Below are 144,179 nucleotides of genomic sequence, written 5' to 3' on the forward strand. Positions count from 1 at the left end.
GGATCCTCGAGGGGGCATGGGAGTTCGCCCAACCAGTCCACATGTGTTTTGTGGACTTGGAGAGGGCGTTCGACCGTGTCCCTCGGGAAGTTCTGTAGAGGGTGCTTCGGGAGTACGGAGTGCTGAGCCAACTGATAAGGGCGGTTTGGTCCCTGTATCACCGATGCCAGAGTTTGGTCTGCATTTCCAGCAGTAAGTCGGATTTGTTCCCAGTGAGGGTTGGACTCCGCCAAGTCTGCCCTTTGTCACCGATTCTGTTCATAACTTTTATGGACAGAATTTCTAGACGCAGCCGAGGCGTTGAGCGTGTCCGGTTTGGGGACCTCCGTATTGTGTCTCTCCTTTTTGCAGACAACGTGGTTCTATTGGCTTCTTCAAGCCGTGATCTCCAGCTCTCACTGGGGCGGTTCGCAGCCGATTGTGAAGCGGTCGGGATGAGGGTCAGCACCTCCATATCCGAGGCCATGGTCCTTGGTCGGAAAAGCGTGGGATGCCCTCTTCGGATCGGGTATGAGATCCTGCCACAAGTGGAGGAGTTCAAGTATCTTGGGGTCTTGTTTCCGAGTGAGGGCAGGATGGAGCGTGAGATCGACAGGCGGATCGGTACAGCGTCTGCAGTAATGCGGACTCTGTACCGGTCCGTCGTGGTGAAAAGAGAGCTGAGCCAAAAGGCAGAATTTACCGGTCGATCTACGCTCCTACCCTCACCTATGGTCACGAGCTTTGGGTCGGATACAAGCGGCCGAAATGAGTTCCCTCCGCAGGGTGTCCGGGCTCTCCCTGAGAGATAAGGTGAGAAGCTCGGTCATCCGGGAGGGACTCGGAGTAGAGCCGCTGTTCCTCCACGTTGAGAGGAGCCAGATGAGGTGGCTCGGGCAGCTCACCAGGATGCCTCCTGGACGCCTCCCTGGGGAAGTGTTCCGGGCATATCCCACCAGTAGGAGACCTCGCGGCCGACCCAGGACGTGCTGGAGAGATTATGTCTCTCGGCTAGCCTGGGAACGTCTTGGGATCCCCCTGGTTGAGCTGGATGAAGTAGCTGGGGAGAGGGAAGTATGGGAGTCCCTCCTAAAGCTGCTGCCCCCACGACCCGACCCGGATAAGCCGAATAGAATGGATAAATGGATGGATGATAAACGAGGGATTGTCTGTCTGCACTTATTATATATGCACTTATTATGCACTTTATATTTATCTTATTTATCTTATCTTATTTCATATTTATATAGAAATGTCACTTTTTATCCAGCCGAAATGTCATTCCTTTGTTGAGAGCCGTATGCAATGTAATTTCGTTTTGTGTGCACTGAGTGTTTACAAAATGACAATAAAGTCTGTCTAAGTCTAAGTCTAATATAGATTGGTCATCAAGGACTTTGTCAGCTAGTGTGAGCTCAACCAGCTTCAGCTGAACACCAGCAAGACGAAGGAGTTGATTGTGAGCTTCGGGAGGACAGCACCCATCTTCACTCCGGTGAACATCCAGGGATCGGGCATTGAGGTAGTGGAGAAGTACAAATTCCTGGGTGTTCGCCTTAACAACAAACTGGACTGGACTGATCACACCCACGGCCTGTACAAAAAGGGCCAGAGTCTCCTCCACCTGTCAGACTTTACAACATGCATGCCACCTGATAAAATGAATGTGTTTCGTCTTTACTAGCAGCACTTGTGTTTATCCTTGTCTGTTATTTACCCTTTTTTTGTAATTCTGGCACTTGTTTTATTCTTGCACTCGTATTATTCTTGCACTCATGCGCTGCTGTGACAAGTGAATTTCCCTGCTGTGGGATGAATAAAGTTCAATCAAGAGTTGGTTCAGACTGAAGTAAAGTTTTGATTTCTAAAGCATGACATTAAATTGACTATGAATGGACTCGAACTCGCAATCATCTGATCCGAAGTCAGACGCCTTATCCATGAGGCCACATCGCCATGTGAAAGACTCAATTTTTTAAGTGAGGCCTTGATAAGACTAAGAATTGAACGGCTCCCAACAAGCAGGGACGCCCAACGTGGGGCTTCAACCCACGACCCTGAGTTTTGTCAGCAAAACAGGGTATGTAATGTCTGCTGTAGCCGCACAACCCCAGGAATGATAGCATCTCCTGGACGGTGGGAGGCCGTGGGATGGAGTTTCTATGTTCAGGCGACATGGCGAGGCCACTAGGGATCAGCACACGTTCCAGAAAAGTGACCTGTTGGCGACAGATTGCAGTTTCTTTCTTGACACCTTGAACCCTTTCTCCCCTAACCACAACAACACTTTCTTTGTTCCGTCTTTTGCTGCAATCAACAAATCATCGACATATTGCAACAACAATGTGCCATCCGGCATTTGGCATGGTTCGAGGAGTTCTTTGAGGACCTGATCGAACAATCCCGGCAAATTTTTGAATCCCTGCGGCATGCGAGTGTATTGTAATTTCATCCCTTTGTAAGTGAATGAAAACACGTGCCGCACTGACGGGGAAAGCGGGAGGCAGAAGAAGGCATTAGCCAAATCAATCACGGTGAAGCTGGGACGCCCAACGTGGGGCTTGAACCCACAACCCTGAGATTAAGAGTCTCATGCTCTACCAACTGAGCTAACCAGGCTTCTTCTATTGGGAATTGTTTCATTCTTTCACTTTTTTTTTAACAGGTTTGGTTCACGAAAACCAGCAGACACGTTTTAAATCTAGCCTCTGAAACACATTCGTTGATAAGACTAAACATTTAAAGGTTCCCAACAAGTGGCAGCTGTCCAATGTTGTCTCTAGTTGGAAACCCCAGCCCAAGTTGGAAACCCTAATTGGGAGCCCTTGCCCCAGTTGGAATTACTAGTTTGAAACCCTACCCGGAGTTGGAACCCTAGTTGGAAACCCTAGCCCTAGTTGGAAACGCTGGCCGTAGTGTATAACAGAGAAAGCATTTTTTCTTTTGGTTTTTGTCCCTTTGTTGCACTGAAAACGGATATTGGGGGGGAGTCAGCACAACTGTTGGGTTCACAACATTTTTCTGAAAAGAATCTCACAGAGGCAGGATATCTCCTTTTTGGCGAACGATCATCTTCAGATGGGCTCAATCCCAGACACAACGAGTGTGGTTGGGATCTGCGCCCTTCCTTCAGTTTGGTCGTGCCTTTTATTGAGGAACAAACAAAGGGGCAAGTGTACATGTACATGAATGCATAGCTTCTTTAGACGGGAAGGACATTCCACAATTACATCTCATGACCACCGCGCAACAGCGAGACTATTAGGACAGAAGCGGTATGGTCGTCCCATGACTTTAGCTAGACAAAAGACGTAGTCTTGGTGCTCATGGGATAGATACCTCTGTTGGAGTTCTCATGACTTCTACTTAAATAAGACGTTTGTCTGCTTCAGCCATCCCATGACAACCTCATGATATGTACATGGATAGCTAACTATGGGCCCATTGTATAGCGCGGCTCGTAACTCCACACATGAGCTCCTTAGCCAGCCATCTGCTCCCAAGACATTATCACGAGGCCAAACTATCACATGTTGCGGAGAATCTTGCACACATAAGTAGATACATAGAATCCAATGATAAAAAGTATATTTTTTCCAACAACAACAAAAAAAGAAATCAGAAACCAAAACCCTTTCTGACAGTATACAAGAGTTTGTTCAGACTCAAATAAAGTCATTAATTTCATATGAATTATATTAAATTGACCATGAAGGGACTTCAACCCTCAAGCTTCAGATCCAAACTCAGACGCCTTATCCATTAGGCCACATAGCCATATGAAAGACTGTACCAAGTGAAACATGGCAACGACTTCTGACGACTGGAGCCTGCCAAGTGAAGTTCACAATTGTTACTGACATAAATGGCCTGTAGATTATTCAATTTACCGTAAAAGAGAATTGTAATGCAATTGACATATTACCTTGTTAGTGCAAGTGGTCGTGCATCAGTCTTAAAATCTGAAGGTTGTGAGCTCGACCCTCACACGGGGCGCTGTTTTCTATAGTCCACAGTAAAATCATTGTCAATTTCAGAAGATACTAGGTTGCTCAGAATAGAATAAAGTTTTCTGTTTGTGAAGTTGAACGTAATTCTCATTATTGGAATAAATTACTCTTTTTGACCAGCAGGGGGGTTTGTGTGCACATGAAGCCTCGAGAAATGAACCTATTTGCAAACCGTTTGGTGGGAAAGCCTCAAATCCCAAGTGTGCCAGTTTCTTCACTAAAGAGATGAGAGTTCTTTGTTACAGATGTTTACTGTGATCTTAATTTGTTGACATGACAGCCACACCGTAGAACTGGTGACAACACAAAGATATACTTAGATTTCCAAAACATACACTTGAATTAAAAAAAGGAAAAGGAAAACATACACTTTGGCCTGCCAGTGAACAACTAGGTACTTTACTGTTTTAACTTAGAAGCTTCGTGATGACACATCCGAGGTCGGCCGTTTAGTATTGTGATGTTGCATCACGTCATCTTCCCGCTTCTTTCCCGGAAACAGGAAGTGCCCTCGAAGTCTAACTTACCCCCAGTGTCTATCACAATTTAATATCAACAAGACAGTGCTACAAACTATATACAAATAACAAGGAACAAAAATAAATTCACACAAAACTAGAAGCTTCGCCAGAGTCGCAACAGCTCCGCCCAGCGGCGAAAGACACAACTGCTTCGACTTCGGCAGTTACACCAACGAAGCCTCATGTGTCCATCACTACTCAAAAGCGTTCAGTGTGTCACAGCACTGTAGACCTAAACTCCGTGTGCGTACTACTGCGCAAAAGTTTTGTTTTAAACAGAAAGAACGCAATCCCCCACTAGCAGAAATTATGCCGTCGAGATTCCCACATTTGGGGAATTCACAGGGGTCAGTATGTGTCATTAGCATCAGTCGATATATGTAACCGTAACTTGAATTGGTCGTCTCTTTATTTAAGTCGTTGCCTCAGACTGATTTCTGGTTATCGCTTCTCGGCCTTTTGGCTAAGATCAAGTGTAGTATCTGTTCTTATCAGGTTAATTTCTAATACACACCCTATCTGGAGACCACATATTACATACAATTTTGGAATTGGGAGATAGAAAAGGGGCTTGCCCCGTCTACTCCACGCATCGACCTGATATTGCAGTACCTCCAGACACGGTGCACCCCCTCTCCTGGTCAAATCGATAGTTCAATATGAAAGAATACCATTTCAATCTGTTCGCTTCATTCTTACAGGGTTAGGCAGTCAATTATGACTTGATGGGGTCTGATCTAAATGTAAGACGTTTCGGCTTGAGAGGCAGCAAGAATTTAGATAACCGTTCTAAAATATAATTAAATGTGTTTCTTTGCTTGAGATTTTCCTATCATTGTTTCAAGAATTTTCATTACAATTCTTATTCTCAAAATTTCAAAGAAAATGTCATTTTCTAAACTTGTTCAGAATAAAAATATATTATTCAGTGGTAATGTCGGAGGTTTTCAATAAATACAAATTCGTAGTTCTAGGGTTCTCAGGTTAAAAGAGGCAATGCCTGATGGGCATGTTTTTGCAGATACTATGTTATTCTACACCATTCACTTTATTATTGTGTGAAGGCCCATTCGTGGTCTTCGCCTTCACACGCAATTTCTCCAGAAATTGCATTTTCTAGTTGTGTGAAGGCGATGGCCTTCACACATGTTATTCTACACCATTCTCTATTATTATTATTATTGTGTGAAGGCGATGGCCTTGTGTTATTCTACACCATTCACTTTATTATTATTGTGTGAAGGCGATGGCCTTCACACATGTTATTCTACACCATTCACTTTATTATTCAAAGTCAAAGTCAAAGTCTGCTTTATTGTCAATTACTTCACATGCCAAGACACACAAAGAAATCGAAATTATGTTCCCACTATCCCACGGTGACAAGACATAGTACACAATATACATACAAGTAAACAACACAAACAAATAAAAACAAGAATGCACAAACAGTGAATAAATAATTATACAATTATTAATTAATTATTAACAATAATTATAATAATAATAATTATTATTATTGTGTGAAGGCGATGGCTTTCACACAATAATAATACCGTTTTTTTCCGTGTATAGTGCGCCCCCATGTATAATACGCACCCTAACAATGGCATGCTGATGCTGGAAAAAAGCCTGTACCCATGTATAATACGCACCCAATTTTTATGATTTTTTTTTAAATTATTTTTCTTTTTTTTTTTTAAGTCCCAATGATCGTCACACACGCAGGGAGGCAATGGGTCCCATTTTTATAGTCTTTGGTATGGTCTTAACTAGGCTGGATGCAATTTTTTTTGTTGGCGTTGATTTCTCCGACTGCCCCTAAACGCACCACCGCGCTCCGTGCGCGCATGTGAAAAAGGCGTGCGGACGTGAAAAAGGCGGCTCTGTATGGGAGAGACGTTGAAGAGGAATAAAAACACCCTTGGAAACCAAAACTTGCCCCTCGTCGTGACTCGGAGCCGCAACAAATGTTTCGGATTTGTGTAGGGTACATTGTGACAGACAGCAAACGAGCAGGTGATCGAGCAAGCGTCTGATACGAGAGCATTGCGGTCGTATGGAGCGTGTTTGAAGTGAACAGCAGAGACGAAAGGAACAAGGCAAAGTGTTGTGAAATAAAATATTACCTGTAATACGCATTTAGTTATTTGCTGATTGAAACTGCTAATTAAACTGTGAATTGAAACTAATAGGTGGAGAACTGAACTCTCGCTCTTTATATAGCTGACGTGTCTTGCGCAACCGTTCTGCGCATCTGTAATGGCGGCCTCCGTATGACGTCCGGTCCGCGATGGAGATTAAAAAACAAACAATATTTGACAATAACACACCATCAAGGATTGCACCATGGCATCAAACGATGTGTCGTCAATTATGAATTTTACTAAGTGTGTTGGGCAGGATGGCTGAATGCGATGCGCGATTGACAACAAACAAGAAGAAAGGTGATTTCAAGTTTTATTTCGAGGGAGATTTGTCATGTCTCGTCCCCAGTTTTGCTATGTGTCTAGGTTGCCATAGTTTCTGTTCGCGTCGCCCCTCTCTTCCTGTGTCACCTCAATCGATGTAACGTGTTTTGTATTTAAGTCCTGTCTGCCCCTCGCTCACCGTCGGATCATTGCACGTGTTACTGTCATGATGTGGTGTCTGTTCCTGTCTTTGGTAATGTCACCCTGTCTTTTTGTTCCACGACTTTGTCGGTCAGTCCTGTTGTTGGTTTTGTTGTTTTGTTGTACCATGACTTTCTTAAAAAAAAAAAAAAAAAAAAAAAAATTTGAAAAAAATAAAAAAATAAAAAAATGTTGTACCCATGTATAATGCGCACCCCGGATTTTAGGACAATAAATTAGTTACATTTTGCGCACTATACACGGAAAAAAACGGTAATAAAGTAAATGGTGTAGAATAACATACAATAATAATAATCACAATAATAGAGAATGGTGTAGAATAACATATGTGTGATGGCCATCGCCTTCACACAATAAAGTGAATGGAGTAGAATAACATATGTGTGAAGGCCATCGCCTTCACACAATAAAGTGAATGGAGTAGAATAACATATGTGTGAAGGCCATCACCTTCACACAATAGTAATAATAAAGTGAATGGTGTAGAATAACATATGTGTGAAGGCCATCGCCTTCACACAACTACAATTTGCAATTCCTGAAGAAGTTGCGTGTGAAGGTGAAGAAGATGAATAAATACTTGGGAAATGCTGCAGAATGATGTTGAAACGAGTTGAATCGGTTGAAAATGTCGAAATTAGAAGTGAAAAACCGAATTTTGGAGAATTTGGTTGAACTTCAAATTTGAAATTTAATTGAATTTTTGGTATGTGGGAAGTTGTAGAATAGGTAGGCAAAAGATGAAGAGTTGAAAGTTGGAATGAGTTTAATTGGTAGAGAAATGTAGAAAAACGAAATTTTGGAGAATTTGGTTGAATTTCAAATTTGAAATTTTCGGTAAGTGGGAAGTTGTGGAATGGGTAGGCAAAAGATGAACAGCTGAAAGTTGTAATGGGTTGAAAAATGTAGAAATTAGAGTCGAAAAACAAAATTGTAGAGAATTTGGTTGAATTTCAAATTTAAAAATTTATATAGAGCAAATGTTAAATCTCCATAGAGAATGAATGGGAATTTTAAAAAAAAAGCAATTGCGCCAAAATATTTTGAAATTTGGAACAAAACGAAACGGCTTCAGGAGGTTCACTTTTAGGGTTAAAATGTTGAAACGGGTTTAATCGCAAAAGTTAGCGCAAATGTAGCTATTTAGGGCACTTCGTGTTGAAATAAGGTCACTTCCGGTTTGTTTTGGGTCACTTCCGGTTTAATATAGGGCACTTCCGGTTTAGCTGAGGTCTCTTCCGGTTAATTTTGGGTCACTTCTGGTGACTGGTGACTTCTGGCTATCGCCTTCACACAACAAATGGTGCTCCATTTGCAAGCTTTAAATGAGATATTGTAGATGTGTCGACGACTCGCGCAACACCATCCCGAGAATGTTTCTAATATTTTCGAGCTTATTATTACGTGGGGAAATAGTACAAAATGTTGGCATAATTCGGCAATTTGATGCACTTCAATTCATCGCCTCTGCAAAGCAATCTCACAATATGAAACAGGGTGAGGTTTTTTTGGGGGGGAGAAAAATCTTTTTCTTTTTTATATCACAACTCAATGTGGTGAGCAGATGTCCGCCATTTTTATTACAGTTTTTGTGCACACCTGTATTAAATTGCCTTTGTGACATTGAAAGTGTTTTTACGTCTGTCAACTGCAATCCAATGAAGTATTGGCAAACCGTTTGCTTCTGACAAATCCTCAAAATGTCATTTGAACGTCAAATTGGGGGGCCATTTGACTGCGTTTACCGTGCAGTGTGCTGGCCACTGTATTTGTCAAGATCTGTCACCATTTTTTTTCCTTGTTTTCAAGTCATCGTTTCGGTTTGTGTTTGTATGCTCGCCCCTCCCCTCTTGTCTCTGCTCACAATCTATGTAATCGCCGTCACCTGCCTCTCGTTACCTCTCATGTATTTAAGTCCCTCCTGTGTCACGTCTCGTCCACTATGTGTCTCTGTTGTCATGGTTTCTGTCTGTGTGCTCGCCCCTCCCTCCCCTCCCGTGTGCCCATGATTAGTTGGATTATCCTCACCTGCCTCTTGTTACCTGTCGCCTATATAAGTCCTGTCTGCCTCTCGTGCCCCTTCGCATCATTGTGTTGTTGTCTTGATGTCTTTTGGTTCCTGTTATCTTAATGTCTTCATGTCCTTTGTTTCGCGTCCCTGTCGATTAGTCCTTTTGTTATTTCATTCAGTCATGTCAGTTTGCCCAGTCTATTAGTTTTTTTTGCTGAATAAACCAAGCTGGTCCAAGCTGCATTTGGTCGCCCTGCTCCATCCGATCCTTGACAGTCTGCCTGCGTGTCACTCCCTGTTGGATTGTTCTCGTCTCTCGTCTTCTTGTTTCTAGTCTTGGTCTGGTCTGTTCTGGTCTTGTCCCTAGTCGAGCCTCTCGTCCAGGCGTGTCCAAACTTTTTGCAACGAGGGCCAGATTTAATAAAGTGAAGGGGCCCGGGGGCCAATAGTTTTTTCAGACATTTTTGAACTCATTTAATTTCATGCAAATACCCACTGTTGTTAAACAAATTTCATTGTCACAATTGTCTTTATTTTTCAAATGACAAAATAACCAAATATAAGCCATTCAGGCAGATGTGAACAACTCTAAAAACACAAATTCTGCCTTTCATTCATATCTGAAGAGTCAGATAACATTGAACAAACTGTTTAAAATTATTTTTGCCTCATGAACATTTTAAACAGGAGTTATAAGTAATGCAAATTTGTCTGTTATTATTAAAACTTAAAACAAGTGAGTTTTGCTCTTGTCATTTACTATATCTTTCAGAAAGTAATAGTTTGTGTCATGTCTACAGGTTTATAACATCAACAGTATTAACATGGCCACTTCGTAATATTTAATTTTTATTTAATTTTGACTCACAGCCCCGTGTGAAGAATTGCTGTGATGCCATTTCAGCTTGGAGCTGCTTCACTTTATCAGCGCGGTTACTCCCTGTTAGCTTGTCGTATGTGTCAGCATGTTTAGTCTATGAGTGTCTCTTTAGGTTGAAATCCTTAAACAAGGCAACCGTCTCTCCCACCCGAAATTAGACAAACACAATTGCCTTGATTTTCAGCGAAGAAGTATTGTATTTCCCATTTCTCTTGAACGCGACGTTCCTCAATGTCAACTGTCCTCGTTTTCTTTGCAGTCACCATGGCGGAAATGAGCGGTGAGGGGTGGCGCTGCCACCCTTTGGTAATAGGAGGAATTACAGGTTCAAGTTTCATTTTTTTATTTTTTTTTTAATTCAGTTTGACAGTGCAGGCGGTCCATAAATACATTATAAGACCGAAGCTGCGGGCCATATGAAATCTGATCGGGGGCCGGATTTGGCCCGCGGGCCGAACGCAGAAAGACTTGTGGTTATTGTAGTTCTTCTTTACTTTGTCTTCTTCTTCCAGTAGCTTGTTTATCAGTCAAGTTTATTTGTATAGTCATCCTATTGCGCTGCCATGTGGTTGCAGTGTGAATTGGATTGTCTTTTACTGACTCGTAACTACGACTACTACTACTAATAATAAAACTGTGAGAGACAAGAAATTAAATAAAGGAATATAAATGTATGAAATTGAGTCTAGACTTCCCTGCTGAAGCTGCTGCCACCGTTACCCAACCCAGAAGAAACAGTACAAAATAGATGGAGCCAAACACCGGTTGTTATTTGAACATTTTTTATTCTGCAAAAAAAAAAAAGAAGCAAGGAACGGACTTGCTCTTGGTGGGGGAACATCGAGACATGACATTCTGCAGCCACGTCATTCTACTACCAGCATTAATGCACACCACGATGTGCCAGAAACTGCACAAACATCTTTCAAGAGCCCTAACAAAATACAATCAAATATAACAAAAACCACAAACTATGTACAATAAAAAGCACCCATAGCGAGGTAGGCTTGTCCCTTTGATCTTCTTAGTTCACTTTGTGGAGCTTCTCCAGAATCCTCCAGAGGTCTTTCAGCATCACCCCGGTGCGGCCCTCAAAGTCATAATCCTGCAGGATGCGACTCCACTTGCCTTTGCCATGACGGCGGACGCCCTGCAACAGCCTAAGATCCAGCTCGTGCGTCCATTTCTACAATATAGAAATCAGTACGTTTGGAAAAAGACCACCACGTATCCTCCCTCCCTTGCTCGCTCCAACTAAACCGTTGAGTCCTGCGCCGAAGAATACAGCCAATAAACAGAATTAACTGCTGGAGAACAGTCTTCTGCCAGAGGCGGAGGTGCTTTTTGCCGAGCGAACCTTACGTTTCGGTCTTGGGGGCAAGTAGAAAAAAAACGTTGGAGGTGGTCCAAAATGCTTGACGGGCGAGACATTTAGCTTCCTCAATATTTGAGATGTAACAAAAGCTCTGCTCTGATTAGGATAGCTATTTGTATTCATGTGAATGCAATAAGAGCTTTGCTAGGCTGTCATGACAATTTGGTGCGTATTGAAAGCATTTGCAGTCCATACTCAACTTCAGCGAGAGTGGTGTCTTGTAAGGCCTCCACGTTTTGCTTATCCGCATCAGTCGACAAGTCAGTGGACAATAACTCTGTGGGTGACATTTGTGCTCATGGAAGAGAATTCCAAATAGCAATAAACAAAGGCTCAGTGACACAACTCACTGCCATTGGAGGGACACTCGCAGCTTCTTGCTAACTTGGAGATTTGCTTCTGTCCTACAAAAGTGTGAAAGGCAACATTTTACAAAGTGACGCGGCGTGTCAAGTAGAGTTCCAATTGAGCCTCTGAGAGCGATTCAAGTGGGATAACTTGGGGGGTTATTTTGCAAAAGAATGATTTAAGATTTATGACTGCAATCAAATGTAGCGGTTTTAGTATCTGGATGATTTATCTGGCAATGATGACTTATTCTGGATGACAGTTGGTTTTGTAGAAACTGTCAGTCGACACGAGCGGATCATTTCTTACTTTGTCTCGAGTCTCGCGTGGTCCACCTTCTCCAAGAGAGACTTGTCTTCAGTGGCCACGGCGTCTATGGCATCCGTACTGCGGGAACACTGGATCTTCTTGACGGCTTGCTGAGAGATAGACAATCAAAATCAGCTCTCCTCATATTACATACCTTTCCAAAGCATTACCCTCGTGAGAAAAAAGCCTGCGGTGGGCGTGCCAACATTGGCAAGGAACTCGGTCGGATTCTTGGCCAGGTAGGCGTCCAGGAAGGTCTGAACCACCTCCAGCAGTCAATCGAAACTGAACACGGTGAGGTAAGGGTGGTAGGTGTCCATCTGCGCCACAATGTTGGAGAGTTTGGCTGCCACTTTTGGCGGGTATTCGACGTGCTCGTCGAACCACCGGAGGGCACCGGACGCCTGCGTTCTTTGGCCTTTCTCCAAGCACAAGGCCACAGCCTGACAAAGACACCAAAATGTCACGTGAAATTGCATAATCCAAACTGTCTGGAGTCGTAATGGTGTGCCGCTAACTGATAAGACATCTTTAAATGCTTTGGTGACCTGCATACCTGTTTTAGCTTTCAAAACTTGTACATAGGCACATTTCGAGAAAATATCGATCATGGTCGGTAAATATTTACTGTAATTTTCGGAGTATAAATCGCCTTTTTTTTTTCATAGTTTGGGTGGGGGGGCGACTTATACTCAGGAGCGACTTATATATGTTTTTTTTTCCCCAAAAAAAAAAGTGAAACCGCGATAAACGAACCGCAATGTAGCAAGGGATTATTGTAATTTGAATTTCAAGTAACGATAGCAGCGCGACGTCGCGTCAGCAGCAGCTCGTCGAGTCAATCTTTGTCCTTTGTGTAAACAACCGTCACGCTGCTGACGCAGCGTCGCGCTGCCTCGTCGTTATTCCACAGATCTACTATATAACTATATTGTAGCGTTAACAAACGGCTCTTTATTTAACAAAACAAACTTACAGGCGTGTGGCGGCGTGGACCCATCCACCGTCCTCGGACAGTCACCCGGCTGAGCGCCGGCCCTCGACTTCCATCCACGGAGGTGAAGGAGAGCTCCGTCGAGTGACGCGCCGTTGTTCACATAAAGGACAAAGATCGACTCGTCCTGGGACGGTGGATGGGGGGGGGGAACAATGCTTTTACGCACGCCCGGTCCTACTCTACCGAGCTGTCTTTCACCTCCGTGGATGGAAGTCGAGGGCCGGCGCTCAGCCAGGTGGCTGTCCGAGGACGGTGGATGGGGGTCGGTCATGGCTTTTACGCACGCCCGGTCCTATTCTATGGAGCTCTCTTCCACTTCCGTGGCTTGAAGTCCACGCCGCAACACGCCTGTAAGTTTGTTTTGTTAAATAAAGAGCCCTTTACCAAACCCACGTCTTTCCTTGAACTTTGTTGATGCTACAATATAGTTATATAGTAGATCTGTGGAATAACTATGAGGCTGACGTCAGGGCGCACGGGCGGCGATGTTGACAAAGGACGAGGAATTTGATCGATGGATTTACCGTTTTTTTCCGTCTATAGTGCGCCCCCATGTATAGTACGCACCCTAAAAATGGCATGCTGATGCTGGAAAAAAAGCTTGTACCCACGTATAATACGCACCCAATTTTTATGAATTTTTTAAAAAAAAAAAATAATTTTTTTTTAAGTCCCAATGATCGTCACACACGCAGGGAGGCAATGGGTCCCATTTTTATATTCTTTGGTATTGTCTTAACTAGGCTGGATGTCATTTTTTTTGTTGGCGTTGATTTCTCCGACTGCCCCTAAACGCACCACCGCGCTCCGTGCGCGCACGGGAAAGAGGCGGCTCTGTATGGGAGAGACGTTGAAGAGGAATAAAAACACCCTTGGAAACCAAAACTTGCCCCTCGTCGTGACTCGGAGCCGCAACAAATGTTTCGGATTTGTGTAGGGTACATTGTGACAGACAGCAAACTAGCAGGTGATCGAGCGAGCGTCTGATAATAGAGCATTGCGGTCGTATGGAGCGTGTTTGAAGTGAACAGCAGAGACGAAAGGAACAAGGCAAAGTGTTGTGAAATAAAATATTACCTGTAATACGCATTTTGTTATTTGCTGATTGAAACTGCTAATTAAACTGTGAATTGAAACTAATAGGTGGAGAACTGAACTCTCGCTCTTTATATAGCTGACCTGTCTTGCGCAACCGTTCTGTGCATCTGTAATGGCGGCCTCCGTATGACGTCCGGTCCGCGATGGAGATTAAAAAACAAACAATATTTGACAATAACACACCATCAAGGATTGCACCATCGCATCAAACGATGTGTTGTCAATTATGAATTTTACTAAGTGTGTTGGGCAGGATGGCTGAATGCGATGCGCGATTGACAACAAACAAGAAGAAAGGTGAGTTTTATTTCGGGGGGAGATTTGTCATGTCTCGTCCCCAGTTTTGCTATGTGTCTAGGTTGCCATAGTTTCTGTTCGCGTCGCCCCTCTCTTCCTGTGTCACCTCAATCGATGTAACGTGTTTTGTATTTAAGTCCTGTCTGCCCCTCGCTCACCGTTGGATCATTGCATGTGTTACTGTCATTCTGTTCCTGTCTTTGGTAATGTCACCCTGTCTTTTTGTTCCACGACTTTGTCGGTCAGTCCTGTTGTTGGTTTTGTTGTACCATGACTTTCTTTAAAAAAAAAAAAAAAATTAAAAAAAAAAAAAACATTTAAAAAAAATAATAAACATTTTTTTTGTACCCATGTATAATACGCACCCCAGATTTTAGGACAATAAATTAGTTAAATTTTGCGCACTATACACGGAAAAAAACGGTAATGATTTAGAGTGCACAGATGGTTTGATAACATTATTGCTTATATAATAGTTATTTGATATATAATTTATATATCGTTATATGGGCCTGTGGAATATTTTGAAGTGCAAGAGCCGTCAGCCAATCATCCAACGTTCAGCCAATCAAGTTACGCTCCATTGGTCATGTGACGTCGAAACAGGAACGTCGTGAAGTTCAAAGGTAAGCTCCGGTCAGAGCTCAGGATGGCCCAAAACACAAATAATAACGCTTCGGTGAGTGTACTCTTTATTTACCTTTTGTGTTCGTAAAAGTCTATTTTATTTACCGGACACCTTAACAGAATTTGTTGAACAATGTCTACACAGGGAACTTTTAATGAAGTGGTGTTCCTTAAAAGTAAAGGGAAATGTACTTTCGGCAGTTTGCAAACACATTTGATTAAGGCTCCGTTAGACACATATAACCATATCAATATAATTTTTAGTAGTAGTGTGGTTGCTTAATAAGTGGAAAGGAATGTGCAGGCTACATGAATTTGTTTTCTTCAAAGTATTGTGGAACAGGAGGTCCAGAAAGGGAGCATATCTCAAGTCCGATGGGAACGCGAAAAACAACTCGTCTTTGTGGTCCAGACACCTGTGCTGAGCAGGGGAAAACCCAAACGAGGAGGAGATGACCACAGACCATCGACCAATCACCACACAATCTTTTGCATGTTTGAATATTCATATTGTGTTTCTTTAAAACTGAGCAACCCGGAAGAATGTGTCGTCTTTTCTGGTCACGAAGGCACACGAGTTTTTGTGTTAAGGACCCAAGACCCAGGCGCCTGTATTAGCTTGCTTTGTCAAGATTAAACAATTGGTAAATTCGGTCTGATTGATCTACTGGTCTTCTCTTTGACAGAACGAACTCGCAAAATTGTTAGGTGCGCCAGTGTGTGGATTAGAACATAGCAATTTTTGTGTTAAGTGTTGATCATAATTTGGAGTCAGATCAATAGCTAAAATCCGTATCCTAACAGTTTCTTGGTGACCCCGTACGTGATGTCAAGAGAAGGGTAATTGACAAACTCGTGGTCTGTGTCCAAGTCATCGGACAGTTAGTCTGGGACAGCTGTCTCCCGGTCGGCGTACCGTTTGGGAATAAGGAATAAGCGCACAACGTTGAGCTGGTACGACGTCTCCTAAACCCTGAGCTCATCAATGATAAGGTAAGCAGGATACCTGTTACTATATGTCGAAATTCTGCAAATTGAAAGAGGAAATTTAAGAGGAGACTGTCGTTCAGATCAAATAAGGTGTGCAAGAAGTTAAGTTACATATACGGTAAATAAGTTTGGAACTTACGTGTGTATTAAGTTACATATACGGTGAATAAGTTTGGAACTTACGTGTGTAACGTGTACGGTAAAGTCAGGGACTTGCGCGTACTAAGGATAGGTCAGGGACCTGGTGCTTCGTCGTGGCGGACAAGGGTGCGGTGACGACCGCATTCAAATAGCTGGGGTGCTTGTGAGATCCCCGAGGAGAAGTGAGGCCTCCTCAAAAAGTATCCGGTGGTAACAGTTCCTCCTGTGAGAGACCAGACCGCTAAAATATCCAAAATGTGCAACCAAATTGGGGGGAGTGTGTGATGAGAGGAATGAATGGAGTGAGATTGAGTGGAATGTATGCTGATGTGGAAGCGCAAATCGTGAGCTACATGAGAGATGGATTCGAATCCCTTTGTCTGTGTGTTCTGTGTATGTGCGTAATCTCTGTAAAAGTTTGTGTCAGTCTGTCGTCGTTCGTCTGAGCTCTGTGCGAGCACTTTGTGTATTGGCGTGCGTGCCGTGCGGATGCGTGTGTGTATGTGCGGTTGTGTGCGCGCTCGCAGTGTGTGCGTTTATGTGCACATGTGTGGTTGCGGGCGTGTGAGGAGGAAGATGGGATGGATCAGAGAATGTTCAAGAAAGGGGGCCCGTTCGGCTCATACCGGCAAGGGTGGGGGCCAGCGGGACGTGCGGGCCTGGCCAGATTGTGACGTCAACATTGATACAATGTTGAGGAGAAGTGAGAGAAGAGAGGGGGGCTAACTTGTAAATAGTGAGGAGATAATTGCTCAATTGATGGGGGTTAATAATTATCCAAATTTTAGTCACATGTTTTGAGGGACCACAGCAACAACATTGTACTTGCAGGCCATTAATTTAGTAGGTGATGACAGTGTTTAGCTAAGTAGACTGTTTTATTAAAAATGTGAGAGTGAAGGAGTATTTTTAGTCTGGCATTTGGGTGCCACTTTTAAGAGTCTGTGCAGGAACATAGATTGTTTTTGGTCGTCTTAAAGATATATTTAACAGTTTATTTTGGTGCAGTAAGGCAAAATTAAAAGCAAAATTACATTTTAATTCTGACATATGCCAGCTAATATGAGGATGGCAAATAAATAAATGAATAAATACTAGCTCAAATGTGGCATGTGTTTTAAATTGGGCGATAAGACATTCACTTTCGAGCACTATCATTTAGCGCTGCTGACAACAATAACTTATGAGATGGTAAATCAAGGAGGAGTGTCACAGGCGCTGTATGACCTATAGATTGAACAATAACATTCATCGCATATGTTGGTAGATTGTTAAATTATATTACAGTTTATTACAAAAGATTTCGGAACTTTATTTGATGATAAACACTGGAACGAGGATTTTAGCCGTGTTAATGGGTAGGGTGGATGGATTGCTCAGAAGAAAAAAAGCATTTGATAAGGGCGGCTTGATAGTAAGATGATGAGTGTGCGCAACTGATAGGATACAAAATGTTAATAGGAAGATTTGGGGTGTAAGGAACAAATACTACACAGGAAGACTGATAACACAAAGATAGTTTTGTTAAATTTGTGTCCCAGTGTGTTCTTCCCTAGCGCGTGGCACGATTCCTGAACTGAGTCCTCTTACTCCACTGGCTGTCTCAAAATCAACAGAGGACTGTCCCTGGTCATGAGACACCTTTGACCTTTGGGAGAACAACAGAAACTGCTATCATGCTTGAAGGGGGCAAGCACAGCTTTTCACAGGACAAGAACCATACAGTTGGTGGAATACACACAGTTGCAGATCAAAAAGAAAATGGACTGAAAGAACAAAGACAAGATGGACGCATTTGAGAGTGGCGGATGATCCAGCCCTGAATCATCATCATGAGAATCTAAGAGGAGAGGCTGCTAAAGACTTGCATGAGTCACATGAAGTCAAACTGGACACATTGCTAAAGACTGCTGAAGCATTACAAAGTTGGTGGAGTGTGGGACAAAAGGGATGGAAGTGTGTTTGGGTGCTGGGGCGGACATATCTGAGGAGTTTTGATAAAAGAGGGAATAATAAGGCTGCTTATTGACACTGAAACGGGGATAACAACAAAATACATAGATATGGACACGAAGATGCACGAATAATGATAAATCATACGACAGCAAAATAGTAATACAGGGCACTACTTTTAAAAAGGATACAGTAGGGCTTTAAATAACAAATACAGTGACATGACCCTTGCAACAATTGATTTAAATGACACTTCATGATAGGCATTTAGGGTTAGGATTAACCATCCATCCATTACTGGTGCGGCTTGTCCTTACGAGGGTCACGGAGGATTAACAATAATAATTAGAATTTGTAATTTTTGGAGAAATTGTGTGTGAAGGCGAAGAGGCTGGATACCTATTCGGGGAATGCTACAAGATTATGTTTACATTTAGAACGTGTTGAATTGGTCAGAAAATCGATGAAAATATCGAAAGAATTTTGTAAAATTGGGCGTGAATTTTAAAGTTGAAAATTTGAGATTTTTCACAAGTGGGAAGTTTTGGAATAGGTAGGCATAAGATGAATAGTTAAAAAAAAATTGAAAAGGGTTGAGTCAGTGAAAAAATAATTAGAAATTAGAAGGGAAAAAGGAAATTTTGCAAAATGTTACCGCAATGTTGAAAGTGAAAATGTGAAATTTTAAGCTAGAAAGTGAGAGAAGGTGAATTGGAAAGTGAAAGAAGTTTAGTTGGAGGAATTATGTGGAAGAAAATGAGAAATATTGAATGTGCCATGAAGAATGAATGGTGAAATTTTGGCTTAAAATTTGTAAATTTCTCGAAATTCGTAAATATTTAGAATATTTGGCATGAATATTTGGAATGTGTTAAAAGTGGAATGAAGTGAATCAGATCAATTCGTAGAAGTAGTTAGGTTAAGAAATGAATAAACAAAAAAGAGGCAGAAGAATGCAGAAGAAGTTGAATAATGATAAAGTCAAGGCAAGGCAAGTTTATTTATATAGCCCACAAGCAAGTCTCAAAGGGCTTCAAATGTACAAAAATTGACAATTTAAAGTACAGGAACAATAAATGTGAGGGGAACAATGATGATCATGACAGCAAAAATATTCCTAATTGGTTTTGATAGGTAGAAAGGGGGAGGGTGGAAGGTTTTCACACTTTGTGATATAGCGTGACTCCATTATCAAAAGTAAGCATTTAATTTTAAGAATTAGCATCAACAAAAATGAGAACGATAATCTTCAAGGTGATAGCGTAAGTGGCAGGAGGAAGCTGTGTATATTGTTTTTAAACATTATTTTTGGTATCATTATTTTTTAGGAGGGTCAGTTATGCTTGTGAGAAGATGACTGAGGGAACAAGGTAACCGTAAAAGGGAGTGCTCTATAAATTGTTGGTTCTTTGCCAGAGGTAGTTATTTGGAGGGATGAATTTAAACGGAAAGCAAAATGGAACTGTTTAGTGGAAGAAATATGGGAATGTGGAAATATTGAAGTTACAGCTCAACACAAAGTGTCAAATAGTCTAAGTGAGAGATGTGAGCAAACTAAATGGGGAGTTAAATCATGTTCCAGCATTATGCATATTGGCAAACGATGAGATGACAGGAGACCAGACAATTAGATATTAATTTTGGATTTAAAATTTTAAAAAAAGGGAAATTTTAATTGAGGAGCAAATTTTGCGTAGGGACGGTTCCTTTTTACAATTTAATATTGTATGTTTTATGTGTGTGTTGTGGGATGACAGTTTGTTTGTAATGGTGTATGAATGTCAAGTCTGTGCTTGTGGTGTGGTGTTTGTGTATTGTGAATGGTTGACATGATTCAAAGTTGGGGTGATGTGATCACAGCAGAGGATAACATTCCTCTCACCTGAAAAATATAAAGATACTACAGATTTGAAAAAGCACGATTGATCAGGACTAATTTTGGACTAAATATGGGTTTAGGATTACTCAGGGGCACCATCGACAACAAAACAGTGTGATGGAGAAGGCCCATTTCAGTAATATGGTTAGACAAGACAGAATTAGTATCGAACATTAAGACTTTGGACGATTTGACGTGTGACGACTTTGAGCTCACCCGACGGGGTGACGGACTAGGTGGACAGTGACCAAATGTTTGACGCTTGAGCTTGCTTGCGAAAAGTGCACGCTCTGCTTTGTTTTTCTGTGTGACTTAATTTGTTTTAAAGCAGCAACAGCCACCAGCCAAGGAGCGGATTGCGCGTTGCTTGCGTAACTTGTTTTCATTCTTGCAGGTTGTCAATTGCGTTCGTGGAAAATTTGTATTGAATTTACAAGAATATGTTAACCCTTGCCCTTTTGGTTTTTATGATGAACTTGTTGATGACATGGTTTTCAGGACATGATCCGCGGGCGCCAGGATTCATTTTATGACTGTTTTTATTCTGATACTTGATGTCTGTTTTTGTACAAATGTCCGCTGTCAGCAGGGCTATAAGCTCACTGACAGGAGTGCGATGATTTTTGTTTGTGTTGCCGAGCGTGTGGTGGACGAGCTAGAGGTTCCGCAGGCCTGGCTACAATGAGTGTGGTGATGAGAGGGGATGCTTAGCAGGTTCCTTTTGATACATAATGACACATTGGGTGAATGTGTCAAAAGGGGGAGTGGTAAAATAGAAATGGGTGAGTATGTGGTAAGATAGAATTGGGTGAGTAGGTTGTAAAATACAAATGGGTGAGTAGGTTTCAATTTGTAATTTTGATATCCAAAGTTTTTTTTTTTTCCAAATCCACTTGTTTTTAAGCTTTAACAGGACATGCCAGAATTCAACTAGCAGTGATGGAAGGAGCAGAGGAAGACCAGTGACAACTGGTTGTGGTGTGGTGACAACAAATTATAGCATCACTTGCCAAAGGATGCATAGGGTATCTGTGCCCTCGTGTCTTTGATAATGCCTGTAGTGGTTGTCCCCATTGAAACACAGAATCTCAATTGGAACATGGAGTCCCCACTGGCGGGGCTCCTGAAGTGAGCCAAAAGAGACGTTCTGCCCCCATGGTTGAGCGACAACGATCCAACATATATTGACGCCATAGGTGTGCCAGATAAGTATGAACTCGTTAATAAAGTGTCCTCGGGATTCAAAAGCATTTTCCTATGGATCACCCCCAATAAAAATGTATCATTTACAGCGGTCCATGAACAATTGGCATTGATGTCGTTCCAAAATAGAATTGCGTTGGACATGCTATTGGCTAAGGAACATGGTGTGTGTGCGGATTGTTTGGTGATGCATGTTGTACTTTCATCCCCAACAACACAGCGCCAGGGGGCCGACTGACCCAGGCGGGAAGAAAGGACCGACAGCATGCTGGTCGCTGCTTGCTAGAGTAACGGGTGATGACCTCATAAATGAGGTCACGAGAGGGAATAAAGGGAAATGTACTTTCGGCAGTTTGCAAACACATTTGATTAAGGCTCCGTTAGACACATATAACCATATCAATATAATTTTTAGTAGTAGTGTGGTTGCTTAATAAGTGGAAAGGAATGTGCAGGCTACATGAATTTGTTTTCTTCAAAGTATTGTGGAACAGGAGGTCCAGAAAGGGAGCATATCTCAAGGCCGATGGGAACGCGAAAAACAACTCGTCTTTGTGGTCCAGACACCTGTGCTGAGCAGGGGAAAACCCAAACGAGGAGGAGATGACCACAGACCATCGACCAATCACCACACAATCTTTTGCATGTTTGAATATTCATATTGTGTTTCTTTAAAACTGGGCAACCCGGAAGAATGTGTCGTCTTTTCTGGTCACGAAGGCACACGAGTTTTTGTGTTAAGGACCCAAGACCCAGGCGCCTGTATTAGCTTGCTTTGTCAGGATTAAACAATTGGTAAATTCGGTCTGATTGATCTACTGGTCTTCTCTTTGACAGAACGAACTCGCAAAATTGTTAGGTGCGCCAGTGTGTGGATTAGAACATAGCAATTCTTGTGTTAAGTGTTGATCACAATTTGGAGTCAGATCAATAGCTAAAATCCGTATCCTAACAAAAGTTTGCTAGCTATGAGCTAGCGTTATGTTAGCATGGTTACCATGAAATAATTTATATAAAACTATATTTACAGTATTAGAAAACTAAGTATTAAAAATCTTGTTCACTTCCTCTTGATTTGATAATCTTAAGTTATCCATATATTAATGTCACTCAATAGGGATAATGAATACACAATCAAAGGGTGCCCCATTGTAAATTAAATCTTAGTGAAAGAAAAAACATTTTTAAAATCAAACATACAAGTCCGATTGTTTCTCTGATATCCAGGTCTGGACAGTCCTCAAGTGTAACAGTTGCAGTTTCAGGACTTCCACCAAGTAGGACATGAATCACTGCAGGGCTGATTCCCAACAGGCATGGTCCGCCATGTAGAAAGGAGTGGCCTACCATTCTCCCCGCCAACATGAACATATCACTTTCAACAAGAAAGTGAGAGGCTGAGGGAGCCAAATGGCCAGTCTCTCCTTCAAAAAGCCGCGTAACATTTGAGTTTGCTGTTGAAGACATTAAAAAAAAAAAACACGAAATAAGTATTTCAATAAAAAGTAATAAGCTTCCGTCCACAATACAAAGACATGCAGGTTAATATAGCTCTCACAGTCCCTTAGTAGTCATGGACAGGAAATAGTAGTTGTCAATACAGGCATTACACATTTAATAGAATCCTCTGAACTTTCATGGTAAAGCAAACCAATACAAATACGATAAACTTCCTATAGAGACAATATGAAAAAAAAAACTTAAACAGCTTTAAATAAACATAGCATTTGGAAGGAAACCATACACATAACATACCAAAATTGATGGAAAACCCTGACTTCAATTTTTCCATGCATGTTGAGAAAAAGAAGCGAGTTACACCCTGTCCAATAGCAGTATCTCCTGTAACACATTAGGTTTGACAGAATAAAGACAGAGAAAATACTTAAATTTTTGGATCATTGTAACTTGTAATTGGAGCTACCTTCAAGTTTGCAATTCAGAGGCCGTCCCCATTCCACATGATTTCGCTTGTAGAAGGAGATTAGTGCCATGTCCTGTTAAGCAGGGCTTTTTCTGATGTCCATGCTGAGAAGTAAGGCGCTCTCAGTTTGATGAATACGCAGAAAACTGTCAGCACACTGAGATATGGCCTTGGTGGGGTCACTGATAGTTAACCAGTCTAATAAGAAAAAACGAACAAACGTGGTTTCATTATTCATGCTTGACTAAGCCATGTGTACATGAACTAAAGTTTAGTAATACTAAACCTCGGAACTTGATTTACTACTCCACCACTGGCTGCGCCCCGTTGTCTTTCAGGCGAACTGATTAAATCCAATAAGCGCCTGGCTGACAGCACAATCTCAGCCTGACTATCCTGTCAGAATCAGAATTCGATTTATTTGCCAAGTATATGATCACATACAGGGCGGCTCGGTGGCGCACTTGGGTAGCACGTCCGCCTCACAGTTAGGAGGGTGCGGGTTCGATTCCACCTCCGGCCCTCCCTGTGTGGAGTTTGCATGTTCTCCCCGGGCCCGCGTGGGTTTTCTCCGGGCACTCCGGTTTCCTCCCACATCCCAAAAACATGCTTGGTAGGCCGATTGAACACTCCAAATTGTCCCTAGGTGTGAGTGCGAGTGCAAATGGTTGTTTGTCTCTGTGTGCCCTGCGATTGGCTGGCAACCGGTTCAGGGTGTCCCCCGCCTACTGCCCGATGACGGCTGGGATAGGCTCCAGCACGCCCGCGACCCCAGTGGGGACTAAGCGGTACAGAAAATGGATGGATGGATGGATGGATGATCACATACAAGGAATTTTTCACCGGCAGATGTTGTTACTCTAGAAGTATTTGAAGTAATAGTAGTAATAATGAGAAATAAAACACATAAAAGGAGTGGAAAAGTAATGACTATTAACAAATAAATAAATAAATAAATAAATATATATATATATATATATATATATATATGTGTATATGTGTGTATATATATATATATATATATATATATATATATATGTGTATATGTATATATATATATATGTGTATATGTATATATGCATTTTTTTTTTTTTAAAGGAAAAAAAAAAGGGCGTGAACCAAGGCTTGTTGTTGCTGTAATCCAAAAATGACTTGGTTGGCACACTAATATCCTCACAGAAGCTGATGTATGATGTCACAGTGTCTTCAAGTTCATCAAAGCTGGTGGCTGCAGCTTCAAAAAAACTCCAATCAGTGGTGTCAAAACAGTTCTGAAGTTCCTGTTTGACATCGTCAGACCACTTCTTTACAGACCGAACTACAGGCTTAACAGATTTCAGTTTTTGCTTGTAAACTGGAATGAGATGAACAAGGCAGTGGTCTGTCTCAGAGCTGCACGGGGGACAGAGCGATAGGCATGCTTCAGAACGGTGTAACAGTGGTCAAATATACTGTTAGCTCTGGTAGGGCAACTCACATGTTGTTTGTAATTAGGCAGTTCATGGTTGAGTGCAGCTCTGTTAAAGTCGCCTAAAACAATAACCAGAGAGTCTGTGTGATCCCGTTCTAAACATGTGATCTGTGTAGCCAGCTGTTGGATAGCGTCGCTCACAGACGCCTGAGGTGGTATGTAGGCTCCGATGAAGATGAAGGAGGAAAACTCCCGCGGTGAATAAAAGGGTTTACAGTTTAGAACAAGGAACTCCAGGTTCGGGTAGCAATGTTTATGCAGTACTGTGACATCAGTACACCAACCAGTATGTATAGCATACTCCTGCTAAAGAGCGCAGTACCGTGGCCGCGGCGCCATCACCATGATAATGGTTACCATGGTGATGGCGCCGCGAAAGGCAACGGAGATAAGAACGGTGATAGCTAAATGTTACTAGACTTTAATAAGCATTAGAGTAGTTTGGTGACAGCCACATTATCGGATGTCCATTTGTCCTTTTTTTTCAACTGTTTTGAGTATAAATAAGCCATGCTAACATAACGCCAGCTATTAACAACATAACGCCAGCTATTAGCTAACATAACGCTAGGTCATAGCTAGCAAACTTTTAAGGAACGCCATATATTATAATTATGTATTAGATGAGGTTCTCAGAAACACTTTTTTTATAATAGCGATGAGGTGATGAATCTAACTGTGTCTAAACAATATCATTTAATGATGTTGAGAATAAACATTGAAAATAAATGTGTAACTTTGATTCCTGGTAACCTTTGGTGTAACGTTGGTTCTGCTTTCATGTATCAGACAAATCCCACAACCGGTCGACGTGAAACAAAATATTCTATATTATAAACAATCTGAAAGTATCTGAATGAAAGTGAAGGTACCTTGTTCTCCTGTGGAGTGAAGCAGACTGTGAAGCCCACTGACAATCCTGCTGCTACTTTAGTCTTAGCCTCCTTTGGGCCTTCAACTTGGAAATAAGCAGACTCCTGATGCTCCAGCTTGACATGCCGTGATATCTTGACAACAAACACAAATTGTCAAAAGCACCATAACAATCCTAAAATCAACAGAGCATCAAACACACAGTTGGAAACATTCAAGTATGTTTTAAACCTTATTTTTCATCCTATGTTTTACAGATAGAACCATTATATCTCTGACCATTTTGCACACTAAAATAAACCGAGAAAGACACTGGCATTAAGAAAATAATAATAATTCATTCATTTAGGAGTTGTGACACTTTGGTCCAGTTAAAGGTTAGAATATTGTATTAGTTCAATTATTTCGTTAAGTCCGCACCTTATCATTGTTGAACAGTTGCAGAGGTAACTTGTAAGATTGTGCAGGAGTGAAGTTCTGGAAAATTAACTCAGGTGGGTGGGGCTGGAAAAATGACTGACTGACTTCCACCGAGGGCATCTGCAAACACACAATAAAGTTTCACTGTGCTTTAATCTTTCTAAACTCATTACGCAAGACACTGGACAATACAAATAACAGACCCAATGTTGACAAGAGAGTGCCGTCAAGAAGAGTGACAAATAAAACTGGTTCATGAAGCAAATTTGATGCTTTGTTTTCCAATCCAGGTTTGATTCCACCACTGCCCCTCCCTTTGCAGCATTTGCATGTTCTTCCCGTGCCTGCGAGGGTTTTCTCTGGGCACTCCGGTTTCCTCGCACATCCCCAAAAAACAATTGCATGGTAGGCAGATTGAGCACTCCAAATTACCCATAGGTGTGAGTGCAACTAGCTGGCAACCGGTTCAGGGTGTCCCCCGCATCCTGCCCAATGATTGCTGGGAAAGGCTCCAGCATGCTTCAATCCCCGTTGGGACATTGGTGGCTCAAAAAGCAAGTGATGTGTGTTTAAGATATTAATTGATATTTGTAGAAAATTAAGAGCTTAATAGTTTTGTCCTCAGCAACCTTAAACCTCTTCAGATTTAAAAAGAATAAAAATAAACAGAGGTAAGAGTCGGGTTAGTAGCACTGCATTAAGTATATTTCTGTTGTCTTCTTCCTACTTGTATACGATAATGACACTATTGATTTGTATAACTTCAGACAGTGCCTACAAGGAAGACAAATTGCACATTGCTTTTCATCACGTTTGTTCACCAACAAGCCATAAAGGTCGGAATAGTTAATTATTACTTTTTGATGAGTTGTGCTCGGTTCAAGTAGTTGGAGGAATCGAGGAGGATGCATTTCATTGCCCTCTGTCAGGCGTGGTTTTCTTGACTGCAACATTGGTGTGCGTCCAAAAGATGTCACCTGCAATGGAAGCAAATCGAGTAATAACAGTAATACCGTGATTTTATTCTTTATTTAAACCTTTTAAATTACTCCGTTAAAAAATGGACCGATACATCTTGGTCAATTTCTGAAAACATTGGGTTATTTTGCAAAATAATAAAATAAAGCTGTTTTGTATAAAAATGGGTGCAGTGAATTTATTTTAAATTGTAAAGTATAAATATCACAATAAATACTAGAATTTTGCAATTTCAGGAGAAATTGCATGTGAAGGCGAAATGTATGAATAACTTCTTCGGGGAATGCTGCCGAACGATGTTGAAACGTGTTGAATTACTTGAGAAAATTTGGAGAGTTTGTGGTGAATTTCAAAATTGAAAGTTTGGAATATTTGGTAAGTGGGATGTTGTGGAATAGGTAGGCAAAAGATGAACAGTTGAAAGTTGGAATGGTTGAATCGGTTGAAAAATGTAGAAATTAGAGTAGAAAAACGGAATTTGAGAGATTTTTGGTTGAATTTCAAGTTTGGAATTTTTGGTAAGTGGGAAGTTGTGGAATAGGTAGGCAAAAGATGAACAGTTGAAAGTTGGAATGGGTTGAATCGGTTGAAAAATGTAGAAATTAGAGTGGAAAAACGGAATATTAGAGAATTTTGGTTGAATTTCAAATTTGAAAATTTGGAATTTTTGGTAAGTGGGAAGTTGTGGAATAGGTAGGCAAAAGATGAACAGTTGAAAGTTGGAATGGGTTGAATCGGTTGAAAAATGTAGAAATTAGAGGTGAAAAACGAAATTTTGTGAAATGTAGAATGTGCCATTAAGAATGGATGGGGAAAAATTTGTCGGAATTTTGGGAATTTTGCGGAATCGGAAAATTTTCGGAATGAGAAAAATACAAGCCACCCTTTCCTGAATATTTGGAATACGTGAAAATTGGAATGGAGTGAATCGGATGAATTTTGTGAAAGAAGAAGCTGGACAAAAAAGTGAGGAGAATAAAATAGAATAACTAGAATTTTGCAATTTCTGGAGAAATTGCGTGTGAAGGCGAAATGTATGAATAACTTTTTCGGGGAATGCTGCCGAACGATGTTGAAACGTGTTGAATTACTTGAGAAATGTAGAATATTTGGAGAATTTGTGGTGAATTTCAAAATTGAAAGTTTGGAATATTTGGTAAGTGGGAAGTTGTGGAATAGGTATGCAAAAGATGAACAGTTGAAAATTGGAATGGGTTGAATCGGTTGAAAAATGTAGAAATTAGAATAGAAAAATGAAATTTTGGAGAATTTGGTTGAATTTCAAATTTTGAATTTTGGTAAGTGGGAAGTTTTGGAATAGGTAGGCAAAAGATGAACAGTTGAAAGTTGGACTAGGTAGAATCGGTTGAAAATGGTAGAAATTAGAGTAGAAAAACCAAATTTTAGAGAATTTCGAATTATTGGTAAGTGAGAAGTTGTGGAATAGTTAGGCATAAAATGCATGAGCTAAATGTTGAAACGGGTTGAATTGGTGGCAAAATGAATAAGTTAGAAAGGAAAAACGCTGTTAAATGACACTGAATGATGTATACATGAAGTGGGATTTAGCTGAACCTGTTGATGTTGGGACAATACAAATAGGTTAAAAAAATTTGGAAACTGCAGGTGAATATGTACATTTTAGAAAAAGCAGTAAGCAAGAAAACCAATAAGCGAGTAAAAACAGTACATACGCAAGAAGTATTAGTCAACAAGAAACAGTCAGCAAGGTAACTACTAAGAATCAAATCTGAATCTGTTCTTATTAGGCATAACAACATCTGCATGACAACATAACGTCCACCAGGTGTCAGTGCTGAGCGACAGTTATTAAGCATGAGATGAACAGTTTAAAGTTGGAACATGTCGAAAAAGACATTCCTGTCCACAAATCCCATTGGAAAATAAGGATGCTGAGGCCAAAGATACTGCTGCTTTGACGTTGGGGATGTCTGGATAATCTGCAGTAAAATCAAAAACACCAAAAATAAATCCTCTGTCCACATTAAAAGTAAAATAACATAGTTTATTTAAAAGTTGACAGAATTACATTGCATGTCTAATGAAAAAATATGCACATCTCTTGAAACTTGTTACAAATGTAAGGCTGTGTGTGCAATTGTTACAGACAGAAATGATTAAGACAGCTCATCCGCTATGCAACATATTTAGTTTCAGCGTCCTCTACTGGCAAAAATACATATTGCACTTGGGCGCATGCGTTTCTTCCTCTAAATAGAAAACAAACCTTCCTATAAACCAAAAGTTCTGGGGAGGCAAGTGCCACATAATGTTGATCTTTTATTTATCAATGTATGCAAACGAATGGTTTTTATGTATTATCTATCCATTTACCTGGTCATTTATTACACCCAAAAGCAAATATAGCTTTTTCTATACGATAGACATCCATTGTACATTCTCATATTAACCTTGAGAGGGTTTAAAAAAATATTTACGTACCATCTTTGTCGTTGCCTGATGGATCTGTCCAGGTTCCCCCTTGCTTAGTTGTGCGTTTTTTCGTTCGTGTTCACCGTGTTGCTTAAGGTGAGTCAGTTCCACATGGACTATGGAAAATGTGAGTCGGCAGACAGTGCATATTTTCCTCACACTTTTTGACAAATCTATTTTCTGCTTCACTGTCCACTCGGCAAGTTTGAAACTTGTGTGCTTCTTTTTAGTAATACTTACCCCCTTGCGGTCGCAGTAACTGCCTGGAACGCGTCCATGCTGCTGAGTTAACTTCTGCAATCTACTTTGTGGTGCCACCGCACATGAGATGATCGTATTCCGTATTGTTTTCTATGTTCTTTGGACAGCGGGCCAAAGAACGCTACCGTAAATTCTATCTATCAATCTAGAATGGGAATACATGCGACATCTGAGCAACATTTTCAAAATAAACCATAGTATTCCAGAATACTAAAATAAAGACAGCAGAAGTTACAAATATCCCAAAATAAGACATGGGTAAAATACCATTACTATAGATTAAAATAAATTAAAATCATATACACATTAATACCATTAACTACACATTGAAACAATATATTTGCGACTGTATTTGCTATAAACAAAATAATAAACTGGGTCACCTGACGTTGCCTCTCTCTCTCTCACGTTCCAACTTGGTGTCGTGGAGCCACGCCAGCATCTCTGGTCGCAGGTCGAAGAGGCCGGCCTCTGAGGGTGGTCTCTATAGGGGGCAAATGTTGATGAAGTGGTGAAATATATTATCAAAATTTAATAAAAATGAATAAAATAAACAATGATTATTTTGTGCATTTAACTTTAAACTTTAATAGTAGAACATTTTAAACAGAACAAACAAGTAACACAAAATACAAACAACAGAACAAAAAAAAAATTACCACAAAAACCCCTCTAGGGGAAGATTAGGGCCATCGGGGAATTTTTGGTTCCACTCCTCTAATGGAACCATTCTGGTGGCATTGGTGGCGTCCACAAACTCCACCTGTTCACCTTTGATTTTAAAGGCCACAAAGCGAAAGGGCTCTTCTTCCAGTTCCTGCGCAAAGAAATTTCATGACAATTTATTATGTTTGAAACACCACGAGAAAACATGATGGATGGATGGATGGATGGATGGATGGATGGATGGATGGGGTTGGGTAGGTAGGTAGGTAAGTAGGTTGGTTAGATATAGATATATAAACAGACAGACAGACAGACAGACAGATTCAATTGAGAACACCTTTGTTTATACACATACAAAACTGCTTGCTTTAGGTACCTTTATGACAGTATTTTCTGTGGAGTGGAGCTCCACGCCACTAGAAGATGATGTTGTCGTGTGTCATGGACAGCCGCTGTCCAAGTTTGACATGGTAAAAGTTGGTTTCGCGCCATGAGAGGACCTTAATTTCTCTTTGATCCTGTAATGAAAATGTCAAATTAGTACTAGTTGTTGAAATGTAGATCTAGGCTTCAATTACTAAGGCAACATGATGCCCTAAGGGACCTTACTCAGGTGAAATGAGAGTGTGACAGATATCTTTACTGAGACACTCTCTCTCGCTCTCTCTCTCTCTCGCGACACAATCAACAGATTAGCATTAGCAATACGGTATCGCAATACAACAACAAAAATCTGCTATAAAACTGCTCCTCAACCAATTGTTTCTTTGCAATTGTATTTGCAATACCGTAATTATTCTAATTATCGCCCATATCCTACTAACCGCCCTGTGTGTGTTAGCGATGGCATAAATAAAACATTGATACCTCTAATTATCGCCCATGCTGCTAAGAAATTCCCCCCAAAACTTACGTTTTCCTCCGCGACCACATGCCGACGTCATTGCGCAAGTTTAAATATGACTGATTTGACAGCGCGTTGAATGTCCCTTTTAAATTGGTTTTCTCCATAAACTATGATACAATTACACTAGTCACTCCGCGACCATATCCTCACACAATTACGTTCTCGGGGCATGGGCTCGAACAAGACGATCGCGTTAATATGACGTGTACAACACGTGATGTGCGACGGTAGCGTGTCGCATCGATGGAGCGTCAATTGACGCACCCCGCTGTTAGAGGTAGCTCAAAACAGCCGCTGTCCTCGTGTTAAGAACACCAGTGAGATACTACATAAGGAAAATATACATATTATCGCCCTTTTCAGTGCCCCTTGGCAATCGGACAATAATGGGTGATAATTGGAATAAATACGGTAATTTAATAAAACGGGTGCCTTAAATCCACGGAAGACTTTGCTTGTAATGTTAAGTGTACTGCTGCTAACATAGGAGTTTCCCCATTGAGGGAATAATAAAGGATTATCTTATCTTATCTTATACAACTAATACATTTAATATAATGACGCAATACACAATTTATACACGGACAACAAAATATAACTAAGAGGTGAAATATATGATCATAATTTAGATTAAATTAATTCAATTTTATAAAAATAAATAAAATAAACAATGACGATTTTGTGCATTTAAATTCAAACTTTAATTATAGTACATATTAAACAGAACAACAAAGAAGTAACAAGAAACACAAACAATAGAACAAAATTTCAAACAAAATTACCACAAAAACCCCTCTGGGGGAAAATTAGGGCCCTCGGGGAATCTTTGGTTCCACTCATCCAAAGGAACCGTTTTGGTGGCATTGTTGAGGTTGACAAGCTCCACGTGTTTGCCTTTTATTTTAAAGGCCACAACATGAAACTTTTCTTCCAGTTCCTGCGCAAAGAAATGTTTTGACAATTTATTATGGGTTTAAAACACTACGAGAAAACATGATGCATGAAACATGATGGATGGATGGATGGATGGATGGATGGATGGATGGATGGATGGATGGATGAAGTTGGTTCGGTTGGGTAGGTAGGTAGGTAGGTAGGTTGGTTAGATAGATAGATAGATGGATAGATGGATAGATAGACAGGCAGACAGATAAAAAACGTAAAACCTAAAACAATTTGATTAATTTCATGAACATAATTACAACCACAATGATTTTATACAGTCAGGGAAGCAAGTGAAATTGTATGTCTTCCTGATAGAGCTGTATCTGAGACAAAATCTTACAAAATTGGTGATCCAGATTTAGAGAAAACTCTAAAGCATGATTCTGACTTCAGCCTTGATGATGATGAGCCACTGATAGCAGTTTATCTCAAGTAAATAACAGTATTGTTTAAATTTAAAATAACTTTGTTTATACACGGGAAAAAACTGCTTGCTTTAGGTACCTTTATCACAGTATTTTCTGTGGTGTGGAGCTCCACGCCATCAGAACACGATGTCGTCAAGTGCGTCATTGAAAGCCGCTGTCCAACAACTACTCGAAAAAAGTTGCTCTCCCGCCACCTGAGCACCTTTATTTCCGTTTGATCCTATAATGAAAATGTCAAATTAGTACTAGGTGTTGGAATGTAGATCTACGCTGCAATTACAAAGGCAACATGATGCCCGAAGGGACCTTACTCAGGTGAAATGAGAGGGTGATATATATCTATATTTAGACACACACATGCGCACGCACGCACACATAGTGTGAGAGAGAAAGAGAACAATCAGTTTACTTTTTTCAAATAAAAGATGCCCAATGGGACTGGGATCGCGCGTGTCAGCACCATCCTAATGGGGCGGATCTAAAAAATAAAGACAGATTAAACATCAATACTTCATGAAGGAGAGGGAGCAAAAAGAGAAAGCGTGATCTTACAGCAGAGACAATGCCGTCTGTCGTAAACAGGACACCCTCCTCATGGCTGATGTCCTTTAATTCCCTGGTAATACTTGAAGGGTACAGCAGAGCTGTCCCCTTTGCCTCCAAATCAGGCGTCACCTCCATCCCCCCAGCCACGTAAATGGTGGTGTTGTGCCGGGAGAGGAGGACCCCTTCTTCTCTTCCCCGGCCAAAATTAATAAATCGAAATGTACTTCCGACAGAGACGTCGGAGGCTAAATTTGCAAACAACACAATTTTGCAAACACGGTGGCCATCACAGAGGGCAGCCACTGTGTTAAAGTGGGAGGCCCCAGCCTGCACCGTGCCATCCTCTTTTAGGACCCATCGAGAATGTTTCTCATTTGTTTTTAAGGCCACCACTTTTGCCGTGAGAGCCGCTGGCAATTGTTGGAGGGTCCAAAGGTTTTCCATTCTGAAAAAAATAAATAAAAACAATAACTGATCGGCAGAGACATAATTACGACAGCACTTATATGTGGTTTAATTAGTCTACGTGATGACAGAAACTGATTTCATAAAAGAGCAGCCCTACCCCTTTGGAAGGATTATGGTAAGTGTGTATACCCTTCCCCAATATCTATTGTTGAATTGTTTTTGTTGTTTTTATCTATCTATCTATCTATCTATCTATCTATCTATCTATCTATCTATCTATCTATCTATCTATCTATCTATCTATCTATCTATCTATCTATCTATCTATCTATCTATCTATCTATCTATCTATCTGTTAACATTTCGTTTTTATTTATTAATTTATTAATTAATTAATTTATTTATTTATTTCCAATGGACTACTTCCAATATTGTGTATTTTGGAAGATGTTAAGAGTTGACTCCTTTGATCTACAATTTCATCCCCTACATAATTTTGGAAGCTCATACGTTGGCACCTGTGCATTTGTTCCCACGGTAAGCAAAGATTGATTTTCTATTTGTTATAGTGAAATAAACATCTGCATACTACTGCCAGAAACGGTGGTGAGAGTTGACTCTGATCTAGCCGCGCAACTCGCATGATTGACAGCGCCACGTTTGTTTTTTTCTGGCCGCGCACTAGTTCTCAGGCTTTTTTCCCACACGCGGTACAGATCAAAAGAGGTGTCCACGCAGCCTTGTTAAGGCGGCATCACAATGTTAGAACACGGATAGAACAATATTGCGCATTTTTTAATTGTACAATTAAGTTTATACAATATGACTCGGATTATTTGCTCATTTCGTTTTAGAGTCCGCACTACTGATTGATATTTATTCAAGACAAGATGTACATTCACTGTCTGTCTCACAAACTAAGCCATATGAAGAAATATATTGTTCGAGAGATGCTTACTAATGGATCCTTTTTTTTTGAGGACATAGGTATAATAGATATAACTAGAATTTTGCAATTTCTGGAGAAATTGCGTGTGAAGGCGAAATGTATGAATAACTTCTTCGGGGAATGCTGCCGAACGATGTTGAAACGTGTTGAATTACTTGAGAAATGTAGAAAATTTGGAGAATTTGTGGTGAATTTCAAAATAAAAGATGTGAAGTTTTTGGTAAGTTGTGGAATAGGTAGAAAAATGATGAACAGTTGAAAGTTGGAATGGGTTGAATCGGTTGAAAAATGTAGAAATGAGAAGGGAAAAGGGAATTGGGTGTGAATTTCAAAATAAAAGATGTGAAGTTTTTGGTAATTGGGAAGTTGTGGAATAGGTAGAAAAATGATGAACAGTTGAAAGTTGGAATGGGTTGAATCGGTTGAAAAATGTAGAAATGAGAAGGGAAAAGGAAATTGGGTGTGAATTTCAAAATAAAAGATGCGAAGTTTTTGGTAAGTGGGAAGTTGTGGAATAGGTAGAAAAATGATGAACAGTTGAAAGTTGGAATGGGTTGAATCGGTTGAAAAATGTAGAAATGAGAAGGGAAAAGGAATTGGGTGTGAATTTCAAAATAAAAGATGTGAAGCTTTTGGTAATTGGGAAGTTGTGGAATAGGTAGAAAAATGATGAACAGTTGAAAGTTGGAATGGGTTGAATCGGTTGAAAAATGTAGAAATGAGAAGGGAAAAGGGAATTGGGTGTGAATTTCAAATTAAAAGATTTGAAGATTTTGGTAAGTGGGAAGTTGTGGAATAGGTAGAAAAATGATGAACAGTTGAAAGTTGGAATGGGTTGAATCGGTTGAAAAATGTAGAAATGAGAAGGGAAAAGGAATTGGGTGTGAATTTCAAAATAAAAGATGTGAAGTATTTGGGAAGTTGTGGAATAGGTAGAAAAATGATGAACAGTTGAAAGTTGGAATGGTTGAATCGGTTGAAAAATGTAGAAATTAGAGTACAAAAACGGAATTTGAGAGAATTTTGGTTGAATTTCAAAATAAAAGATGTGAAGTTTTTGGTAAGTGGGAAGTTGTGGAATAGGTAGAAAAATGATGAACGGTTGAAAGTTGGAACGAGTTGAATCGGTGGAAAAATGTAGAAGTTAGAAGTGAAAAAGGAAATTTTATGAAATTTTGCAAAATTTTATGCAAATATTAAAAGTGAAAACGTGAAAATTTTGAATTTGGGAAGTTTGGGAATGTCCCCAATGTGATTTGAATGTGTTGAATGATGTGAATTTCAAACTGGAACAACGTAAATGTGAAATGTTGAATCTGCCATTAAGAATGAATGGGGCAAAAATCGCCATAAATTTATGAATTATGCGAAAACGGAAAATTTTTGGAACGAGAAAAATGTGAGCAGTCGTGCCATGAATATTTGGAATAAGTGAAAAGTGGAATGGAGTGAATAGGTTGAAGTATGTGGAAGTAGTTAAGCGTCAAAAAAGTGGGCAGAAGATGTTGAATAATAATAATAACTAGAATTTGCAATTCCTGAAGGAATTGCGTGTGAAGGTGAAGAAGTTGAATAAATATTTAAGGAATGTTGCAGAATGACGTTGAAACGAGTTGAATCGGTTGAAAAATGTGGAAATGAGAAAGGAAAAAGGAAATGGGTGTGAATTTCAAAATAAAAGATGTGAAGTTTTTGTTAAGTTGTGGAATAGGTAAAGAAATGATGAACAGTTGAAAGTTGGAATGGGTCGAATCGGTTGAAAAATGTAGAAATGAGAAGGGAAAAAGGAATTGGGCGTGAATTTCAAAATAAAAGATGTGAATTTTTTGGTAAGTGGGAAGTTGGGGAATAGGTAGAAAAATGATGAACAGTTGAAAGTTGGAATGGGTTGAATCGGTTGAAAAATGTAGAAATGAGAAGGGAAAAAGGAATTGTGCGTGAATTTCAAAATAAAAGATGTGAATTTTTTGGTAAGTGGGAAGTTGTGGAATAGGTAGAAATATGATGAACAGTTGAAAGTTGGAATGGGTTGAATCGGTTGAAAAATGTGGAAATTAGAGTAGAAAAACGAAATTTTAGAGAATTTTGGTTGAATTTCAAAATAAAAGATGTGAAGTTTTTGGTAAGTGGGAAGTTGTGGAATAGGTAGGCAAAAGATGAACAGTTGAAAGTTGGAATGGGTTGAATCGGTTGAAAAATGTAGAAATGAGAAGGGAAAAGGGAATTGTGTGAATTTCAAAATAAAAGAAGTGAAGTTTTTAATAAGTGGGAAGTTGTGGAATAGGTAGAAAAATGATGAACAGTTGAAAGTTGGAATGGGTTGAATCGGTTGAAAAATGTAGAAATGAGAAGGGAAAAGGGAATTGGGTGTGAATTTCAAAATAAAAGATGTGAAGTTTTTGGTAAGTGGGAAGTTGTGGAATAGGTAGGCAAAAGATAAACAGTTGAAAGTTGGAACGGGTTGAATCGGTTGAAAAATGTAGAAATGAGAACGGAAAAAGGAATTGGGTGTGAATTTCAAAATAAAAGATGTGAAATTTATGGGAAGTTGTGGAATAGGTAGAAAAATGATGAACAGTTGAAAGTTGGAATGGGTTGAATCGGTTGAAAAATGTGGAAATTAGAGTAGAAAAACGAAATTTTAGAGAATTTTAGTTGAATTTCAAAATAAAAGATCTGAAGTTTTTGGTAAGTGGGAAGTTGTGGAATAGGTAGGCAAAAGATGAATAGTTGAAAGTTGGAACGAGTTGAATCGGTGGAAAAATGTAGAAGTTAGAAGTGAAAAACGAAATTTTATGAAATTTTGCAAAATTCTATGCAAATTTTAAAAGTGAAAACGTGAAAATTTTGAATTTGGCAAGTTTGGGAATGTCCCCAATGTGATTTGAATGTGTTGAATTATGTGAATTTCAAACAGGAACAACGTAAATGTGAAATGTTGAATCTGCCATTAAGAATGAATGGGGCAAAAATCGCCATAAATTTGTGAATTATGCGAAAACGGAAAATTATTGGAATGAGAAAAATGTGAGCAGTGTTGCCATGAATTTTTGGAATAAGTGAAAAGTGGAATGGAGTGAATCGGTTGAAGTATGTGGAATTAGTTAAGCGCCGAAAAAGTGAGCGGAATAAGTAGAATAATAACTAGAATTTGCAATTCCTGAAGGAATTGCGTGTGAAGGTGAAGAAGTTGAATAAATATTTAAGGAATGCTGCAGAATGATGTTGAAACGAGTTGAATCGGTTGAAAAATGTAGAAATGAGAAGGGAAAAGGAACTGGGTGTGAATTTCAAAATAAAAGATGTGAAGTTTTTGGTAAGTTGTGGAATAGGAAAAAAAAAGATGAACAGTTGAAAGTTGGAATGGGTCGAATCGGTTGAAAAATGTAGAAATGAGAAGGGAAAAAGGAAATGGGTGTGAATTTCAAAATAAAAGACGCGAAGTTTTTGGTAAGTGGGAAGTTGTGGAATAGGTAGAAAAATGATGAACAGTTGAAAGTTGGAATGGGTTGAATCGGTTGAAAAATGTAGAAATGAGAAAGGAAAAGGGAATATTGTGAATTTCAAAATAAAAGATGTGAAGTTTTTGGGAAGTTGTGGAATAGGTAGAAAAATGATGAACAGTTGAAAGTTGGAATGGGTTGAATCGGTTGAAAAATGTGGAAATTAGAGTAGAAAAACGAAATTTTAGAGAATTTTGGTTGAATTTCAAAATAAAAGATGTGAAGTTTTTGGTAAGTGGGAAGTTGTGGAATAGGTAGGCAAAAGATGAACAGTTGAAAGTTGGAATGGGTTGAATCGGTTGAAAAATGTAGAAATGAGAAGGGAAAAGGGAAAAAGGAATTGGGTGTGAATTTCAAAATAAAAGATGAAAACATGAAAATGTTGAATTAGGCAAGTTTGGGAATGTCCCCAATGTGATTTGAATGTGTTGAATGATGTGAATTTCAAACTGGAACAACGTTAATGTGAAATGTTGAATCTGCCATTAAGAATGAATGGGGCGAAATTCGCCATAAATTTGTGAATTTTGCGAAAACGGAAAAAATTTGGAACGTGAAAAATGTGAGCAGACGTGTCATGAATATTTGGAATAAGTGAAAAGTGGAATGGAGTGAATCGGTTGAAGTATGTGGAAGTAGTTAAGCGTCAAAAAAGTGAGCGGAAGTTGAATAATAATAATAACTAGAATTTGCAATTCCTGAAGGAATTGCGTGTGAAGGTGAAGAAGTTGAATAAATATTTAAGGAATGTTGCAGAATGACGTTGAAACGAGTTGAATCGGTTGAAAAATGTAGAAATGAGAAGGGAAAAAGGAACTGGGTGTGAATTTCAAAATAAAAGATATGAAGTTTTTGTTAAGTTGTGGAATAGGTAAAGAAATGATGAACAGTTGAAAGTTGGAATGGGTTGAATGGGTTGAAAAATGTAGAAATGAGAAGGGAAAAAGGAATTGGGTATGAATTTCAAAATAAAAGACCTGAAGTTTTCGGTAAATTGGAAGTTGTGGAATAGGTAGAAAAATGATGAACAGTTGAAAGTTGGAATGGGTTGAATCGGTTGAAAAATGTAGAAATGAGAAGGGAAAAAGGAATTGGGTGGGAATTTCAAAATAAAAGATGTGAAATTTTTGGTAAGTGGGAAGTTGTGGAATAGGTAGAAAAATGATGAACAGTTGAAAGTTGGAATGGGTTGAATCGGTTGAAAAATGTAGAAATGAGAAGGGAAAAGGGAATTGGGCGTGAATTTCAAAATAAAAGATGTGAATTTTTTGGTAAGTGGGAAGTTGTGGAATAAGTAGAAAAATGATGAACAGTTGAAAGTTGGAACGGGTTGAATCGGTTGAAAAATGTAGAAATGAGAAGGGAAAAAGGAATGGGGTGTGAATTTCAAAATAAAAGATGTGAAGTTTTTGGTAAGTGGGAAGTTGTGGAATAGGTAGAAAAATGATGAACAGTTGAAAGTTGGAATGGGTTGAATCGGTTGAAAAATGTAGAAATGAGAAGGGAAAAGGAATTGGGTGTGAATTTCAAAATAAAAGATGTGAAGTTTTTGGTAAGTGGGAAGTTGTTGAATAGGTAGAGAAAAGATGAACAGTTGAAAGTTGGAATGGGTTGAATCGGTTGAAAAATGTAGAAATTAGAGTAGAAAAAGGAAATTTTAGGGAATTTTGGTTGAATTTCAAAATAAAAGATGTGAAGTTTTTGGTAAGTGGGAAGTTGTGGAATAGGTAGAGAAAAGATGAACAGTGGAAAGTTGGAATGGGTTGAATCGGTTGAAAAATGTAGAAATGAGAAAGGAAAAGGGAAAAAGGAATTGGGTGTGAATTTCAAAATAAAAGATGAAAACGTGAAAATGTTGAATTTGGCAAGTTTGGGAATGTCCCCAATGTGATTTGAATGTGTTGAATGAGGTGAATTTCAAACTGGAACAACGTAAATGTGAAATGTTGAATCTGCCATTAAGAATGAATGGGGCAAAAATCGCCATAAATTTATGAATTATGCGAAAACGGAAAATTTTTGGAATGAGAAAAATGTGAGCACACTTGCCATGAATATTTGGAATAAGTGAAAAGTGGAATGGAGTGAATCGGTTGAAGTATGTGGAAGTAGTTAAGCACCAAAAAAGTGGGCAGAATAAGTAGAATAATAATAAAGGACAGGAATAACAATAGTGTGAAGGTCTTCACCTTCACACTAATAATAAAGGACAGGAATAACAATAGTGTGAAGGTCTTCACCTTCACACTAATAATAACTAGAATTTGCAATTCCTGAAGGAATTGCGTGTGAAGGTGAAGAAGTTGAATAAATATTTAAGGAATGTTGCAGAATGATGTTGAAACGAGTTGAATCGGTTGAAAAATGTTGAAATGAGGAGGGAAAAAGGAATTGGGTGTGAATTTCAAAATAAAAGATGTGAAGTTTTTGGGAAGTTGTGGAATAGGTCGAAAAATGATGAACAGTTGAAAGTTGGAATGGGTTGAATCGGTTGAAAAATGTAGAAATGAGAAGGGAAAAGGAATTGGGTGTGAATTTCAAAATAAAAGATGTGAAGCTTTTGGTAAGTGGGAAGTTGTGGAATCAGTAGAAAAATAATGAACAGTTGAAAGTTGGAATGGGTTGAATCGGTTGAAAAATGTAGAAATTAGAGTAGAAAAACGAAATTTTACAGAATTTTGGTTGAATTTCAAAATAAAAGATGTGAAGTTTTTGGTAAGTGGGACGTTGTGGAATAGGTAGGCAAAAGATGAACAGTTGAAAGTTGGAACGAGTTGAATCGGTTGAAAAATGTAGAAGTTAGAGGTGAAAAACGAAATTTTGTGAAAATTTGTCGGAATTTTTAACGTGAAAACGTGAAATTTTCGAATTTGGGAATTTTGGGAATGTCGAGAATCCTTCCGAATGTGATTAGAATGTGCTGAATGATGTGAATTTCAAATTGGAACGACGTAAATGTGAAATGTCGAATGTGCCATTAAGAATGAATGGGGAAAAATTTGTCGGAATTTTGGGAATTTTGCGGAATCGGAAAATTTTCGGAACGAGAAAAATATAAGCGCTCGTCGCGTGAATATTTGGAATACGTGAAAAGTGGAATGGAGTGAATCGGATGAATTATGTGGAAGATGAAACGTGTCAAAAAAGTGTGGAGAATAAAAGAGAATAATAATAATAACTAGAATTTTGCAATTTCTGGAGAAATTGCGTGTGAAGGCGAAATGTATGAATAACTTCTTCGGGGAATGCTGCCGAACGATGTTGAAACGTGTTGAATTACTTGAGAAATGTAGAATATTTGGAGAATTTGTGGCGAATTTCAAAATAAAAGATGTGAAGTTTTTGGTAAGTGGGAAGTTGTGGAATAGGTAGAAAAATGATGAACAGTTGAAAGTTGAAATGGGTTGAATCGGTTGAAAAATGTAGAAATGAGAAGGGAAAAAGGAATTGGGTGTGAATTTCAAAATAAAAGATGTGAAGTATTTGGGAAGTTGTGGAATATGGTAGAAAAATGATGAACAGTTGAAAGTTGGAATGGGTTGAATCGGTTGAAAAATGTAGAAATTAGAGTACAAAAACGGAATTTGAGAGAATTTTGGTTGAATTTCAAAATAAAAGATGTGAAGTTTTTGGTAAGTGGGAAGTTGTGGAATAGGTAGAAAAATGATGAACAGTTGAAAGTTGGAATGGGTTGAATCGGTTGAAAAATGTAGAAATGAGAAGGGAAAAGGAAATTGGGTGTGAATTTCAAAATAAAAGACGTGAAGTTTTTGGTAAGTGGGAAGTTGTGGAATAGGTAGAAAAATGATGAACAGTTGAAAGGTGGAATGGGTTGAATCGGTTGAAAAATTTAGAAATGAGAAGGGAAAAGGAATTGGGTGTGAATTTCAAAATAAAAGATGTGAAGCTTTTGGTAAGTGGGAAGTTGTGGAATCGGTAGAAAAATAATGAACAGTTGAAAGTTGGAATGGGTTGAATCGGTTGAAAAATGTAGAAATTAGAGTAGAAAAACGAAATTTTAGAGAATTTTGGTTGAATTTCAAAATAAAAGATGTGAAGTTTTTGGTAAGTGGGACGTTGTGGAATAGGTAGGCAAAAGATGAACAGTTGAAAGTTGGAACGAGTTGAATCGGTTGAAAAATGTAGAAGTTAGAGCTGAAAAACAAAATTTTGTGAAAATTTGTCGGAATTTTTAACGTGAAAACGTGAAATTTTCGAATTTGGGAATTTTGGGAATGTCGAGAATCCTTCCGAATGTGATTAGAATGTGCTGAATGATGTGAATTTCAAATTGGAACGACGTAAATGTGAAATGTCGAATGTGCCATTAAGAATGAATGGGGAAAAATTTGTCGGAATTTTGGGAATTTTGCGGAATCGGTAAATTTTCGGAACGAGAAAAATACAAGCGCTCGTCGCGTGAATATTTGGAATACGTGAAAAGTGGAATGGAGTGAATCGGATGAATTATGTGGCAGATGAAACGTGTCAAAAAAGTGAGGAGAATAAAAGAGAATAATAATAATAGAGAATGGTGTAGAATAACATATGTGTGAAGGCCTTCGCCTTCACACAACTAGAATTTTGCAATTTCTGGAGAAATTGCGTGTGAAGGCGAAATGTATGAATAACTTTTTCGGGGAATGCTGCCGAACGATGTTGAAACGTGTTGAATTACTTGAGAAATGTAGAATATTTGGAGAATTTGTGGCGAATTTCAAAATAAAAGATGTGAAGTTTTTGGTAAGTGGGAAGTTGTGGAATAGGTCGAAAAATGATGAACAGTTGAAAGTTGGAATGGGTTGAATCGGTTGAAAAATGTAGAAATGAGAAGGGAAAAGGGAATTGGGTGTGAATTTCAAAATAAAAGATGTGAAGTTTTTGGTAAGTGGGAAGTTGTGGAATAGGTAGAAAAATGATGAACAGTTGAAAGTTGGAATGGGTTGAATCGGTTGAAAACTGTAGAAATGAGAAGGGAAAAGGGAATTGGGTGTGAATTTCAAAATAAAAGATGTGAAGTTTTTGGTAAGTGGGAAGTCGTGGAATAGGTAGAAAAATGATGAACAGTTGAAAGTTGGAATGGGTTGAATCGGTTGAAAAATGTAGAAATGAGAAGGGAAAAGGAAATTGGGTGTGAATTTCAAAATAAAAGATGTGAAGTTTTTGGTAAGTGGGAAGTTGTGGAATAGGTAGAAAAATGATGAACAGTTGAAAGTTGGAATGGGTTGAATCGGTTGAAAAATGTAGAAATGAGAAGGGAAAAGGAAATTGGGTGTGAATTTCAAAATAAAAGACGTGAAGTTTTTGGTAAGTGGGAAGTTGTGGAATAGGTAGAAAAATGATGAACAGTTGAAAGTTGGAATGGGTTGAATCGGTTGAAAAATGTAGAAATGAGAAGGGAAAAGGAATTGGGTGTGAATTTCAAAATAAAAGATGTGAAGCTTTTGGTAAGTGGGAAGTTGTGGAATCGGTAGAAAAATAATGAACAGTTGAAAGTTGGAATGGGTTGAATCGGTTGAAAAATGTAGAAATGAGAAGGGAAAAGGAAATTGGGTGTGAATTTCAAAATAAAAGATGTGAAGTTTTTGGTAAGTGGGAAGTTGTGGAATAGGTAGAAAAATGATGAACAGTTGAAAGTTGGAATGGGTTGAATCGGTTGAAAAATGTAGAAATGAGAAGGGAAAAGGAATTGGGTGTGAATTTCAAAATAAAAGATGTGAAGCTTTTGGTAAGTGGGAAGTTGTGGAATCAGTAGAAAAATAATGAACAGTTGAAAGTTGGAATGGGTTGAATCGGTTGAAAAATGTAGAAATTAGAGTAGAAAAACGAAATTTTAGAGAATTTTGGTTGAATTTCAAAATAAAAGATGTGAAGTTTTTGGTAAGTGGGACGTTGTGGAATAGGTAGGCAAAAGATGAACAGTTGAAAGTTGGAACGAGTTGAATCGGTTGAAAAATGTAGAAGTTAGAGGTGAAAAACGAAATTTTGTGAAAATTTGTCGGAATTTTTAACGTGAAAACGTGAAATTTTCGAATTTGGGAATTTTGGGAATGTCGAGAATCCTTCCGAATGTGATTAGAATGTGCTGAATGATGTGAATTTCAAATTGGAACGACGTAAATGTGAAATGTCGAATGTGCCATTAAGAATGAATGGGGAAAAATTTGTCGGAATTTTGGGAATTTTGCGGAATCGGAAAATTTTCGGAACGAGAAAAATACAAGCGCTCGTCGCGTGAATATTTGGAATACGTGAAAAGTGGAATGGAGTGAATCGGATGAATTATGTGGAAGATGAAACGTGTCAAAAAAGTGTGGAGAATAAAAGAGAATAATAACTAGAATTTTGCAATTTCTGGAGAAATTGCGTGTGAAGGCGAAATGTATGAATAACTTTTTCGGGGAATGCTGCCGAACGATGTTGAAACGTGTTGAATTACTTGAGAAATGTAGAATATTTGGAGAATTTGTGGTGAATTTCAAAATTGAAAGTTTGGAATATTTGGTAAGTGGGAAGTTGTGGAATAGGTAGGCAAAAGATGAACAGTTGAAAGTTGGAATGGGTTGAATCGGTAGAAAAATGTAGAAGTTAGAGTAGAAAAACGAAATTTTGGAGAATTTGGTTGAATTTTAAATTTGGAATTGTTGGTAAGTGGGAAGTTGTGGAATAGGTAGGCAAAAGATGAACAGTTTAAAGTTGGAACGGGTTGAATCAGTTAAAAAATGTAGAAGTTAGAGCAAATGTTGAATCCCCATAGAGAATGAATGGGAAAATAAAAAAAAGCAATTGCGCCAAAATCTTTCTAAATTTGGAACAAAACCAAAAAAAACGGCCTCAGGAGGTTCACTTTTGGGGTAAAAATGTTGAAACGGGTTAAATCGGACAAAAAACGAAGACGTTAGCGCAAATGTAGCCATTTGGGGCACTTAGTGTTGAAATAAGGTCACTTCCGGCTTGATTCGGGTCATTTCCGGTGTAATTTGGGTCACTTCCTGTTTATTTGGGTCACTTCCGGTTTAAAATAGGTCACTTCCGGTTTAGCTGAGGTCACTTCCGGTTTATTTGGGGTCATTTCCGGTCTAAAAAGGTCACTTCCGGTTCATTTTGGGTCACTTCCGGTTTGATTTGGGGTGACTTCCGGTTTACCAGAGGTCACTTCCGGTCTATTTGGGGTCACTTCCGGTCTATTTGGGGTCACTTCCGGTTTATTTGGGTCACTTCCGGTTTAAAACAGGTCACTTCCGGTCTAGCTGAGGTCACTTCCGGTTTATTTGGGGTCATTTCCGGTCTAAAAAGGTAACTTCCGGTTCATTTTGGGTCACTTCCGGTTTGATTTGGGGTCACTTCCGGTTTACCAGAGGTCACTTCCGGTCTATTTGGGGTCACTTCCGGTCTATTTGGGGTCACTTCCGGTTTATTTGGGTCACTTCCGGTTTAATTTGGGTCACTTCCGGTTCGTCTGAGGTCACTTCCGGTTTATTAGGGGTCATTTCCGGTCTAAAAAGGCCACTTCCGGTACATTTGGGGTCACTTCCGGTTTGATTTGGGGTCACTTCCGGTTTACCTGAGGTCACTTCCGGTCTATTTGGGGTCACTTTCGGTTTGATCTGGGGCACTTCCGGTTCATTTTGGGTTCATTGGGGGCACTTGAGGGTCAATCCAAGATGGCCGCCACACTGGAATTGGGGGTCAAGGGTTGAATGTGTAGGCGTAGTGGAAGTGGGGGTGAATGGGAGTGAATGTGGGAAGCATAAGGTGAATGCATTTGGAATGGGTTGAATCGGTTGAAAAATGTAGAAATTAGAGTGGAATAACGGAATTTGAGAGAATTTTGGTTGAATTTCAAATTTGAGAATTTGGAATTTTTGGTAAGTGGGAAGTTGTGGAATAGGTAGGCAAAAGATGAACAGTTGAAAGTTGGAATGGGTTGAATCGGTTGAAAAATGTAGAAGTTAGAGGTGAAACACGAAATTTTGTGAAATGTGGAATGTGCCATTAAGAATGGATGGGGAAAAATTTGTCGGAATTTTGGGAATCTTGCGGAATCGGAAAATTTTCGGAATGAGAAAAATACAAGCGCTCATGTCGTGAATATTTGGAATACGTGAAAAGTGGAATGGAGTGAATCGGATGAATTTTGTGGAAGAAGAAGCGGGACAAAAAAGTGGCGGGAATAAAATAGAATAATAATAATAATAATAATAATAAAGTAAATGGAGTAGAATAACATATGTGTGAAGGCCTTCGCCTTCACACAATAATAGAGAATGGTGTAGAATAACATATGTGTGAAGGCCTTCGCCTTCACACAACTAGAATTTTGCAATTTCTGGAGAAATTGCGTGTGAAGGCGAAATGTATGAATAACTTCTTCGGGGAATGCTGCCGAACGATGTTGAAACGTGTTGAATTACTTGAGAAATGTAGAATATTTGGAGAATTTGTGGCGAATTTCAAAATAAAAGATGTGAAGTTTTTGGTAAGTGGGAAGTTGTGGAATAGGTAGAAAAATGATGAACAGTTGAAAGTTGAAATGGGTTGAATCGGTTGAAAAATGTAGAAATGAGAAGGGAAAAAGGAATTGGGTGTGAATTTCAAAATAAAAGATGTGAAGTATTTGGGAAGTTGTGGAATATGGTAGAAAAATGATGAACAGTTGAAAGTTGGAATGGGTTGAATCGGTTGAAAAATGTAGAAATTAGAGTACAAAAACGGAATTTGAGAGAATTTTGGTTGAATTTCAAAATAAAAGATGTGAAGTTTTTGGTAAGTGGGAAGTTGTGGAATAGGTAGAAAAATGATGAACAGTTGAAAGTTGGAATGGGTTGAATCGGTTGAAAAATGTAGAAATGAGAAGGGAAAAGGAAATTGGGTGTGAATTTCAAAATAAAAGACGTGAAGTTTTTGGTAAGTGGGAAGTTGTGGAATAGGTAGAAAAATGATGAACAGTTGAAAGGTGGAATGGGTTGAATCGGTTGAAAAATTTAGAAATGAGAAGGGAAAAGGAATTGGGTGTGAATTTCAAAATAAAAGATGTGAAGCTTTTGGTAAGTGGGAAGTTGTGGAATCGGTAGAAAAATAATGAACAGTTGAAAGTTGGAATGGGTTGAATCGGTTGAAAAATGTAGAAATTAGAGTAGAAAAACGAAATTTTAGAGAATTTTGGTTGAATTTCAAAATAAAAGATGTGAAGTTTTTGGTAAGTGGGACGTTGTGGAATAGGTAGGCAAAAGATGAACAGTTGAAAGTTGGAACGAGTTGAATCGGTTGAAAAATGTAGAAGTTAGAGCTGAAAAACAAAATTTTGTGAAAATTTGTCGGAATTTTTGACGTGAAAACGTGAAATTTTCGAATTTGGGAATTTTGGGAATGTCGAGAATCCTTCCGAATGTGATTAGAATGTGCTGAATGATGTGAATTTCAAATTGGAACGACGTAAATGTGAAATGTCGAATGTGCCATTAAGAATGAATGGGGAAAAATTTGTCGGAATTTTGGGAATTTTGCGGAATCGGTAAATTTTCGGAACGAGAAAAATACAAGCGCTCGTCGCGTGAATATTTGGAATACGTGAAAAGTGGAATGGAGTGAATCGGATGAATTATGTGGCAGATGAAACGTGTCAAAAAAGTGAGGAGAATAAAAGAGAATAATAACTAGAATTTTGCAATTTCTGGAGAAATTGCGTGTGAAGGCGAAATGTATGAATAACTTCTTCGGGGAATGCTGCCGAATGATGTTGAAACGTGTTGAATTACTTGAGAAATGTAGAAAATTTGGAGAATTTGTGGTGAATTTCAAAATAAAAGATGTGAAGTTTTTGGTAAGTTGTAGAATAGGTAGAAAAATGATGAACAGTTGAAAGTTGGAATGGGTTGAATCGGTTGAAAAATGTAGAAATGAGAAGGGAAAAGGGAATTGAGTGTGAATTTCAAAATAAAAGATGTGAAGTTTTTGGTAAGTGGGAAGTTGTGGAATAGGTAGAAACATGATGAACAGTTGAAAGTTGGAATGGGTTGAATCGGTTGAAAAATGTAGAAATGAGTAGGGAAAAGGGGATTGGGTGTCAATTTCAAAATAAAAGATGTAAAGTTTTTGGTAAGTGGGAAGTTGTGGAATAGGTAGAAAAATGATGAACAGTTGAAAGTTGGAATGGGTTGAATCGGTTGAAAAATGTAGAAATGAGAAGGGAAAAGGGAATTGGGTGTGAATTTCAAAATAAAAGACGTGAAGTTTTTGGTAAGTGGGAAGTTGTGGAATAGGTAGAAAAATGATGAACAGTTGAAAGTTGGAATGCTTTGAATCGGTTGAAAAATGTAGAAATGAGAAGGGAAAAAGGAATTGGCAGTGAATTTCAAAATAAAAGATGTGAAGTTTTTGGTAAGTGGGAAGTTGTGGAATAGGTAGAAAAAGGATGAACAGTTGAAAGTTGGAATTGGTTGAATCGGTTGAAAAATGTAGAAATGAGAAGGGAAAAGGGAATTGGGTGTGAACTTCAAAATAAAAGATGTGAAGTTTTTGGTAAGTGGGAAGTTGTGGAATAGGTAGAAAAATGATGAACAGTTGAAAGTTGGAATGGGTTGAATCGGTTGAAAAATGTAGAAATGAGAAGGGAAAAAGGAATTGGGTGTGAATTTCAAAATAAAAGATGTGAAGTATTTGGGAAGTTGTGGAATAGGTAGAAAAATGATGAACAGTTGAAAGTTGGAATGGGTTGAATCGGTTGAAAAATGTAGAAATTAGAGTACAAAAACGGAATTTGAGAGAATTTTGGTTGAATTTCAAAATAAAAGATGTGAAGTTTTTGGTAAGTGGGAAGTTGTGGAATAGGTAGAAAAATGATGAACAGTTGAAAGTTGGAATGGGTTGAATCGGTTGAAAAATGTAGAAATGAGAAGGGAAAAGGAAATTGGGTGTGAATTTCAAAATAAAAGATGTGAAGTTTTTGGTAAGTGGGAAGTTGTGGAATAGGTAGAAAAATGATGAACAGTTGAAAGTTGGAATGGGTTGAATCGGTTGAAAAATGTAGAAATGAGAAGGGAAAAGGAATTGGGTGTGAATTTCAAAATAAAAGATGTGAAGCTTTTGGTAAGTGGGAAGTTGTGGAATCGGTAGAAAAATAATGAACAGTTTAAAGTTGGAATGGGTTGAATCGGTCGAAAAATGTAGAAATTAGAGTAGAAAAACGAAATTTTAGAGAATTTTGGTTGAATTTCAAAATAAAAGATGTGAAGTTTTTGGTAAGTGGGACGTTGTGGAATAGGTAGGCAAAAGATGAACAGTTGAAAGTTGGAACGAGTTGAATCGGTTGAAAAATGTAGAAGTTAGAGCTGAAAAACGAAATTTTGTGAAAATTTGTCGGAATTTTTAACGTGAAAACGTGAAATTTTTGAATTTGGGAATTTTGGGAATGTCGAGAATCCCTCCGAATGTGATTAGAATGTGCTGAATGATGTGAATTTCAAATTGGAACGACGTAAATGTGAAATGTCGAATGTGCCATTAAGAATGAATGGGGAAAAATTTGTCGGAATTTGGGGAATTTTGCGGAATCGGTAAATTTTCGGAACGAGAAAAATGGAAGCGCTCGTCGCGTGAATATTTGGAATACGTGAAAAGTGGAATGGAGTGAATCGGATGAATTATGTGGAAGATGAAACGTGTCAAAAAAGTGAGGAGAATAAAATATAATAATAATAATAAAGTGAAAAAAGTAGAATAACATATGTGTGAAGGCCTTCGCCTTCACACAATAATAGAGAATGGTGTAGAATAACATATGTGTGAAGGCCTTCGCCTTCACACAACTAGAATTTTGCAATTTCTGGAGAAATTGCGTGTGAAGGCGAAATGTATGAATAACTTTTTCGGGGAATGCTGCCGAACGATGTTGAAACGTGTTGAATGACTTGAGAAATGTAGAATATTTGGAGAATTTGTGGTGAATTTCAAAATCGAAAGTTTGGAATATTTGGTAAGTGGGAAGTTGTGGAATAGGTAGGCAAAAGATGAACAGTTGAAAGTTGGAATGGGTTGAATCGGTTGAAAAATGTAGAAATTAGAGTAGAAAAACGAAATTTTGGAGAATTTGGTTGAATTTCGAATTTGGAATTTTTGGTAAGTGGGAAGTTGTGGAATAGGTAGGCAAAAGATGTACAGTTGAAAGTTGGAACGGGTTGAATCAGTTAAAAAATGTAGAAGTTAGAGGAAATGTTGAATCCCCTTAGAGAATGAATGGGAAAAAAAAAAGCAATTGCGCCAAAATCTTTCTAAATTTGGAACAAAACAAAAAAAAACAGCCTCAGGAGGTTCACTTTTGGGGTAAAAATGTTGAAACGGGTTAAATCGGACAAAAAACGAAGACGTTAGCGCAAATGTAGCTATTTGGGGCACTTAGTGTTGAAATAAGGTCACTTCCGGCTTGATTCGGGTCATTTCCGGTCTAATTTGGGTCACTTCCGGTTTATTTGGGTCACTTCCGGTTTAAAACAGGTCACTTCCGGTTTAGCTGAGGTCACTTCCGGTTTATTTGGGGTCATTTCCGGTCTAAAAAGATCACTTCCGGTTCATTTGGGGTCACTTCCGGTTTGATTTGGGGTCACTTCCGGTTTACCAGAGGTCACTTCCGGTCTATTTGGGGTCACTTCCGGTTTATTTGGGTCACTTCCGGTTTAATTTGGGTCACTTCCGGTTCGTCTGAGGTCACTTCCGGTTTATTAGGGGTCATTTCCGGTCTAAAAAGGTCACTTCCGGTACATTTGGGGTCACTTCCGGTTTGATTTGGGGTCACTTCCGGTTTACCTGAGGTCACTTCCGGTCTATTTGGGGTCACTTTCGGTTTGATTTGGGCCACTTCCGGTTCATTCTGGGTTCATTGGTGGCACTTCAGGGTCATCCAAGATGGCCGCCACACTGGAATTGGGGGTCAAGGGTTGAATTGTGTGAGCATAGTGGAAGTGGGGGTGAATGGGAGTGAATGTGGTAAGCATAAGATGAGTAAAGGGAATAAATGTGGAATGGGTTGAATCGGTCGAAAAATGTAGAAATTAGAGTGGAAAAACGAAATTTTGGAGAATTTGGTTGAATTTCAAATGTGAAAGTTCGGAATTTTTGGTAAGTGGGAAGTTGTGGAATAGGTAGGCAAAAGATGAACAGTTGAAAGTTGGAATGGGTTGAATCGGTTGAAAAATGTAGAAATTAGAGTCGAAAAACGGAATTTTGGAGATTTTTGGTTGAATTTCAAATTTGAAAATTTGGAATTTTGGGTAAGTGGGAAGTTGTGGAATAGGTAGGCAAAAGATGAACAGTTGAAAGTTGGAACGGGTTGAATCGGTTGAAAAATGTAGAAATTAGAGTGGAATAACGGAATTTGAGAGAATTTTGGTTGAATTTCAAATTTTAAAATTTGGAATTTTTGGTAAGTGGGAAGTTGTGGAATAGGTAGGCAAAAGATGAACAGTTGAAAGTTGGAATGGGTTGAATCGGTTGAAAAATGTAGAAGTTAGAGGTGAAAAACGAAATTTTGTGAACTGTCGAATGTGCCATTAAGAATGGATGGGGAAAAATTTGTCGGAATTTTGGGAATTTTGCGGAATCGGAAAATTTTCGGAACGAGAAAAATGGAAGCGCTCATCGCGTGAATATTTGGAATACGTGGAAAGTGGAATGGAGTGAATCGGATGAATTATGTGGAAGATGAAAGTGGACAAAAAAGTGTGGAGAATAAAAGAGAATAATAATAATAACTAGAATTTTGCAATTTCTGGAGAAATTGCGTGTGAAGGCGAAATGTATGAATAACTTTTTCGGGGAATGCTGCCGAACGATGTTGAAACGTGTTGAATTACTTGAGAAATGTAGAATATTTGGAGAATTTGTGGTGAATTTCAAAATCGAAAGTTTGGAATATTTGGTAAGTGGGAAGTTGTGGAATAGGTAGGCAAAAGATGAACAGTTGAAAGTTGGAATGGGTTGAATCGGTTAAAAAATGTAGAAATTAGAGTATAAAAACGAAATTTTGGAGAATTTGGTTGAATTTCAAATTTGGAATTTTTGGTAAGTGGGAAGTTGTGGAATAGGTAGGCAAAAGATGTACAGTTGAAAGTTGGAACGGGTTGAATCAGTTAAAAAATGTAGAAGTTAGAGCAAATGTTGAATCCCCATAGAGAATGAATGGGAAAATAAAAAAAGCAATTGCGCCAAAATCTTTCTAAATTTGGAAAAAAAAACAAAAAACGGCCTCAAGAGGTTCACTTTTGGGGTAAAAATGTCGAAACGGGTTAAATCGGACAAAAAACGAAAAAGTTAGCGCAAATGTAGCTATTTGGGCCACTCAGTGTTGAAATAAGGTCACTTCCGGTTTGATTCGGGTCACTTCCGGTCTAGTTTGGGTCACTTCCGGTTTATTTGGGTCACTTCCGGTTTAAAACAGGTGACTTCCGGTTTAGCTGAGGTCACTTCCGGTTTATTTGGGGTCATTTCCGGTCTAAAAAGGTCACTTCCGGTTCATTCTGGGTCACTTCCGGTTTGATTTGGGGTCACTTCCGGTTTACCAGAGGTCACTTCCGGTCTATTTGGGGTCACTTCTGGTGTACTTGGGGTCACTTCCGGTTTATTTGGGTCACTTCCGGTTTAATTTGGGTCACTTCCGGTTCGTCTGAGGTCACTTCCGGTTTATTAGGGGTCATTTCCGGTCTAAAAAGGTCACTTCCGGTACATTTGGGGTCACTTCCGGTTTGATTTGGGGTCACTTCCGGTTTACCTGAGGTCACTTCCGGTCTATTTGGGGTCACTTTCGGTTTGATTTGGGCCACTTCCGGTTCGTCTGAGGTCACTTCCGGTTTATTAGGGGTCATTTCCGGTCTAAAAAGGTCACTTCCGGTACATTTGGGGTCACTTCCGGTTTGATTTGGGGTCACTTCCGGTTTACCTGAGGTCACTTCCGGTCTATTTGGGGTCACTTTCGGTTTGATTTGGGGCACTTCCGGTTCATTCTGGGTTCATTGGTGGCACTTCAGGGTCATCCAAGATGGCCGCCACACTGGAATTGGGGGTCAAGGGTTGAATTGTGTAAGCATAGTGGAAGTGGGGGTGAATGGGAGTGAATGTGGTAAGCATAAGATGAATAAAGGGAATAAATGTGGAATGGGTTGAATCGGTCGAAAAATGTAGAAATTAGAGTGGAAAAACGAAATTTTGGAGAATTTGGTTGAATTTCAAATGTGAAAGTTCGGAATTTTTGGTAAGTGGGAAGTTGTGGAATAGGTAGGCAAAAGATGAACAGTTGAAAGTTGGAATGGGTTGAATCGGTTGAAAAATGTAGAAATTAGAGTGGAAAAACTGAATTTTGGAGAATTTTGGTTGAATTTCAAATTTGAAAATTTGGAATTTTTGGTAAGTGGGAAGTTGTGGAATAGGTAGGCAAAAGATGAACAGTTGAAAGTTGGAATGGGTTGAATCGGTTGAAAAATGTAGAAATTAGAGTAGAAAAACAGAATTTGAGAGAATTTTGGTTGAATTTCAAATTTGAAAATTTGGAATTTTTGGTAAGTGGGAAGTTGTGGAATAGGTAGGCAAAAGATGAACAGTTGAAAGTTGGAATGGGTTGAATCGGTTGAAAAATGTAGAAGTTAGAGGTGAAAAACGAAATTTTGTGAAATGTGGAATGTGCCATTAAGAATGGATGGGGAAAAATTTGTCGGAATTTTGGGAATTTTGCGGAATCTGAAAATTTTCGGAATGAGAAAAATACAAGCGCTCATGTCGTGAATATTTGGAATACGTGAAAAGTGGAATGGAGTGAATCGGATGAATTTTGTGGAAGAAGAAGCGGGACAAAAAAGTGGCGGGAATAAAATAGAATAATAATAATAATAATAATAATAAAGTAAATGGAGTAGAATAACATATGTGTGAAGGCCTTCGCCTTCACACAACTAGAATTTTGCAATTTCTGGAGAAATTGCGTGTGAAGGCGAAATGTATGAATAACTTTTTCGGGGAATGCTGCCGAACGATGTTGAAACGTGTTGAATGACTTGAGAAATGTAGAATATTTGGAGAATTTGTGGTGAATTTCAAAATTGAAAGTTTGGAATATTTGGTAAGTGGGAAGTTGTGGAATAGGTAGGCAAAAGATGAACAGTTGAAAGTCGGAATGGGTTGAATCGGTTGAAAAATGTAGAAATTAGAGTAGAAAAACGAAATTTTGGAGAATTTGGTTGAATTTCGAATTTGGAATTTTTGGTAAGTGGGAAGTTGTGGAATAGGTAGGCAAAAGATGTACAGTTGAAAGTTGGAACAGGTTGAATCAGTTAAAAACTGTAGAAGTTAGAGCAAATGTTGAATCCCCATAGAGAATGAATGGGAAAATAAAAAAAAGCAAGTGCGCCAAAATCTTTCTAAATTTGGAACAAAACAAAAAAAACGGCCTCAGGAGATTCACTTTTGGGGTAAAAATGTTGAAACGGGTTAAATCAGACAAAAAACGAAAAAGTTAGCGCAAATGTAGCTATTTGGGCCACTCAGTGTTGAAATAAGGTCACTTCCGGTTTGATTCGGGTCACTTCCGGTCTAGTTTGGGTCACTTCCGGTTTATTTGGGTCACTTCCGGTTTAAAACAGGTCACTTCCGGTTTAGCTGAGGTCACTTCCGGTTTATTTGGGGTCACTTCCGGTCTAAAAAGGTCACTTCCGGTTCATTTGTGGTCACTTCCGGTTTGATTTGGGGTCACTTCCGGTTTACCAGAGGTCACTTCCGGTCTATTTGGGGTCACTTCCGGTCTATTTGGGGTCACTTCCGGTTTATTTGGGTCACTTCCGGTTTAATTTGGGTCACTTCCGGTTCGTCTGAGGTCACTTCCGGTTTATTAGGGGTCATTTCCGGTCTAAAAAGGTCACTTCCGGTACATTTGGGGTCACTTCCGGTTTGATTTGGGGTCACTTCCGGTTTACCTGAGGTCACTTCCGGTCTATTTGGGGTCACTTTCGGTTTGATTTGGGGCACTTCCGGTTCATTTTGGGTTCATTGGGGGCACTTGAGGGTCAATCCAAGATGGCCGCCACACTGGAATTGGGGGTCAAGGGTTGAATGTGTAAGCGTAGTGGAAGTGGGGGTGAATGGGAGTGAATGTGGGAAGCATAAGGTGAATGCATTTGGAATGGGTTGAATCGGTCGAAAAATGTAGAAATTAGAGTAGAAAAACGAAATTTTAGAGAATTTTGGTTGAATTTCAAATTTGAGAATTTGGAATTTTTGGTAAGTGGGAAGTTGTGGAATAGGTAGGCAAAAGATGAACAGTTGAAAGTTGGAATGGGTTGAATCGGTTGAAAAATGTAGAAATTAGAGTGGAATAACGGAATTAGAGAGAATTTTGGTTGAATTTCAAATTTGAAAATTTGGAATTTTTAGTAAATGGGAAGTTGTGGAATAGGTAGGCAAAAGATGAACAGTTGAAAGTTGGAATGGGTTGAATCGGTTGAAAAATGTAGAAGTTAGAGGTGAAAAATGAAATTTTGTGAAATGTCGAATGTGCCATTAAGAATGGATGGGGAAAAATTTGTCGGAATTTTGGGAATTTTGCGGAATCGGAAAATTTTCGGAATGAGAAAAATACAAGCGCTCATGTCGTGAATATTTGGAATACGTGAAAAGTGGAATGGAGTGAATCGGATGAATTATGTGAAAGATGAAACGGGACAAAAAAGTGGCGGGAATAAAATAGAATAATAATAATAACTAGAATTTTGCAATTTCTGGAGAAATTGCGTGTGAAGGCGAAATGTATGAATAACTTTTTCGGGGAATGCTGCCGAATGATGTTGAAACGTGTTGAATTACTTGAGAAATGTAGAATATTTGGAGAATTTGTGGTGAATTTCAAAATTGAAAGTTTGGAATATTTGGTAAGTGGGAAGTTGTGGAATAGGTAGGCAAAAGATGAACAGTTGAAAGTTGGAATGGGTTGAATCGGTTGAAAAATGTAGAAATTAGAGTAGAAAAACGAAATTTTGGAGAATTTGGTTGAATTTCGAATTTGGAATTTTTGGTAAGTGGGAAGTTGTGGAATAGGTAGGCAAAAGATGTACAGTTGAAAGTTGGAACGGGTTGAATCAGTTAAAAAATGTAGAAGTTAGAGCAAATGTTGAATCCCCATAGAGAATGAATGGGAAAATAAAAAAGGCAATTGCGCTAAATCTTTCTAAATTTGGAACAAAACAAAAAAAAATGGCCTCAGGAGGTTCACTTTTGGGGTAAAAATGTTGAAACGGGTTAAATCGGACAAAAAACGAAGACGTTAGCGCAAATGTAGCTATTTGGGGCACTTAGTGTTGAAATAAGGTCACTTCCGGCTTGATTCGGGTCATTTCCGGTCTAATTTGGGTCACTTCCGGTTTATTTGGGTCACTTCCGGTTTAAAACAGGTCACTTCCGGTTTAGCTGAGGTCACTTCCGGTTTATTTGGGGTCACTTCCGGTCCAAAAGGGTCACTTCCGGTTCATTTGGGGTCACTTCCGGTTTGATTTGGGGTCACTTCCGGTTTACCAGAGGTCACTTCCGGTCTATTTGGGGTCACTTCCGGTTTATTTGGGTCACTTCCGGTTTAATTTGGGTCACTTCCGGTTCGTCTGAGGTCACTTCCGGTTTATTAGGGGTCATTTCCGGTCTAAAAAGGTCACTTCCGGTACATTTGGGGTCACTTCCGGTTTGATTTGGGGTCACTTCCGGTTTACCTGAGGTCACTTCCGGTCTATTTGGGGTCACTTTCGGTTTGATTTGGGCCACTTCCGGTTCATTCTGGGTTCATTGGTGGCACTTCAGGGTCATCCAAGATGGCCGCCACACTGGAATTGGGGGTCAAGGGTTGAATTGTGTAAGCATAGTGGAAGTGGGGGTGAATGGGAGTGAATGTGGGAAGAATAAGGTGAATTAAGTGAATAAATTTGGAATGGGTTGAATCTGTTGAAAAATGTAGAAATGAGAAGGGAAAAAGGAATTGGGTGTGAATTTCAAAATAAAAGATGTGAAGTTTTTGGTAAGTGGGAAGTTGTGGAATAGGTAGAAAAATGATGAACAGTTGAAAGTTGGAATGGGTTGAATCGGTTGAAAAATGTAGAAATGAGAAGGAGAAACGGAAATATTGGAGAATTGGGTGTGAATTTCAAAATAAAAGATGTGAAGTTTTTGGTAAGTGGGAAGTTGTGGAATAGGTAGAAAAATGATGAACAGTTGAAAGTTGGAATGGGTTGAATCGGTTGAAAAATGTAGAAATGAGAAGGGAAAAGGAATTGGGTGTGAATTTCAAAATAAAAGATGTGAAGCTTTTGGTAAGTGGGAAGTTGTGGAATCAGTAGAAAAATAATGAACAGTTGAAAGTTGGAATGGGTTGAATCGGTTGAAAAATGTAGAAATTAGAGTAGAAAAACGAAATTTTAGAGAATTTTGGTTGAATTTCAAAATAAAAGATGTGAAGTTTTTGGTAAGTGGGACGTTGTGGAATAGGTAGGCAAAAGATGAACAGTTGAAAGTTGGAACGAGTTGAATCGGTTGAAAAATGTAGAAGTTAGAGGTGAAAAACGAAATTTTGTGAAAATTTGTCGGAATTTTTAACGTGAAAACGTGAAATTTTCGAATTTGGGAATTTTGGGAATGTCGAGAATCCTTCCGAATGTGATTAGAATGTGCTGAATGATGTGAATTTCAAATTGGAACGACGTAAATGTGAAATGTCGAATGTGCCATTAAGAATGAATGGGGAAAAATTTGTCGGAATTTTGGGAATTTTGCGGAATCGGAAAATTTTCGGAACGAGCAAAATACAAGCGCTCGTCGCGTGAATATTTGGAATACGTGAAAAGTGGAATGGAGTGAATCGGATGAATTATGTGGAAGATGAAACGTGTCAAAAAAGTGTGGAGAAACGTAGAGAATAATAATAACTAGAATTTTGCAATTTCTGGAGAAATTGCGTGTGAAGGCGAAATGTATGAATAACTTTTTCGGGGAATGCTGCCGAACGATGTTGAAACGTGTTGAATTACTTGAGAAATGTAGAATATTTGGAGAATTTGTGGTGAATTTCAAAATTGAAAGTTTGGAATATTTGGTAAGTGGGAAGTTGTGGAATAGGTAGGCAAAAGATGAACAGTTGAAAGTTGGAATGGGTTGAATCGGTAGAAAAATGTAGAAGTTAGAGTAGAAAAACGAAATTTTGGAGAATTTGGTTGAATTTTAAATTTGGAATTGTTGGTAAGTGGGAAGTTGTGGAAAAGGTAGGCAAAAGATGAACAGTTGAAAGTTGGAACGGGTTGAATCAGTTAAAAAATGTAGAAGTTAGAGCAAATGTTGAATCCCCATAGAGAATGAATGGGAAAATAAAAAAAAGCAATTGCGCCAAAATCTTTCTAAATTTGGAACAAAACCAAAAAAAACGGCCTCAGGAGGTTCACTTTTGGGGTAAAAATGTTGAAACGGGTTAAATCGGACAAAAAACGAAGACGTTAGCGCAAATGTAGCTATTTGGGGCACTTTGTGTTGAAATAAGGTCACTTCTGGCTTGATTCGGGTCATTTCCGGTCTAATTTGGGTCACTTCCGGTTTATTTGGGTCACTTCCGGTTTAAAACAGGTCACTTCCGGTTTAGCTGAGGTCACTTCCGGTTTATTTGGGGTCACTTCCGGTCTAAAAAGGTCACTTCCGGTTCATTTGGGGTCACTTCCGGTTTGATTTGGGGTCACTTCCGGTTTACCAGAGGTCACTTCCGGTCTATAAGGGGTCACTTCCGGTTTGATTTGGGTCACTTCCGGTTTATTTGGGTCACTTCCGGTTTAATTTGGGTCACTTCCGGTTCGTCTGAGGTCACTTCCGGTCTATTTGGGGTCATTTCCGGTCTAAAAGGGTCACTTCCGGTACATTTGGGGTCACTTCCGGTTTGATTTGGGGTCACTTCCGGTTTACCAGAGGTAACTTCCGGTCTATTTGGGGTCACTTTCGGTTTGATTTGGGGCACTTCCGGTTCATTTTGGGTTCATTGGGGGCACTTGAGGGTCAATCCAAGATGGCCGCCACACTGGAATTGGGGGTCAAGGGTTGAATGTGTAAGCGTAGTGGAAGTGGGGGTGAATGGGAGTGAATGTGGGAAGCATAAGGTCAATGCATTTGGAATGGGTTGAATCGGTCGAAAAATGTAGAAATTAGAGTAGAAAAACGAAATTTTAGAGAATTTTGGTTGAATTTCAAATTTGAGAATTTGGAATTTTTGGTAAGTGGGAAGTTGTGGAATAGGTAGGCAAAAGATGAACAGTTGAAAGTTGGAATGGGTTGAATCGGTTGAAAAATGTAGAAATTAGAGTGGAATAAAGGAATTTGAGAGAATTTTGGTTGAATTTCAAATTTGAAAATTTGGAATTTTTGGTAAGTGGGAAGTTGTGGAATAGGTAGGCAAAAGATGAACAGTTGAAAGTTGGAATGGGTTGAATCGGTTGAAAAATGTAGAAGTTAGAGGTGAAACACGAAATTTTGTGAAATGTCGAATGTGCCATTAAGAATGGATGGGGAAAAAATTGTCGGAATTTTGGGAATTTTGCGGAATCGGAAAATTTTCGGAATGAGAAAAATACAAGCGCTCATGTCGTGAATATTTGGAATACGTGAAAAGTGGAATGGAGTGAATCGGATGAATTTTGTGGAAGAAGAAGCGGGACAAAAAAGTGGCGGGAATAAAATAGAATAATAATAATAAAGTAAATGGAGTAGAATAACATATGTGTGAAGGCCTTCGCCTTCACACAATAATAATAATAATAATAAAGTAAATGGAGTAGAATAACATATGTGTGAAGGCCTTCGCCTTCACACAATAACTAGAATTTTGCAATTTCTGGAGAAATTGCGTGTGAAGGCGAAATGTATGAATAACTTTTTCGGGGAATGCTGCCGAACGATGTTGAAACGTGTTGAATTACTTGAGAAATGTAGAATATTTGGAGAATTTGTGGTGAATTTCAAAATTGAAAGTTTGGAATATTTGGTAAGTGGGAAGTTGTGGAATAGGTAGGCAAAAGATGAACAGTTGAAAGTTGGAATGGGTTGAATCGGTTGAAAAATGTAGAAATGAGAAGGGAAAAGGGAATTGGGTGTGAATTTCAAAATAAAAGATGTGAAGTTTTTGAGGAGTGGGAAGTTGTGGAATAGGTAGAAAAATGATGAACAGTTGGAATGGGTTGAATCGGTTGAAAAATGTAGAAATGAGAAGGGAAAAGGGAATTGGGTGTGAATTTCAAAATAAAAGATGTGAAGTTTTTGGTAAGTGGGAAGTTGTGGAATAGGTAGAAAAATGATGAACAGTTGAAAGTTGGAATGGGTTGAATCGGTTGAAAAATGTAGAAATGAGAAGGAGAAAAGGAAATATTGGAGAATTGGGTGTGAATTTCAAAATAAAAGATGTGAAGTTTTTGGTAAGTGGGAAGTTGTGGAATAGGTAGAAAAATGATGAACAGTTGAAAGTTGGAATGGGTTGAATCGGTTGAAAAATGTAGAAATGAGAAGGGAAAAAGGAATTGGGTGTGAATTTCAAAATAAAAGATGTGAAGTATTTGGGAAGTTGTGGAATAGGTAGAAAAATGATGAACAGTTGAAAGTTGGAATGGGTTGAATCGTTTGAAAAATGTAGAAATTAGAGTACAAAAACGGAATTTGAGAGAATTTTGTTTGAATTTCAAAATAAAAGATGTGAAGTTTTTGGTAAGTGGGAAGTTGTGGAATAGGTAGAAAAATGATGAACAGTTGAAAGTTGGAATGGGTTGAATCGGTTGAAAAATGTAGAAATGAGAAGGGAAAAGGAAATTGGGTGTGAATTTCAAAATAAAAGCTGTGAAGTTTTTGGTAAGTGGGAAGTTGTGGAATAGGTAGAAAAATGATGAACAGTTGAAAGTTGGAATGGGTTGAATCGGTTGAAAAATGTAGAAATGAGAAGGGAAAAAGGAATTGGGTGTGAATTTCAAAATAAAAGATGTGAAGTTTTTGGTAAGTGGGAAGTTGTGGAATAGGTAGAAAAATGATGAACAGTTGAAAGTTGGAATGGGTTGAATCGGTTGAAAAATGTAGAAATGAGAAGGGAAAAAGGAATTGGGTGTGAATTTCAAAATAAAAGATGTGAAGTTTTTGGTAAGTGGGAAGTTGTGGAATAGGTAGAAAAATGATGAACAGTTGAAAGTTGGAATGGGTTGAATCGGTTGAAAAATGTAGAAATGAGAAGGGAAAAGGGAAATGGGTGTGAATTTCAGAATAAAAGATGTGAAGTTTTTGTGACGTGGGAAGTTGTGGAATAGGTAGAAAAATGATGAACAGTTGAAAGTTGGAATGGGTTGAATCGGTTGAAAAATGTAGAAATGAGAAGGGAAAAAGAAAATATTGGAGAATACTGTGTGAATTTCAAAATAAAAGATGTGAAGTTTTTGGTAAGTGGGAAGTTGTGAAACAGGTAGAAAAATGATGAACAGTTGAAAGTTGGAATGGGTTGAATCGGTTGAAAAATGTAGAAATGAGAAGGGAAAAGGAATTGGGTGTGAATTTCAAAATAAAAGATGTGAAGCTTTTGGTAAGTGGGAAGTTGTGGAATCGGTAGAAAAATAATGAACAGTTGAAAGTTGGAATGGGTTGAATCGGTTGGAAAATGTAGAAATTAGAGTAGAAAACGAAATTTTAGAGAATTTTGGTTGAATTTCAAAATAAAAGATGTGAAGTTTTTGGTAAGTGGGACGTTGTGGAATAGGTAGGCAAAAGATGAACAGTTGAAAGTTGGAACGAGTTGAATCGGTTGAAAAATGTAGAAGTTAGAGGTGAAAAACGAAATTCTGTGAAAATTTGTCGGAATTTTTAACGTGAAAACGTGAAATTTTCGAATTTGGGAATTTTGGGAATGTCGAGAATCCTTCCGAGTGTGATTAGAATGTGCTGAATGATGTGAATTTCAAATTGGAACGACGTAAATGTGAAATGTCGAATGTGCCATTAAGAATGAATGGGGAAAAATTTGTCGGAATTTGGGGAATTTTGCGGAAACGGAAAATTTTCGGAACGAGAAAAATGGAAGCGCTCTTCGCGTGAATATTTGGAATACGTGAAAAGTGGAATGGAGTGAATCGGATGAATTATGTGGAAGATGAAACTGGACAAAAAAGTGAGGAGAATAAAAGAGAATAATAATAACTAGAATTTTGCAATTTCTGGAGAAATTGCGTGTGAAGGCGAAATGTATGAATAACTTTTTCGGGGAATGCTGCCGAACGATGTTGAAACGTGTTGAATTACTTGAGAAATGTAGAATATTTGGAGAATTTGTGGTGAATTTCAAAACTGAAAGTTGGGAATATTTGGTAAGTGGGAAGTTGTGGAATAGGTAGGCAAAAGATGAACAGCTGAAAGTTGGAATGGGTTGAATCGGTTGAAAAATGTAGAAATTAGAGTAGAAAAACGAAATTTTGGAGAATTCGGTTGAATTTCAAATTTGGAATTTTTGGTAAGTGGGAAGTTGTGGAATAGGTAGGCAAAAGATGTACAGTTGAAAGTTGGAACGGGTTGAATCAGTTAAAAAATGTAAAAGTTAGAGCAAATGTTGAATCCCCATAGAGAATGAATGGGAAAATAAAAAAAAGCAATTGCGCCAAATCTTTCTAAATTTGGAACAAAACAAAAAAAAACGGCCTCAGGAGGTTCACTTTTGGGGTAAAAATGTTGAAACGGGTTAAATCGGACAATAAACGAAGACGTTAGCGCAAATGTAGCTATTTGGGGCACTTAGTGTTGAAATAAGGTCACTTCCGGCTTGATTCGGGTCATTTCCGGTCTAATTTGGGTCACTTCCGGTTTATTTGGGTCACTTCCGGTTTAAAACAGGCCACTTCCGGTTTAGCTGAGGTCACTTCCGGTTTATTTGGGGTCATTTCCGGTCTAAAAAGGTCACTTCCGGTTCATTTTGGGTCACTTCCGGTTTGATTTGGGGTCACTTCCGGTTTACCAGAGGTCACTTCCGGTCTATTTGGGGTCACTTCCGGTCTATTTGGGGTCATTTCCGGTCTATTTGGGCCACTTCCGGTTTAATTTGGGTCACTTCCGGTTCGTCTGAGGTCACTTCCGGTTTATTAGGGGTCATTTCCGGTCTAAAAAGGTCACTTCCGGTACATTTGGGGTCACTTCCGGTTTGATTTGGGGTCACTTCCGGTTTACCTGAGGTCACTTCCGGTCTATTTGGGGTCACTTTCGGTTTGATTTGGGGCACTTCCGGTTCATTCTGGGTTCATTGGTGGCACTTCAGGGTCATCCAAGATGGCCGCCACACTGGAATTGGGGGTCAAGGGTTGAATTGTGTAAGCATAGTGGAAGTGGGGGTGAATGGGAGTGAATGTGGTAAGCATAAGATGAATAAAGGGAATAAATGTGGAATGGGTTGAATCGGTCGAAAAATGTAGAAATTAGAGTGGAAAAACGAAATTTTGGAGAATTTTGGTTGAATTTCAAAATAAAAGATGTGAAGTTTTGGGTAAGTGTGAAGTTGTGGAATAGGTAGAAAAATGATGAACAGTTGAAAGTTGGAATGGGTTGAATCGGTTGAAAAATGTAGAAATGAGAAGGGAAAAGGAAATTGGGTGTGAATTTCAAAATAAAAGATGTGAAGTTTTTGGTAAGTGGGAAGTTGTGGAATAGGTAGAAAAATGATGAACAGTTGAAAGTTGGAATGGGTTGAATCGGTTGGAAAATGTAGAAATGAGAAGGGAAAAGGAATTGGGTGTGAATTTCAAAATAAAAGATGTGAAGCTTTTGGTAAGTGGGAAGTTGTGGAATCGGTAGAAAAATAATGAACAGTTGAAAGTTGGAATGGGTTGAATCGGTTGAAAAATGTAGAAATTAGAGTAGAAAAACGAAATTTTAGAGAATTTTGGTTGAATTTCAAAATAAAAGATGTGAAGTTTTTGGTAAGTGGGACGTTGTGGAATAGGTAGGCAAAAGATGAACAGTTGAAAGTTGGAACGAGTTGAATCGGTTGAAAAATGTAGAAGTTAGAGGTGAAAAACGAAATTTTGTGAAAATTTGTCGGAATTTTTAACGTGAAAACGTGAAATTTTCGAATTTGGGAATTTTGGGAATGTCGAGAATCCTTCCGAATGTGATTAGAATGTGCTGAATGATGTGAATTTCAAATTGGAACGACGTAAATGTGAAATGTCGAATGTGCCATTAAGAATGAATGGGGAAAAATTTGTCGGAATTTTGGGAATTTTGCGGAATCGGTAAATTTTCGGAACGAGAAAAATGGAAGCGCTCGTCGCGTGAATATTTGGAATACGTGAAAAGTGGAATGGAGTGAATCGGATGAATTATGTGGAAGATGAAACGTGTCAAAAAAGTGAGGAGAATAAAATATAAAAATAATAATAACTAGAATTTGCAATTCCTGAAGGAATTGCGTGTGAAGGTGAAGAAGTTGAATAAATATTTAAGGAATGTTGCAGAATGATGTTGAAACGAGTTGAATCGGTTGAAAAATGTAGAAATGAGAAGGGAAAAAGGAACTGGGTGTGAATTTCAAAATAAAAGATGTGAAATTTTTGGTAAGTTGTGGAATAGGAAAAAAAATGAGGAACAGTTGAAAGTTGGAATGGGTTGAATCGGTTGAAAAATGTAGAAATGAGAAGGGAAAAAGGAAATGGGTGTGAATTTCAAAATAAAAGACGTGAAGTTTTTGGTAAGTGGGAAGTTGTGGAATAGGTAGAAAAATGATGAACAGTTGAAAGTTGGAATGGGTTGAATCGGTTGAAAAATGTAGAAATGAGAAGGGAAAAATGAAATATTGGCGAATTGGGTGTGGATTTCAAAATAAAAGATGTGAAGTTTTTGGTAAGTGGGAAGTTGTGGAATAGGTAGAAATATGATGAACAATTGTTGTTAGAAAAGTAAACATGTAACATTTATTCAATCACACATTCAATTAATTTCAACCATTCAATAAATTTCAACAATTCATTCAATTATGCATCATTCATTCATTCATTCATTCATTCATTCATTCATTCATTCATTCATTCATACATACATACATACATACATACATACATACATACATACATACATACATACATACATACATACATACATACATACATACATACATACATACATACATACATACATACATTCATACATTCATTCATGCATGCATTCATTCACACATTCGATCTTAGTCACGTCACCCTGCACACGAGTGACAATAATGGGCATCCCATCTTGTGGGATATGGGGGGGCTGGCTGAAAGTTTTTAGCCAGATATCCAGCTTGATGCTTGTGACTTCTCCCAAATCCGAGACAACCTCCACCACCTCTTCCCCATAGAGGATACCAACGACCGTGACGATGAGGCTGGAGTTGCAGGCCTGTTGAATAAAATAAAAAGCAAATTAGTTTTTATGAATGGAAAACAACGTTTACCAAAGGCTAATCATGCCTCCAAAAAAAGCAAGTGGGAGCAGTAAAGCCATCCTAAAACACAAAGACAATGCGACAGTGAGCGCCTGGCGCGCTGCGGGCGGTTGCGCGATCGGACCAAATTAAGCTCCCTGCGCACTGAGGTACACTTCAATTTTGGAAAGTACATCAGGACGTTACAAATCATTTCTAAATTTCAGCGACGACTCTGTCACAATAATGCAACCAGCGCGGAGCAGTTGCGCGGTCGGCAGCGGGCTACGGTTACGCGCTGGGCGGAAGGCTGCAATTGCAACTGCAAAAATGAGCAAAAAAAATAATAAGCAAGCACCTTTTCAATTCCACTGCTATGAAGCCATTTACTAACCGTTATATCTGTGTATATAGTGGAGTGGAGCATTACTCCAGAATCGGTCACCCGGGCACTCAGGTGGGTGAAGAGGAAGGAACCCCCTACTTTCAACTCCATGAGATTCGCCTCCCGCCAAAGGCCAATTTTGACAGTGGCATCATCCTGCGGTAGTTTAAAAAAAGTATGTGTGCAAAGTGCTACAACAGGGGAAGTACAAATGGCTACTTACCTTTTTAAGTGTCAAATGCCGAAAAGGCGCAAGGTGGTTCCCCCTTTGGCGCACCATGCGGATTGGACGCATCTAAAGTGAACCAAATTGATATCACAATTAGAATAATTATGTTTGACAATGAGCGTGTCATGTGTCAGTGTACACAACCTTAACGATGACAAAAAAAAAAAAAATTGGTACCTTAGTACTAAACAGAGGATTTCAATGATATTGTGTGTGTGTGCGTGCGTGTGGGTCGGTGGGTGGGTGGGTCGGTTGGTTGGCTTTGCATACGCATGCATGTACATTATTGCACATGCATCATGTCTTCACAGGTGTACACAAATACATGTGTGTATATGTGCATTTGTGGGTGCAGGTGACTTACATCTGTAATTATGCCATCCAGTGACACCATCTCTTCAGGTAGTTTTTTCACTACTTCTTGAGGAGATGATGCCACTGAGTTGGGGTAGACCAGGGCCCTGGCCTCTTCCTCCAACTGTGGGCTGGTCTGCACTTCCGCCCCGATGAAGATCTTGGAGCCGGGTTTAGTGAGGAGCAAAACGCCCCGTTCGTCAACACCAAAGTTTAAAAATATGTAACTGTTGCCCTCTGTGACAAGGGCTGCCAAGTGTTCAAACAGAACGACTTGATAGGCTTTCTTGCCGTCACAGAGGGCAACAGTTACATTATTATGCTGTCCTTGCATGGACAAGGTGCCATCCGCACCACAAATCCAGCTCCGCGCTCGAACAGCACTCCTTATGGCAACGGCTTTAGCAGCAATCATTTTTGTCGCCATTCTGAAAGAGAAAAAAAAGATATAAATTGACTTGTTTAGTTAGTAGATGGCAAATGGCAAATTATTCATTTAATAATAAATATTATAATACATCTGACTGACTTTGAGATTATTTTATTAGCGACACAAGATATCATTACCATATTCAAATTGGATAAAAATGAATGGATACCACGTATAATAAAAACAACAACAATTATTTAAATGTTATACTGAAAAAAGAAAGAGTTTGCCAGCAATGATTTTAACATCCACCAGATGTCACTGCAGAGTGCCAAAGTCAATAGTTCATTGGTGTGGAGCATATCAAGACTGCTACAAATTAACACTGGGCAATGAATACTACTGATCTTACTCGGTCAGTGCATATCAGTGGTTACAGTTACAATGTCATCTGCTATATAAATTTGGAAGCACATTTCATAATGGCGCCTGTGCGTTTTTTGGGGGGGCTAACCTAAAACAAAGATTTTAATAAAAGAACACCGTAAACCATTTTTATCCATTTGCGTGTGGCGACTACGAGGTGTCGTCTGAAATAAATGAATTACCCGTCGTGTATCTTTCCAGAAATGTCGTTACTCCGTAACGCAAAGTGCAAGCATCATGCGTCCATCTTGTTAGATGGCAAATGCACACGGCGGACGATAGTGTATAATACTTAAACGCAAGAGCAATAAAATGGGGAATCCTCCGTCATAAATAGGAACGCAAAACAAACATGTATTTTCGACTGACTAGTTAATTAATAATTACAAGTTCATTTGCTATATGCGCATTTCGTAATGGCGGCCTTTTTTTTTTTTTTTTTTTTTTTTTTTGCTCGACGCAAACCAAAGATGTGGTCACTGAAAATACAATACTTGTGCCGCGAATAATGTTCACGTTCATCAACCGATGGAATTAATCCATACTAAATTCACCGAGAAACAACTCCGCAAAAGTCCGTCGTGAGAACAGGAGACTATTTTTTTCTATATGTACAGTTAATGAGTAATAACATGTAATAGCACAGTAATAGAACTGTGACGATCGTAATTAGAAGTGGGGAAGTGCTACTTTCCCCACTAACGCAACAATCCTGGTTAAAATGTAAGTATATACTTAGGGTTTTTAATAACGTTGTGACAAAATCTCATGTTGCCACTTACCTATCTCGTCTTCAAGTGGATAATGAGACGGTGTAAAGTCATTATCCCTCCCCACTTTTCGTCGGCGCGAAAGGTCGGCGCGAAAGGTCTGAGCGAAGTCTGAAAAGAGAGGGTAACTTTTAGTCGTAGCGTCAAAACTTTAGTACATACAGAAAAAAAACACTGAGACCGGAACACATCGCTCTAAATTCGTGTGAAATATGATTACACAATTGAGTGAACATGTGCATGTTTATATTTACGTGAACTCAACGCTTTTCGAGCCCCCCCCTACCCCCCCTTAAAAGGTGAAAAATGGTAGTGTCCACTTTAAGTAAAGACAGAAAAAGTAAAATCACGCGATACGTGACGATACGATTGAGTGGCGATATTTCAGTATATTTAAAATATGATCATGATAGTAATAAAATAGCCTTACAGTAATGGTAATAACTATAATCGCCACGGTTTATGAGGTTTCCGATTTGTTTGCAAAGTATTTCAATGCAACGTGATCAGTACAATCGCGAAGATAAAATAATGGACACTATATCAACTTATAGAATGTACATACAAGACAACATACATACAAGACAACATAACAATAAACTATGATCACAAGACAATATATGAATAAACTTTCAATAATTGTCTCATTTCCCCAAAAACAACCCACTTCCCCCCTGATGCATGCATTGGCTGATGAATAATGATAACATGACATTAAAATATTTAGTGAGTAGTGTGAAAGTAATGAATGAACATGCAGAGTTAAAATAAAAAAGAAGTATTTAATTACAGTTTCATATCATCACAGAAAAGACCTATTTTCTATTAAAGAAAGAATTAAATAAATGTAAATTATGAATAATGTCATTCAAAACAGGTTATTTTATACGACAAATCACAACATAAGTTGTCAACATACACTTTTCACTTTTCCTTCTAAACAAGAAGGAAAAAAAACAGTTGCATGGTGCTTTTTGGAACCAAAATACAGCATGATATTAGTTGTTTTGGGCAGAATGGAATATATAATGCGTGAAATCTTATAAATAATAAAAAAAAGTGATAAAATGTTTAACTGACTCAATAAATACTGAACATACAAAATGACAAGCAAGAACGTATACATTGGACTGGACTTGTATGTGATGAAATGAACATGCACATATTGGAAACACAAAACGTAATAAACAAAATTGAAGGCAAAGAAATATAGAAAGGCCAATAAATCAATCAATCAATCAATCCATAAATAAATAAATAAATAAATAAATGAATGAATGAATGAATGAATGAATGAATGAGAACAGAAAACAGACTATACTATGAGGCCTCGCAGAGGGACAGCTTCCGACAGTTAAAGGCTAAAGTGTTCTCTGTCTGCATGACTGGATGCATGTAGAACCACAGGCAAGACCCAGGAACATACTAGAGGAACATGAAAGAGGTGTTGAGGAGAAGGGGTAAAATTAAAGAGTGCTTCCTGACAATTTTCCTTGTTGGCTACTCACAGATGAAGCAGGAGAAGTCATGTGTGTTTGGGAGTTTGTGTTCCATGATGCAGGCCTCCCTTGTACAAGTCTTCTTGAAATGCGTGGCTCTCGCTGTGCTACAACATAATATGTTAATCAATTCATGTTGAGGAGAAGCGGTAAAATTAAAAAGTGGTTCCTGACAAATTTCCTCTTTGCCTACTCACAGAAGAATCAGGAGAAGTCATGTGTGTTTGGGAGTTTGTGTTCCATGATGCAGGCCTCCCTTGTACAAGTCTTCTTGAAATGCGTGGCTCTCGCTGTGCTGCAACATAATATGTTAATCAATTCATGTTGAGGAGAAGCGGTAAAATTAAAGAGCGCTTCCTGACAAATTACCGTCTTGGCTACTCACAGAAGAAGCAGGAGAAGTCATGTGTGTTTGGGAGTTTGTGTTCCATGATGCAGGCCTCCCTTGTACAGGTGTTCTTGAAACTGTTGCCCTCTGTGACGACAAGAAAGCCTGTAAAGTAGTTCTGTTTGGTCTGTTAGGTGGGTTCTCATCAAAAAAACATTGAGTTTCTACACTTACATTACAATAAAGTAATATGTCATGGCTACCTCTGGCCTCGATTCTGGGATGAGCTTCTTCTTATGGTGGCTACAAGGCAGTTAGTTACAGGCTTGGCTAGATGTGGTTGAGCCACAGCTGAACACATTTCTGTCCCTTCTCGTTAAACTCTGCTAAATTCGATGCTGTGCAGGGATGTTCCAGCAGGGGCACATGAGGAGGTGTTGCATGGTCTGTGGTTCAGTGCCACAGTCACACTCGCTGTTCCGATCCTCCAGATGTCCCCATTTGGCGAGAGTGACTTTTGCACGTCCAACACCAGATCTTAGTCTATTTAGGCATTTCCACGTTGCATACATAGTTGGTGTCTGCTCCTGGGGTCATTGCCTCGCTTGCTTTAAGCTCCATTGTAGTTTCTGGTGGAAGATTGTCAAGTCTTTCTTCCCGCCGAGTGACTCTTTCACTGCCTGTGTTCGGCGTTCTGAGGGGTGGGACACTTTTCGGAAAACTTTTCCTGGACTTAAGGCGGCATTTGGCTGGTACATGGCCAAAGAGAGGATGTCTTTGGTCAGTGGACTGTGGATGAGCTGCTTTCGCCACATAAAATGAACTGTTAAAATACAGAAGAGTGAAATAGCAGCATTTAGTGTCTTTTGAAAGAAAGATAAAACATGTCTAATGATGAGAAACTTACCTCGTCTGTTTTCTGTTGTCGCCTCACGATTATGACGTAGAAAAAATATAATACATAAAAAAATGAAGTAATTAATGTGAAAAACAATTAAAAAAAAAAGTTTAAAAGGCCTTTCTATAACTAAAATCAGAAATAAAAACATGTAAAACGTTAAAAAGTCTCCCCTTAACTCGTCTAAGATAGTTAAAAAAATGTAAAAGTTTCAAAAGTTAAAAATTTGGAAAGTGAAACATTTTAAGTTAAAAGTTTAAAAAGTTAAAAATGTTACAAGAGTTAAAAATTTAGAAAGTGAGCATTTTAAGTTAAAAGTTTAAAAAGTTAAAAATGTTACAAGAGTTAAAAATTTAGAAAGTGAGCATTTTAAGTTAAAAGTTTAAAAAGTTAAAAATGTTACAAGTTAAAAAGTTAAATCAACTTGAGTTAAGGGAAGACTTTTTGAAAGCTAATTAAAAAGTCTAAAAAGTTTAAAATTTTAAAAAGTTACATCAAGTTAAGGGAAGGCTTGTAGAAAATTTCAAAAGCCTTGGCCTTCCCTTAACTGAACTTGAGTCCACAACAACCCCCATTCCATCTCAACATACAGGCCCATCCTCAACTTACCACCACAGACATGAGTTCAGCTACATCAACTGTCCTTGTCTTTACATGTATGACCACCTTTACTCATGATACTTTTTAATGACAGTTTCATGTAAGGCTTTACTCACGGTTTGTTTCCATTTATCACTCTTCTATGATTTGCCTGGGACCATTTAAAAATGATAAAAGTGAATCCAAGTTAAAAAGGCCACTCCTCTCCGTCTCCCCTTCACTCACTCGGAAGCATGTTTCTCGCGTCAAGCAAACCTTTGCCATCGATAAGTATTTTCCAATTCGATGTTTTCTCCATTTGTAATGCCAGCCAGGCAACAGGTTTATTGCTAGCATCATGCACAAACCTCAGTGTCCAAAATAGGGGTGGATTTCATTGCCACCAATTTATATTATCAGTATAAAGCTGCTTTTCCAGCTATCGCTATCCACATGGGTTGGTAGTTATTTTCTATGTGGAAATTGTGAGGCTAATGGCAACATTACGTTTACCATTCTGAGCCCCAGATCCCATTTCATCTCTAGTCAACAAATCACCCACCACATCCCACCACTAATATTATACACTTACGCCATTCGACGTCTGTCCTCGTTGTTTTTCCAACTACTGAAAAACATGATATAGATTTGACTTACCTTTCACTGGTCAAAACACAGAAAACAGGATTGTGATAGCTGTTGTATGTTCGCACGGAACCTGAATAAAGAGCACAGAGGTCGAGAGAAAGAAAAAGAGGTCAAGTAATGAGCACTTCCACTCTGGATCCCATCTCTCCTCAAGTCAACAAATCACCCACCGCATCCCACCACTATTATTATACACTTACGACACCGTTGACGTTTCGATTTCCATCCTTGTTGTTTTAGAAAATGCTGATTTAGCTGTGACTTACCTTTCACTGGTCAAAACACAGAAAACAGGATTGTGATAGCTGTAGTACGTTTGCAGGACACCTGAATGAAGGGCACACTGAGGTCGAGAGACAAAAATGAGGTCAAGCAATGTGTTTTTGTCAGTGGTAGCAGTGGCTATGAGTTGCGTGTAGCCTTTCGAGCGGAACAAATCAAGAATGGGCTTGAATGAGGCAGATAGCATATCTTCATTAAAATCTCCACATACCAAGATCTGATGATGCTCCATTACTTCAAGGTACCGCAAGAGATTTCCCAAGCTTGGCAGAAAAGTGCGCAGACTGTTGCCTGGAGGCCTGTAAACGGCAGCAATCAACACATTGAGGGGATCTTCAAGTTTCACCACAACAAATTCAATGTCGGTCACACCCTGAACATATTTCTTTTCCTGGGCCGCGATGTGACTTTTGACACAAATACCTACGCCGCCACCACGTTTTGTCGCCAAGTCAGGACAGTTTGTGTAAGAATCACTTCGGTTCCTGCAAAACATCGTGTAGCCTTCCAAGCAAGCACGTCCATCGGCCACTGATCCTTGGAGGTGTGTCTCTGTGAAGCACAAAACATCAGCGAAAAGCAGTTCGTGATGAGACACGATATCTTGCACGTGACAAGACAGCCCTTCGGTGTTATGATGGACGACAACCAGGTGATTTGCCCGATCTACCGACGGCATCACGTGAAGGAGGGGCATGACGCTCTCCAAAGAATCCTCTGCCATCTCAGCAAGAGCAGCAGTGATTTGTGGATTTGCATGAAGCCTTCTCTCATCCATATGCAGAATATGCAGACCACTGAGCGAAGTCACTCTACTCAGAGCTACGTACCCCATGCCGTGTTCGAAAACACCTTTCAGCGAAACTGCAGCCTGTGACGTTGTCATGCCTTGTACCTTGTGGATCGTGCAGGCAAAAGCAAGCTTGATGGGAAACTGTCGGCGCGTCACTCCAGCCTTGTTCAGCTTCTCCTCCAGTCTGTCAATGTACACGGGGTTAGCAGCACGCGCTGTGTTACTCACATGATCGAGTTCCAACCCAAGTTTCTGGACACGGGCTTCATTTGGATAGTTCACCAATTTGACAACTTTTGCAAACATCCCGTTGCACAGACCTGATTGAACATCAACGTTCCGTGTGATCATAACACGAGCACCCAGGGCAACTTTGATGGAGTCCGGGAGCTCATTCTTAGCGCCTTGCACAGGGGAAGCTTGCCTTGCCATTCTGCCAGTTCCTTTGTCTTTCTTGTAGTCATCCGCGTCAATCTGCACAATGTCCTTATGAAGCAGTTCCAGCATCGCAGAGTTATGGCCATCCACCTGTTTATTGGTGGCAAAAACATGCAGAATATGCTTTGGACACATTTCTGGGGAAGTGTACCTCGTGGCAAGGAGAGCTCTGTCCATTTCCGACAGTTCATCTGACTTTTCTTTGACGCGGAGTCGGTTCAGCAGTTCGGCAAAGGCGACATCGTCTTTCTGCCTCATGATGGCGGTGAGCGTGATCTTTTTGAAGTCGTCACGCCAGTGGTCCAGCCGCGTAGGATCGTACACGCACAGAGGTTTGGACTGTCTCACGGGAGGGAGCTGAAAGAAATCTCCAACAGCAAGAACAGACATGCCACCGAAAGGTAAATTAATTCCTTTGATTTGTTTCAACCTGGCATTCACGTAGGCGAAGAGGTCTTTCGACACCATGGAAATCTCATCGATGATGAGTATTTCGGCGATGGACAGCTCGGCTCGGACTTCGTCCAGTTTATTGCCCAGCCCGTGGTACGGGGGTTTGAGACTTCTCGGCAGTTTGAGTAGACAATGCAACGTTGCCCCGGAAATGTTGAACGCCGCCGTGCCAGTGAAAGCTGCGAGAACAACCGTTTGCTTGGAAATGTCGGCCTCCTCAGCCAGTCGTGGTAGTCTCTGCAGTATTTTGGTAGCGTCAGCGTGGATACACTTGATGAGATGAGATTTGCCGGTCCCGGCGCCACCGTTGATGTGGTAGAAGAACTGCTCAATGGGCTTTGAGCTACACACACGTTTTATGCACCAATCTCTGACCTTGTAGAAGACGGACGCTTGCTTTTGGTTCAGGTTACGGTACATGTCGCGTAACACCGCGGGATCGATGGCAGCAGGCTCTGTCACGATGGACATTTGCGTTGTTTTGGACCTGACGTTATAGTCCGGGACATTTTCCTCCACGTTGTCGTTCGGTTCATCTCTCGCGTTCATTTCCTCAACGCATTCGAGTCTTTGCAACTCACTCTCGGGAGCCAGGTGGCACCATTCGTTTATGACGAGCCCACTCTCCTCCACCTCTTGGATGGCGTTGTCAATGTCTCGACTGTATTTCTCATACCTTTCTCTGTTCCTTCTGACAATTTGGCACACGCGCTCCACAGAGTCGTTATACGGTAACTGCACACAGGCGTTATCATGAAACAACTGATAGGAAGGACAGCGTTCAGATTTTAATTGGCAATCAGCACGATGAGGCAGGTACAGCTTGAGCAAGCAGCAGTAATATTCCTCCGGATTCTTTTGTTCAGAGTATTTGCAGTATTTGATGACCGCATGTTTTTCTGTTCTTTTCTGGACAAAGCCCATGTCGTTCAGCAGAGGCAAAACATTCTTACCTTTGGCTTGTTTGCCATAAACAATTCTGCACATTGATGCAAAATCAGCCAAGCACATGACTTCGAATTCCTCTGTTTGAGGTCTGGATTTGTATTTTTCCGGCAGGCCAGTCATCCACACTTCATGAGATTCCTGCGTTTTGCCCTCAAGGAGCGAGAGAGGATAACTCATTTTCAGCGCATTGTCACTCGTTTGTACAAATACCACCATGCGGGAGGACTGTTTCATATGCAAGCCGCACGCACGTGCGACGCATTCCTGAGCACTCACTTCTCTTTTCTTGGAGTACGCTTGCATAATTTGCTTCATTTCATCGCTCTCGTTGACATTTGCGCAGCGGGAGTTTTCAATGACCGATTTCAGGTATTGGCTCAGACCGTGTTCAGCCTTGCTGATGTAGCTGCAGATGTATGCGATGCAAGAGTAGGCATTCAGGATGTATTGGATGTCCAGGTTTCCATCCCAGGCAAGAAGCAAATGGCGGTTGTAGTTGTTGACCCAGCAGTCTTTGGGTTCTCGCTTAAGCACGACAGAACTGGACGAGGCCGTCATGCGCAAACAGTTCATGTACTCATCACCGGTGAGCTTACATTTAGCCAGTAGCTGCGGCAAAGTCAGGGATGACGTTTCAGGCTCATTCAGCAGACTTAGCACGGGAACAAGCTTGGCATTTGACGCCAACCGATCGTCATTGCGTTGATCTCGATTGTCGTCGTCGACGGGCGCAGGTCTGACAATCATTGTTTCATGGCACGGTTGTTTGGGGAATCCAAAGCGGCAATTTGCACCTTGGTGTTTGACGCACGATTTGGAGTGACTTTTGCTGTGCATCTGAACCTCTGTGACCTTTTTGTATAATTCCGGTTCCTTCTGCGGGTCCGGCAGCTCAGCCGAGATGTAGCGAGACACAAAATGACAGATGGCTTCATCCGTGGCTTCCTCAAATACAGGGGCACCTCGAACCCAAATGAGGCAATGAATGTGAGGACTTCCTCTGTGTTGAAACTCCAGTCGGTAAAAGTAGTCGACGACCTCACCAATCGGTTGCGCCGGAGAGAGGATCAAATCTCTGAACAGAGCTTCCACACGCTTGTCAAACATGCGCATCGTCGTCACAGGATTGCTGCGTAGGATCTCACACTTGGTAGCCCAGTCAAGTTGGGCGAAATTCACTACTTCACCTTGTTGCGCTTTGATGGCGGTGATGACCTCTTCCCAACGCATTTCGGCAGCAGAAAATGTGCAAAAGAACGTGGGTGTGCCCAGTTGCCGGATCATAGCAAAAAGATCTTTGGTGGTTCTCTCCCAATAGGCCGGCGTACCTCTCAGCGGTGTCATGAATCGGACAGCATCTTTGCTGCGCACCAGTTTCTCAACTTCACGTTTGTCCTGAAGCATGGCATTGTTTATCCTTCGACCATCCCTGGTAAAAGGCTTACCTTTGCGCAGCTGTATTGTCATGCTCGACGTCGCCTGGTAAATTTCAGTCACAAACTGGGCAAAGAACAAGTAGTTGGTATCTCGAGCAAAGCGTTCATCCACACAACACAGACGCGTTTTGAAATATTTGCTTGGTGTGAGTTTAATTGCTCTCTCTTCATCGAGGGTGTTTTGACCAGTGGGAAACTGCACTGGAAAAGCCATGGCCTCAAGCTTGGGAGTCTTGAAAAAGCTTACTGGGTTGTTTCTTTCTGCAGGAGCAACACAATAAATGCCCTCTGTAAAACTCATAATTTCCTCCGACACATCATTGGGTTGGAGACATGATTCAAGTATCACTCCACCATTTGGTTGATCACCGTCTTCCGAATTTTCTTGTTGCTGTTTGTTACCGCTGTTGTCATGTTGTGAGTCACTGTTCATCCCACACAGAGCATCACTCTCAAATCGGTATATCTCCTCCAGAGCTTCCTCATTGTACTCACTGTCGCTCATTTGCGCTTCATCGGAGCTGCTCTCATCGTCAGTGAGGGTTGGGTCGCAAAGGTCCGCATCGTCGCGAATAGTTATGTCTCTGTACTGTGGATGGACTTGTTGCAGTTTCATCAGAGCGCTCATTAGCTTGGACCAAGTGACGGTTTGAAAAAACTGATGGCCTTTGTAGCAAAGCCGTCTCTTCAGTTTCACTCTCAACATCTGTGACTTACTTCTTAGTCTGGGCAAGACATTGACCGTCTCTTGTACTTCCGATGGCACGCACACCACATTTCCACGAATGGCTCGTTGTTGACCTTTGGGAAGAGGTACAATTTTGGCAAATGATATGCATTTGGAAATGAGGTGTCTCTCCAGTATGTTCAATCCACACAGTTCCTTTGGAATATCAGAGAGTGTGAGATTGTTCGCAACAGCAAGTGCAGGCATTTTACCATCTTTGAGGTGACTAAAGCAAGTGTGACATATCCACTCCAGTTTTCTTTCAGCTGGTACGCTGCACGAGGCCTGACATTCATCATCACAGATATGGACAAATTGTCCCGTGAGACAACTTGCAACAACATGTCTGTTTTTCTTATAAAATCTACGTTGACAAGCGCGTACTTGGTTCGGAAACAATGCTCTGTGGCAAACAGTGCAGACAAATGTGGGGCCATTCTTAATTTGGGCTTTGAATACATCAACAGCTTTCATAAGCACACAGTCATTTCGCTCCCTACACAGTCGGTTTATGACTTTGTATTTTTTCAAAAGCGTACTTACTCTGCGCATTGTTTTGGTCCTCAGTGAATCAGATTTTGTTTTCATTATGCGCCTCATGATTTCCTGATGTTTTAATCGGAATTCAGGGTTGTTTAAATAACGGCGTGTAATGTAATATCGCTGCCTGTTTCGAAACTCAACATCATCACGGTAACGTTCTGTGATGTAAGAACGCTGTCTGTTCTTAAACCCAACATCGTCACGGTAACGTTCTGTGATGTAAGAACGCTGTCGGTTCTTAAACCCAACATCGTCACGGTAACGTTCTGTGATGTAAGAACGCTGTCGGTTCTTAAACGCAACATCGTCACGGTAACGTTCATTGATGTAAGAACGCTGTCGGTTCTTAAACGCAACATCGTCACGATAACGTTGTGTAATGTAAGCGCGTCGTCTCATCGTAAAACACTCATCTGTCCTATAACGACGTGAGAAACGGGAACGGTTTTTCTTCTTAAACTCAGGATCTGTCTGACAACGTTGTGTAAAATAGGACTTTTGTTTGGCACAAAAACGCTTGTCCTGTTGATAACGGGTCCTAATATAACCCAATTTCCTTTGTCTTACCTCTGCATTTTGACTGTACTGTTCCTTCTGTTTAGAGTTTTTCATCATTCTCTTTAGTTCCTGTTTTTTACGTCTTACTTCAGATTTTTCTTTTGTTTCCTGTGCTTTTATTTGTCGTAGGAACTTTCTCCTACTAGATTTCGCAATTTTTGACACATTTGGCAGCTGTTTACCTGTTGTCAAAACCACTTCACTGTTATCGGGAAATTCTTGGTAGTGATGTTCACCTGCACACGGTGTAGTCTCGCTCGTCTCAACACGTGGGACAATTTCAGCAACAGGTCTGCTTGCGGCAGCGTCATCGATGCTCATCACGGGAGGAATCTGTGTACATGGCGCCATCTCATGGTTACTTACGGGAACTTCAACAGGTTCGAAGCAGATCGGTACAAGCTCATATGGCTCATCGCCAGAGCACCTCAAGCTTGTATAAACCTTCGTCAACTTATCGATCAGGTCGGACACACATGTGAAGACCATCATGATCGCTGTGCCGTTGTCATCATGGAGGCCGTCTCGTCCTCTAGAGTGGGGATCAAAAAAACCATACCTGCCTTGGTGGTCTCGGAAAACAGCAATGCACGTTAACCGCATAATCAGAAGCGCACAATTGACCCCTGAGGTCAAGCACCGGAGTCTGTCACGAAGGTTCAGGAACAGCTCATCTCCGTAGAAAGAGGTGAACAAACCACCCATTGACTGACTCTTTATTAAGACATGCTGCTTAGAAAAACCACGCACAACCCCTGGAAGTTCATCAGCCGTCAGAAATCTGTCCAAGAAGCATCCTTGGGCTTTCAGTGCAGCAACAGTACATGTATACAGTTCATTGCCAACATTAAGAACAGCATCAAGATCAGAGCTGGTCAGGTGATTTAACTCCTGCAAGAAAGCCAGAAATGTAACAGAGTTAGCCACACATTGACTGTTTCTGAATTCTCCATATCTGGGATGATTTTGGCTGTGAGATGCCAACACATACGTTACCAAATGAGGTTGCACAGAAGCCGTGGCTGCAGCGGGAATGTCAGGCCCAGTGTCACAGGAATCAGTCTCAAATTGTGCATCAAGGGCACGTGCAGGAGTTTGACAAAGTGGATCATGGCCACGTGCGTCAGTTTCAAAAGGCGGATCATGACCACGTGCGTAAGTTTGAGAGCGTGGAGCATGACCGCGTTCAGTTTCAAAGTGTGGCTCAAGGCCATGTTCAGGTTCAAAAAGTGCAGTAGGTTCAAAAAGTGCAGTATTGGCACATGTGTCAGGAGTTTCAAAACGTGCAGAATCTGCACTTGTGACGTCATTATGCCGGGTAGGTAAGGTTGGATCACTGCATGTAACTGGCGGCGGGGAGCATCGACGATTTAAACGTCGCTCCCAGCTCAACTTTACAGCCTGGGATCGCCTTCCTTTCCTCGGCATGGCAAGTTATGATGGATGTGAGATAGAAGGAAGACAGAAGACAAAAGATAGAGCAGCCACAAAGAGGGTATAGGGGGTCAGCCACAGGGTCCCTGGAGCGTCACAGAACTACAGGCCACGGAGCGTCTCAGAAATACAGGTCCACGGAGCGTGCCAGAACCGCAGGTCACAGAGCTCTGCAGGAAAAAAAACAACATATATCAATAAGGTACAATGTAATTAGTCATACTTTCGATTTACAACGAACTGAAAGCAAAATTACATTAGAATTGATGAAGTTATTTATTAAAATAAGACATTACATAACATTGGAAAAATCAGATGCAAAACTGTTTTAACTGTAGTTTTAACTTGTATACAAGAGGCTTAATAGTGAGAAGAATGTGGTACTAAAGAATTTGTGGGTGGTATATCACATCTTGAAAATATTATGGCACAATGTAATGATGTACAGTGACGGTGTCCTTCGCACAGGAGTTTATGAGATGGAGAAAATGAAACTTTGATTATGGCGGAAGCATGTCTAATGTACAGTATACAATGTTACCGCAATGTAAAAATGTAAATGGTACAGTGACCCCAATTATAACATAAAAGAATGCTAAACTAACAATTTGCTCCTGGATGATTCTTTTGTATCAGATCAGGTATAAGTAATTTTGTCATCCAGCATGGGAAAAGACACAGGTTTTGAACTTCAGTGCTCACTACTTAACCAAAAGCACAATAACAATACATAAGCATAGTAATCAAAATTAAACAAACCATTGACTAAAATACATAAACAGTAGCCAAATTTAATCACGATTTCAAAGCTATCATCACAGGAACTTGAAATACAATCACTTTATAATGATGATAACATAAAATTGACTGACTGAATCATGCCTCACCTTGGAAGTAGTTATGTACTGCAAGGAAAGAAATAACAGAAAGCAGGAAACAAATAATTAACTGACATTTCCACAATGCTTTGAATGTCTTTTATGATTACAAATAGTGAGAGAAATACGGTGGCGAGATTGAAAGTCAATATTTCCTAACTAGTCAAAAACAGCTTTTAATGATACAGTAGTCACAATGCACAACTGTAGTACTAATGATAATTCATCATCCTATTTTTTAATGAATGCTATTTGACTATATCCCAAACTTGAGACAATTGAGAAACTAATCATTTGCTCCTGGATGCTTCTTTTGTACGAGAGCAGGTATAAGTAATTTTGTCATCTGGCATGAGAAAAGAGACCTAGATTTACATGTGTACTTTATATGTAAATGTATACATGATTTTTAATCTCATGACAGCCTGAAATGTCACCACGATGCCATATGATTACTTTTAATCCCGTCATAATTTAAAACCATATATTTGTGGCATGTAAATAAACGCGAAGGAAAAAAACTACAATATGACGTCATTTTTGGTCGGCGATTTGTAGCATACAAGTAAACGCGAGGCGGGAAAACTACAATGTGACGTCATATCCGGTCGTCGTGCGCCACCGTAAACGCGCCGACGAAATAAAGACATTTATTGCGATTATATAATGTATCAAAGTTTGATATAGAAAATGTAATTCGACACAGCAACCGCCTCTTATGTTGAAGCTCTTTACAAGCTCTTTACGCCTATTGAACTCCGGAGCCGAGCTGCAACGAAGACGTTTCGCTAATGCTAGCTAGCTAGCTAGCGGCAATGCTTCACTGAGAAAAGAAACCAAATAAACGACTTATGTAAAGCATCGCCGAAGCTACCAACCCAACGGCGCATACACGAAACAATGTGGAATCAGACAAACAGCACAAAAGTAAACAGGAGTAACACTTAAATGTATAACTCACTTTTTGGCAAACAGCCACACGATCACAGCAACGGTCTCTCTCGATACGCGCCGTCTGTGACTGACCACTGCGCGCGGGCCGCAACAATCGCGATAAGCGGATATAACTCACGCGAGACTAGGCGTGGTGACGTCACTTTCCAAAGCAACAATTTAACGCCAAAATGTACATTGATTTTGCAACATAGGACACTGAAACAACAGGTTGTCAAGATGCTTTGTTTGTCTACTAAACATAAAAATTTATTTCTATTACAGTATGCCTAAGAATAGTGAAAACGCGACGGTCAAAACTACAATGTGACGTCATATTTAGTCGCCGATTTGTTGGCTACAAGTAAACGCGAGGGGGAAAAAACTACAATATGACGTCATATCGGGTCGCCGTGCGCCACCGCAAAAGTCCCGATGAAATAAAGACACTTGTATACATATTATTGCGATTATTTAAAGAATCAAAGTTTGACATAAAATATTTGATTCGACACAGCAACCGCCTCTTATGTTGAATCTCTTTACGCCTATTGAACTCCGGAGCCGAGCTACAAGGTAGTTGCTAGTGGACGTTTCGCTAATGCTAGCTAGCGGCGATGCTTCACTGAGATTATAAAGCAAATAAACGACTTCTTATGTGAAGCATTACCAACCAAACGGCGCACACACGAAACAGTCTGGGATCAGACATCAGCACAACAGTAAACAATGTAACACTTAAAAGTCTATACTTACTTTTTGGCAAACACGCACACAATCACAGCAACAATCTCTTTCGGTAACCGCCGTCTGTGACTGAGCACTGTGCGCGGCCTGCAACAATCGCGATAAGCGGATCTAACTCACGCGAGACGTCAAACGCAGCGTGTTCGCTTCTCTTCCGGGGGTGGGGGGGTGGTGGTGTAGGGGCAGCCATTTGTGGGGACTCGTGGTAAAAGATTTTCTTTGCTTGATTTCATTTGTGTGGCGGGCTCCATCTAGTGGTGAAACTGAGAAGTGCAACAGCGTTGAGCTCAAGCTTCTTGTGCGGGCCATATGCATGTTTTCAGAATTTGCTGCGGGCCAATAAAAACTGCACCACGGGACGCAGTTTGCCCGCAGGCACTTTCGGTTCATTCTGGGTTCATTAGGTCACTTCAGGGTCAATCCAAGATGGCCGCTACACTGGAAGTGGGGGTCAAGGGCTGAATTGCGAAAGCATAGTGGAAGTGGTGGTGAAGGGGGTGAATATGGTAAGCATAAGGTGAACAAAGTGAATAAAGTTTGAATGGGTTGATTCGGTTGAAAAATGTAGAAATGAGAAGGGAAAAAGGAAATATTGGAGAATTGGGTGTGAATTTCAAAATAAAAGATGTGAATTTTTTGGTAAGTTGTGGAATAGGTAGAAAAAGGATGAACAGTTGAAAGTTGGAATGGGTTGAATCGGTTGAAAAATGTAGAAATGAGAAGGGAAAAAGGAAATATTGGAGAATTGGGTGTGAATTTCAAAATAAAAAATGTGAAGTTTTTGGTAAGTTGTGGAATAGGTAGAAAAAGGATGAACAGTTGAAAGTTGGAATGGGTTGAATCGGTTGAAAAATGTAGAAATGAGAAGGGAAAAAGGAATTATTGGAGAATTGGGTGTGAATTTCAAAATAAAAGATGTGAAGTTTTTGGTAAGTTGTGGAATAGGTAGAAAAAGGATGAACAGTTGAAAGTTGGAATGGGTCGAATCGGTTGAAAAATGTAGAAATGAGAAGGGAAAAAGGAATTATTGGAGAATTGGGTGTGAATTTCAAAATAAAAGATGTGAAGTTTTTGGTAAGTTGTGGAATAGGTAGAAAAAGGATGAACAGTTGAAAGTTGGAATGGGTTGAATCGGTTGAAAAATGTAGAAATGAGAAGGGAAAAAGGAAGTAGGTGTGAATTTCAAAATAAAATATGTGAAGTTTTTGGTAAGTTGTGGAATAGGTAGAAAAATGATGAACAGTTGAAAGTTGGAATGGGTTGAATCGGTTGAAAAATGTAGAAATGAGAAGGGAAAAAGAAAATATTGGTGAATTGGGTGTGAATTTCAAAATAAAAGATGTGAAGTTTTTGGTAAGTTGTGGAATAGGAAAAAAATGATGAACAGTTGAAAGTTGGAATGGGTTGAATGGGTTGAAAAATGTAGAAATGAGAACGGAAAAAGGAAATGGGTGTGAATTTAGAAATAAAAGACGTGAAGTTTGTGGTAAGTGGGAAGTTGTGGAATAGGTAGAAAAAAGATGAACAGTTGAAAGTTGGAATGGGTTGAATCGGTTGAAAAATTTAGAAATGAGAAGGGAAAAAGGAATTGGGTGTGAATTTCAAAATAAAAGACGTGAAGTTTTTGGTAAGTGGGAAGTTGTGGAATAGGTAGAAAAATGATGAACAGTTGAAAGTTGGAATGGGTTGAATCGGTTGAAAAATGTAGAAATGAGAAGGGAAAAAGGAATTGGGTGTGAATTTCAAAATAAAAGATGTGAAGTTTTTGGGAAGTTGTGGAATAGGTAGAAAAAGGATGAACAGTTGAAAGTTGGAATGGGTTGAATCGGTTGAAAAATGTAGAAATTATAGTAGAAAAAGGAAATTTTAGAGAATTTTGGTTGAATTTCAAAATAAAAGAGGTGAAGTTTTTGGTAAGTAGGAAGTTGTGGAATAGGTAGGCAAAAGATGAATAGTTGAAAGTTGGAATGAGTTGAATCGGTGGAAAAATGTAGAAGTTAGAAGTGAAAAACGAAATTTTATGAAATTTTGCAAAATTTTATGCAAATTTTAAAAGTGAAAACGTGAAAATTTTGAATTTGGCAAGTTCGGGAATGTCCCCAATGTGATTTGAATGTGTTGAATGATGTGAATTTCAAACTGGAACAACGTAAATGTGAAATGTTGAATCTGCCATTAAGAATGAATGGGGCAAAAATCGCCATAAATTTGTGAATTTTGCGAAAACGGAAAATTTTTGGAAGGAAAAAAATCTAAGCAGTGTTGCCATGAATATTTGGAATAAGTGAAAAGTGGAATGGAGTGAATCGGTTGAAGAATGTGGAAGTAGTTAAGCGCCGAAAAAGTGGGCAGAATAAGTAGAATAATAATAATAACTAGAATTTGCAATTCCTGAAGGAATTGCGTGTGAAGGTGAAGAAGTTGAATAAATATTTAAGGAATGCTGCAGAATGATGTTGAAACGAGTTGAATCGGTTGAAAAATGTAGAAATGAGAAGGGAAAAGGAACTGGGTGTGAATTTCAAAATAAAAGATGTGAAGTTTTTGGTAAGTTGTGGAATAGGTAGAAAAATGATGAACAGTTGAAAGTTGGGATGGGTTGAATCGGTTGAAAAATGTAGAAATGAGAAGGGAAAAGGGAATTGGGTGTGAATTTCAAAATAAAAGATGTGAAGTTTTTGGGAAGTGGGAAGTTGTGGAATAGGTAGGCAAAAGATAAACAGTTGAAAGTTGGAATGGGTTGAATCGGTTGAAAAATGTAGAAATGAGAAGGGAAAAAGGAATTGGGTGTGAATTTCAAAATAAAAGATGTGAAGTTTTTGGGAAGTTGTGGAATAGGTAGAAAAATGATGAACAGTTGAAAGTTGGAATGGGTTGAATCGGTTGAAAAATGTGGAAATTAGAGTAGAAAAACGAAATTTTAGAGAATTTTGGTTGAATTTCAAAATAAAAGATGTGAAGTTTTTGGTAAGTGGGAAGTTGTGGAATAGGTAGGCAAAAGATGAACAGTTGAAAGTTGGAATGGGTTGAATCGGTTGAAAAATGTAGAAATGAGAAGGGAAAAGGGAAAAAGGAATTGGGTGTGAATTTCAAAATAAAAGATGAAAACGTGAAAATGTTGAATTAGGCAAGTTTGGGAATGTCCCCAATGTGATTTGAATGTGTTGAATGATGTGAATTTCAAACTGGAACAACGTTAATGTGAAATGTTGAATCTGCCATTAAGAATGAATGGGGCGAAATTCGCCATAAATTTGTGAATTTTGCGAAAACGGAAAAAATTTGGAACGTGAAAAATGTGAGCAGACGTGTCATGAATATTTGGAATAAGTGAAAAGTGGAATGGAGTGAATCGGTTGAAGTATGTGGAAGTAGTTAAGCGTCAAAAAAGTGAGCGGAAGTTGAATAATAATAATAACTAGAATTGCAATTTCGGAAGAAATTGCGTGTGAAGGCGAAGGCAGATGTTAAGTTACAAACGTTAAGCGTTAAAAATGATGAGCGGGAAGAATACAAAGGGAAAATAGATAATTGTGAAATAAATGGGAAAATGTTACAAATACATGTTACAAAAAGGTACAAATGATAAGCGTTAAAAATGAAACGTTACAAATGTTACAAAAAAGGTACAAATGATAAGGGGGAAGAATAAAGAGTAAAAAAATTTATGACGCCCAAAGTGGGAATCGAACCCACTACAGGAAACTGGCGCAGGTTGACATTGCCATTGTGTTTCCAACTGAGCTAATCAGGCTCCTTTCTCAGTAACTGTTGAATTTGGTTAATGTAATGAATGTGTTTGTTGAATGCGAATGCGTAATCAAAGTGGTGGAAATTGCTTAATGTAATGAATGTTGAATGCGAATGACAAAAGTTACAAATGATAACCGTTGAAAATGATAACCGGGAAGGATAAAGAGTAAAATAAATAATGACGCCCAATGTGGGAATCGAACTGACGCGGGTTTTGATACCACTCGGGAAAGATGCTCGTGTACTGGAATCACTTGTGTTTCCCACGAGCTAATTGAGTCCCTTTCTTTTAGTGGTTGAATTTGGTTAATGTGATGAATGTGTTTGTTGAATGCGAATACGTAATCAAAGTGGTGGAAATTGCTTAATGTAATGAATGTTGAATGCGAATGTTAGTTACAAATGATAAGCGTTGAAAATGATAAGCGGGAAGAATAAAGAGTAGAATAATTAATGACGCCCAATGTGGGAATCGAACCCACTACAGGAAACTGGCTCGGGTTGACATTGCCATTAAGAATGAATGGGGAAATAAAAGGCACAAATTTTCTAATTACTTAAAAACGGTAAATGTTATGAAGGGGAAAAAAGGTGGCAAGCTTGCCATGAATTTTTGGAACGTGTGAAAGTTTGAACGAGGTGAATCGGTTGAAGCATGTGGGAGTAGTTAGATGTCAAAAAAGTGGGAGGAATAAGTTGTTTAATAATAAGAATAAAAAAAATAATAATAATAAAGTAGAATAACAATGTGTGAAGGCCTTCGCCTTCACACAATAAAGGACAGGAATAACAATAGTGTGAAGGTCTTCACCTTCACACTAATAACTAGAATTTTGCAATTTCTGGAGAAATTGCGTGTGAAGGCGAAATGTATGAATAACTTCTTCGGGGAATGCTGCCGAACGATGTTGAAACGTGTTGAATTACTTGAGAAATGTAGAATATTTGGAGAATTTGTGGCGAATTTCAAAATAAAAGATGTGAAGTTTTTGGTAAGTGGGAAGTTGTGGAATAGGTAGAAAAATGATGAACAGTTAAAAGTTGGAATGGGTTGAATCGGTTGAAAAATGTAGAAATGAGAAGGGAAAAGTGAATTGGGTGTGAATTTCAAAATAAAAGATGTGAAGTTTTTGGTAAATGGGAAGTTGTGGAATAGGTAGAAAAATGATGAACAGTTGAAAGTTGGAATGGGTTGAATCGGTTGAAAAATGTAGAAATGAGAAGGGAAAAAGGAATTGGGTGTGAATTTCAAAATAAAAGATGTGAAGTATTTGGGAAGTTGTGGAATAGGTAGAAAAATGATGAACAGTTGAAAGTTGGAATGGGTTGAATCGGTTGAAAAATGTAGAAATTAGAGTACAAAAACGGAATTTGAGAGAATTTTGGTTGAATTTCAAAATAAAAGATGTGAAGTTTTTGGTAAGTGGGAAGTTGTGGAATAGGTAGAAAAATGATGAACAGTTGAAAGTTGGAATGGGTTGAATCGGTTGAAAAATGTAGAAATGAGAAGGGAAAAGGAAATTGGGTGTGAATTTCAAAATAAAAGATGTGAAGTTTTTGGTAAGTGGGAAGTTGTGGAATAGGTAGAAAAATGATGAACAGTTGAAAGTTGGAATGGGTTGAATCGGTTGAAAAATGTAGAAATGAGAAGGGAAAAGGAATTGGGTGTGAATTTCAAAATAAAAGATGTGAAGCTTTTGGTAAGTGGGAAGTTGTGGAATCGGTAGAAAAATAATGAACAGTTGAAAGTTGGAATGGGTTGAATCGGTTGAAAAATGTAGAAATTAGAGTAGAAAAACGAAATTTTAGAGAATTTTGGTTGAATTTCAAAATAAAAGATGTGAAGTTTTTGGTAAGTGGGACGTTGTGGAATAGGTAGGCAAAAGATGAACAGTTGAAAGTTGGAACGAGTTGAATCGGTTGAAAAATGTAGAAGTTAGAGATGAAAAACGAAATTTTGTGAAAATTTGTCGGAATTTTTAACGTGAAATTTTCGAATTTGGGAATTTTGGGAATGTCGAGAATCCTTCCGAATGTGATTAGAATGTGCTGAATGATGTGAATTTCAAATTGGAACGACGTAAATGTGAAATGTCGAATGTGCCATTAAGAATGAATGGGGAAAAATTTGTCGGAATTTGGGGAATTTTGCGGAATCGGAAAATTTTCGGAATGAGAAAAATACAAGCGCTCGTCGCGTGAATATTTGGAATACGTGAAAAGTGGAATGGAGTGAATCGGATGAATTATGTGGAAGATGAAACGTGTCAAAAAAGTGTGGAGAATAAAATAGAAGAATAATAATAACTAGAATTTTGCAATTTCTGGAGAAATTGCGTGTGAAGGCGAAATGTATGAATAACTTCTTCGGGGAATGCTGCCGAACGATGTTGAAACGTGTTGAATTACTTGAGAAATGTAGAATATTTGGAGAATTTGTGGCGAATTTCAAAATAAAAGATGTGAAGTTTTTGGTAAGTGGGAAGTTGTGGAATAGGTCGAAAAATGATGAACAGTTGAAAGTTGGAATGGGTTGAATCGGTTGAAAAATGTAGAAATGAGAAGGGAAAAAGGAATTGGGTGTGAATTTCAAAATAAAAGATGTGAAGGTTTTGGGAAGTTGTGGAATAGGTCGAAAAATGATGAACAGTTGAAAGTTGGAATGGGTTGAATCGGTTGAAAAATGTAGAAATGAGAAGGGAAAAGGGAATTGGGTGTGAATTTCAAAATAAAAGATGTGAAGTTTTTGAGGAGTGGGAAGTTGTGGAATAGGTAGAAAAATGATGAACAGTTGGAATGGGTTGAATCGGTTGAAAAATGTAGAAATGAGAAGGGAAAAGGGAATTGGGTGTGAATTTCAAAATAAAAGATGTGAAGTTTTTAGTAAGTGGGAAGTTGTGGAATAGGTAGAAAAATGATGAACAGTTGAAAGTTGGAATGGGTTGAATCGGTTGAAAAATGTAGAAATGAGAAGGGAAAAGGGAATTGAGTGTGAATTTCAAAATAAAAGATGTGAAGTTTTTGGTAAGTGGGAAGTTGTGGAATAGGTAGAAAAATGATGAACTGTTGAAAGTTGGAATGGGTTGAATCGGTTGAAAAATGTAGAAATGAGAAGGGAAAAGGGAATTGGGTGTGAATTTCAAAATAAAAGATGTGAAGTTTTTGGTAAGTGGGAAGTTGTGGAATAGGTAGAAAAATGATGAACAGTTGAAAGTTGGAATGGGTTGAATCGGTTGAAAAATGTAGAAATGAGAAGGGAAAAAGGAATTGGGTGTGAATTTCAAAATAAAAGATGTGAAGTATTTGGGAAGTTGTGGAATTGGTAGAAAAATGATGAACAGTTGAAAGTTGGAATGGGTTGAATCGGTTGAAAAATGTAGAAATTAGAGTACAAAAACGGAATTTGAGAGAATTTTGGTTGAATTTCAAAATAAAAGATGTGAAGTTTTTGGTAAGTGGGAAGTTGTGGAATAGGTAGAAAAATGATGAACAGTTGAAAGTTGGAATGGGTTGAATCGGTTGAAAAATGTAGAAATGAGAAGGGAAAAGGAAATTGGGTGTGAATTTCAAAATAAAAGATGTGAAGCTTTTGGTAAGTGGGAAGTTGTGGAATCGGTAGAAAAATAATGAACAGTTGAAAGTTGGAATGGGTTGAATCGGTTGAAAAATGTAGAAATTAGAGTAGAAAAACGAAATTTTAGAGAATTTTGGTTGAATTTCAAAATAAAAGATGTGAAGTTTTTGGTAAGTGGGACGTTGTGGAATAGGTAGGCAAAAGATGAACAGTTGAAAGTTGGAACGAGTTGAATCGGTTGAAAAATGTAGAAGTTAGAGGTGAAAAACGAAATTTTGCGAAAAATTGTCGGAATTTTTAACGTGAAAACGTGAAATTTTCGAATTTGGGAATTTTGGGAATGTCGAGAATCCTTCCGAATGCGATTAGAATGTGCTGAATGATGTGAATTTCAAATTGGAACGACGTAAATGTGAAATGTCGAATGTGCCATTAAGAATGAATGGGGAAAAATTTGTCGGAATTTGGGGAATTTTGCGGAATCGGAAAATTTTCGGAACGAGAAAAATGGAAGCGCTCGTCGCGTGAATATTTGGAATACGTGAAAAGTGGAATGGAGTGAATCGGATGAATTATGCGGAAGATGAAACGTGTCAAAAAAGTGAGGAGAATAAAATATAATAACTAGAATTTTGCAATTTCTGGAGAAATTGCGTGTGAAGGCGAAATGTATGAATAACTTTTTCGGGGAATGCTGCCGAACGATGTTGAAACGTGTTGAATTACTTGAGAAATGTAGAATATTTGGAGAATTTGTGGTGAATTTCAAAATTGAAAGTTTGGAATATTTGGTAAGTGGGAAGTTGTGGAACAGGTAGGCAAAAGATGAACAGTTGAAAGTTGGAATGGGTTGAGTCGGTAGAAAAATGTAGAAGTTAGAGTAGAAAAACGAAATTTTGGAGAATTTGGTTGTATTTTAAATTTGGAATTGTTGGTAAGTGGGAAGTTGTGGAATAGGTAGGCAAAAGATGAACAGTTGAAAGTTGGAACGGGTTGAATCAGTTAAAAAATGTAGAAGTTAGAGCAAATGTTGAATCCCCATAGAGAATGAATGGGAAAATAAAAAAAAGCAATTGCGCTAAAATCTTTCTAAATTTGGAACAAAACAAAAAAAAACGGCCTCAGGAGGTTCACTTTTGGGGTAAAAATGTTGAAACGGGTTGAATCGGACAAAAAACGAAGACGTTAGCGCAAATGTAGCTATTTGGGGCACTTAGTGTTGAAATAAGGTCACTTCCGGCTTGATTCGGGTCATTTCCGGTCTAATTTGGGTCACATCCGGTTTATTTGGGTCACTTCCGGTTTAAAACAGGTCACTTCCGGTTTAGCGGAGGTCACTTCCGGTTTATTTGGGGTCATTTCCGGTCTAAAAAGGTCACTTCCGGTTCATTTGGGGTCACTTCCGGTTTGATTTTGGGTCACTTCCGGTTTACCAGAGGTCACTTCCGGTCTATTTGGGGTCACTTCCGGTCTATTTGGGGTCACTTCCGGTTTATTTGGGTCACTTCCGGTTTAGCTGAGGTCACTTCCGGTTTATTTGGGGTCATTTCCGGTCTAAAAAGGTAACTTCCGGTTCATTTTGGGTCACTTCCGGTTTGATTTAGGGTCACTTCCGGTTTACCAGAGGTCACTTCCGGTCTATTTGGGGTCACTTCCGGTCTATTTGGGGTCACTTCTGGTTTATTTTGGTCACTTCCGGTTTATTTTTGGGTCACTTCTGGTTCGTCTGAGGTCACTTCCGGTTTATTAGGGGTCATTTCCGGTCTAAAAAGGTCACTTCCGGTACATTTGGGGTCACTTCCGGTTTGATTTGGGGTCACTTCCGGTTTACCTGAGGTCACTTCCGGTCTATTTGGGGTCACTTTCGGTTTGATTTGGGGCACTTCCGGTTCATTTTGGGTTCATTGGGGGCACTTGAGGGTCAATCCAAGATGGCCGCCACACTGGAATTGGGGGTCAAGGGTTGAATGTGTAAGCGTAGTGGAAGTGGGGGTGAATGGGAGTGAATGTGGGAAGCATAAGGTCAATGCATTTGGAATGGGTTGAATCGGTCGAAAAATGTAGAAATTAGAGTAGAAAAACGAAATTTTAGAGAATTTTGGTTGAATTTCAAAATAAAAGATGTGAAGTTTTTGGTAAGTGGGAAGTTGTGGAATAGGTAGAAAAATGATGAACGGTTGAAAGTTGGAATGGGTTGAATCGGTTGAAAAATGTAGAAATGAGAAGGGAAAAGGAAATTGGGTGTGTATTTCAAAATAAAAGATGTGAAGTTTTTGGTAAGTGGGAAGTTGTGGAATAGGTAGAAAAATGATGAACAGTTGAAAGTTGGAATGGGTTGAATCGGTTGAAAAATGTAGAAATGAGAAGGGAAAAGGAATTGGGTGTGAATTTCAAAATAAAAGATGTGAAGCTTTTGGTAAGTGGGAAGTTGTGGAATCGGTAGAAAAATAATGAACAGTTGAAAGTTGGAATGGGTTGAATCGGTTGAAAAATGTAGAAATTAGAGTAGAAAAACGAAATTTTAGAGAATTTTGGTTGAATTTCAAAATAAAAGATGTGAAGTTTTTGGTAAGTGGGAAGTTGTGGAATAGGTAGGCAAAAGATGAACAGTTGAAAGTTGGAATGGGTTGAATCGGTTGAAAAATGTAGAAGTTAGAGGTGAAAAACAAAATTTTGTGAAATGTCGAATGTGCCATGAAGAATGGATGGGGAAAAATTTGTCGGAATTTTGGGAATTTTGCGGAATCGGAAAATTTTCGGAACGAGAAAAATGGAAGCGCTCATCGCGTGAATATTTGGAATACGTGGAAAGTGGAATGGAGTGAATCGGATGAATTATGTGGAAGATGAAACTGGACAAAAAAGTGTGGAGAATAAAAGAGAATAATAATAATAATAATAATAGAGAATGGTGTAGAATAACATATGTGTGAAGGCCTTCGCCTTCACACAATAACTAGAATTTTGCAATTTCTGGAGAAATTGCGTGTGAAGGCGAAATGTATGAATAACTTTTTCGGGGAATGCTGCCGAACGATGTTGAAACGTGTTGAATTACTTGAGAAATGTAGAATATTTGGGGAATTTGTGGTGAATTTCAAAATTGAAAGTTTGGAATATTTTGTAAGTGGGAAGTTGTGGAATAGGTAGGCAAAAGATGAACAGTTGAAAGTTGGAATGGGTTGAATCGGTTGAAAAATGTAGAAATTAGAGTAGAAAAACGAAATTTTGGAGAATTTGGTTGAATTTCGAATTTGGAATTTTTGGTAAGTGGGAAGTTGTGGAATAGGTAGGCAAAAGATGTACAGTTGAAAGTTGAAACGGGTTAAATCAGACAAAAAACGAAAAAGTTAGCGCAAATGTAGCTATTTGGGCCACTCAGTGTTGAAATAAGGTCACTTCCGGTTTGATTCGGGTCACTTCCGGTCTAGTTTGGGTCACTTCCGGTTTATTTGGGTCACTTCCGGTTTAAAACAGGTCACTTCCGGTTTAGCTGAGGTCACTTCCGGTTTATTTGGGGTCATTTCCGGTCTAAATAGGTCACTTCCGGTTCATTTGGGGTCACTTCCGGTTTGATTTGGGGTCACTTCCGGTGTACCAGAGGTCACTTCCGGTCTATTTGGGGTCACTTCCGGTTTATTTGGGTCACTTCCGGTTTAATTTGGGTCACTTCCGGTTCGTCTGAGGTCACTTCCGGTTTATTAGGGGTCATTTCCGGTCTAAAAAGGTCACTTCCGGTACATTTGGGGTCACTTCCGGTTTGATTTGGGGTCACTTCCGGTTTACCTGAGGTCACTTCCGGTCTATTTGGGGTCACTTTCGGTTTGATTTGGGGCACTTCCGGTTCATTTTGGGTTCATTGGGGGCACTTGAGGGTCAATCCAAGATGGCCGCCACACTGGGATTGGGGGTCAAGGGTTGAATGTTTAAGCGTAGTGGAAGTGGGGGTGAATGGGAGTGAATGTGGGAAGCATAAGGTGAATGCATTTGGAATGGGTTGAATCGGTCGAAAAATGTAGAAATGAGAAGGGAAAAGGGAATTGAGTGTAAATTTCAAAATAAAAGATGTGAAGTTTTTGGTAAGTGGGAAGTTGTGGAATAGGTAGAAAAATGATGAACAGTTGAAAATTGGAATGGGTTGAATCGGTTGAAAAATGTAGAAATGAGAAGGGAAAAGGGAATTGGGTGTGAATTTCAAAATAAAAGATGTGAAGTTTTTGGTAAGTGGGAAGTTGTGGAATAGGTAGAAAAATGATGAACAGTTGAAAGTTGGAATGGGTTGAATCGGTTGAAAAATGTAGAAATGAGAAGGGAAAAAGGAATTGGGTGTGAATTTCAAAATAAAAGATGTGAAGTTTTTTGGGAAGTTGTGGAATAGGTAGAAAAATGATGAACAGTTGAAAGTTGGAATGGGTTGAATCGGTTGAAAAATGTAGAAATTAGAGTACAAAAACGGAATTTGAGAGAATTTTGGTTGAATTTCAAAATAAAAGATGAAGTTTTTGGTAAGTGGGAAGTTGTGGAATAGGTAGAAAAATGATGAACAGTTTAAAGTTGGAATGGGTTGAATCGGTTGAAAAATGTAGAAATGAGAAGGGAAAAGGAAATTGGGTGTGAATTTCAAAATAAAAGATGTGAAGTTTTTGGTAAGTGGGAAGTTGTGGAATAGGTAGAAAAATGATGAACAGTTGAAAGTTGGAATGGGTTGAATCGGTTGAAAAATGTAGAAATGAGAAGGGAAAAGGAATTGGGTGTGAATTTCAAAATAAAAGATGTGAAGCTTTTGGTAAGTGGGAAGTTGTGGAATCGGTAGAAAAATGATGAACAGTTGAAAGTTGGAATGGGTTGAATCGGTTGAAAAATGTAGAAATTAGAGTAGAAAAACGAAATTTTAGAGAATTTTGGTTGAATTTCAAAATAAAAGATGTGAAGTTTTTGGTAAGTGGGACGTTGTGGAATAGGTAGGCAAAAGATGAACAGTTGAAAGTTGGAACGAGTTGAATCGGTTGAAAAATGTAGAAGTTAGAGGTGAAAAACGAAATTTTGTGAAAATTTGTCGGAATTTTTAACGTGAAAACGAGAAATTTTCGAATTTGGGAATTTTGGGAATGTCGAGAATCCTTCCGAATGTGATTAGAATGTGCTGAATGATGTGAATTTCAAATTGGAACGACGTAAATGTGAAATGTCGAACGTGCCATTAAGAATGAATGGGGAAAAATTTGTCGGAATTTGGGGAATTTTGCGGAAACGGAAAATTTTCGGAACGAGAAAAATGGAAGCGCTCATCGCGTGAATATTTGGAATACGTGAAAAGTGGAATGGAGTGAATCGGATGAATTATGCGGAAGATGAAACTGGACAAAAAAGTGTGGAGAATAAAAGAGAATAATAATAATAACTAGAATTTTGCAATTTCTGGAGAAATTGCGTGTGAAGGCGAAATGTATGAATAACTTTTTCGGGGAATGCTGCCGAACGATGTTGAAACGTGTTGAATTACTTGAGAAATGTAGAATATTTGGAGAATTTGTGGTGAATTTCAAAATTGAAAGTTTGGAATATTTGGTAAGTGGGAAGTTGTGGAATAGGTAGGCAAAAGATGAACAGTTGAAAGTTGGAATGGGTTGAATCGGTAGAAAAATGTAGAAGTTAGAGTAGAAAAACGAAATTTTGGAGAATTTGGTTGAATTTTAAATTTGGAATTGTTGGTAAGTGGGAAGTTGTGGAATAGGTAGGCAAAAGATGAACAGTTGAAAGTTGGAACGGGTTGAATCAGTTAAAAAATGTAGAAGTTAGAGCAAATGTTGAATCCCCATAGAGAATGAATGGGAAAATAAAAAAAAGCAATTGCGCCAAAATCTTTCTAAATTTGGAACAAAACCAAAAAAAACGGCCTCAGGAGGTTCACTTTTGGGGTAAAAATGTTGAAACGGGTTAAATCGGACAAAAAACGAAGACGTTAGCGCAAATGTAGCTATTTGGGGCACTTAGTGTTGAAATAAGGTCACTTCCGGCTTGATTTGGGTCACTTCCGGTCTACTTGGGGTCACTTCCGGTTTATTTGGGTCACTTCCGGTTTAATTTGGGTCACTTCCGGTTCGTCTAAGGTCACTTCCGGTTTATTAGGGGTCATTTCCGGTCTAAAAAGGTCACTTCCGGTTCATTTTGGGTCACTTCCGGTTTGATTTGGGGTCACTTCCGGTTTACCAGAGGTCACTTCCGGTGTATTTGGGGTCACTTCCGGTCTATTTGGGGTCACTTCCGGTTTATTTGGGTCACTTCCGGTTTAGCTGAGGTCACTTCCGGTTTATTTGGGGTCATTTCCGGTCTAAAAAGGTAACTTCCGGTTCATTTTGGGTCACTTCCGGTTTGATTTGGGGTCACTTCCGGTTTACCAGAGGTCACTTCCGGTCTATTTGGGGTCACTTCCGGTCTATTTGGGGTCACTTCTGGTTTATTTTGGTCACTTTTGGTTTATTTTTGGGTCACTTCCGGTTCGTCTGAGGTCACTTCCGGTTTATAAGGGGTCATTTCCGGTCTAAAAAGGTCACTTCCGGTACATTTGGGGTCACTTCCGGTTTGATTTGGGGTCACTTCCGGTTTACCTGAGGTCACTTCCGGTCTATTTGGGGTCACTTTCGGTTTGATTTGGGGCACTTCCGGTTCATTTTGGGTTCATTGGGGGCACTTGAGGGTCAATCCAAGATGGCCGCCACACTGGAATTGGGGGTCAAGGGTTGAATGTGTAAGCGTAGTGGAAGTGGGGGTGAATGGGAGTGAATGTGGGAAGCATAAGGTCAATGCATTTGGAATGGGTTGAATCGGTCGAAAAATGTAGAAATTAGAGTAGAAAAACGAAATTTTAGAGAATTTTGGTTGAATTTCAAAATAAAAGATGTGAAGTTTTTGGTAAGTGGGAAGTTGTGGAATAGGTAGAAAAATGATGAACGGTTGAAAGTTGGAATGGGTTGAATCGGTTGAAAAATGTAGAAATGAGAAGGGAAAAGGAAATTGGGTGTGTATTTCAAAATAAAAGATGTGAAGTTTTTGGTAAGTGGGAAGTTGTGGAATAGGTAGAAAAATGATGAACAGTTGAAAGTTGGAATGGGTTGAATCGGTTGAAAAATGTAGAAATGAGAAGGGAAAAGGAATTGGGTGTGAATTTCAAAATAAAAGATGTGAAGCTTTTGGTAAGTGGGAAGTTGTGGAATCGGTAGAAAAATAATGAACAGTTTAAAGTTGGAATGGGTTGAATCGGTTGAAAAATGTAGAAATTAGAGTAGAAAAACGAAATTTTAGAGAATTTTGGTTGAATTTCAAAATAAAAGATGTGAAGTTTTTGGTAAGTGGGAAGTTGTGGAATAGGTAGGCAAAAGATGAACAGTTGAAAGTTGGAATGGGTTGAATCGGTTGAAAAATGTAGAAGTTAGAGGTGAAAAACAAAATTTTGTGAAATGTCGAATGTGCCATGAAGAATGGATGGGGAAAAATTTGTCGGAATTTTGGGAATTTTGCGGAATCGGAAAATTTTCGGAACGAGAAAAATGGAAGCGCTCATCGCGTGAATATTTGGAATACGTGGAAAGTGGAATGGAGTGAATCGGATGAATTATGTGGAAGATGAAACTGGACAAAAAAGTGTGGAGAATAAAAGAGAATAATAATAATAATAATAATAGAGAATGGTGTAGAATAACATATGTGTGAAGGCCTTCGCCTTCACACAATAATAATAGAGAATGGTGTAGAATAACATAAGTGTGAAGGCCTTCGCCTTCACACAATAACTAGAATTTTGCAATTTCTGGAGAAATTGCGTGTGAAGGCGAAATGTATGAATAACTTTTTCGGGGAATGCTGCCGAACGATGTTGAAACGTGTTGAATTACTTGAGAAATGTAGAATATTTGGAGAATTTGTGGTGAATTTCAAAATTGAAAGTTTGGAATATTTGGTAAGTGGGAAGTTGTGGAATAGGTAGGCAAAAGATGAACAGTTGAAAGTTGGAATGGGTTGAATCGGTAGAAAAATTTAGAAGTTAGAGTAGAAAAACGAAATTTTGGAGAATTTGGTTGAATTTTAAATTTGGAATTGTTGGTAAGTGGGAAGTTGTGGAATAGGTAGGCAAAAGATGAACAGTTGAAAGTTGGAACGGGTTGAATCAGTTAAAAAATGTAGAAGTTAGAGCAAATGTTGAATCCCCATAGAGAATGAATGGGAAAATAAAAAAAAGCAATTGCGCCAAAATCTTTCTAGATTTGGAACAAAACCAAAAAAAACGGCCTCAGGAGGTTCACTTTTGGGGTAAAAATGTTGAAACGGGTTATATCGGACAAAAAACGAAGACGTAAGCGCAAATGTAGCTATTTGGGGCACTTAGTGTTGAAATAAGGTCACTTCCGGCTTGATTCGGGTCATTTCCGGTCTAATTTGGGTCACTTCCGGTTTATTTGGGTCACTTCCGGTTTAAAACAGGTCACTTCCGGTTTAGCTGAGGTCACTTCCGGTTTATTTGGGGTCATTTCCGGTCTAAAAAGGTCACTTCCGGTTCATTTTGGGTCACTTCCGGTTTGATTTGGGGTCACTTCCGGTTTACCAGAGGTCACTTCCGGTCTATTAGGGGTCACTTCCGGTTTGATTTGGGGCACTTCCGGTTTATTTGGGTCACTTCCGGTTCGTCTGAGGTCACTTCCGGTTTATTAGGGGTCATTTCCGGTCTAAAAAGGTCACTTCCGGTACATTTGGGGTCACTTCCGGTTTGATTTGGGGTCACTTCCGGTTTACCTGAGGTCACTTCCGGTCTATTTGGGGTCACTTCCGGTTTAATTTGGGTCACTTCCGGTTCGTCTGAGGTCACTTCCGGTTTATTAGGGGTCATTTCCGGTCTAAAAAGGTCACTTCCGGTACATTTGGGGTCACTTCCGGTTTGATTTGGGGTCACTTCCGGTTTACCTGAGGTCACTTCCGGTCTATTTGGGGTCACTTTCGGTTTGATTTGGGCCACTTCCGGTTCATTCTGGGTTCATTGGTGGCACTTCAGGGTCATCCAAGATGGCCGCCACACTGGAATTGGGGGTCAAGGGTTGAATTGTGTAAGCATAGTGGAAGTGGGGGTGAATGGGAGTGAATGTGGGAAGAATAAGGTGAATTAAGTGAATAAATTTGGAATGGGTTGAATCTGTTGAAAAATGTAGAAATGAGAAGGGAAAAAGGAATTGGGTGTGAATTTCAAAATAAAAGATGTGAAGTTTTTGGTAAGTGGGAAGTTGTGGAATAGGTAGAAAAATGATGAACAGTTGAAAGTTGGAATGGGTTGAATCGGTTGAAAAATGTAGAAATGAGAAGGAGAAACGGAAATATTGGAGAATTGGGTGTGAATTTCAAAATAAAAGATGTGAAGTTTTTGGTAAGTGGGAAGTTGTGGAATAGGTAGAAAAATGATGAACAGTTGAAAGTTGGAATGGGTTGAATCGGTTGAAAAATGTAGAAATGAGAAGGGAAAAGGAATTGGGTGTGAATTTCAAAATAAAAGATGTGAAGCTTTTGGTAAGTGGGAAGTTGTGGAATCAGTAGAAAAATAATGAACAGTTGAAAGTTGGAATGGGTTGAATCGGTTGAAAAATGTAGAAATTAGAGTAGAAAAACGAAATTTTAGAGAATTTTGGTTGAATTTCAAAATAAAAGATGTGAAGTTTTTGGTAAGTGGGACGTTGTGGAATAGGTAGGCAAAAGATGAACAGTTGAAAGTTGGAACGAGTTGAATCGGTTGAAAAATGTAGAAGTTAGAGGTGAAAAACGAAATTTTGTGAAAATTTGTCGGAATTTTTAACGTGAAAACGTGAAATTTTCGAATTTGGGAATTTTGGGAATGTCGAGAATCCTTCCGAATGTGATTAGAATGTGCTGAATGATGTGAATTTCAAATTGGAACGACGTAAATGTGAAATGTCGAATGTGCCATTAAGAATGAATGGGGAAAAATTTGTCGGAATTTTGGGAATTTTGCGGAATCGGAAAATTTTCGGAACGAGCAAAATACAAGCGCTCGTCGCGTGAATATTTGGAATACGTGAAAAGTGGAATGGAGTGAATCGGATGAATTATGTGGAAGATGAAACGTGTCAAAAAAGTGTGGAGAAACGTAGAGAATAATAATAATAACTAGAATTTTGCAATTTCTGGAGAAATTGCGTGTGAAGGCGAAATGTATGAATAACTTTTTCGGGGAATGCTGCCGAACGATGTTGAAACGTGTTGAATTACTTGAGAAATGTAGAATATTTGGAGAATTTGTGGTGAATTTCAAAATTGAAAGTTTGGAATATTTGGTAAGTGGGAAGTTGTGGAATAGGTAGGCAAAAGATGAACAGCTGAAAGTTGGAATGGGTTGAAAAATGTAGAAATTAGAGTAAAAAACGAAATTTGGGAGAATTTGGTTGAATTTCAAATTTCGAATTTTTGGTAAGTGGGAAATTGTGGAATAGGTAGGCAAAAGATGTACAGTTGAAAGTTGGAACGGGTTGAATCAGTTAAAAAATGTAGAAGTTAGAGCAAATGTTGAATCCCCATAGAGAATGAATGGGAAAATAAGAAAAAGCAATTGCGCCAAAATCTTTCTAAATTTGGAACAAAACAAAAAAAACGGCCTCAGGAGGTTCACTTTTGGGGTAAAAATGTTGAAACGGGTTATATCGGACAAAAAACGAAGACGTAAGCGCAAATGTAGCTATTTGGGGCACTTAGTGTTGAAATAAGGTCACTTCCGGCTTGATTCGGGTCATTTCCGGTCTAATTTGGGTCACTTCCGGTTTATTTGGGTCACTTCCGGTTTAAAACAGGTCACTTCCGGTTTAGCTGAGGTCACTTCCGGTTTATTTGGGGTCACTTCCGGTCCAAAAGGGTCACTTCCGGTTCATTTGGGGTCACTTCCGGTTTGATTTGGGGTCACTTCCGGTTTACCAGAGGTCACTTCCGGTCTATTTGGGGTCACTTCCGGTTTATTTGGGTCACTTCCGGTTTAATTTGGGTCACTTCCGGTTCGTCTGAGGTCACTTCCGGTTTATAAGGGGTCATTTCCGGTCTAAAAAGGTCACTTCCGGTACATTTGGGGTCACTTCCGGTTTGATTTGGGGTCACTTCCGGTTTACCTGAGGTCACTTCCGGTCTATTTGGGGTCACTTCCGGCCGGTTTAATTTGGGTCACTTCCGGTTCGTCTGAGGTCACTTCCGGTTTATTAGGGGTCATTTCCGGTCTAAAAAGGTCACTTCCGGTACATTTGGGGTCACTTCCGGTTTGATTTGGGGTCACTTCCGGTTTACCTGAGGTCACTTCCGGTCTATTTGGGGTCACTTTCGGTTTGATTTGGGCCACTTCCGGTTCATTCTGGGTTCATTGGTGGCACTTCAGGGTCATCCAAGATGGCCGCCACACTGGAATTGGGGGTCAAGGGTTGAATTGTGTAAGCATAGTGGAAGTGGGGGTGAATGGGAGTGAATGTGGGAAGAATAAGGTGAATTAAGTGAATAAATTTGGAATGGGTTGAATCTGTTGAAAAATGTAGAAATGAGAAGGGAAAAAGGAATTGGGTGTGAATTTCAAAATAAAAGATGTGAAGTTTTTGGTAAGTGGGAAGTTGTGGAATAGGTAGAAAAATGATGAACAGTTGAAAGTTGGAATGGGTTGAATCGGTTGAAAAATGTAGAAATGAGAAGGAGAAACGGAAATATTGGAGAATTGGGTGTGAATTTCAAAATAAAAGATGTGAAGTTTTTGGTAAGTGGGAAGTTGTGGAATAGGTAGAAAAATGATGAACAGTTGAAAGTTGGAATGGGTTGAATCGGTTGAAAAATGTAGAAATGAGAAGGGAAAAGGAATTGGGTGTGAATTTCAAAATAAAAGATGTGAAGCTTTTGGTAAGTGGGAAGTTGTGGAATCAGTAGAAAAATAATGAACAGTTGAAAGTTGGAATGGGTTGAATCGGTTGAAAAATGTAGAAATTAGAGTAGAAAAACGAAATTTTAGAGAATTTTGGTTGAATTTCAAAATAAAAGATGTGAAGTTTTTGGTAAGTGGGACGTTGTGGAATAGGTAGGCAAAAGATGAACAGTTGAAAGTTGGAACGAGTTGAATCGGTTGAAAAATGTAGAAGTTAGAGGTGAAAAACGAAATTTTGTGAAAATTTGTCGGAATTTTTAACGTGAAAACGTGAAATTTTCGAATTTGGGAATTTTGGGAATGTCGAGAATCCTTCCGAATGTGATTAGAATGTGCTGAATGATGTGAATTTCAAATTGGAACGACGTAAATGTGAAATGTCGAATGTGCCATTAAGAATGAATGGGGAAAAATTTGTCGGAATTTTGGGAATTTTGCGGAATCGGAAAATTTTCGGAACGAGCAAAATACAAGCGCTCGTCGCGTGAATATTTGGAATACGTGAAAAGTGGAATGGAGTGAATCGGATGAATTATGTGGAAGATGAAACGTGTCAAAAAAGTGTGGAGAAACGTAGAGAATAATAATAATAACTAGAATTTTGCAATTTCTGGAGAAATTGCGTGTGAAGGCGAAATGTATGAATAACTTTTTCGGGGAATGCTGCCGAACGATGTTGAAACGTGTTGAATTACTTGAGAAATGTAGAATATTTGGAGAATTTGTGGCGAATTTCAAAATAAAAGATGTGAAGTTTTTGGTAAGTGGGAAGTTGTGGAATAGGTTGAAAAATGATGAACAGTTGAAAGTTGGAATGGGTTGAATCGGTTGAAAAATGTAGAAATGAGAAGGGAAAAAGGAATTGGGTGTGAATTTCAAAATAAAAGATGTGAAGGTTTTGGGAAGTTGTGGAATAGGTCGAAAAATGATGAACAGTTGAAAGTTGGAATGGGTTGAATCGGTTGAAAAATGTAGAAATGAGAAGGGAAAAGGGAATTGGGTGTGAATTTCAAAATAAAAGATGTGAAGTTTTTGGTAAGTGGGAAGTTGTGGAATAGGTAGAAAAATGATGAACAGTTGAAAGTTGGAATGGGTTGAATCGGTTGAAAAATGTAGAAAGGAGAAGGGAAAAGGGAATTGAGTGTGAATTTCAAAATAAAAGATGTGAAGTTTTTGGTAAGTGGGAAGTTGTGGAATAGGTAGAAAAATGATGAACAGTTGAAAGTTGGAATGGGTTGAATCGGTTGAAAAATGTAGAAATGAGAAGGGAAAAGGGAATTGGGTGTGAATTTCAAAATAAAAGATGTGAAGTATTTGGGAAGTTGTGGAATAGGTAGAAAAATGATGAACAGTTGAAAGTTGGAATGGGTTGAATCGGTTGAAAAATGTAGAAATTAGAGTACAAAAACGGAATTTGAGAGAATTTTGGTTGAATTTCAAAATAAAAGATGTGAAGTTTTTGGTAAGTGGGAAGTTGTGGAATAGGTAGAAAAATGATGAACAGTTGAAAGTTGGAATGGGTTGAATCGGTTGAAAAATGTAGAAATGAGAAGGGAAAAGGAAATTGGGTGTGAATTTCAAAATAAAAGATGTGAAGTTTTTGGTAAGTGGGAAGTTGTGGAATAGGTAGAAAAATGATGAACAGTTGAAAGTTGGAATGGGTTGAATCGGTTGAAAAATGTAGAAATGAGAAGGGAAAAGGAATTGGGTGTGAATTTCAAAATAAAAGACGTGAAGCTTTTGGTAAGTGGGAAGTTGTGGAATCGGTAGAAAAATAATGAACAGTTGAAAGTTGGAATGGGTTGAATCGGTTGAAAAATGTAGAAATGAGAAGGGGAAAGGAAATTGGGTGTGAATTTCAAAATAAAAGATGTGAAGTTTTTGGTAAGTGGGAAGTTGTGGAATAGGTAGAAAAATGATGAACAGTTGAAAGTTGGAATGGGTTGAATCGGTTGAAAAATGTAGAAATGAGAAGGGAAAAGGAATTGGGTGTGAATTTCAAAATAAAAGACGTGAAGCTTTTGGTAAGTGGGAAGTTGTGGAATCGGTAGAAAAATAGTGAACAGTTGAAAGTTGGAATGGGTTGAATCGGTTGAAAAATGTAGAAATGAGAAGGGAAAAGGAAATTGGGTGTGAATTTCAAAATAAAAGATGTGAAGTTTTTGGTAAGTGGGAAGTTGTGGAATAGGTAGAAAAATGATGAACAGTTGAAAGTTGGAATGGGTTGAATCGGTTGAAAAATGTAGAAATGAGAAGGGAAAAGGAATTGGGTGTGAATTTCAAAATAAAAGATGTGAAGCTTTTGGTAAGTGGGAAGTTGTGGAATCAGTAGAAAAATAATGAACAGTTGAAAGTTGGAATGGGTTGAATCGGTTGAAAAATGTAGAAATTAGAGTAGAAAAACGAAATTTTAGAGAATTTTGGTTGAATTTCAAAATAAAAGATGTGAAGTTTTTGGTAAGTGGGACGTTGTGGAATAGGTAGGCAAAAGATGAACAGTTGAAAGTTGGAACGAGTTGAATCGGTTGAAAAATGTAGAAGTTAGAGGTGAAAAACGAAATTTTGTGAAAATTTGTCGGAATTTTTAACGTGAAAACGTGAAATTTTCGAATTTGGGAATTTTGGGAATGTCGAGAATCCTTCCGAATGTGATTAGAATGTGCTGAATGATGTGAATTTCAAATTGGAACGACGTAAATGTGAAATGTCGAATGTGCCATTAAGAATGAATGGGGAAAAATTTGTCGGAATTTTGGGAATTTTGCGGAATCGGAAAATTTTCGGAACGAGAAAAATACAAGCGCTCGTCGCGTGAATATTTGGAATACGTGAAAAGTGGAATGGAGTGAATCGGATGAATTATGTGGAAGATGAAACGTGTCAAAAAAGTGTGGAGAATAAAAGAGAATAATAATAATAATAGAGAATGGTGTAGAATAACATATGTGTGAAGGCCTTCGCCTTCACACAATAATAATAGAGAATGGTGTAGAATAACATATGTGTGAAGGCCTTCGCCTTCACACAATAATAGAGAATGGTGTAGAATAACATATGTGTGAAGGCCTTCGCCTTCACACAATAATAAAGTAAATGGAGTAGAATAACATAAGTGTGAAGGCCTTCGCCTTCACACAATAATAGAGAATGGTGTAGAATAACATATGTGTGAAGGCCTTCGCCTTCACACAATAAAGGACAGGAATAACAATAGTGTGAAGGTCTTCACCTTCACACTAATAAAGTGAATGGAGTAGAATAACATATGTGTGAAGGCCTTCGCCTTCACACAATAATAGAGAATGGTGTAGAATAACATATGTGTGAAGGCCTTCGCCTTCACACAATAATAATAGAGAATGGTGTAGAATAACATATGTGTGAAGGCCTTCGCCTTCACACAATAATAATAGAGAATGGTGTAGAATAACATATGTGTGAAGGCCTTCGCCTTCACACAATAACTAGAATTTTGCAATTTCTGGAGAAATTGCGTGTGAAGGCGAAATGTATGAATAACTTTTTCGGGGAATGCTGCCGAACGATGTTGAAACGTGTTGAATGACTTGAGAAATGTAGAATATTTGGAGAATTTGTGGTGAATTTCAAAATTGAAAGTTTGGAATATTTGGTAAGTGGGAAGTTGTGGAATAGGTAGGCAAAAAATGAACAGTTGAAAGTTGGAATGGGTTGAATCGGTTGAAAAATGTAGAAACCTTTGTGGAAAATAAGGATGCTGAGGACAAAAATACTGCTGCTTTGACGTTGGGGATGTCTGGATAATCTGCAGTAAAATCGGAAACACCAAAAATAAATCCTCTATCCACATTAAAAATAAAATAACAGTTTATTTAAAAGTTGACAGAATTACATTGCATGTCCAATGAAAAAATATGCACATCTCTTAAAACTAGTTACAAATGTAAGGCTGTGTGTGCAATTGTTACAGACAGAAATGATGAAGACAGCTGATCCGCTGTGCAACATTTATTTTCAGCGTCCTCTACTGGCGAAAATACATATTGCACTTGGGCGCATGGGTTTCTTCCATAGAAAAAAAAAACTTCCTATAAACCAAAAGTTCTGGGGAGGCAAGTGCCACATAATGTTGATCTTTTATTTATCAATGTATGCAAACAAATGGTTTTTATGTATTATCTATCCATTTACCTGGTCGTTTATTACACCCAAAAGCTAATATAGCTTTTTCTATACGATAGACATCCATTGTACATTCTCATATTAACCTTGAGAGGGTTTAAAAAAATATTTACGTACCATCTTTGTCGTTGCCTAATGGATCTGTCCAGGTTCCCCCTTGCTTAGTTGTGCGTTTTTTCGTTCGTGTCCACCGTGTTGCTTAAGGTGAGTCAGTTCCACATGGACTATGGAAAATGTGAGTCGGCAGACAGTGCATATTTTCCTCACACTTTTTGACAAATCTATTTTCTGCTTCACTGTCCACTCGGCAAGTTGGAAACTTGTGTGCTTCTTTTTAGTAATACTTACTCTCTTGCGGTCGCAGTAACTGCCTGGAACGCGTCCATGCTGCTGAGTTAACTTCTGCAATCTACTTTGTGGTGCCACCGCACATGAGATGATCGCATTCCGTATTGTTTTCTATGTTCTTTGGACAGCAGGCCAAAGAACGCTACCGTAAATTCTATCTATCAATCTAGAATGGGAAAACATGCGACATCTGAGAAACATTTTCGAAATAAACCATAGTATTCCAGAATACTAAGATAAAGACAGCAGAAGTTACAAATATCCCGAAATAAGGCATGGGTAAAATACCAATACTATAGATTAAAATAGATTAAAATCATATACTATACATTAATACCATTAACTACACATTGAAACAATATATTTGCGACTGTATTTGCTATAAACAAAATAATAAACTGGGTCACCTAATTCGGCGGATGACGTTGCCTCTCTCTCTCTCTCTCTCTCTCTCTGTCTCTCACGTGTAACGTCAGTGTTCCAACTTGGTGTCGTGGAGCCACGCCAGCATCTCTGGTTGCAAGTCGAAGAGGCCGGCCTCTGAGGGTGGTCTCTATAGGGGGCAGATGTTGATGAAGTGGTGAAATATATTATCATAATTTAATAAAAATGAATAAAATAAACAATTATTATTTTGTGCCTTTAACTTTAAACTTTAATAGTAGAACATTTTAAACAGAACAAACAACACAAAATACAAATAACAGAACAAAAAAAAAAAATACCACAAAAACCCCTCTAGGGCAGTGCTTCTCAAATAGTGGGGCGCGCCCCCCTTGCTATTCCTGGGGGGGCGCGCGTGACCCTGGGGAACAGGCTTTTTTTTTGGCAGTACTAGAATAAAGTGTAATTGCGGGTTTACTACAGCAGGGGGCAGTGGCGCTCTCATTGTTACTTCTGTCACGTTTGCGAATGTGCAACATTTTACAACTTACAAGACAAGTTAGGATAGTCACGGTGGGGAGGGGGGGGCGCGAATAGATTTCTTCTTGCTAGGGGGGGGCGTAACAGAAAATAATTGAGAAGCACTGCTCTAGGGGAAGATTAGGGCCATCTGGGAATTTTTGGTTCCACTCCTCTAATGGAACCATTCTGGTGGCATTGGTGGCGTCCACAAGCTCCACCTGTTCACCTTTGATTTTAAAGGCCACAAAGCGAAAGGGCTCTTCTTCCAGTTCCTGCGCAAAGAAATTTCATGACAATTTATTATGTTTGAAACACCACGAGAAAACATGATGGATGGATGGATGGATGGATGGGGTTGGGTAGGTAGGTAGGTAGGTAAGTAGTAGGGGTGTAACGATACATCGATACACATCGATTAATCGATATAATGCTCTACGATTTATTGGCATCGATGCTAAAGGTAAACATCGATTTATATCGCCGTGTTTGACCTCGGACATTAGACGCGACTTTATTTTGAAATCCAGTTCATTGTTGCTTGCTTCCTCTCTCCGGGAGCAGTGCGCCCGGCGTTGTTGTGTTGTGAGCAGAGCACGTGCGTGAAAGGGGAGGCGACAACTAGTACGCGGCTCCTGGGCTGGTGCTATGGCTAGTGTCCAAAGAGACGAGGAAATTTGCTCCCCTTTAGGCTTCAAGTCATTCGTTTGGAAGCACTATGGATTCCAAAGAAAAGACGGCTCAACGGACAAGACACGTGCAGTTTGTAAATCCTGCCATGCGGTGATCAAATACTCAGGGAGCACAAATCTCGCCGCACATTTAAAGAAAAAACACGACATCAAAGTTCAGTGTTAAAATAAGCACTTTGTATACTACAATACTCTTGTAATTTCCTAAATAAAGAGTTTGCAGTACCTTGTTGATTTTGCGTATGAATTGTTATAAATCAGGATATTGTTCTATATTTTTTATTAAAAAAAAAAAAAAAATCGATCGTAGAGCACTATATCGCGATATATCGTGAATGAATCGCAGCAGGCTTTAAGATATCGGCAAATATCGTATCGTAGTTCTTTATATCGATATTATATCGTATCGTGAAAAAACCCGCGATTTACACCCCTAGTAAGTAGGTATGTAGCTTGGTTAGATATAGATATATAAACAGACAGACAGACAGCCAGCTGTATCTGAGACAATATCCTACAAAGTTGGTGATCCAGATATTGAGAAAACTCCTAAAGCATGAATCTGACTTCAACCTTAATGATGGTGAGCCACTGATAGCAGTGCATCCCAAGTAAATAACAGTATTGATTCAATTGAGAACACCTTTGTTTATACACATAAAAAACTGCTTGCTTTAGGTACCTTTATTACAGTATTTTCTGTGGAGTGGAGCTCTACGCCACTAGAAGATGATGTTGTCATGTGTGTCATGGACAGCCGCTGTCCAAGTTTGACATGGAAAAAGTTGGTTTCGCGCCATGTGAGGACCTTAATTTCTCTTTGATCCTGTAATGAAAATGACAAATTAGTACTAGTTGTTGAAATGTAGATCTAGGCTAAGGCAACATGATGCCCTAAGGGACCTTACTCAGGTGAAATGAGAGTGTGACAGATATCTTTACTGAGACACACACACACTCTCTCTCACTCTCTCTCTCACTCTCTCGCGACACAATCAACAGATTAGCATTAGCAATACGCTATCGCAATACAACAACAAAAATCAGCTATAAAACTGAAAATTATCGCCCATATTCTAATAACCGCCCTGTGTGTGTTAGCGATAGCATAAATAAAACATTGATACCTCTAATTATCGCCCATGCTGCTAAAAAATTCCCCCCAAAACTTACGTTTTCCTCCGCGACCACATGCCGACGTCATTGCGCAAGTTTAAATATGACTGATTTGACAGCGCGTTGAATGTCCCTTTTAAATTGTTTTTCTTCATAAACTATGATACAATTACACTCGTCACTCCGCAACAATATCCTCCTCACACAATTACGTTCTCGGGGCATGGGCTCGAACAAGACGATCGCGTTAATATGACGTGTACAACACGTGATATGCGACGGTAGCGTGTCGCATCGATAGAGCGTCAATTGACGCACCCCGCTGTTAGAGGTAGCTCAAAACAGCCGCTGTCCTCGTGTTAAGAACACCAGTTAGATACTACATAAGGAAAATATACATATTATCGCCCTTTTGAGTGCCCCTTGGCAATCGGACAATAATGGGTGATAATTTGAATAAATACGGTAATTTAATAAAACGGGTACCTTAAATGCACGGAAGACTTTGCTTGTAATGATTTTATACAGCCGCTAAGTGTCAGTGTCGAGCAACTGAATCAAGATCGCGATCGTATTTGCAATAGAAATATAATAAAACTAGGTCACTTAAATACGAAATATGACTTTGCTGGTAATGATTTTCAACATCCACCAGTGCTGAGCAACAGAATCAACAGAACTGTACTGCTTATCACTCATCATATTGCACATTTAGCAAAGTTTAGTAAAGACCTACTTACTTTTTTTCTGGTTTCGTTGTACCTTATGTGGTTATCAAGCCAGCCTATGAAAGGAAAACTAAATATGTCCAAATAAGTTGAATTTTGGTGTAGGAATATTCAATAATAATTGATCATAATTAAAAAAAAAAAACAGTTGGAAAAATATGGGGAGAAGAAAAATTAAAGTATCTATTGAATTGATACAACTAATACATTTAATATAATGATGCAATACACAATTTATACACGGACAACAAAATATAACTAAGTGGTGAAATATATTATCATAATTTAGATTAAATTAATTCAATTTAATAAAAATAAATAAAATAAACAATGACTATTTTGTGCATTTAAATTTAAACTTTAATCATAGAACATTTTAAACAGAACAACAAACAAGTAACAAGAAATACAAACAATAGAACAAAATATAAAACAAAATTACCACAAAAACCCCTCTGGGGGAAAATTAGGGCCCTCGGGGAATCTTTGGTTCCAGTCAACCAAAGGGACGCTTTTGGTGCCATTGTTATCATTGACAAGCTCCACGTTGTCGCCTTTTATTTTGAAGGCCACAACGTGAAACACTTCTTCCAGTTCCTGCGCAAAGAAATGTTTTGACAATTTATTATGGGTTTAAAACACCACGAGAAAACATGATGCATGGATGGCAGACAGGCAGACAGGCAGACAGATAAAAAACGTAAAACCTAAAACAATTTGATTAATTTCATGACCATAATCACAACCACAATGATTTTATACAGTCAGGGAAGCAAGTGAAATTGCATGTCTTCCTGATAGAGCTGTATCTGAGACAAAATCTTACAAAATTGGTGATCCAGATTTAGAGAAAACTCTAAAGCATGATTCTGACTTGAGCCTTGATGATGATGAGCCACTGATAGCAGTTTATCTCAAGTAAATAACAGTATTGTTTAAATTTAAAATACCTTTGTTTATACACGGGAAAAAACTGCTTGCTTTAGGTACCTTTATCAGAGTATTTTCTGTGGAGTGGAGCTCCACCCCATCAGAACATGACGTCATCATGTGCGTCATGGATAGCCGCTGTCCAACTCTTACTTCAAAAAGGTTGGTCTCTCGCCACCTGAGGACCTTTATTTCCCTTTGATCCTATAATGAAAATGTCAAATTAGTACTAGGTGTTGGAATGTAGATTTACGCTGCAATTACAAAAGCAACATGATGCCCTAAGGGACCTTACTCAGGTGAAATGAGAGTGTGATCTATATCTATATTTAGACACACACATGCGCACGCACGCACACATAGTGTGAGAGAGAAAGAACAGTCAGTTTACTTTTTTCAAATAAAAGATGCCCAATGGCACCGGCATCCCGCGCGTCAGCACCATCCTTATGGGGCGCATCTAAAAAACAAAGACAAATTAAACAGCAATACTTCATGAAGGAGAGGGAACGAAAAGAGAGATTAATCTTACAGCAGAGACAATGCCAACTGTTGTAAAGAGGACACCCTCCTCATGGCAAATGTCCTTCAATGGTTTGGTGACACTTGAAGGGTACAGGAGAGCTGTGCCCTTCTCCTCAAAATGGGCCGGCACCTCCATCGTCCCAGCCACATAGATGGAGGTGTTGTGCCGGGAGAGGAGGACCCCTTCCTCTCTTCCCCGGCCAAAATTTATAAAGCGGAATGTACCTCCGACAGAGACGTCGGAGGCTAAATTTGGAAACAAAATAAATTTACAAAGACGGTGGCCGTCACAGAGCGCCACTACTGTGTTGCAGTGGGAGGCCCTGGCCTCCACTGTCCCATCCCCTTTTAAGACCCATCGCGAGTACTTTGTAATTGTTTTTAAGGCCACTACTTTGGCCGTGAGCGCCGCCGGCAACTGGTGTAGGGTCCATAGGTTTTCCATTCTGAAAAAAAATGAAAATAATAACTGATCATCAGAGACATAATTACTACAGCACTTATATATGGTTTAATTAGTCTACATGATGACAGAAATTGGTTATAAAATAACAGCCCTACCCCTTTGGAAGCACAATGGTTAATGTCCTAAATGGCGATTGTTTAATTGTTTTTCTATCTATCTATCTATCTATCTATCTATCTATCTATCTATCTATCTATCTATCTATCTATCTATCTATCTATCTATCTGTTTATTTATTTATGTATTTATTTATTTATTTATTTATTTCCAATGGACTACTTCCAGTTTTGTGTATTTTGGAAGATGTTAAGAGTTGACTCCTTTGATCTACAATTTCATCCCCTACATAATTTTGGAAACTCATATGTTGACACTTGATTTTGTATTTGTTATAGTGAAATAAACATCTGCATACTACTGCCAGAAACGGTGCTGAGAGTTGACTGATCTAGCCGCGAACTCGCATGATTGACAGCGCCACGGTTTTTTTTTCTGGCCGCGCACGAGTTCCCAGGCTTTTTTCCCAAATGCGGCATGGATCAAAAGACGTGTCCATCCAGCCTTGTTAAGGCGGAATCACAATGTTATAACACGGATAAAACAATATTGCCCATTTATAATTGTACAAATACGTTTATACAATATGACTCGGATTATTTGCTCATTTCGTTTTAGAGATACGCACTACTGAATGATATTTAGTAAAGACAAGATGTACATTCACTGTCTGTCTCAAAAACTAAACCATTTGAAGAAATATATTGTTCAAGAGATGCTTACTAATGGATCAATTTTTTTGAGGACATAGGTAAAATATATATTATAATATACATTTTTAAGGTCATAGGACTAATTTAATAGTTTTACACTTGCCGTCGTGCGCGAGGTTTATTTCGGTTTTTTTCTTGAATATCAGCTCTTCTTCAACCAAATCGGTACAATTGTTATTAAACATTAAGAAACGGACCTGAAGACCTCTTACTCAAATTCGCGTGTACAGGCCTTTTAAGAAACATTTTAAAAAGCCTGTCTGAACACGCGGAAAAGTGAGGATGTTACTTAATTTTCACCCAGTTTAAAGTAGTAAATACTAATTTACAGAGTAACACAATGGTCTACAGTACAACACTAGACTACAAAGTGTTTATAAATGTTTTGGGAAAATCAAATTTCGGACTGGGTTGAGCGAGCTACTTACCTCTTTCGACGTCTGGGAAAGTCTGATGCGAACTTGTGTGCGCCCCAATATCTTTGCGGGTAGTGGGAAATTTAAGTGCAGCTAGGCTAAACAGAAATGCAACATTTGGATATGCAACATTTGGATATGCAATCGATAAAAAGAGTGTCAGACACACATATCCCTGTAAATTCGTCTGAAATGTGACTAAACGATTGAGTGAACATGTTTCAGCACTTTAAGATTTTGTTCATGATATACTACGATCACAGTCCTTGTGAATTCAGATTTCTATGAACGTAGCACAACCCCGCCCCCATTCAACATTAATAAGATATTAATTACACACGGAAGAAAGAAAAATAATAACTGCTAAACACATCATGTGAATTGTGATTATACAATTGAGAGCTGTCAGTCATGGTCAAAACATATTTTCGACCATGATCGCGGTTCTAGAATAGAATAGAATACAATAGATCTTTATTTGTCATTGTCACCTGTACAACTAAATTTAAAAAGTGCCAACCGATCCACGCATGAGATAAAAAAATAAATAGAATAATTAAAAAAAAAAGTGTTTAGGAGCAGATTGTTCTCTCCGCACCACTCCGATAGCCGGACCACTTCGTCCCTGTAGGCAGACTCATCCCCCTTTGAGATGAGTCCCACCACGGTTGTGTCGTCCGCAAATTTCACAATGATGTTGCTGCGATGGGCGGGGGTGCATGCATGTGTGTAGAGCGTGTAAAGCAGTGGGCTCAGTACGCAGCCCTGTGGGGAGCCGGTACCGAGACTGAGAGGTGTGGATGTATGACGGCCCACTCTCACCGTCTGGCTGCGACCCGTCAGGAACGTCATTCTCTGCAGCCAATTGTCGTTCACCAAATATAAATTGGCAATTACTAAGTGGTGAAATACATGGGCATATGAACATAATGAATTAGTATTCTTAAACGAATAGATGTCTGATTTGTGTATTTTGTAAGATGCTGAATGTTGACTTTTATCTAGCAGCGCAAATCTGCGTGTACGCGACTTTTCTAAAATTTAGAAAATGTATGTACACGCAAATGTCTAGTAAATGAAATGTGAGGATATTGGAATACTTAATAATTTTCACAAAGTTTAAAGTGGCGAGTAATAATTTCCACAATAACACCGAACCGCAATAGTTTACAGAGCACCGGCTCTGATTGGCTACCATAACGCTGCCTTAGCCAACCGCTCACATAATTGGGCGCTGGCTTAGACAACCGCTCACGTAATTGGGCGCTGCCTTAGCCAATCGCTCACCGATTTATTACGTTAACCCGGAAACTCCTGATTTTGGGAGGAATTAGTTTTTTTTTTTTTTTTATTGAATCAAAGAAGTAATACATGAAATAATATAAATAACTTTCGGAAACTCTGAAAAAGTATGAATAAATTGGGCTTGACTCGAAAGTGTTCAAATTCATGTTAAAAAAGTTAAAGTTAAAGTCCCAATGATGGTCACACACACATCTGGGTGTGGTGAAATTTGTCCTCTGCATTTAACCCATCCCCGTGTGATTTTAATCCATCCCCTGGGGGAGAGGGGAGCAGTGAGCAGCAGCGGTGCCGCACTCGGGAATCAGTTGGTGATCTAACCCCCCAATTCCAACCCTTAATGCTGAGTGCCAAGCAGGGAGGCAATGGGTCCCATTTTTATAGTCTTTGGTATGACCCGGCCAGGGTTTGAACCCACAACCTTCCAGTCTCAGGACGGACACTCTACCACTAGGTCACTGAGCTGTTTAAATATTGGAAACAAAATATAATAAATCACACACAAGAGAAGGGAAAAAATAGTGCCTTTTGGGACAAAATACAGGTTTTTTAATTGAGTCAAAGAAGTAATGCAATAAATAATATAAATAACTTTCAAAAACGCTGAAGACATAACAAATAAAAACATATCAAGTATTTTACTGATTCAATAGATAATAATCGCTGTGTGCCCTGCGATTGGCTGGCAACCGGTTCAGGGCGTCCCCCACCTACTGCCCGATGACGGCTGGGATATGATCCAGCACACCCGCGGCCCGCGTGGGGACTAAGCGGTTCAGAGAATGAATGGATGGATGGATGTTATGTTAATTTCAGTGTTATTTTTTAAGAGTTTAAGTGCAACATGATTGAAGACGCTGTTATACAAAAGATAATGCAAACATAATTTGAGGCAAAAAATATAATAAATAAATAAATAAATAAATAAATAAATAAATAAATAAATAAATAAATAAATAAATAAATAAATAAATAAATAAATAAATAAATAAATAAATAAATGGATAAATGAATGAATGAATGACTGAATGACTGAATGAGAACAGAAAACAGACTGTATCTGAGGCTTAGTAGAGTAAAATCAGAGGCTTCCGACTGTTAAAGGCCAAGCTGTTCTTTGTCTGCATTTCTGGATGCGTGTAGAACCACAGGCAAGACCCAAGAACATACTAAAAATAAAACATGAAAGATGTGTTGAGGAAAAGGAGCAAAATGCTTCATGAAAATATTCCTTGATGGTTACTCACAGAAGAATCAGAAGAAGTCCTGTGTGTTACCATGCTGGTTTGGGAGTTTGTGTTTCATGTTACCATGCTGGTTTGGGAGTTTGTGTTTCATGATGCTGGCCTCCGTTGTACAGGTCTTTTGGAAAGTCTTGGCTCTCCCTGTGCTATAATATAACATCATAATTAATTCATTTTGAAAAATCACATTACAATACAGTCATAAATCAAGCATATGTACAACTTGTGTCCATCTTGAGTGAATGATATGAACACATTCAATTTGGAATCACAATTACTTACCTGTTGCTTGGAGTCAATAGAAAAGGAGAATAACACTGGTCCCATGGATCTTCTTAAAATTCTCTCTCTCTCTCTCTCTCTCTCTCTCTCTCTCTCGTGTAACGTCAGCGCTCCAACTTGGTGTCGTGGAGCCACGCCAGCATCTCTGGTCCCAGGTCGAAGAGGCCGGCCTCTGAGGGTGGTCTATATGTTGGTGTAGGTGTTGATGGTGTGGTCGGCTGTCTGCTCGAGGGCTCCGCACTCGCATGCCGCACTGTCCGCCAGACCCCACTAGACATGTTGAAGCGCCCAACACCAGTTCTTAAGCGGTTCAGTGTGGTCCACTGCTGGCGAGGTAGTTCGTCTCCTCCTATGGCGCCGTCTCCTGGTTCCCAGACATAACTGTGCATGAGGGAGGGGCCAGCTGCCTCCCACTCCTGCTTCCAAGCTGCTGCCAGCCAGGCATCTCTGGAGATGTCTTCAGGGATGGAATTGAGCATCTCTTGTGCTGCCATGTTGTAGGGGTGGCGTGCCTTGAGTCTGCTTGGGAGTCATTCGTCCATGATGAATGTTTTTGCATGCTCAAGGTCTTTGTGGAGAAAAAAGGACAATCCAGCAAAGTTGATTGAAAATGTATGATTGTACAGAGGGCTTACACAAGCTTAACTATAAATTACAACATGTTACAATTTTATAATTACATTACAATAAGGTGATATGTCATGCCTACCTCTGGCCTCCATTCTGGGATGAACTGCTTTCGCCAGATAAAAACTGTTAAAATACAAAGGAGTGAAATAGCAGCATTTACTCTCTTTAGAAAGAAAGGAAAAAACATGTTTCATGACGAGCAACTTACCTCATCTGTTTTCTGTTCTCGCCTGGTGATTATGACATTCAAAAAAATTCAAAATAAAAGTTCAAAACAATTAAAAAATTAAAATGTAAAAGGCCTTCCCTTAACTCATCTTTAAAATTTGATTGTAAAATAAAGGTTTAAAAGGTTAAAATTTGATTGTAAAATAAAGGTTTAAAATTTTAAAATTTGATTGTAAAATAAAGTTTTAAAAGGTTAAAATTTGATTGTAAAATAAAGGTTTAAAAGGTTAAAATTTGATTGTAAAATAAAAGTTTAAAAAGTTAAAAAGTCTCCTCTCAACCATAAGTTAATTTAAAAATGTAAAAAGGTAAAAGTTTTAAAAGTTAAAATTTTAAAAAAATAAAAGTAACATTTTTAAAAATTAAAACGTTAAGTTAAGGGAAGGCTTTTTAAAAATAAAAAGTTGAGTTAAGGGAAGGCTTTTTAAAAATTAAAAAGTTGAGTTAAGGGAAGGCTTTTTGAAATTTTAATAAGCCTCTGCCTTCCCTTAACTCAACGTGATTCCTCACCGACCCCCAACCACTATTCCAGCAGGTTTCTTTCATTTGTCATTTTGAGCAACTTTCGCCCCAGATCCCATCTCACCTAAAGGCAACAAATCACCCACCACATCCCACCACTAATATTATACACTTACGACAACGTTCACGTTCTGATTTCCATCCTTTTTGCAAATGCTGAACCACATGATTTAGCTGTGACTTACCTTTCAGTGGCCAAAACACAGAAAACAGGATTGTGATAGCTGTAGTACGTTTGCAAGACACCTGAATGAAGAGCACACTGAGGTCGAGAGACAAAAATTAAGTCAAGCAATGTGTTTTTGTCAGTGGTAGCAGTGGTTATGAGTTGTGTGTAACCTGTTGAGCGAAACAAATCGAGAATGGGCTTGAATGAGGCAGATAGCATATCTTCATTAAAATCTCCACATACCAAGATCTGATGATGGTCCATTACTTCAAGGTACCGCAAGAGATTTCCCAAGCTTGGCAGAAAAGTGCGCAGACTGTTGCCTGGAGGCCTGTAAACGGCAGCAATCAACACATTGAGGGGAGCTTCAAGTTTCACCACAACAAATTCAATGTCGGTCACACCCTGTATGTATTTCTTTTCCTGGGCTGCAATGTGACTTTTGACACAGATACCTACGCCGCCACCAAGTTTTGTTGCCAAGTCAGGACAGTTTGTGTAAGAATCTCTTCGGTTCCTGTGAAACATTGTGAAGCCTTCCAAGCAGGCACGTCCATCAGCCACAGATCCTTGAAGGTGTGTCTCTGTGAAGCACAAAACATCAGCAAAGGGCAGCTCGTGGTGGCACCTGATGTCCTGCACATGACAAGACAGCCCTTCGGTGTTATGATGGACGACAACCAGGTGATTTGCTCGATCTACCGACGGCATCACGTGAAGGAGTGGCATGACGCTCTCCAAAGAATCCTCTGCCATCTCAGCAAGAGCAGCAGTGATTTCTGGATTTGCATGAAGTCTTCTCTCGTCCATATGCAGAATATGCAGACCGCTGAGCGAGGTCACTCTACTCAGAGCTACGTACCCCATGCCGTGTTCGAAAACGCCTTTCAGCGAAACAGCAGCCTCTGATGTTGTCATGCCTTGTACCTTGTGGATCGTGCAGGCAAAAGCAAGCTTGATGGGAAACTGTCGGCGCGTCACTCCAGGCTTTTTCAGCTTCTCCTCCTGTCTGTCAATGTACACACGGTTAGCGGCACGCGCTGTGTTACTCACATGATCAAGTTCCAACCCAACTTTCTTTACGCGGGCTTCATTCGGATAGTTGACCAATTCCACAATTTTTCCAAACGTCCCGTTGCACAGACCTGCTTGAACATCAAAATTACGCGTGAGCATAACACGAGCACCAAGGGCAACTCTGATCGAGTCCGGGAGCTCGCTCTTAGCGCCTTGCACAGGGAAAGTTTGCCTCGCCATTCTGCCGGTTTGTTTGTCCTTCTTGTAGTCATCTGCATCAATTTGTACAATGTCCTTATGAAGCAGATCCAGCATCGCAGAGTTATGGCCATCTACCTGTTTATTGGTGGCAAAAACATGCAGAATATGACTTGGACACATTTCTGGAGAAGTGTACCTCGTAGCAAGAAGAGCTCTGTCCAGTTCCGAAAGTTCATCAGACTTTTCTTTCACCCGGAGTCGGTTCAGCAGTTCGGCAAAGGCAACATCGTCTTTCTGCCTCATGATGGCGGTGAGCGTGATCTTTTTGAAGTTGTCACGCCAGTGGTCCAGCCGAGTGGGATCGTACACGCATAGCGGTTTGGACTGTCTCACGGGAGGGAGCTGAAAGAAATCTCCAACAGCAAGAACAGACATGCCACCAAAAGGTAAATTGATGCCTTTGATTTGTATCAACCTGGCATTCACGTAGGCAAAGAGGTCTTTGGACACCATGGAAATCTCGTCGATGATGAGTATTTGGGCGATCGACAGCTCAGCTCTGACTTCGTCCAGTTTATTGCCCAGGCCGTGGTACGGGGGTTTGAGACTTCTCGGCAGTTTGAGCAGACAATGCAAAGTTGTCCCAGAAATGTTGAATGCCGCCGTGCCAGTGAAGGCTGCGAGAACGACCGTCTGTTTGGAAATGTCGGCCTCCTCAGCCAGTCGTGGTAGTCTTTGCAGTATTTTGGTAGCCTCGGTGTGGATACACTTAATGAGATGCGATTTGCCGGTCCCGGCGCCACCGTTGATGTGGTAGAAGAACTGCTCGATGGGCTTTGAGCTACACACACGTTTTATGCACCAATCTCTGACCTTGTAGAAAACAGACGCTTGCTTTTGGTTCAGGTTCCGATACATGTCACGTAACACTGCGGGATCAATGGCAGCAGCTTCTGTCGCAATGGAAATTTCAGACGTTTCTGACCTTACGTTATAGTCCGGGACATTGTCCTCCACGTTGTCATTTGGTTCATCTCTTGCGTTGTTTTCCTCAATGCATTCGAGTCTTTGCAACTCGCTCTCAGGAGCCAGGTGGCACCATTCGTTTATGACGAGCCCGCTCTCCTCCACCTCTTGGATGGCATCGTCAATGTCTTTACTGTGCTTCTCATACCTTTCTCTGTTCCTGTTGACAATTTCGCACACACGCTCCACAGAGTCGTTATATGGTAACTGTACACAGGCATGATCATGAAACAACTGATATGAGGGACAGCGTTCAGATTTTAACTGGCAATTAGCACGATGAGGCAGGTACAGCTTGAGCAAGGAGCAGTAATATTCCTCTGGATTCTTTTGTTCATAGAATTTGCAGTATTTGATGACCGCAGCTTTTTCTTTTCTTTTCTGGACAAAGCCCATGTCGTTCAGCAGAGGCAAAACATTTTTCCCTTTTACCTGTTTGCCATAAACAATTCTGCATGTTGATGCAAAATCAGCCAAGCACATCACTTCAAAGTCCTCCGTTTGGGGTCTGCTTTTATATTTGTCTGGCAGGCCAGTCATCCACACTTCATGAGACTCCTGCGTTTTGCCCTCAAGGAGCGAGAGAGGATAACTCATTTTCAGCGGATTGTCACTCGTTTGTACAAATACCACACTGCGAGAGGACTGTTTCATATGCAAGCCGCACGCGCGTGCGACACACTCCTGAGCACTCACTTCTCTTTTCTTTGAGTACGCTTGCATGATTTGTTTCATTTCATCGCTCTCATTGACATTTTCATTGCGTGAGTTTTCAATAACAGACTTCAGGTATTGACTCAGACCGTGTTCAGCTTTGCTGATGTAGCTGCAGATGTATGAGATGCACGAAAAGGCATTCAGAATGTACTGGATGTCCAAGTTGGCATCCCAGGCAAGAAGCAAATGGCGGTTGTAGTTGTTCACCCAGCAGTCTTTTGGATCTCGCTTGAGCACAACAGAACTCTTTGAGGCGGTCATGTACAAACATTCCACGTACTCGGCGTCAGTGAGCTCGCATTTAGCCAAAAGCTGCGGCAAAGTCAGGGATGAGGTTTCGGGTTCATTCAGCAAACGCTGCACACGAACAAGCTTGTCATTTGCCACCACCTGCTTCTCCTTGTGTTGATCTTGATTTTCACAGGCTACAGGTGTGATGATCATTGTGGTTTCGCACGGTGGTCTGGGAAAACCAAATCGGCAGTTTGCACCTTGGTGTTTGACGCACGTTTTGGTGTGACCTTTGCTGTGCATCTGAACTTCTGTGACTTTTTTATACAACTCGGGTTCCTTTTCTGGGTCCGGCAGCTGAGCCGAGATGTAGCGGGACACAAAATCGCAGATGGCTCCTTCTGAGGCTTCCTCAAATACAGGGGCATCTTTAACCCATATGAGGCAATGAATGTGAGGACTTCCTCTGTGCTGAAACTCCAATCGGTAAAAGTAGTCGACGACTTCACCAATCGGTCGTGCCGGAGAGAGGATCAAATCTCTGAACAGAGCTTCCACACGTTTGTCAAACATGCGCATTGTCGTCACAGGATTGCTGCGCAGAATTTCACACTTCGTGGCCCAGTCAAGTTCAGCAAAATTCACCACCTCACCTTGTTGCGCTTTAATGGCAGTGATAACCTCTTCCCAACGCATTTCGGCAGCAGAAAATGTGCAAAAGAATGTGGGTGTACCCAGCTGTCGGATCATTGCAAAAAGATCTTTGGTGGTTCTTTCCCAATAGGCTGGCGTGCCTCTCAGGGGCGTCATGAAACGGACTGCATCCTTGCTGCGCACCAGTTTTTCAACTTCACGTTTGTCCTGCAGCATAGCATTGTTTATCCTCCGACCATCCCTGGTAAAAGGTTTACCTTTGCGTAGCTGGATTCTCATGCTTGATGTTGCCAGGTAAATTTCAATCACAAACTGAGCAAAAAACAAATAGTTTGTATCACGAGCAAAACGTTCATCCACACAACACAGACGTGTTTTGAAATATTTGCTTGGTGTGACTTTTATTTGTCTCTCTTCATCAAGGGTGTTTTTTCCAGTTGGAAACTGAACTGGAAATGCCATGGCCTCAAGTTTGGGAGTCCTGAAAAAGCTTACGGGGTTATTCCTTTCTGCAGGAGCCACACAGTAAATGCCTTGAGTAAAACTCATAATTTCCTCTGACACATCATTTGGTTGGAGACATGACTCCAGGATAACCCCACCGTTTGGTGCATCACCTTCTTCCACATTTTCAGCACACTGTTGTTGCTGCACATTACCACGTGCATCGTTCTGTGAGTCACTGTTCAATTCACAGAGAGCATCCCTCTCAAATGCGTGGATTGCCTCGAGGTCTTCCTCATTGTAGTCACTCTCGTTCATTTCGTCTTCATCAGAGCCGCTGTCATCATCAGTGAGCGTCGGGTCACAAAGGTCAGCATCGTCGCGAATGGTGATGTTTCTGTACTGCGGATGAATTTGTTTCAGTTTTATCAGGGCACTCATTAACTTGGACCAAGTGACCGTTTGAAATATCTGATGTCCTTTGTAACAAAGTCGTCTTTTCAGTTTCACTCTCAACACCTGAGACCTACTTCTTAGTCTGGGCAAGACATTGACCGTTTCTTCCACTTCTGATGGTACACACACAACATTCCCACGGATGGCTCGTTGTTGACCCTTTGGCAGAGGGACGATTTTGGCAAATGAAATGCATTTTGAAACGAGATGTCTTTCCAGAATATTTAGATCACACAGTTCAGTGGGAATGTCTGCAAGTTGGAGATTGTTAGTTACAGCAAGTGCTGGCATTTTACCATCTTTGAGATGTGCATGGCAGGTGTGACATATCCACTCCATTTTTCTCTCATCCGGTACTTTGCAGCATGTGTTACATTCACGATTACAAACATGAACAAACCTTCGTGTAAGGCAACTTGCAACAACGTCCTTGTTTTTCTTATATTTGGTCAGCTGGCGTACTTGATTGGGAAATAATGCTCTGTGGCAAACTGTGCAAACAAAAGTCGGTCCATTTTTTACCAGAGCTTGGAATAGCGCAACAGCTTTCATGATTGCATGGTCGTTTCTCTCTTTGCATAATCTGTTGATGACTTTGTATTTCTGGAGCAGTTTCATTGCAGTTGTCCTCGTAGATGAATCATGTTTGGCTTTCCAGCGCAAACTCATGTTTTCCTTCTGCTTGGCTCTGAAGGCAGGGTCCTGTGCGTAACGTTCTTTGATGTAAGAACGCTGTTTGCGCCTAAATTCATCGTCATGACCATATCTCTGCTTGATATAGGAACGTTGTTTGTTCCGAAATGTATCGTCATGACCATATCTCTGCTTGATATAGGAACGTTGTTTGTCCCGAAATTGATCGTCACGACCATATCTCTGATGGATGTAGGAACATTTTTTGGTCCGATACTCAACATTATGACTATATTTCTGTTTAACAGAATAGCACTTTTTGGCTCGATATTCATCGTCATGACTATATTTCTGTTTGCTATAAGAACGCTGTTTCATCTTAATTGTGTCATGTTTGCAATAGCGGTCGACTGCAAACAACTTTTGTTTTACACGGAAATTAGGGTCTTGCTGGTAGCGAGTTACTATGTAAGACTTTTTACGTTGTCTAATCTCTGGAGTTTGGCTGTAACTTTCCTTCTTTCTCAGGTTTGCGTTTATTCGCCTTGTTTCTTGTTTTGCAACTCTCGCCATAGCGTTATCAATTATCTTGTGGGCTTGGGTTCGTCTTTGAAATTTTTTCCTTTTGGATTTCACAATTTTCAACACATCTCGTGTTTGTTTTTGTTGCGTACATACCACCTTACTGTTGTCATGTACCCCTCCAATGGACTCGTAGCGTTTGCTCGCACATGGTCTGGACTCACCCGTCACCATACGCTGCGTCATTTCAGCAGCAGACTGGCTTAACATAGCATCATCATTGTGTGTTGTCATAAGAGGTGATTCTGCATCAGTCGCCATTTCACGGTCACTTGCATTATCAATAGGTTGAAAACTTACAGGCATCAATTCATATTGAGTAGTGGGAGCGGCACCAGCCAGAGTAAAAACCTGTATGAGCTTATTTATCAGATCGTTCAAACATGTAAAAAGCATCATGACAGCTGTACCACGTGGTGCACTGGAGGGCGGAGGGAGCCCATCCCTTTCTCTGGCGTGTGGATCAAAATAGCCATATCTTCCTTGGCGGTTTCGGAAAACAGCAATAAACAATGAATTCATGACCAAAAGAGCATAATTTACCTCTGACACCAGGCACTGAAGTCCGTCACAGAGCATCATAAATGCCACATCAGCAATAGAGGAATTGAAAAGACCATACATTGACTGATACTTTATTAACACATGCTGTTTGTGCAAGCCCTTCACAATGGATGGGATTTCATCGGTTGCCAAATGATGGTGTTCGTACCGTCCTTCTGCTTTCAGCACAGCCACAGTAGCCACATAGAACTCATTGCCTCGATCGAGAACAAGGTCCAGGTGAGCACTGGTCACATTCTCTATCTCCTGCAGGAAAGCTAGAAATGTAGCAGAGTTTGCAGCACACTGACTGTTTCTGGAATCAGCATACTTTGGATGATCTTGACTGTAGGATGCCAAAACACATGTTACAGGATCATGAGATGGAGACATCATTACCTCCATAGAGTTTTCAGGTTCAATGGCCATCAATTCTTTGGCAGTTGTTGGTTTATCTGCACTTCCAGAGTCTGTGTTGTTTTTACGCTGTTGCCAGCTTACCTTGGCAGCTTGCGCCTTCTTGCTTTTGCGTGGCATGGCTCGTGTCTTGCACTTTTCTCAATTGGATTCCACACAACAGGTAATAAAGAAGTCTCACCAGTCAGGCCCCGATGCAAGGGGATATATTTCAATGCACAGCCCAAAAAGGGGTTTTGTCTTATCCACAAGTCAGATTGTCTTATCCACAAATCAGATTGTCTTATCCACAAGTCAGATTGTCTTATCCACACATCAGATTGTCTTATCAACACCACAAGATGGACAGTGAGTGAAAGAAGTCAGAGACAAAAGGTGGAGCAGCGATAAAGAGGGTTGGGGTGGGTTGGGGTGGGTTGGGACTCAGTCGGCAGCCTGGGGAGAAGGGGTACAAAAAGCATAAAAGTCAACCACAGTGTTTAAACATTTGTTACAATGGTACCATCTTTCTACTTCTCTTGTAATTCACGTCAGCTTTAAAAATGGTGGCACTGCAACCTTATTTTTACTGTCACTGCTGAACCGCCGTATACTAGAAATTGACTTAAATTAAATTTGCATGACAATTTTTAATAAAATGTGAAATTCGGTTAGCAATTCTTTGCAGAAAAACATGTTTATTATGTGGCCACATAAAATGAATGATAAAATGCACAACAGTAAATGCTAAAAGATTGTAATATTCCTAACAAGAGCATTTGTACATTCAATGTATAAACGCATTTACAAACAGGTGACAGGATCTCTGCATCTAATTGTATGTTGTACAAAGAACAAACAGCATTTTTTACAGTTAAACATCACTATGAAACTTTTATTGCATAATGGGTGGAAGCATGGATAGCTGGCTGGATATGATCGGCACTTCACCTTTGGTCAAAGCGAATGAACTCTGCAAACAGAGACAAAAAGAGAATCAGTTATTGTACTTGAACATACAAAATGTTGCAGGACTATTTAAAATATACACATATATTGATATCTTAAATATTTCTAGCACACAATCTACTTAAACAAAATTAAGCAAGAACAGAACATAATCATTTGAATATGATTCACTTCAAACACATCCACACTGGTCACAACTGGGGATGCTCCTGCCACCATACAAACCAATGATACAAAAAATGAGGAATAGTCGCTATTTGCACACAACACGACAGAAGAGTCACAATTTATTAGAAAACCCAAAAGGTGACCTTAATATTAGCGTTTGAATATGACACATATTCAACCAATGGTATCACAAACACATAAAACATGCATTAACATCCTTTCGTCCGAATACAGCAAATGTATTACACCACGTGATGCATTATTAGTGGTGATAGATAGCATGCAAACACACTACGCAGTGTGTCTATGCAGTGCTGCTTTGGGCTTTAATCAGCATCTCAAAGAAAATAACTAGAACGTATCTATATATGCTTTGTAATGATAGCAGAAGTAAAAAAGACTGCCTCAAAAGTCATTGAAAATTGAACAAGCTACCAAAAAGCTGACTCTGACTCTGAATTGTTTTCGAAGGACATGCTGTGGCGATGAAAAGGCATTGCAGTCTAGCTCAGCAGGTACTCAACGGCCGTAGAACGCATCTATATATGCTTTGTAATGATAGCGGAAGTAAAAAGACTGCCTCATAAAAGTCGTTGAAAATTGAACAAACTACCACGTGTTTTCGAAGGACATGCAGTGGCGATGAAAAAAGCACTGCAGTCTAGCTTGGCAGGTATGCAATGGCCGTAAAATGTGAGGGGTTGATGTATGAAATTATAATGTTGACAAACAAGTGTGACTCTCGCAGTAATTTCGATAATCGATTTTATATGTCTTTTTTCTTTTGTTGTTTACGCTGCAACAAAGCGACAGCACCACATAAGTTTTTTAATGTCACTTGGATGACACCTAGTGTTCAAATTGGGAAGCAACAGTTTGTGTCAAGCACCACCACAACAAACGTTGTAATGTATGCCAAATTTCTCCCACAAAAAAAACTCGAATCTTTGTGATAGTATTTTTTCAGAGCCCTTTCTATGTAACACCAAAACCTACTTTCTCTTTAGTCTTGTATTTTCAAAATTGTTTAAAAATCATGAGCACGAAGAAAGAATTTTGTTGCCACAAAAACTATAAATCTGTCTGAAAACGTCTGATGCCATTAATGAAAATAAATAATCATAATCCACACTTTACCTGATCAAAGCAATTCACCTGCATAGAGAGGGAGAGAGAGAGAGAAAATTCAGTTACTGTACTTGAACATAAATTTCCATCAAATGTAATTTTTTTAAAAATATATTAACTTTAAATACAAACAAATATTTTGGTGTGGGAATTTTAAATATGTCTTGCACACAAACTCAACCAATGAAAAATAAGATACAATACAGCATAAAAACGTGAATCTTGTGTTTGGAGAAAATGTTCAAACTTCCACAGGGACTGCAGGGAGAAAGACGCCATGCATTTCTGCCATAAAGAAATTACCCCAAATGACCCCAGATAAACCGGAAGTGACACACAGCAACGGTCTCTGTCGATAACCGCCGTCTGTGACTGACCACTGCGCGCGGGCTGCAACAATCGCGATAAGCGGGTATAACTCACGCGAGACTTGGCATGGTGACGTCACTTTCCAACGCAACAATTTAACCTCAAAATGTCCATTGATTTTTCAACATAGGATGCGTTGTTTGTCTACTAAAAATCAACATTTATTTATATTACAGTATGCGTAATAGTGAAAACCATTGTGTAAGATATATTTGTTGCATCCAAGTAAACGCAACGTAATAAAACTACAATGTGACGTCATATTTGGTCGCCGATTTGTGGCCTACAAGTAAACACGAGGGTGGGGAAAACTACAATGTGACGTCATATCTGGTCGCCGTACTCACCGTAAAAGTCCCTATTGCGATTATTGAAAGAATCAAAGTTTAATATAAAATATTTAATTCGACACAGCAACCGCCTATTTACGTTTATTGAACTCCGGAGCCGAGCTCGACCAAGGTAGTTGCTATTGGACGTTTCGCTAATGCTAGCTAGCTAGCGGCAATGCTTCACTGAGAAAATAAACCAAATAAACGACTTCTTATGTAAAGCATCGCCGAAGCCACCAACCAACTGGCGCACACACGAAACAATCCGGGAGCAGACAAACAGCACAACAGTAAACAATGTAACACTTAAATGTCTACACTTACTTTTTGGCAAACACGCACACAATCACAGCAACAGTCTCTGTCGATAACCGCCGTCTGTGACTGACCACTGCGCGCGGGCTGCAACAATCGCGATAAGCGGGTATAACTCACGCGAGACTTGGCGTGGTGACGTCACTTTCCAACGCAACAATTTAACCTCAAAATGTCCATTGATTTTTCAACATAGGATGCGTTGTTTGTCTACTAAACATCAACATTTATTTATATTACAGTATGCGTAATAGTGAAAACCATTGTGTAAGATATATTTGTTGCATCCAAGTAAACGCAACGTAATAAAACTACAATGTGACGTCATATTTGGTCGCCGATTTGTGGCCTACAAGTAAACACGAGGGTGGGGGAAAACTACAATGTGACGTCATATCCGGTCGCCGTGCGCCACCGTAAAAGTCCCGATGAAATAAAGACATTTATATACATACTATTGTGATTATTGAAAGAATCAAAGTTTAATATAAAATATTTAATTCGACACAGCAACCGCCTATTTACGCCTATTGAACTCCGGAGCCGAGCTCGACCAAGGTAGTTGCTATTGGACGTTTCGCTAATGCTAGCTAGCTAGCGGCAATGCTTCACTGAGAAAATAAACCAAATAAACGACTTCTTATGTAAAGCATCGCCGAAGCTGCCAGCCAAACGGCGCACACATGAAACAATCTGGGAGCAGACAAACAGCACAACAGTAAACAATGTAACACTTAGACTTACTTTTTGGCAAACACGCACACAATCACAGCAACAGTCTCTGTCGATAACCGCCGTCTGTGACTGACCACTGCGCGCGGGCTGCAACAATCGCGATAAGCGGGTATAACTCACGCGAGACTTGGCGTGGTGACGTCACTTTCCAACGCAACAATTTAACCCCAAAATGTCCATTGATTTTTCAACATAGGATGCGTTGTTTGTCTACTTAACATCAAAATGTATTTATATTACAGTATGCTTGAGAATAGAGAAAACCATTGTGTTCGATATATTTGTTGCATCCAAATAAACGTTGCTATTGGACGTTTCGCTAATGCTAGCTAGCTAGCGGCAATGCTTCACTGAGAAAATAAACCAAATAAACGACTTCTTATGTAAAGCATCGCCGAAGCTACCAACCAAACGGCGCACACACGAAACAATCTGGGAGCCGACAAACAGCACAACAGTAAACAATGTAAAACTTATACTTACTTTTTGGCAAACATGCACACAATCACAGCAACAGTCTCTGTCGATAACCGCCGTCTGTGACTGACCACTGCGCGCGATAAGCGGATATATCTAATCACTGCACACGTTAAACCAGTGCTTCTCAATTATTTTCTGTTACGCCCCCCCTAGCAAGAAGAAAACTATTCGCGCCCCCCCACTCCCCACCGCGACTATCCATCTCTGCATAACATTTTATCCTTATTAACATTAAAGAAAAAAAGAAAGACATATGGTCAAACTTACAAAGAATAACTTTATCAAATTGTGTTTTAAGTCTGCAACAGAAAAGATTTTAAGTGCATCAATGCCTGAAATTAAGAATAAATAAATCCTTGTTTAAACTGTAAACATGTTTGACAAACTAATTGCACCATTGCAAAATTAAATCAAATCAATAAATAATATTTAATAATTATAATAACTAATAAACTACAAAAACTAAAAAAATAATAACTTATTTATATTCAGTTCAGCAACATTAACTCAGGAGCACAATATATAAAACACTTGAACCTACAAAACAAGGTGAATTAAACAATTTGTGCTCTTTTTTTCTTTCTTTTTTTCATCAAAATTGAGGAGGAAGTCAGGTTTAATGGCTACAATGAGCACGTTTTGCAGTGCACAGCTTTTCGAAGCGAGGTTCGAAGCATGATACTGCAACTCTCAGCTCCTGCTCAATGTTTAGCTGGGACCTGTACTTGGTCTTCAGTGCAGCAACAGCAGAGAAGCCAATCTCACAAAGGTAAGATGTTGCAAAAGGAAGCAGAATGCTCATAGCTTTCTCCCCTAAGAGTGGATACTGCCTCTCTACACTCAGCCAGAATGCACTGAGTGTCTGTGATGTAAACCTCAGTCTCAATGTGGAGTCAGACGTCATGTCAATGAACTGCTCCTCTTCTGCAGAGCTGAAACCAGTTGGAGCTGGTGCACTGAAAGGGTCTCTCACCCAGTCATACTGGGAACTGTTTTCAGGGAAGTACTTTTTAAAGAATCCCATCAGTGAAGAAATGTGCTGCTTAATGTGTGGAATCACTGAGGTAGCATCATAGTCATTGGTGTCCACAAATTCATGCAGGTTCTCAAATGAATCGATGTTTCCTTCATCAAGTTGCCTGCCCCACATTGCAAGCTTTCGGGTGAAAGCGCTAATCTTGTCTGTGACCTGAGGGAGGTGTTTATCTTTCCCCTGAAGCTGCAGATTCAGTTCATTTAGCTTTTCAAATATGTCACTCAGGTAGGCCAGTTTTCCCAGGAACTTCTGATCACAAAATTTTTCTGCCACTTCATACTTGTGCTCCTGCTTCAAAAACACCCTTATTTGCTCTCTGAGCTCAAAAACTCGGGACAAGACTTTTCCTCGTGACAACCACCTTGCTTCACTGTGATAGAGCACAGCTTGATGTTCAGCTCCCATCTCCTCACAGATGGCAGAGAAGACTCTTGTTTTTAGTGGTCTGGTCTTTATAAAATTGACTACACCTATGATGTCAGTCATAACCTCACTTAATTCAGGGGAAAGTCGCCTGGTTGCAAGTGCTTCTCTGTGTATAATACAGTGTGTCCACTCAGCATGAGGTGAGGCTGTCTTGATGAGTGCCCGAAGTCCTTTTCTCTTCCCTGCCATGGTTTGTGCACCATCACTGCAGGCACCAATGCAGTTCTCCCACTTTAGCCCATTCTCAGTCAAAAAGGAGTCCAGAATTTTGAAGAGCTCTTCAGCTGTGGCTCTGTCTCTGACATATTTACAAAAAAGTAGATCCTCACACAGGGAGTTTGACAAGTCAAAACGTACATAAGCAATAAACAGACAGTCTTTGTTGCTGTCAGTTGCTTCATCAAACTGTAAGGCAAAACGTTTGTCTTTGAGTTTATCTACCAGCTGTTCTTGAAGATCGTTAGCGATGTCATCTATACGTCTGGCGACAGTGTCATTGGACAGAGGGATAGTTTTTAGTTTTGCTGCACTGGCGTCGTCCAGCATGACAGAGACCATGTCTAATGCTGCAGGCAGTATTAGCTCCTCTGCTATGGTGTGGGGCTTTTTGCACTGCGCGATTTGGTACGCCACCTTATATGATGCTAAAAGCGCTCGATGGTTTACTGAAGAAGCCTTCACAAAACGGGATGACTGTTGGCCATATTCAGCACGTTTTCGCTGAAAAAACTCAAGTGGCTTATCGGCGTGATCGGGGTGTAACGTATTTAAGTGACGCGCCAATTTATTTGGCTTCATGCTGTCCGCTGCGAGCATTTTTAGACACAGCAGACATATCGGTCTTTCCTCTTCTCCAACTGTACTCACAGTGAAGCCAAGCGCTAAATACGCTTCGTCGTATTTCCTCGTCTTAGCTTTCAGCTGACTTTCTTTTGTTTCATTGTCTTTGTTTCTCTCCGCTTTTCTTTTCATCCCTGTTAAAAACTTTTTCATGTTGGTGTTTGTTGAATAACGGAGGCTATAGACGGGACGCAGTCGGAGCTTTCAACACTGCTAATCAAGGCAAACCTGTTGTCTTGTAAGTCGTAAAATGTTGCACTGTCACAAACGTGACAGAAGTCACGATGAGAGCGCCACTGTCGCCTCATGTAGTAAATGCGCAATTACACTTTATTCTAGTACTGCCAAAAAAAAAAAAAAAAAAAAGCCTGTTCCCCAGGGTCACACGCGCCCCCCCTGGTATAGCATCGCGCCCCCCCAGGGGGGCGCGCCCCACTATTTGAGAAGCACTGCGTTAAACCGTCTTAAGGCTGGAAGACGCAAGGACTATATCGGTCAACGTTTGAAGAATATATGTCGTTTACACGCGCGCTAACAAGCTAACAGTAACAACCGCAGATGCTAGCGTGCTAACAATACCAAAAAGACGCACAGACCGTTTGAGGCTAAGTTGCCACACGCGCGGACAGACAAACACCAAATGGACATAAACATGATAGTGCTGTGAATGTTACCTTAATGAAGTCACAATTTGTTAGAAAACCCAAAGGGAGATCTTAATATTACAATTTGAATAGGACACATATTGAAAAGTTAGCGCAAATGTAGCTATTTGGGGCACTTAGTGTTGAGATAAGGTCACTTCCTGTTTGATTCGGGTCATTTCCGGTTTCTTTGGGGCACTTTTGGTTTCATTTAGGTCACTTTTGGTGTAGCAGAGGTAACTTCCGGTTTAGCTGAGTTCACTTCCGGTTTAAGATTCAAGATTCAAGAGTTTTTTATTCGCCATGTTTGAGCGTGCCAAACAAGGAATTTGACTTCGGTAGAAACACACCCTCTGTTCAACATTTAGGTGACTAACAACATTCAGGACATGTGAATAATGGCAAAAACAGTGTAGACAAATTCAAAAAGGTGTGAGGAGCAGGATGTTATTGCACAGTAATGTCTCTGAGACTCTATGAGTGGTGTGAGTTCATCAGAGCAACAGCCTGGGGGAAGAAGCTGTCTCTGTGTCTGCTGGTTTTGGCGTACCGAGCTCTATAACGCCGTCCGGAGGGGAGTAGTTCAAACAGACTGCAACCCGGGTGAGAAGGGTCTGTAGAGATGTTCCTTGCCCGATTCCTGGTCCTGGACAGGTACAAGTCTTGGATAGATGGGAGGTTGATTCCAATGATCTTTTCTGCAGTTCTGATTGTCCGTTGTAGTCTGTGCTTGTCTTGTTTGGAGGCCGATCCAAACCAGACAGTGATAGAGGTGCAGAGGACAGACTGGATGATGGCAGTGTAGAAGGTCTTCAGAAGGTCTCGCGGCAGGTTGAACTTCTTGAGCTGTCTCAGGAAGTACAGCCTCTGCTGGGCCTTCTTCCAGACAGAGTCTATGTGGCCGGTCCATTTCAGGTCCCGAGAGATTGTGGTTCCCAGGAACTTGAAGGTGTCTGTGGAAAGAATAGTATTACTGCGGATAGTGAGGGGTAAAAGTGCTGAAGGGTCTCGCCTGAAATCCACTGTCATCTCCACGGTCTTGAGCGGGTTCAGCTCCAGATGGTTTTGACTGCACCAGTGGACCAGCCGCTCCACCTCCTGTCTGTACGCAGTCTCATCACCGTCCTGGATCAGTCCGATGAGAGTGGTGTCGTCTGCATACTTCAGGAGCTTCACAGGGGAGTCACCTGAGGAGAAATCATTGGTGTAGAGGGAGAAGAGCAGTGGGGAGAGGACGCAACCCTGAGGGGCTCCAGTGTTGGTGGTCCGAGTGTCAGATGTGATGCCCCCCAGCCTCACACACTGTCTCCTGTTGGTCAGGAAGCTGGTGATCCACTGACAGGTGGAGGCAGGCACCGCAAGCTGGATGAGCTTCTGTTGGAGGATGTCAGGGGCGATGGTGTTGAACGCCGAGCTGAAGTCCACAAACAGGATCCTGGCGTACGTTCCTGGGGTGTCCAGGCGGTGCAGGATGTAGTGCAGTCCCATGTTGACCGCATCATCCACTGACCTGTTTGCCCGGTAGGCAAACTGGAGGGGGTCAAGCAGGGGGCCCGTGACCTCCTTCAGGTGGTTCAGCACTAACCTCTCGAACGATTTCATGACCACAGATGTCAGTGCGACGGGTCTATAGTCATTCAGACCTGTGATGGCGGGCTTCTTGGCTACTGGAAAAATGTAGAAATTAGAGTAGAAAAACGAAATTTTGGAGAATTTGGTTGAATTTCAAATTTGGAATTTTTGGTAAGTGGGAAGATGTGGAATAGGTAGGCAAAAGATGAACAGTTGAAAGTTGGAACGGGTTGAATCAGTCAAAAAATGTAGAAGTTAGAGCAAATGTTGAATCCCCAGAGAGAATGAATGGGAAAACAAAAAAAAGCAATTGCGCCAAAATCTTTCTAAATTTGGAACAAAACAAAAAAAACGCCCTCAGGAGGTTCACTTTTGGGGTAAAAATGTTGAAACGGGTTAAATCAGACAAAAAACTAAAAAGTTAGCGCAAATGTAGCTATTTGGGGCACTCAGTGTTGAAATAAGGTCACTTCCGGTTTGATTCGGGTCACTTCCGGTCTAGTTTGGGTCACTTCCGGTTTATTTGGGTCACTTCCGGTTTAAAACAGGTCACTTCCGGTTTAGCTGAGGTCACTTCTGGTTTATTTGGGGTCAATTCCGGTCTCAAAAGGTCACTTCCGGTTCATTTGGGGTCACTTCCGGTTTGCTTTGGGGTCACTTCCGGTTTACCAGAGGTCACTTCCGGTCTATTTGGGGTCACTTCCGGTCTAATTGGGGTCATTTCCGGTTTATTTGGGTCACTTCCGGTTTAATTTGGGTCACTTCCGGTTCGTCTGAGGTCACTTCCGGTTTATTTGGGGTCATTTCCGGTCTAAAAAGGTCACTTCCGGTACATTTGGGGTCACTTCCGGTTTGATTTGGGGTCACTTCCGGTTTACCTGAGGTCACTTCCGGTCTATTTGGGGTCACTTTCGGTTTGATTTGGGGCACTTCCGGTTCATTCTGGGTTCATTGGTGGCACTTCAGGGTCATCCAAGATGGCCGCCACACTGGAATTGGGGGTCAAGGGTTGAATTGTGTAAGCATAGTGGAAGTGGGGGTGAATGGGAGTGAATGTGGGAATCATAGTGGAAGTGGGGGTGAATGGGAGTGAATGTGGTAAGCATAAGGTGAATAAGGGGAATAAATGTGGAATGGGTTGAATCGGTCGAAAAATGTAGAAATTAGAGTAGAAAAACGAAATTTTAGAGAATTTTGGTTGAATTTCAAATTTGAGAATTTGGAATTTTTGGTAAGTGGGAAGTTGTGGAATAGGTAGGCAAAAGATGAACAGTTGAACATTGGAACGGGTTGAATCGGTTGAAAAATGTAGAAATTAGAGTGGAATAACGGAATTTGAGAGAATTTTGGTTGAATTTCAAATTTGAAAATTTGGAACTTTTGGTAAGTGGGAAGTTGTGGAATAGGTAGGCAAAAGATGAACAGTTGAAAGTTGGAACGGGTTGAATCGGTTGAAAAATGTAGAAATTAGAGTGGAATAACGGAATTTGAGAGAATTTTGGTTGAATTTCAAATTTGAAAATTTGGAATTTTTGGTAAGTGGGAAGTTGTGGAATAGGTAGGCAAAAGATGAACAGTTGAAAGTTGGAATGGGTTGAATCGGTTGAAAAATGTAGAAGTTAGAGGTGAAAAACGAAATTTTGTGAAATGTCGAATGTGCCATTAAGAATGGATGGGGAAAAATTTGTCGGAATTTTGGGAATTTTGCGGAATCGGAAAATTTTCGGAATGAGAAAAATACAAGCACCCCTTTCCTGAATATTTGGAATACGTGAAAAGTGGAATGGAGTGAATCGGATGAATTATGTGAAAGATGAAACGGGACAAAAAAGTGAGGAGAATAAAATAGAAGAATAATAATAACTAGAATTTTGCAATTTCTGGAGAAATTGCGTGTGAAGGCGAAATGTATGAATAACTTTTTCGGGGAATGCTGCCGAACGATGTTGAAACGTGTTGAATTACTTGAGAAATGTAGAATATTTGGAGAATTTGTGGTGAATTTCAAATTTGAAAGTTTGGAATTTTTGGTAAGTGGGAAGTTGTGGAATAGGTAGGCAAAAGATGAACAGTTGAAAGTTGGAATGGGTTGAATCGGTTGAAAAATGTAGAAATTAGAGTAGAAAAACGAAATTTTGGAGAATTTGGTTGAATTTCGAATTTGGAATTTTTGGTAAGTGGGAAGTTGTGGAATAGGTAGGCAAAAGATGTACAGTTGAAAGTTGGAACGAGTTGAATCAGTTAAAAAATGTAGAAGTTAGAGCAAATGTTGAATCCCCATAGAGAATGAATGGGAAAATAAAAAAAAGCAATTGCGCCAAAATCTTTCTAAATTTGGAACAAAAAAAAAAAACGGCCTCAGGAGGTTCACTTTTGGGGTAAAAATGTCGAAACGGGTTAAATCAGACAAAAAACGAAAAAGTTAGCGCAAATGTAGCTATTTGGGCCACTCAGTGTTGAAATAAGGTCACTTCCGGTTTGATTCGGGTCACTTCCGGTCTAGTTTGGGTCACTTCCGGTTTATTTGGGTCACTTCCGGTTTAAAACAGGTCACTTCCGGTTTAGCTGAGGTCACTTCCGGTTTATTTGGGGTCATTTCCGGTCTAAATAGGTCACTTCCGGTTCATTTGGGGTCACTTCCGGTTTGATTTGGGGTCACTTCCGGTTTACCAGAGGTCACTTCCGGTCTATTTGGGGTCACTTCCGGTTTATTTGGGTCACTTCCGGTTTAATTTGGGTCACTTCCGGTTTAATTTGGGTCACTTCCGGTTCGTCTGAGGTCACTTCCGGTTTATTAGGGGTCATTTCCGGTCTAAAATGGTCACTTCCGGTACATTTGGGGTCACTTCCGGTTTGATTTGGGGTCACTTCCGGTTTACCTGAGGTCACCTCCGGTCTATTTGGGGTCACTTTCGGTTTGATTTGGGGCACTTCCGGTTCATTCTGGGTTCATTGGTGGCACTTCAGGGTCATCCAAGATGGCCGCCACACTGGAATTGGGGGTCAAGGGTTGAATTGTGTAAGCATAGTGGAAGTGGGGGTGAATGGGAGTGAATGTGGGAAGCATAGTGGAAGTGGGGGTGAATGGGAGTGAATGTGGTAAGCATAAGGTGAATAAGGGGAATAAATGTGGAACGGGTTGAATCGGTCGAAAAATGTAGAAATTAGAGTAGAAAAACGAAATTTTAGAGAATTTTGGTTGAATTTCAAATTTGAGAATTTGGAATTTTTGGTAAGTGGGAAGTTGTGGAATAGGTAGGCAAAAGATGAACAGTTGAAAGTTGGAACGGGTTGAATCGGTTGAAAAATGTAGAAATTAGAGTGGAATAACGGAATTTGAGAGAATTTTGGTTGAATTTCAAATTTGAAAATTTGGAACTTTTGGTAAGTGGGAAGTTGTGGAATAGGTAGGCAAAAGATGAACAGTTGAAAGTTGGAACGGGTTGAATCGGTTGAAAAATGTAGAAATTAGAGTGGAATAACGGAATTTGAGAGAATTTCGGTTGAATTTCAAATTTGAAAATTTGGAATTTTTGGTAAGTGGGAAGTTGTGGAATAGGTAGGCAAAAGATGAACAGTTGAAAGTTGGAATGGGTTGAATCGGTTGAAAAATGTAGAAGTTAGAGGTGAAAAACGAAATTTTGTGAAATGTCGAATGTGCCATTAAGAATGGATGGGGAAAAATTTGTCGGAATTTTGGGAATTTTGCGGAATCGGAAAATTTTCGGAATGAGAAAAATACAAGCACCCCTTTCCTGAATATTTGGAATACGTGAAAAGTGGAATGGAGTGAATCGGATGAATTATGTGAAAGATGAAACGGGACAAAAAAGTGAGGAGAATAAAATAGAAGAATAATAATAATAATAATAAAGTAAATGGAGTAGAATAACATATGTGTGAAGGCCTTCGCCTTCACACAATAACTAGAATTTTGCAATTTCTGGAGAAATTGCGTGTGAAGGCGAAATGTATGAATAACTTTTTCGGGGAATGCTGCCGAACGATGTTGAAACGTGTTGAATTACTTGAGAAATGTAGAATATTTGGAGAATTTGTGGTGAATTTCAAAATTGAAAGTTTGGAATATTTGGTAAGTGGGAAGTTGTGGAATAGGTAGGCAAAAGATGAACAGTTGAAAGTTGGAATGGGTTGAATCGGTAGAAAAATGTAGAAGTTAGAGTAGAAAAACGAAATTTTGGAGAATTTGGTTGAATTTTAAATTTGGAATTGTTGGTAAGTGGGAAGTTGTGGAATAGGTAGGCAAAAGATGAACAGTTGAAAGTTGGAACGGGTTGAATCAGTTAAAAAATGTAGAAGTTAGAGCAAATGTTGAATCCCCATAGAGAATGAATGGGAAAATAAAAAAAAGCAATTGCGCCAAAATCTTTCTAAATTTGGAACAAAACCAAAAAAAACGGCCTCAGGAGGTTCACTTTTGGGGTAAAAATGTTGAAACGGGTTAAATCGGACAAAAAACGAAGACGTTAGCGCAAATGTAGCTATTTGGGGCACTTAGTGTTGAAATAAGGTCACTTCCGGCTTGATTTGGGTCACTTCCGGTCTACTTGGGGTCACTTCCGGTTTATTTGGGTCACTTCCGGTTTAATTTGGGTCACTTCCGGTTCGTCTAAGGTCACTTCCGGTTTATTAGGGGTCATTTCCGGTCTAAAAAGGTCACTTCCGGTTCATTTTGGGTCACTTCCGGTTTGATTTGGGGTCACTTCCGGTTTACCAGAGGTCACTTCCGGTGTATTTGGGGTCACTTCCGGTCTATTTGGGGTCACTTCCGGTTTATTTGGGTCACTTCCGGTTTAGCTGAGGTCACTTCCGGTTTATTTGGGGTCATTTCCGGTCTAAAAAGGTAACTTCCGGTTCATTTTGGGTCACTTCCGGTTTGATTTGGGGTCACTTCCGGTTTACCAGAGGTCACTTCCGGTCTATTTGGGGTCACTTCCGGTCTATTTGGGGTCACTTCTGGTTTATTTTGGTCACTTTTGGTTTATTTTTGGGTCACTTCCGGTTCGTCTGAGGTCACTTCCGGTTTATAAGGGGTCATTTCCGGTCTAAAAAGGTCACTTCCGGTACATTTGGGGTCACTTCCGGTTTGATTTGGGGTCACTTCCGGTTTACCTGAGGTCACTTCCGGTCTATTTGGGGTCACTTTCGGTTTGATTTGGGGCACTTCCGGTTCATTTTGGGTTCATTGGGGGCACTTGAGGGTCAATCCAAGATGGCCGCCACACTGGAATTGGGGGTCAAGGGTTGAATGTGTAAGCGTAGTGGAAGTGGGGGTGAATGGGAGTGAATGTGGGAAGCATAAGGTCAATGCATTTGGAATGGGTTGAATCGGTCGAAAAATGTAGAAATTAGAGTAGAAAAACGAAATTTTAGAGAATTTTGGTTGAATTTCAAAATAAAAGATGTGAAGTTTTTGGTAAGTGGGAAGTTGTGGAATAGGTAGAAAAATGATGAACGGTTGAAAGTTGGAATGGGTTGAATCGGTTGAAAAATGTAGAAATGAGAAGGGAAAAGGAAATTGGGTGTGTATTTCAAAATAAAAGATGTGAAGTTTTTGGTAAGTGGGAAGTTGTGGAATAGGTAGAAAAATGATGAACAGTTGAAAGTTGGAATGGGTTGAATCGGTTGAAAAATGTAGAAATGAGAAGGGAAAAGGAATTGGGTGTGAATTTCAAAATAAAAGATGTGAAGCTTTTGGTAAGTGGGAAGTTGTGGAATCGGTAGAAAAATAATGAACAGTTTAAAGTTGGAATGGGTTGAATCGGTTGAAAAATGTAGAAATTAGAGTAGAAAAACGAAATTTTAGAGAATTTTGGTTGAATTTCAAAATAAAAGATGTGAAGTTTTTGGTAAGTGGGAAGTTGTGGAATAGGTAGGCAAAAGATGAACAGTTGAAAGTTGGAATGGGTTGAATCGGTTGAAAAATGTAGAAGTTAGAGGTGAAAAACAAAATTTTGTGAAATGTCGAATGTGCCATGAAGAATGGATGGGGAAAAATTTGTCGGAATTTTGGGAATTTTGCGGAATCGGAAAATTTTCGGAACGAGAAAAATGGAAGCGCTCATCGCGTGAATATTTGGAATACGTGGAAAGTGGAATGGAGTGAATCGGATGAATTATGTGGAAGATGAAACTGGACAAAAAAGTGTGGAGAATAAAAGAGAATAATAATAATAATAACTAGAATTTTGCAATTTCTGGAGAAATTGCGTGTGAAGGCGAAATGTATGAATAACTTTTTCGGGGAATGCTGCCGAACGATGTTGAAACGTGTTGAATTACTTGAGAAATGTAGAATATTTGGAGAATTTGTGGTGAATTTCAAAATTGAAAGTTTGGAATATTTGGTAAGTGGGAAGTTGTGGAATAGGTAGGCAGAAGATGAACAGCTGAAAGTTGGAATGGGTTGAATCGGTTGAAAAATGTAGAAATTAGAGTAGAAAAACGAAATTTTGGAGAATTTGGTTGAATTTCGAATTTGGAATTTTTGGTAAGTGGGAAGTTGTGGAATAGGCAGGCAAAAGATGTACAGTTGAAAGTTGGAACGGGTTGAATCAGTTGAAAAATATAGAAGTTAGAGCAAATGTTGAATCCCCATAGAGAATGAATGGGAAAATAAAAAAAGCAATTGCGCCAAAATCTTTCTAAATTTGGAAAAAAAACAAAAAACGGCCTCAAGAGGTTCACTTTTGGGGTAAAAATGTTGAAACGGGTTAAATCGGACAAAAAACGAAAAAGTTAGCAATTGTAGCTATTTGGGGCACTTAGTGTTGAAATAAGGTCACTTCCGGTTTGATTCGGGTCATTTCCGGTCTAATTTGGGTCACTTCCGGTTTATTTGGGTCACTTCCGGTTTAAAACAGGTCACTTCCGGTTTAGCTGAGGTCACTTCTGGTTTATTTGGGGTCACTTCCGGTCTAAAAAGGTCACTTCCGGTTCATTTGTGGTCACTTCCGGTTTGATTTGGGGTCACTTCCGGTTTACCAGAGGTCACTTCCGGTCTATTTGGGGTCACTTCCGGTCTATTTGGGGTCACTTCCGGTTTATTTGGGTCACTTCCGGTTTAATTTGGGTCACTTCCGGTTCGTCTGAGGTCACTTCCGGTTTATTAGGGGTCATTTCCGGTCTAAAAAGGTCACTTCCGGTACATTTGGGGTCACTTCCGGTTTGATTTGGGGTCACTTCCGGTTTACCTGAGGTCACTTCCGGTCTATTTGGGGTCACTTTCGGTTTGATTTGGGGCACTTCCGGTTCATTCTGGGTTCATTGGTGGCACTTCAGGGTCATCCAAGATGGCCGCCACACTGGAATTGGGGGTCAAGGGTTGAATTGTGTAAGCATAGTGGAAGTGGGGGTGAATGGGAGTGAATGTGGTAAGCATAAGATGAATAAAGGGAATAAATGTGGAATGGGTTGAATCGGTCGAAAAATGTAGAAATTAGAGTGGAAAAACGAAATTTTGGAGAATTTGGTTGAATTTCAAATGTGAAAGTTCGGAATTTTTGGTAAGTGGGAAGTTGTGGAATAGGTAGGCAAAAGATGAACAGTTGAAAGTTGGAATGGGTTGAATCGGTTGAAAAATGTAGAAATTAGAGTGGAAAAACTGAATTTTGGAGAATTTTGGTTGAATTTCAAATTTGAAAATTTGGAATTTTTGGTAAGTGGGAAGTTGTGGAATAGGTAGGCAAAAGATGAACAGTTGAAAGTTGGAATGGGTTGAATCGGTTGAAAAATGTAGAAATTAGAGTAGAAAAACAGAATTTGAGAGAATTTTGGTTGAATTTCAAATTTGAAAATTTGGAATTTTTGGTAAGTGGGAAGTTGTGGAATAGGTAGGCAAAAGATGAACAGTTGAAAGTTGGAATGGGTTGAATCGGTTGAAAAATGTAGAAGTTAGAGGTGAAAAACGAAATTTTGTGAAATGTGGAATGTGCCATTAAGAATGGATGGGGAAAAATTTGTCGGAATTTTGGGAATTTTGCGGAATCGGAAAATTTTCGGAATGAGAAAAATACAAGCGCTCATGTCGTGAATATTTGGAATACGTGAAAAGTGGAATGGAGTGAATCGGATGAATTTTGTGGAAGAAGAAGCGGGACAAAAAAGTGGCGGGAATAAAATAGAATAATAATAATAATAATAATAAAGTAAATGGAGTAGAATAACATATGTGTGAAGGCCTTCGCCTTCACACAATAATAGAGAATGGTGTAGAATAACATATGTGTGAAGGCCTTCGCCTTCACACAATAATAAAGTAAATGGAGTAGAATAACATATGTGTGAAGGCCTTCGCCTTCACACAATAATAAAGTGAATGGAGTAGAATAACATATGTGTGAAGGCCTTCGCCTTCACACAATAATAATAATAAAGTGAATGGAGTAGAATAACATATGTGTGAAGGCCTTCGCCTTCACACAATAAAGTAAATGGAGTAGAATAACATATGTGTGAAGGCCTTCGCCTTCACACAATAATAAAGTAAATGGAGTAGAATAACATATGTGTGAAGGCCTTCGCCTTCACACAACTAGAATTTGCAATTCCTGAAGGAATTGCGTGTGAAGGTGAAGAAGTTGAATAAATATTGAAGGAATGCTGCAGAATGATTTTGAAACGAGTTGAATCGGTTGAAAAATGTGGAAATGAGAAGGGAAAAAGGAAATGGGTGTGAATTTCAAAATAAAATATGTGAAGTTTTTGTTAAGTTGTGGAATAGGTAAAGAAATGATGAACAGTTGAAAGTTGGAATGGGTTGAATTGGTTGAAAAATGTAGAAATGAGAAAGGAAAAAGGAATTGGTTGTGAATTTCAAAATAAAAGTGAAGTTTTTGGTAAGTGGGAAGTTGTTGAATAGGTAGAGAAAAGATGAACAGTTGAAAGTTGGGATGGGTTGAATCGGTTGAAAAATGTAGAAATTATAGTAGAAAAAAGGAAATTTTAGAGAATTTTGGTTGAATTTCAAAATAAAAGATGTGAAGTTTTTGGTAAGTGGGAAGTTGTGGAATAGGTAGAGAAAAGATGAACAGTTGAAAGTTGGAATGGGTTGAATCGGTTGAAAAATGTAGAAACGAGAAGGGAAAAGGGAAAAAGGAATTGTGTGTGAATTTCAAAATAAAAGATGAAAACGTGAAAACGTTGAATTTGGCAAGTTTGGGAATGTCCCCAATGTGATTTGAATGTGTTGAATTATGTGAATTTCAAACTGGAAGAACGTAAATGTGAAATGTTGAATCTGCCATTAAGAATGAATGGGGCGAAAATCGCCGTAAATTTGTGAATTTTGCGAAAACGGAAAATTTTTGGAACGAGAAAAATGTGAGCACCCATGCCATGAATATTTGGAATAATTTAAAAGTGGAATGGAGTGAATCGGTTGAAGTATGTGGAAGTAGTTAATGGACAAAAAAGTGAGCGGAAGATGTTGAATAATAATAATAACTAGAATTTGCAATTCCTGAAGGAATTGCGTGTGAAGGTGAAGAAGTTGAATAAATATTTAAGGAATGTTGCAGAATGACGTTGAAACGAGTTGAATCGGTTGAAAAATGTGGAAATGAGAAAGGAAAAAGGAAATGGGTGTGAATTTCAAAATAAAAGATGTGAAGTTTTTGGTAAGTTGTGGAATAGGTAAAGAAATGATGAACAGTTGAAAGTTGGAATGGGTTGAATCGGTTGAAAAATGTAGAAATGAGAAGGGAAAAAGGAATTGGGCGTGAATTTCAAAATAAAAGATGTGAATTTTTTGGTAAGTGGGAAGTTGGGGAATAGGTAGAAAAATTATGAACAGTTGAAAGTTGGAATGGGTTGAATCGGTTGAAAAATGTAGAAATGAGAAGGGAAAAGGAATTGGGTGTGAATTTCAAAATAAAAGATGTGAAGCTTTTGGTAAGTGGGAAGTTGTGGAATCGGTAGAAAAATAATGAACAGTTGAAAGTTGGAATGGGTTGAATCGGTTGAAAAATGTAGAAATTAGAGTAGAAAAAGGAAATTTTAGAGAATTTTGGTTGAATTTCAAAATAAAAGATGTGAAGTTTTTGGTAAGTGGGAAGTTGTGGAATAGGTAGGCAAAAGATGAATAGTTGAAAGTTGGAACGAGTTGAATCGGTGGAAAAATGTAGAAGTTAGAAGTGAAAAACGAAATTTTATGAAATTTTGCAAAATTTTATGCAAATATTAAAAGTGAAAACGTGAAAATTTTGAATTTGGGAAGTTTGGGAATGTCCCCAATATGATTTGAATGTGTTGAATGATGTGAATTTCAAACTGGAACAACGTAAATGTGAAATGTTGAATCTGCCATTAAGAATGAATGGGGCAAAAATCGCCATAAATTTATGAATTATGCGAAAACGGAAGATTTTTGGAACGAGAAAAATGTGAGCAGTCGTGCCATGAATATTTGGAATAAGTGAAAAGTGGAATGGAGTGAATCGGTTGAAGTATGTGGAAGTAGTTAAGCGCCAAAAAAGTGAGCGGATGTTGAATAATAATAATAAAGGACAGGAATAACAATAGTGTGAAGGTCTTCACCTTCACACTAATAAAGGACAGGAATAACAATAGTGTGAAGGTCTTCACCTTCACACTAATAATAAAGTAAATGGAGTAGAATAACATATGTGTGAAGGCCTTCGCCTTCACACAATAAAGTAAATGGAGTAGAATAACATATGTGTGAAGGCCTTCGCCTTCACACAATAATAAAGTGAATGGAGTAGAAGAACATATGTGTGAAGGCCTTCGCCTTCACACAATGATAGAGAATGGTGTAGAATAACATATGTGTGAAGGCCTTCGCCTTCACACAATAATAATAAAGTGAATGGTGTAGAATAACATATGTGTGAAGGCCTTCGCCTTCACACAATAAAGTGAATGGTGTAGAATAACATATGTGAAGGCCTTCGCCTTCACACAACTAGAATTTGCAATTCCTGAAGGAATTGCGTGTGAAGGTGAAGAAGTTGAATAAATATTGAAGGAATGCTGCAGAATGATGTTGAAACGAGTTGAATCGGTTGAAAAATGTAGAAATGAGAAGGAAAAAAGGAATTGGGTGTGAATTTCAAAATAAAAGATGTGAAATTTTTGGTAAGTTGTGGAATAGGTAGAAAATTGATGAACAGTTGAAAGTTGGAATGGGTTGAATTGGTTGAAAAATGTAGAAATGAGAAAAAAAAAGGGAATTGGGTGAATTTTAAAATAAAAGATGTGAAATTTTTGGGAAGTTGTGGAATAGGTAGAAAAATGATGAACAGTTGAAAGTTGGAATGGGTTGAATCGGTTGAAAAATGTAGAAATTAGAGTAGAAAAAGGAAATTTTAGAGAATTTTGGTTGAATTTCAAAATAAAAGATGTGAAGTTTTTGGTAAGTGGGAAGTTGTGGAATAGGTAGAGAAAAGATGAACAGTTGAAAGTTGGAATGGGTTGAATCGGTTGAAAAATGTAGA

The 144,179-nt window shown here is 39.5% G+C and overlaps 2 protein-coding genes, 1 long non-coding RNA gene and 2 other non-coding genes across 21 annotated transcripts in view; 1 reads left to right on the top strand and 4 right to left on the bottom strand.

Annotated features, from left to right (window-relative positions):
• Positions 1–2,525: 2,525 nt before the first annotated feature.
• trnak-cuu (transfer RNA lysine (anticodon CUU)) lies at positions 2,526–2,598 on the bottom strand. Its single transcript has one exon. It is a non-coding gene; the product is annotated as a tRNA-Lys (tRNA).
• Positions 2,599–4,953: 2,355 nt separating this feature from the next.
• On the top strand, positions 4,954–5,144 carry LOC133143272 (U2 spliceosomal RNA). The gene has a single exon (XR_009710395.1). It is a non-coding gene; the product is annotated as a U2 spliceosomal RNA (small nuclear RNA).
• Positions 5,145–10,852: 5,708 nt separating this feature from the next.
• Positions 10,853–108,849, bottom strand: LOC133143015 (uncharacterized). 17 transcript variants are annotated; one of them, XM_061264737.1, is made up of 22 exons: positions 108,789–108,849; positions 108,143–108,286; positions 105,866–106,418; positions 105,635–105,741; positions 105,073–105,140; positions 33,131–33,569; positions 32,988–33,056; positions 32,655–32,798; positions 31,988–32,142; positions 30,675–30,816; positions 30,292–30,449; positions 26,797–30,116; positions 25,940–26,059; positions 25,519–25,653; positions 23,462–23,571; positions 23,176–23,373; positions 23,007–23,093; positions 22,452–22,705; positions 12,237–12,509; positions 12,067–12,176; positions 11,760–11,813; positions 10,853–11,686 (listed from the first exon to the last, which is right to left on the bottom strand). In XM_061264737.1, exons 4-10 carry the CDS (start codon positions 105,635–105,637, stop codon positions 30,738–30,740), a joined length of 957 nt encoding a protein of 318 aa, XP_061120721.1. In that variant the 5' UTR covers positions 105,638–105,741; positions 105,866–106,418; positions 108,143–108,286; positions 108,789–108,849; the 3' UTR covers positions 10,853–11,686; positions 11,760–11,813; positions 12,067–12,176; positions 12,237–12,509; positions 22,452–22,705; positions 23,007–23,093; positions 23,176–23,373; positions 23,462–23,571; positions 25,519–25,653; positions 25,940–26,059; positions 26,797–30,116; positions 30,292–30,449; positions 30,675–30,737. The 17 variants fall into 17 exon arrangements, 15 of the variants coding, with proteins under 15 accessions (XP_061120721.1, XP_061120718.1, XP_061120717.1 ...); XM_061264734.1 differs by having other exon boundaries at positions 26,797–29,777; positions 30,016–30,116; positions 105,635–106,418; XM_061264733.1 differs by having other exon boundaries at positions 105,635–106,418.
• Positions 108,850–114,740: 5,891 nt separating this feature from the next.
• On the bottom strand, positions 114,741–115,299 carry LOC133143011 (uncharacterized). The gene is made up of 3 exons (XR_009710341.1): positions 115,240–115,299; positions 114,961–115,103; positions 114,741–114,882 (listed from the first exon to the last, which is right to left on the bottom strand). It is a non-coding gene; the product is annotated as an uncharacterized LOC133143011 (long non-coding RNA).
• Positions 115,300–123,406: 8,107 nt separating this feature from the next.
• The window catches only part of LOC133143078 (lamin-B2-like), a 67,754-nt gene continuing 46,981 nt past the window's right edge, over positions 123,407–144,179 (bottom strand). The window contains exons 11-13 of the mRNA XM_061264834.1: positions 125,963–125,980; positions 124,640–124,661; positions 123,407–124,144 (exon numbers count right to left, since the gene is read on the bottom strand). Of these exons, the coding sequence (XP_061120818.1) occupies positions 124,038–124,144; positions 124,640–124,661; positions 125,963–125,980 (147 nt within the window). The 3' untranslated portion in view covers positions 123,407–124,037. The remainder of the gene's footprint in view (positions 124,145–124,639; positions 124,662–125,962; positions 125,981–144,179) is intronic.

Source organism: Syngnathus typhle, linkage group LG18 (genome assembly GCF_033458585.1).
Source record: "Syngnathus typhle isolate RoL2023-S1 ecotype Sweden linkage group LG18, RoL_Styp_1.0, whole genome shotgun sequence".
Classification (NCBI taxonomy): Eukaryota; Metazoa; Chordata; class Actinopteri; order Syngnathiformes; family Syngnathidae; genus Syngnathus; species Syngnathus typhle.

Excerpts from the sequence above, each read along its gene's own strand:
- LOC133143015 (XM_061264727.1), bottom strand. The coding sequence starts at position 73,503 with ATGCTGGAACTGCTTCATAAGGACATTGTGCAGATTGACGCGGATGAC. Across the intron at positions 73,181-73,420 it reads GGAACTGGCAGAATGGCAAG|ACTGGAGGAGAAGCTGAACA; the intron begins GCAAGCTTCCCC and ends GTACATTGACAG.